This window comes from Pristis pectinata, chromosome 13 (genome assembly GCF_009764475.1).
Source record: "Pristis pectinata isolate sPriPec2 chromosome 13, sPriPec2.1.pri, whole genome shotgun sequence".
Taxonomy (NCBI): domain Eukaryota; kingdom Metazoa; phylum Chordata; class Chondrichthyes; order Rhinopristiformes; family Pristidae; genus Pristis; species Pristis pectinata.
Window position 1 is genome coordinate 23,090,637 of NC_067417.1, and position 144,179 is coordinate 23,234,815.

The 144,179-nt window shown below is 39.3% G+C and overlaps 1 protein-coding gene across 1 annotated transcript; it reads left to right on the plus strand.

Moving 5' to 3' along the window:
• Positions 1–12,013: 12,013 nt before the first annotated feature.
• Positions 12,014–96,311, plus strand: cpne7 (copine VII). The gene is made up of 15 exons (XM_052028696.1): positions 12,014–12,187; positions 35,786–35,968; positions 41,991–42,065; positions 53,610–53,684; positions 55,678–55,761; positions 59,049–59,138; positions 60,793–60,891; positions 65,048–65,134; positions 66,386–66,445; positions 71,277–71,410; positions 77,486–77,540; positions 84,438–84,489; positions 87,422–87,555; positions 91,029–91,265; positions 96,174–96,311. Exons 1-15 carry the CDS (start codon positions 12,014–12,016, stop codon positions 96,309–96,311), a joined length of 1,677 nt encoding a protein of 558 aa, XP_051884656.1.
• Positions 96,312–144,179: the final 47,868 nt, after the last annotated feature.

The window sequence follows — 144,179 nt, forward strand, 5'->3', positions numbered from 1 at the left end:
TAGTCCATGCCGACCAAGATGCCCCATCCAAGCTGGTCCCATTTACCAGCTTTTGGTCCATAACCTTCTAAACTTCTCCAATCCATGTACCTGTCCAACTGTCTTTTGAAAGTTGTTATTGTACCTGCCACAACCACTTCCTCTGGCATTCCACATACATACACCCTCTGTGTAAAAAAAAAAATGTTGCCTCTCAAGTTCCGATTAAATCTTTCCCCTCTCACCTTAAACCAATGTCCTCTAGTTCTTGATTCCCCAACCCTGGGAAGAAGACTGAGTGCATTCACCCTATCTATGCCCTTCATGATTCTATACACCTCTATAAGATCACCACTCAATCTCCTATGCTCCAAGGAATAAAGTCCTATCCTGTCCAACCTCTCCCTATAACTCAGTTTCTCACATCCTGGCAACATCCTTATAAATCTTTTCTTCACTCTTTCCAGTTTAATAACATCTTTCCTTTAGCAGGGTGACCAAAACTGAACACAATGCTCCAAATGCGGCCTCATCAGTGTCCTATACAACCACACCATGACCTCCCAACTTTTATATTCATTACCCTGACTGATGAATGCCAGTGTGCTGAAAGCCTCCTTCACTACCCTGTCTATCTGTGACTCCACTTTCAGGGAACCATGTACTTGTACTCCAAGGTCCCTCTGTTCTACAACACTCCCCATGGCCCTGAAGTTCTCTGTGCAAGTCCTACCTGGACTTGACTTTCCAACACCTGGCACTTATCCTAATTAAACTCCATTTGCCATTTCTCAGCGCACTTACTCAGCTGATCAAGATCCCCCCTGGAATATTTGATGACCTTCTTCATTATCCACAAAACCACCTACTTTAGTGTCATCTGCAGTGCATTCTTTGATAACTTCATCGAAAATGATTTTGCAGCAGCCCCAATGTTAAAAGGGGATTAGGTTTCATATTTCAAATGGGAAAGGAAGGCATGTCCATCTTTCCTGGAAGATCAGGAGAAATAGGTTAGTTCTTAGCGTAGTCGCGCTGCTGTTGGTGGTAGCTGCCACTGTGCCGTGGAGATCGAGCGAGTGAAGTAACCGAGGGCTGGAGCTCCCCCTTCATCTCTCGGAGCGTTTCACTCTGCCTCTCACTAACAGGGGATCTGATCTCTGAGCACAGGCGAACTGAGAGGAGGCACGACTGAATTCGGGACTCGCTCTCCAGGTATTTTTGGTCGGAACCATGGTTTTTACAGTTATGATATATTATAAGAGACCTTTTGAAGTACTAAATCGGAAAGCTCAGAATAATAGAATTACACTTCCGCCAGTAGGTGAAATTTGAAGTAGTAGCAATATTTCAGTAATCGCAAGCAAATCAAGTCGCTTTTATAAAATTCATCGCTGTCACTTATAACACGGTATTTGCTTTAACTTCCCTAAATCAGCTCGGACTGTGCAATTTTGGTGCCGTCGTTTACATTTGAGCGTTGAACTATTTAAAATTTGGTAGCATTTTTTCCGCTACGTTTTACATCTTTTTATTTAAAACATATCGCCTTCAGAGTGTCAGGGGCACATCGTTTTTGTTTGTGAGTGTGTTTACGTTGCATTTCCATTTTTTAAACTTATTCATTGTTAATAAAGCAGAGGGATATTTTGCAGGTCTGAACGGCAATTGCAAGCGCTGTGTTTCAGCATCGGAGATCAGGACTGTTCCTTTAAGAAACTCTTTTAATTGGGCGGTGATTGTTATGGTTTGATCTGTGTGCAATGAATCGGTTGTAAAACAAAGAAAACAAAATTAAACACAATCTTGTAATCTTGTAACCTTGCTCAGAAATAACAATGGAACAGGAAATTAACACTGCAGTGTACAGAAATGCCACGGTTGTATAGGGCAGGGGAACATATTGTATCTCAGCGCAGAATTTGCAATGTAATCTCATGGAATTTTCCGCTCATCCTCTCTTTCCAGGCACATTAATGTTTTCTCCTTATTTTTATATATGAATTGTTAGCTTTCTGCTACATTTGATACTTTGCTGGCATTAAGATGTTCGTTCACAATTTATGCTTCTAGGAACCTATATATAGACACTCTAATTTCTTACATGGGTAAATAATCCGCTGGAAGAAGGGTAATTCAATTCTGCACCAACTATGGCAATCACTTGCCCCGTTACTTCCACGGGAAGCATCTGCTCAGGTTTGCGCTGAGCATCGGCAGTAGGTGGAGACCTAAACACTAAATGAAATAAAAACGGAAAATACTGGAAATGCTCTAAGCGTCAGGCAGCATCGGCGGGGAGATTTAACAGCGTTAATGTTTCAATTTGAAGAGCTTTCAGATTTCCAGGCAACAAACAACCTGCCGAAGGAAATCTGCGGGTCGAGCACCACAGATGCTGCTCAACTCACTGATTTCCTCCACAGATTGTTTGTGGCCCCAGATTCCGGCACCTGCAGTGTCTTGTGTCTCCATTTTGGATTGCCAACATTTGCAATAATCTGTTTCTGGATAAAATAAGGAAACACATTCTAAGTAACATCATGGAGGTAATATTGGTGGTACATTTCTAAGGGTTTGGTGTGATTAAAGACGGCTCGAAACAAACCATTTTGAGTTTTGGAGGCAGAACATCCAAGAAATAAAAAGAAACAACCTCTGGAAATGTTCTGTAGGTCAGGAAGCATGTGCTGAGAGAGAACAATGTTTCCATTTCAGTTTTTGAGACTGGACAACTCGCCCAACCTTGTGAAAGGCATCTAGAGAAGGGCTCATGAAATGCTGGACTTACCAATGACAGCCAAATATAGGAAAATATTCCTCTACTTTCAACTGGACAACATAAAAAAAACACTTTGGAACCCTTTCCTTATTCTTAAAACACTCAAAATGCTTTAATCCTTGATGTAAAATAATATGATTTGAATTGTACACTGCAAGAATTCATACCATTTTCTGATCTAGCAGTAATCGTCAAGGAAAATAAAACGTTCCATGCTGCAGAATATAGTGAAGGTAATCCTCTCCTTTCACTATCCTTGCTTCAGATTTGTCTGTGTTGCATTTCTCTGGGTTTGCTGAAATGAGGATCAGTGGCCATAACTGTTCCAGGTAGATGATCAAAATTCCTTAAATTAATCTCAACAGTTCCTTACATTTGCAGATTACGATGGAAGCCAAATTTTTCTTTTACTGAGCATCCAAGACTGTCAGAGTAACTGCTGAAGCATTAGTTGGTATCTTATTCCCACGAGTGTTCTGTGCTTTCTTGGCTGAGGTGTTAAAGCTACTTTATCTAAGCATTCATGTTGTGATTTTATTTTTGGTGGAATTATTTTAGTGATACAGTCACACTGAATAAGTAAATTCACATGGAATTTTGTCATTTGCGAAACAGAATTGTCATGTTTCTTCAGTTGTATGCCCACAATGCAACATATGAAAAAAAGCAGAATGTATTGTTTTATTCTAAAACAACTGTTGAAATATAGCTGTACCAAATATAGAACATAGAACATGGAACGTAGATAGAAAGGATAAGAAGGGAATGTGGTTTCAATATTTGATAAAGACTTTAACAACTCTACTGATATGCAACATAGCTTCTATTGTGCTATGACATTCAGAAAAACACATTTGCTGGCTTTAATTATTACAACAGTTTTTGGTTTGGTCTAGCCTAGTCTTCTCAAGGTGAACCATTTTAGAATAATTTTTCATTGGGAAAGATATGGACTAAAGCTAATAATTTAAACAGACCTATTTTCCCTTCTCTCTCCTATCTCTCAGTCAATTATCTATACCCACAAAAAAACATATTTCTGCTTTTCATAATGTCCTCTAGTGTGTAACTTTGTTGAATGCCTTTGGAAATTCATAGAAATAATATTCCCTTATTTACCATTTTAGTGCCTCCTCAAAAAGTTTAGCTCAGTTGGATTGGCATGACTTCATAACAAATCCTTTTTGGCTCCCTCTTGTCATTTTGTCCAGTCCTCAGTAGGATTCTAGTTAATTCTCCACAACAGATTTATGATTTGCCAGGTTTATCTCTCCATCTTTCTTAAATGAAAAAAAAACTGGAAAGGTATCTGAATAGCATAAAACAAATGCCCTACACTTTTGGAGTACTATTGGAACTACTATTTTGCTATATAATGAAATAGATTTCTCAACAAAGTTAACAAAAAAATGTCCAATCAGTATTTTCTGCCAATAACTTTATGCTCACAATATAAATTCCATTGAGCATTGAAAGCTGCAGAATTAAATAGAATCACTTATTTTCCATTAATAAACTTGGAATTATATTACATAAATGCACAGATTACCAAATCTTCTGAATAACATTTAAAAGTTTGAGTCTCATTAAGACAAAACATTCTTGTGTTGTGAGAGAAGTCTAGTATATATGTAATAGACTTCAGTTTTTTAGGACATTACAAAGCAGGCCATATCCAATGAGTTAAATTCAACTTGCCTGTCCCACGAGAAGCAAATGAGAGGAATATACGGTTGATCTGTTTCGATTGGCCAGAATACCATACAGTTCTAGAGCATTGAAAAGCACAGTAGTTCTAGTACTGAGTATGATAACCAGCTGCTGTATGTTCAAATCCCAATACGACAAATTATGAAGGTGAGTTGAAAACAATCTGGTAATCTGTGGAAAAATCATTACAGGCACTTCTACATTGTTATAAACCAAATTTATTTTTGTTTCTAGCCTTCAGATAAGTCTATAACTGTTAGTCTATTAATGTCTCCTTAAAAGTTAATCAAATATTCAGTAATCTATCAAGTCTTAATGTAATGGTATGGCTGATGGGTTTTGATTTCTATCAGTGTGTTAATGCATTTGGGTGAAGAGCCAAATGCACCCTATTAATTGCCATCTATTATGTAATATGGAAAAAGATTTATGTTTTATTAGCTATCATTCCTTAAAAGAATTTAGTTAATGTGAGACTTCTGCAACAATATTTATTACACACAAGAATTTGTCTCGTGATGGTTGATCATATAAAGTATAGGCATCGTGTAAATCGTTGACTGCATCCCAGCTAGAATAGTGTGTGTGGAGATCTTGGCATTAGACCTTCAAAATTACATTGATAGATTTGGAAAAAAATAAAAATAAGAAAGTGTGACTTGGCACTAAATTCTGAAGAATGGCAGAAGAAGGTTGTGATGGGATTTGAAATTTAATTGCTGGAATCATGGATAATGTAATATATTGAGCTTAGATTGCACTCACAACAGTTGAGGGCATTCAAAATTAAGAAGGTTGAAACTTTGTTTTCCTCAACTAGTGGTTATATGAATTGATCCTTATCAAAGGCAATTAATGTCAGGTCATTTGACTGTATTGTACAAAATAAAAGACCAAAACAGAACAAGATGATCAGTGAGACAATGAAACTGTCATTCATGGCATGCAGCTATTAGCGTTATCATATAGGTTGACTTTATTGGCTTTAATTTTGTCTTCAGATGTGAGGAATGAACTCTACAACTTTCCTTGAAGCTTTACCTGTGTCTGTTATAAAATGCGGTATAGCATATAATGAGACAAACTTGTTAATAGGCTGTAATGGAAATAAGCTTAAAAGACATGAATAACCTTTTCTCTTCAATATTTTGTGACCTTGCCGAGAAACTCCCAGTAAATCAGAGACTATAGCTTTTTAAATAAGGATAGGAATATTATACGATGTAATTCAGGGTATTATTCTGCTATTATGTTGCAGTTGTGTCATTTAAAGCTTCCAATATCTAATTTCACTGAAAGGGATATCCTGTGATTAATTATCGGTTAATGTTTCTGAATTAGGCTTTCTGCAGATTGCCGTATAATTTTAAATCAAAGGTTCCCTCCCGAGGTTGGTAAACAACAGGAAACAATTGTTTTTTTTGCTTTGTTTTCTTTTTATGGAGCATGCAATGTTTGTAGAATGACATTTGCAGTGCGGTATCTCAGAATCACAAAATAGCTACAACAACTTTGATTCTGTTCTGGCTCATTGATGCTGTATAAAAGCAATCTAGCTCGTCCTAACTCCTAGCCCTCTCCCCATAGCCCTGCATTCTTTTCCATTAAGATATTTACCCTGCTCTCTTTAAGACATTATGAAACTTCCCCCACCACAGCCCTAGCTTCTCAGCCACATAACTAAAGTCCCTCATCCATGGAATCACTCTAGTAAAATTTCTTTGCACCCTTTCTAAAGCCTTTGCATCCTTCCGAAAGTGCTTCACCTGGAACTGAACATTATACTCCAGTTGTGGCTGAACCAGCATTTTGAAAAGTCTTTCCTCATGTTGTTTCTTTATTCCTCTTCTTTCCTTTCCTATTTTCTGTCTGTTATCTTCCTGATTCTCACTTGTTTGAACAATCTGCCATCTGTCATCTGTTCTTTCTCTCTGTTTTACTGTCTATCTTTTGGTTATTCATGGCTTTAAGTTTCTCACTCTTCTCCCTCCTGTTGAAATTGGCCCTTCTCCAATTTACTGTCTGAAGGACAAGAGATGCAAAACTTTAATATTTGAAGGAAAATAATTTGTGACAGTAAATAAGGTATGAGTTGATACATTGTAAATATATGTAACAGGAAATTAAAGGGAGATGATGCTAGATTGAAAATACAGACAATATGAATGAATGGATGATTTGCACCTGGATCATATTACATCAAAATCAAGCGGGATGTAATTTTATAAGTTGTAATACCATACAAAGAGAATGAATGCATGAATCAAACTGATGAGAGTCATGAATGAGTATTAAGTGAAATGAAAGCTGGAGCAGGCTCCACCATTCAGTCAGATCATGGCTGACCTTTTACCTCAGTACTGTTTTTCTGTTTAACTCCATGTCCCTTGATTTCCTTAATATTTAAAGATCAATTGACCACCTTGAATATACTCAGCTTTTCAGCCTCCACAGCTCTCAATGGTGGAGAATTCCAAAGATTCACTACATTCTGAGTGAAGAACTTTCATCTCATCTTTCTCCTGAATTGTTCCCCCTTATTTTCATACTGTGATCCCTAGTTTTGGATACCCTAGCCAGGAGAAATATCACCCTGAATCTATTCTGTTAAGGCTTATAAGAATTTGAGGAACTGTCATTAATGTTAACTGGTTTCTCTTTCCACAGATGCTGCTTGACTGGTTAAGTTCTTCCAGCATTTCTGTTTTTGTTTCAGATTCCAGCATCTGCAATTTTATTTGTTTTCCATCAGAATTTTGCATGTTTCACTGAGATCGCCCATTATTTTTCTAAACTCTAGAGAGTACAAGCCTTGCCTGCTTGATCTTTCTGCACATGACAGTCTTCTCATTTTGGAGATCAAACTAGCAAGCCTTCATTGAATTTTGTCCATCATATGTTTCCTTCCTTAGATAGGTGACCAGACCCGTATACACTATTTTGGGTACAGTCTCACCAGGTCCCTATATTATTTCAATAATAGATCTTTACTTTTGTACTCAAATCCTCTTCCAATAAAGGCCAAATACCAATTGCTTTACTAATTGCTTGCTGCATCTGCACATTAACTTTCAATGATTTGCGCACAAGCTCTGCCAGGACTCTTTAAACATCAACACCTTTCAATTTCACAGCCACACTCCCAACAGATATTGTAGCAAATTTGTTTATATTAAACTTGATTCCCTAATCTAAATTACAGATATAGAGTTTGAACATCTGTGGACACTGTACCAATTCCTGCAGCACCTCATTATTACAGCATACCCATTCAAAAATAATCAATAAAGATAAGCTAAGATATCTTTATTAGACACATGTACATCAAAACACACAGTGAAATGCATCTTATGCGTTGAATCTTCTGGGGGCAGCCCGCAAGCGTTGCCATGCCTCCGGCGCCAACATAGCATGCCCACAACTTCCTAACCCATACGTCTTTGGAATGTGGGAGGAAACCGAAACACCCGGTATTCCAACTCCATGCTTTCCATCCTTTGACTAATATATTATCCTATGTGCATTAATTTTGTTTCCCTACATTGATATCATTCTAATTGGTGTATAGTTCTCTTAAGTTTGTATGTACTGTCTGTACCTGAACGATTCTGGTTGTTATCCATTTCACCACCCTGCATATTGCCTAACCTATAGCCCTAGTTACTTGATTTGCTAGGACAATTGCCTCAGCTCAATTCAAGTGAAGCCAAGCCCAACAGAATAGCTCTCTGTTCCCCCAATATTGGTATCACTATCCCATAATTGAAACCACTTCTCCCATGCCAATCTTTGAGGTATGAATTCAACTCCCTGATCTTGTTGACGGTATACCAATGTGCACTCTGGTTGTAATTTAATTTGGACCCTACCCAATCATAATCTTTCAGCAGAATCTTTTTAGTCCAACCTATGTGATTTGTTCCTTCATGGACTAAAAGATGGACCTTTACTCCCTCACTAAGTTCCCCTTCAGCCCCTTAACCCTTACACTGGACAAGCACCATAGTTATTGAGATGTGTTCTCACCTGCAGGGAACTGTGTTTATCCCCTGAGCTACACTGTTTCCTATCACTACTGCATTCCTAATGAACGCTCCCCTATACCATATTGGAGTTTTATTAGGGAACTAAAGGTAAAGGAACCATTGGGAACTAGTGATCACAATATGATTGAGTTCAGTTTCAAATTTGAGAAGGAGAAGCTTTATCGATATTTCAGTGGAACAAAGGAAATTACAATGGTATGATAGAGGAGTTGGCCCAAATTGATTGGAAGATTAAGCTAGCTGGAGGGACGGCAGAGGTGAAATGGAAGGAATTTCTACAAGAAATAAGGAAAATGCAGGATAGATATATTCCAAGAAAAAAGATTTTGAATGGAAAAAAGGCACAAATGTGGATAACGAGAGAGGTGAAGGCTAAAATAAAAGCAAAAGGATGCAAAGATTAGTGGGAAAACAGAAGACTGGGAAACTTTTAAAAACCTGCAGAAAGAGACTAAGAAGGTCGTTAGGAAAGAAAAGATGAATTATGAAAGGAAGATGGTGGATAACATTCGTAAGGATACTAAGAGTTTTTAAAAATATATAAGGAGTAAAAGACAGACACGGGTTGATATAGGACCAATTGATAACGGTGCAGGAGAGATTATAATGGATGATAAAGAGATGGCAGAGGAACTGAATGAGTATTTTGCATCGGTCTTCACTGTGGAGGACATCAGCAATGTGCCGGTTAGTCAGGAGTCTCACGGAATGGAACTGAGTTCAGTTAAGATTACTAGAGAGAAGGTGCTAGGAAAACTAACTGGGCTAAAGATTACTAAGTCTCCTGGACCGGATGAGGTGTATCCCTGGGTTCTGAAGGAGGTGGCTTTAGAGATAATGGAGGCACTGGTGATAATTTTCCAGGAATCGATAGACTCTGGCATGGTTCCAGAGGACTGGAGGGTCGCAAATGTAGTTCCGCTGTATAAGAAAGGTGGGAGGCAGCATAAAGGAAATTACAGACCTATTAGTCTGACGTCAGTGGTGGGAAAGTTATTGGAATCTATCCTCAAGGATGGGGTTATGGAATACCTAGAGGTGCAAGGCAAGATAGGTCCTAGCCAACATGGTTTTGTGAAGGGAAGGTCCTGCCTGACCAACCTATTAGAGTTTTTTGAAGAAATTGCAGGCAGGGTGGATAAGGGGGAGGTGGTAGGTGTTGTGTATTTACACTTTCAAAAGGCCTTCGACAAGGTGTTGCATAAGAGACTGATTAATAAGATGAGAGGTCATGGAATTATGGGTAGGATAACATAATGGGTGGAGCATTGGCTGGTTAGCAGGAAGCAAAAGGTGGGAATAAAAGGATCTTGTTCTGGTTGGCTACCGGTTACTAGTGGTGTGCCACAGGGGTTGGTGTTGGGGCCGCTTCTTTTTACCTTGTACATTAACGATTTGGATGATGGAGTAAATGGTTTTGTGGCTAAGTTTTGCGGATGACACCAAGATAGGTGGAGGAGTAGGGAGTATTGAGGAGACAGGAAGATTGCAGAGAGACCTAGACAGTTTAGGAGAATGGGCAAAGAAATGGCAGATGAGATTCAATGTTGAGGAATGTGCAGTTGTACACTTTGGAAACAGAAATAAACGGGCAGATTATTATCTAGAAGGAGAGAAAATTCAAAGTACAGAAGTACAAAGGGACTTGGGGGTACTCGTGCAGGATACCTTAAAGGTAAACCACCAGGTCGGATCGGTGGTAAAGAAAGCGAATGCTATGTTGGCATTCATTTCGAGAGGTATAGTGTATAAAAGTAAGGAAGTGTTGATGAGGCTCTACGGGGCACTAGTGAGGCCTCATTTGGAATACTGTGCCCAGTTTTGGGCCCCATATCTTAGGAAGGATGTGCTGATGTTGGAGAGGGTTCAGAGGAGATTTACGAGGATGATTCCCGGAATGAAAGGGCTTGCGTATGATGAGCGTTTGTCGGCTCTTGGACTGTACTCACTGGAGTACAGAAGAATGAGAGGGGACCTCATAGAGACATCTAAAATGTTGAAAGGACTGGACAGAGTAGATGTGGCTAGGCTGTTTCCCTTGGTGGGTGAGTCCAGGACCAGAGGGCACAATCTTAGAATTAGAGGGTACAGTTTCAAAACAGAGATGAGGAGAAATTTCTTTAGCCAGAGGGTGGTGAATTTGTGGAATTCCTTGCCAGGTACAGCAGTGGAGGCCAGATCATTGGAAGCATTTAAGGAAGAGATAGATAGATATCTAAATAGTTGGGGTATCAAGGGATATGGGGATAAGGCCGGAAATTGGGATTAGAATAGTTTTTTCTCCTCCCTCCACGCCCCCATTTCTCATTTCTTTTTCTTTTTTCCCTTTTCCTTGGAGCAGACTCGATGGGCTGAATGGCCTACTTCTGCTCCCTTGTCTTGTGATCTTGTGATCTTGTGACCACAGTGCTATGATGGGTTTGCTCATCATCCCTGCAGACTTTGCTCTCATCTATATGGGCCACAAGAATTTGGTTCCAGTTGAACAGGGGCTGAGTTTCTTCTAATTCCACTTTCTGGACCCCAATATTTGCTTCACATGTGGTCATACCCATTCTACTTCTCTGGACGAACCATTTCTGCATCTCAATCTAAGTGGTGTGACTCTTGAACCAAATATCCAGCTAACACCCACCCCCAGCGGATGCATCGTAGTGTCTGAATCTCAGACACCAGGTGATCAGCTCTGAGCTGAAGTTCTTCAAACTGCAGACACTTATTTCTGATGTGCTCGCCATGGTTCTCAGTGGTTTCTATTAACTCTCAGTTATTTCATCTTATCACCTATTCTGCTGTGACCATCCTAATTTAATTAATTTATTTAATGTTAATAAGATATCAGCCAGTTAATTAGCTAATAAATTATTAATATAGCTTTACTTATAGTATGATGACATGAACATGGAAGAGATTTGTTTAAAAGGGTTCAATTGTCTTTATTTCTAACTTCTTTTTAATCTCTGCCATATTTTTTTCAGATTTCCTTTGCTTATTTTGTTCCTTCAGCAGGATTGAATAGATTATATTCAAACCAATGCTGAAGAAATCTGCTCTATTTAAGGAATGCAATTGTTACTGTTAATCTCAGTCAAATAACTTGAGAAAACTACTCTCAATGGAATGTGAGCTTTATCACAACAAACTTTTGTTTGATTTATTTCCAGGTGCTTCTGATACCAGCTTAGGTGCTACATTGTCTAAAAGTATTGAGGACGATCCAAGTCACTTTTTTTTATTCTTGGACCTTCAAGATGGAAGAATCGAGACATTAGCAAAGGCTGGATTGGAGGATCCTGGAGCGGATAGAAACTGATTCCACTGAAATAATCTCTACCGCTTTCATATCTTCAAATGGCTTTATAGTCATTCTGCGGGTGCAATACAACACCTGAGTACTAGGTTCATAGTAATAGACTGGTCTCCTTTAGTCTCTTGTTAAGATCTTCCCAGTGCTGTTTCCTTGCTCCTGGATTCTCAAACAGGTCTTGGTGCAGAGATGACTGAGCTCACAGGCAGAGTGTCTCCAAGCCCACTTGGTGTTGTTACAGCTCCCTGTGTGTCCAAAGTGGAGCTTCGTGTTTCCTGCAAATCTTTGCTGGACAGAGATACTCTCAATAAATCTGATCCATCTGTGGTACTTTTGATGCAGTCTCAAGGACATTGGGTGGAGGTAGGTGACAGTCAATAGCTATTACCTGACTAAAATATTAATTCTTCTAGTTTTGATTTTGCATGAGCACGTATAAGAAAATTCCTTTGAAACAGCTGATTATGAAAGATGTGAACAGAGATTTAATACAACCCCAGTTAAATGGTACATTGACCATGCCAATTCATAGACTATGAAATACATTAATAGTTCTGGAGAGTGTAAAAGAAATAATATGACTACAAGTTCTTCGTCTTATAGCTCCTACATGTGACTGAGCCTCACAAGATGTGCAGCACAGGTGCTGGTTAATACACCATCTGACACCTTTAATATCTGGATTTCTTTTCCCTCTACTTTTGTAAGATTCTGCTTTGGAATATTAAGAGGGAAAGGCTAGGAAAGTGGGATTGGAGTGGACTCCCTGTTCATGGCCCAGCACCCGAAGATGATGGATTGAGTGGCCTCTGCATGTTCTGTCATTTTAATTATTCCATGATTTCTAAATTTAGCATTTTCTCATATTGCGATCAAAATGCTAAAAAAATGATGTGTTGAAATTTCTAATTCTGCTCTTAACATTTTTAATAATGTAAATCATTTTCCAGACTTTTTCCTAAGGATAACTGTTAGCTATGCAATGTGATCCCTTTCATTTATAATAAAATGACTGCACTATACCATATTTCATTGGTGATGTAAGAAGAATTTACCATGATAATGCAATGCCAGATTAGCTGGAGCAATTCTTACCACAGGAGATTACAATTTTAGGAAAATTTTTTCTCCATTCTATCCCCTGATAAGTTCTGCAACTTCTGTGGAAAAATAAAATACTTTCATCCACCAGTATTATCCTCTTATCGAGTCTCCTCGGTGAAATTATGGCTTTCTGACATTTGATTCAAGCAGACATAAATGCACTCATTTGACATCAGGCATAAGAATTAGTATGGAGTGTGTTCTCCAGTTACATTAAGGACTACATAATTAATCTACCTCAATGTTAATTGGATCAATTTTGTTCTCAGAAAATGATCTGTCAAATTTTATTGCCAGTTACCCAAGGCAATGTCACAGATTTGGTTAAAAAAACAAAAAGAAGGATCCCAGTTGGTGCTCTTCTGAGACAGCAATGGTTCATATTGGTGCTCAGGTGAAGCATTAAGAATACAGCAAAAGAGAATAACAAGTTGGGTTAGGGATAGCCTAGAACATAAATAAAAAAAATGATCTTTTTAAACTAAGGCCATATTAAAAGATTGCCTAAACTTCAGATGCACTTGATTGGTTATAAGGCCCTTTGGGACATTCTATGACAATGGAAAATGGTGCATTAATTGTTTCTATAGAATGTATAAGAGGTAAATAACTTACACTGAAAATATTCACCAAACCTATATTCCCATTCTTGATTAAGGAGTGGTTAATTTTCATTGAAATAGATCCAGGATCACAGGAATTGACATCTGATGGGAAAGAGGGCTTTACTCAAACTGAACTTGAATACTTCAGGTACACAAGAACATAAGATCTGGAGCAGCCCCTTGAGCCTGTCCTGTCATTCATTTAGATTATGGCTAATCTTTATCTTAACTCCAGCTATTGCTTTGTTTCAATATTTCTTAATGTCCTTTATGTAACAAAAGCCTATCAATTTGATAATATTCAATTTTCTACATGGGTAACATTCCATTGACAACACTAATAATATCTAATTGTCCAAACTAATTATATTCCATTTTCCATCCTGATAATATTCCACTTTGTGCATTGAGATATTCCTTTCTCCGTCCTGATATTCCATACCCCCGTGACAATATACCATTCTATACTCTGATAATATTTCATTCTCCAACTGATAATATTTAATTCTCACTCTGATACCATTCCACTTGGTGCACAGATAATATTAATTCTACAGTCTGATCATATTCCTTCTACATACCATGATAATATTCCATTCTCCACAGTCATTCTATTATATCCCATGCATGGTAATTTTCCATTTTTTGTACTTAGTACATTCCATTCTCCAACCTGATAATATTTCTTTCTCCACATGATGTTATTCTATTCAGTGTACTCTACCCTGTATTCCATTGTGCACAATGATAATGTCCCATTCTCCAGCCTGATGGTATTGCATGCTCCAACTGCTAATATTCCATTCTCTACACCGACAACATTCCATTCTACACCTGGTAATACTCCATTTTCTTCCCTAATAGTGTTCAATTTGCCAACCTTTATATTATTCCTCAATTTAACATCTCATCAAAAACTTGGCAGCATGCCCTCACTGTAACACCGGCATCTCCACCCACAATTTTTTGCACAATAGTCTCAAGTGGGCCTTGAACACAAAATCTGTGGCTTGACTCTGAGGGAAGACCACTATTTGTAGAGGCGCAGTTAACACATCATTATAATTGCTGTGGAACTTGCAAAGTTGGTCGACACAGGGCATACAGTAAATGTTTGTGTGGCTATAATATGCAGAGGGATTTCACTCCTTTATGTCTGATGGCAAGATTTTGTGAGAAGACAAAATGTTTTCATATTATAGAACATAGAACAGTACAGCACTGGACAGGCCATTCGGCCCACGATGTTGTACCGATCTTGATGCCGATTTATATTAAATGTCCCCTTTCTGTTTATCATCCATATCTCTCCATTCTTTTCATATTCATGTGTCTATCCAAAAGCCTCTTAAACTCAACCAAACCGCCTGCTTCCACTACTACCTTTGGTAACCCATTCCAGGCAACCACCTCTCTCTCTGCATAAAAAAAACTTGCCCATGACATTGCTTTTAAACTTCCCTCCTCTAACTTTAAAAGCATGTCCTCTGGTATTCGACATTTCTACCCTAGGGAAGAGATTCTGACTCTCTTTCTCTTCTATGCTTCTCATAATTTTAGAAACCTTTATCAGGTCTCCCCTCAACCTCTGACACTCTAGGGAGAACAACCCAAGTTTGTCCAACCTTCCCTTATAGCTCATACCTTTTAATCCAGGCAGCATCCTGGTAAACCTCTTCTGCACCCTTTCCACAGCCTCCACATCCTTCTTATAATGGGGTGACCAGAACTGCACACAATACTCCAAGTGTGGTCTGGCTAAAGTTTTATACAGCTGCAGCGTGACTTCCTTACTCTTATACTCAACACCCCTACCAATGAAGGCAAGCCTGCCATACGCCTTCTTTATTGCCTTATCCATTTGCATTGCCACTTTCAGTGAACTATGAACTTGGACCTGATCCCTCTGCACTTCAATGCTATTAAGGAGCCTACCATTAACTATATACTTACTCCTATGTAAAGACACCTATGTTGGAGTATAATTTATTGACTACAGCTCTGCCTTCAATACTATAATTCCAAGCAAACTCATCACCAAACTCCAAGACCTTGGACTCAACACCTCCCTTTGCAACTGGATCCTTGATTTCCTGACCAACAGACTGCAATCATTAAGGACAGGCAGCAAAACCTCTGCCACGATTATTCTCAACACTGGTGCCCCACAAGGCTGCATCCTCAGCCCTCTACTCTTCTCCCTATACACTAAAAACTACATGCCCAGATTCTGCTCTAACTCCATCTACAAATTTGCGAATGATACCACTATGGTGGGCCATATCTCAAATTATGATGAGTCGGAGTACAGGAAGGAGATAGAGAGCCTAGTGATATGGTGTCATGACAACAACCTTTCCCTCAAAGTCAGCAAAACAAAAGAGCTGGACATTGACTTCAGGAAAGGGGGCCGTGTACATGCACCCATCTACATCAGTGGTGCTGAGGTTGAGAGGGTTGAGAGCTTCAAGTTCCCAGGACTGAACATCACCAGTAGCCTGTCCTGGTCCAACTACGTAGACATTGCAGCCAAGAAAGCTCACTAGCACCTCTACTTCTTCAGGAGGCGAAAGAAATTTGGCATGTCCCTGTCGACCCTCACCAATTTTTATCAATGTACCATTAGAAAGCATCCTATCTGGATGCATCACAGCTTGGTGTGGCAACTGCTCTGCCCGGGACTACAAGAAATAGAGAGTTGTGGACATACCTCAGCAAATCATGGAAACCAGCCTCCCCTCCATGGACTGTCTACACTTTTCACTGCCTCGGTAAAGCAGCCAGTATAATCAAAGACTCCACCCAGCCTGGACATTCTCTCTTCTCCCCCTCCCATTGGGCAGAAGATACAAAAGCCTGAAAGCACGTACCACCAGGCTCAAAGACAGCTTCTATCCTGCTGTTATAAGATTATTGAATGGTTCCCTAGTACGAAAAGATGGATTAAACTGCATTTGCCACTTCTCTGCTCAAATCCGTAACTGATCTCTGTCCCTATGTATTCTCTGATAGTCCTTTACACTGTCCATAACTCCTCCTATCTTGGTGTCATCTGCAAATTTGCTAATCCACCCACCTACATTTTCATCCAAGTCATTGATACATATCACAAACAACAGGGGTCCCAGAACATCAGTTGTCATGGTCCTCCAGCCAAAATAACATCCTTCCATCCCTACTCTCTGTCTTCTAAGGGCAAGTCAGTTCCAAATCCAAACTTGCAATTCACCCTGGATCCCATGCATCTTTATCTACTGAATCAACCTACCATGAGGGACTTTATCAAATGCCTTACTAAGGTCCATGCAGATAACATCCACTGCCTTACCCTCATTAAGCACCTCCTCAAAAAACTCAATCAAGCTTGTAAGGCATGACCTGCTCTGCACAAAGCCATGCTGACTGTCCCTAAGCAGGCCACACCTTTCCAAATGCATAAAAATCATATCCTTAAGTATCCTCTCCAATGTTGGTATTATGTTGGTATGTTTGAAGGAGGAATTTCTGTGTTTATTAATGTTATATTAGATTTTGAGCCTTTAGTTTCCTGTTTGTATCTTCTTTCTATTATGGGGTACAGGTCATCATAATTTTTTAAATTATCTGGTAGTTGGATCAATCGATGTATTTCAGAGAGGTACTGCATACTGTAGTGGCATTCCCAACTTGCTACAGGTTCATTTTCTTTAACTTAGCAGGAAAAGTGAAAAAAAAATTAAAATCGCTTAAAATTCACCATTCTCCAAAATATTGTACAGAATCAGGGGTTATTTCCCAGAAATGTGGGACAATAGTTTGTAATGGTATTGTATCTTTTTGTCCAGATTGTCCAACCTGTGTTAATTCTAAAGAGAGAGGTCTACAGTTTTTCTGCAGTAGTTGAAGTCAACAAGTGTGTGGGCCCTGATATTGATGGAGAAATGAGGGGAGCAGTTCGGGGAAGCATATGGGTGACTTGAGACTTGCTAAAAGAGTGCAGAGGAAATGATGGATAAGAGGGGGGCAAAGATCTGAGAATAATGGGTGGGTCAGCAAGGAAATTGAGTGGATGGTAGTAACAATAGTGTTTGCTGATTGGGGTTGGCTGATCTGGGTAGTGAGAAGAGCTGATGTTTGGCAGGAACTTTGCATGAAGAGGCCATGGTGATACTCCTTCACCACCTGAACAGTGCTATATAAGATGACTACCTCCATCTTTCCTTATTCCCAAGAAAACAGGCTGGTCAACATTCACTTTAAATGAAGCATACAGTTGCACAGTGGGACCCCTACATAATGTAATGGTAGCTTGTCTCTCAGTTTGAGGGCCCAACACCTCACACAACATACTATGGTAATAATTACATCAGGCATGTGATAATTGTTGGGGTTATACTTCTCAATTATTTTAGTTTTTAGCATTATCCTTCTTTTGTCATGCACTTAATAGTTACCCAAAGGTATTTGATATTTTGTTCTCACCATTTTTAGTTGTTCCATTTTCGAATAATAAATGAAATAACACATATACCAACTATTCATTGGTTAAAGGCCAAGGTTTACTGAAAACACAAAATGCATAAATTTTCATTAGGTGATGAAATAACCAAAAAGTGCTTTAGTATTGGCAGAATTAGTTGGTATGATTGGAAATGACACCTTTGGCATTCAGATTCAATTTGTAGGAAACCCTCACTATAGAAGAATAATATAAAAATGAATAAGTGCTAATATTATTGGGTGGTACAAGGGTCATGTAATTTTGCTGATGTAATGATGGCTAAATGTTCTGCAGTCATCTTCAATATGCCGTGAAATTCAAAACAACTTTGGAGTATTCCCAGTTAAAGGCAGGAACCCAGAGGCTGCAGCCTGCTTCTCAGAGGGAGTCCAGTTTTGCATCACTTTTCAGTGTAATCTTTTCAAATCCATGATCTGAAAAGAGCTTGAAGTATTTATAAATCTATTCCCACCGCAAAAGCTCTGGAACTGTAAAGCTTGTAAGCATGAGGTGTAAGTGTTTAAAGTTGTATTAAGCATCAATTACTGCTTAAAAAATAATTTCTGATATGCAGATTATCATTCCTTTAAATAAAGATTTCAAAAGATAATGGATTTACAAACAAATACAAATTAGCTGCAGGAATAAACTGCTCAAGCCTGCTCCACTGTTTAATAAGATCACAGATGGTCTGACAGTTACTTCAACTTAGCGTTCCGTCTACCTGTGGTAACCATTCACCCCCTTGGTTATCAAATATCTACCTATACCATCTTAAAAATATTCAAAGACTCTTCTTCCCTTACCTTTTGAGGAAGAGAGTTCCAAAGACTCTCAACCTTTCACAAGGGAAAATATTTCACCTCATATGTCTTAAATAGGTAACCATTTATTTTTAAACAGCAACCCTTAGTTTTAGATTTTCCAACAAAAGGAAACATCCTCTCCATATCTACCTTATATGACTCTTCACTTTCTTGTATGTTTCAATGAAGTCACCTCTCTCTTCTATACTCACGCAGGTATAAGGCTATAACCTCATGAGGCAAATTTCCCATTTCAGGTATTAGTATAGAAAACATTTTCTGATTTGCTTCCAATGCATTTACATCTTTCTTTAAATAAGACCAACACTGTATAGAGTACTCCAGATGTAGACTTGTCATTGCCCTACATAACCTTGCTATGTTTGTATTCAATTCTACTAGCAATAAATGATAATATTCTGTTAGCTTTGTTAATTATTTACTGCACCTGCACACTAGCCTTTTGTAAACGATGCATGCAGGACATCTAGATCCCTCTACGTCCTGGAGCTACAATCTCATACTATTTAGCTTTTATGCTTCCTTTTTATTTTCTCCTGCTAAAATGGACAACTTCTTACTTTATGACATTTTATGAAAATCAAATAACTTCAGATGCTGGAAATTTGAAGTAAAAACAGAAAATGTTGGAAACACTCACTGGATCAGGCATCATTGATGGAAGATGAACAGAGTTAATGATTCAGGTTGAAGACCTTTTATCAGAATTGAGAAGGTGAGAAACTGAGTTATTTTTAAGCTGCAGAGAGGGCTGAGGAGGGAGGGATTGGACAGGACGAAGGAAATTTCTCTGATAGGTTAGAATCATAGATCATAGAATCAGTCCAGCTCATCCACTCTGACTAATAGGCATCATCCATAGGTTGAGGCCAAGATTGCCATGGTGTATCAACAAATTTTTCTAACTTATTGCAAGGTGTTTATCCTGAAAGATCCCCATAAATGTTTACCACCTGTATCTTGACTGACTACTCCCTTAAGTCATCAACTGGTTTGCTCTTATCTATTCTGCAAGTTATAACTTCAAAAAACTCTAATATCTTTTCCAAACATGATTTTTCTTTCATTAATCCGTGTTAACTTTGCCCAATCCTTTAATGACTTTCTTAGTGCTCTATTCTCATTTTCTTAATCATGGGTTTAGCACTTTCTCTACTACTGATGTCAGGCTAATTAGTCTGTAGTTCCCTACATCCTCTCGTCCTCCTTTCTTAAAGGGTGAATTACATTTGCCGCCTTCCAATCTACAGGAGCCGTTCTAGATTTATTCAGAGCAATTAATTGCTTTTTGCTGTCACTGCTGCTGCACTAAAGCCAGGTCCACAACAAACACTGGAAAATGGGAAGTCCGCTCCAGAAATCATGGGATTTTTGTGTTAGCTTCCTGAAGGTCAATGATGAGCAGTGTCACTTTGCTGCCAATATATTTCGATAGTCTGAAATGACATTGCATTACTTCAAATTCTATAGTTCCAAAACCTATGTACAGCTGCCACAAAACAAATTTCACGTCATATAAGACAATGATAATAAACTTGATTCTGATTCCTTGGAGTATATTAGAATATTATGGGTTAATATGTAGGTAAATCCACTATTGCAACAAGTTGCAAATTAAATGCGAGCCAGAGAATCTTAAACCTTTCTTTAACCAGAGCTCAATGCTTGGAGTCAGAGCACTGACCTTACCTGATAAGCCCGAAAATTATAGTCTGAAATTGAAGTCATGTTTTATATTGTACCACAGCTAGCCCACAGATGGCTCTGCTACTTGTCACTGTAATTCCAACTCAACCAAGCACAGTACCTGACATCATACTTGACGATTGTATTCCTGTTTGCTTCTCAACTCTGTAGTCATAAACTCTCCAATAATAATTTCTCCCACATATTCCCGACCATTTTTCCTCAGCCCTTTAAAGATGGCTTTGTTTAAATGCAAAATATTGGATTTTTGGAACCCCCCCCCCCCCCCGACATGCTTATTTGATGAATAGGTATTTTAATTTTGATGATTACCTTGAGGATCAGAATGGATGTACAGAGTTTTCCTTTGATTGAGTAAGTCAAATGGAAAGAGCAATTTGAAAAGAAGCAACACACAAAAAGCTGGACGAACTCAGCGGGTCAGACAGCATCCGTGGAGGAAAATGGATGGTTAACATTTCAGGTTGAGGCCCTTCATCAGGACGGGAAGGAAAGTGGGGAGATAGCCAGGATAAAAAGGTGGGGGAAAAGGGGTGAAGCAAGAGCTGGCAGGTGATTGGTGGATCCAGGTGAGGCGGTGAAAGGCAGGTGAGGGAGGGGGAGAGTGGGAATGATGTAAGAAGCTGGTAGGTGATAGGTGGAAGTGATAAAGGGCTAAAGAAGATGGAATCTGATTGGAGAGGACAGTGGACCATGGAATAAAGGGGAGGAGGTGAGGAGGGGAACCAGTGGGAGGAACGTATGGGTCAAGAGGGTGGGGGAGGGGAAAGACGTGGTGATGAGGCCGGTGGGATAAGGGAAAACAAAGGAAGTGGGAGGAGAGTGGTTATGGAAGTTAAAGATGTTGATGCCATCAGGTTGGAGTCTACCAAGGTGGAATATGAGGTGCTGTTCCTTTCATCCGCGTCTGGCCTCAACTTGGCAGTAAAGGAGGCTGGGATGTGGGAATGGGAAGTGGAATTAATATGGCTGGCCACCTGGAGATCCCAGCTGATACAGTAGATGGAAAGAAGGTGCTTGACAAAGTGATCCCCCAAACTGCGTCGGGTCTCACCGATGTATAGGAGGCCACACTGGAAGCAATAAATGATCCTGAAGGACTGCCTCAACTGGAAGGACTGTTTAGGGCCCTGAATGGTGGTGAAGGAAGAGGTGTGGGGGCAGGTGTAACACTTAAGTGCAGTTGCAGAGTTAAGTATCTGGAGAGGGATCGGTGGGGAGGGACAAGCAGACGAGGGAGTCACGGAGAGAGTGACCCCTGGGGAAAGCAGAGGGGAAGGGAGGGGAAGATGTGCCTGGTGGAGGGATCCCGTTGGAGATGGTGGAAGTTGCAGAGAATGATATGTTGGATGTGTAGGATCATGGGGTGGTAGCTGAGGATGAGGAGAACCCTATCCCTGTTATGACTGTGGGGGGGGGGGGGGCGGTGGAATGGGGTGAGGGCAGACGTGTGGGAAATAGAAGAGATGTGGGTGAGGACTGCATCAATAGCAGTGGTGGGAAACCCTGTTTTCTGAAAAAGGATGACATCTCAGATTTGAAGAGAATATTTCCACCTTCATGTGAATTATAATCAAGCATATTCTCTCGGAAACGAAACCACTCCTTTAGAAAAAGCCATGTATATCCAACTAACCAGATTCATTTTGAAGTACTTCAGCAATGTGGTACCAGGTTGTAGTTAGTATTAATTCCTCATTCTGCAGGTGACAGATTTTGTCCTCTGGCAGATTCCCAGAATGTAAAAATATTTATACAGCAGCAATTATATTTAAAAAAAACAAAAGAATACCTGCTGTTCCTGTGAATATTTAATGAGATGAAGGAAATCTGTGGTCTATGTACTGCTATTTTACTGTTTGTTTTGTTTTATGGTTTCATACATTGAACAATTTAGAATGTGGCACAAGACAGAAATAGCATGCACCTATGCAAGACAGATGTGATTTACCAAATACTGTGTAATCAGTTTCAGCTGTCCCATTTTAAAATTAGTGTGGATATATAACATATACAACACTGACTTAAAACAACTAGAAATATACCAACTAGCAGTGGCAGATGTGGAAGACCAGTTTCATGACAAGAAGGTTTATCTGGAATGTTTTATTGTAAGTATTATATTGAATAAAGACTTTATATTTAGTTAACATAAATGCACCTATGAATGTTTAGACTTCTCAATAACATTCATCCCTTTGAGTTGTTCTTAAATACCGCAGAACTAAGAAGAGACAAAAATTAAGTAAGAACTGGAATATGCAAGGCAGGCTTGGAACATTACATCTCCAAGTGTGAAAGCAAGTACAAATCAAAGAATGTACATGAAGGACTTTAAATTGCCATACACTTAAATCAATACTCTCAATAATTTTATATTGCTGCTTAGTTCCTGACTTCTATCATGTGAGGTCTTCTGCAGCTGTGGTAAACCACAGAATATATTTTTACATGAATTATGAGGAATATTTATTTATTTGAATATTTATTTTGAACCAACACACAATCCTGTTCGGGTAGAGTTAGCTTTCTTTTAGATGGAAAAATACATTGCTGCAGGTAGGGCTAAGGCTTCACAATTTGCTGTTGGACAAATGAATCATTTAGTACTTCACTGACAATCTAATAGGTCATGTGCACTCTAGCTGTAGAGAAGTGGTTCGAATTTTGTTTGGGGAATGGAGTTTATGAAATGTTTAATGAACAAAATATTATTTATTTTTCCTTCCAACTAGAACTTTAGTTCAAATAACTAAACTCCTTTGCATAAGAATATGCATGTAATGTAGAATCTTGTGACCATAAAATGCGTCTCATAACTGAATGGTATGTTGGGAGAAGGGGCTAACGTACTTTAAACTTCTGAACGCAATTCAATTAACAGAATAGTTATTTTTTGTGCTGCTGGGCAGAAGTATTGCAGGCTCTTTATCCGAATGAAATCACATTTATAACAAGGTGGGCGACTTAATGACATAAATAAAAAATAAATGTGTATAATCTAAAAGCACTGCCAGAGACGTGGTTGCAGTAACCAAGGTTAGAAGATAAATGATCTCGTTTACTTAACTTTTAAATGAAATAGGCAAAATAACAAAGGAGGTGGGGTAATGCAGGTGTTGAAGAAGGGAGTAGAAGTAATAAAGAGGAAGGATTTTGGCTCAGAAAATCAAAATGTAAAATTGATTTGAGTGGAGCTAAGAAAGAACAAAGGGTGGTAACCATTGCTGGGAGTTGTACAATAGGCCCCTGGAACAGAAGTGATAATGTAAGGTGTAGAATAAATAAGGAAATTAGAGGTGCATGTAGCAGGGGTAATGCAATGATCGATCATCTACACAAAGGCTGGGTACACCCAATAGGCACTTACTACTGTGCAGGTGAATTCATGGAAACAATAAGAAATGGTTTTCTAGATCAATGTTATTTTTATTCTTATGCAATGAGAAAGGGTTAATTGATGTTTTGATATTAAGGGATCTTTAGGCTACAGTGATCATAGTATGATAGGATTTTATATGAAGATTGAAGTTGATTTATTTCAATCTGAAACTAGGGACTTAAATCAGAATAAAGAAAATGGTTGAATGCACAGGACATGAGTTGGTTCTGGTAGACTGGGAAACTACATTAACAAGTACGAGAGAAAACAAGCAATGGCTAACTTTTAAAGCATTAATATATACAAGACAAGTATTCTTTTAGGTCTAGCTATGGCTGTCAAGGGAAAGTAAAGGTACTATTAGGTAAAAAGAAAAGGTGTACAATGTTGTCAAAACAAAAGCAATAAGGCTGAGGATTGAGAAGATTTCAGAATTCAGCATAGTAGGACTGAGAAACTGCTAAGGAAAGGAAAATTAGAAGGTAAGGACTTGGCCAGCAAGAAACAGGAAAACAGACTGTAAAAACTTCTATACATATGTGAAAAGGAAAAGATTAGCAAAAGTTAATGTAGAGACTTTACAGACTGAGACCAGAGGAAATATATTGGGGAATTAGCAACTGGCAGAGACTAAACAATTATTTTGTGTCTGTATTCACAGAAGAAAACACAGAAAATCTTCTGCAAGTAATGTAGGTCTACAGGTCTTGAGTAAATGAAGTGCTCAAGGAAATTTAACATTCATGAAAATAACTATTTTTGGAGAAATTAATGGAACTAAAATTCAATAAATCCCCAGGAGCTGATGAGCTCCAGATTTTGTTTTGCAGGAGATGGCTATGTTGGACGGACCTTAGAAATTTCCATGGATTCTGGAGTTGTTTCCACAGATCAGAATATTGTAAAAAAAAAGCACTACTTAAGAAAGGAGAGATGGATAAAATAGGGAACTGTAGACCTGTCACCTGACATCTGTAGCAGGAAAAATGCTGGAATCTGTTATTAAGGAAATGGTAATAGGGTGCTTGGACAATATTAATAGAATTGAGCAAAGTTAATATAGACTTTTGAAAGGAAAATCCTGTTTGACAAATCTGTGGGAATTTTTTGAGATTGTAACTAGCAGAATACATAAAGGTGAATCAGTTGATTCGGTATACTTGGACTTTCAGAAGGCCTTCAATGAAGTATATAGGGAGAGTGCAGCATAGGTTCACTGGGATGTTTGCCTGAAATGGAGGGCTGTAGTTACAAGGAAAGATTGAATAGGCTGTGTTTATTTTCGCTGGAAGGTAGGAGGCTGAGGAGTGACCTTATAGAGGTTTATAAAAACATTATAACTGCCAAGGTTGTCGGCTCACAGGTAAGTCTTCTCTTTGACACAAAAGCCTTTCTTTTCTTCAATTTCTAACATATGTTTAGGTTCTTATCCTGACTTAATGTGGTGCCAAGAATATAAAGGATAGCAAGAGACATAGAGAACTACTGAAACGTGCACCTTATATATTCCACTCTGTCCAACCACACTGTGCATGTGTGCATTTGCTATACATATATGTTACTTTTTACATACTCTATTTTTTCTCTGCAATTGGCAGCAAAAATGGTAAACTAAATTGCATCAATATCTGAGGTTACTCAGAATTTGTGAACAAACTTTGATTTAATGAGCTTGTATTGCCATCCTCAGTGGCTGGTAGCCTAAAGAGCCTGTTTAAATAAGGTGCTCGATTAAGGCTTTTTCATATCACTATTACTAGGTCTTCAGTCTGACTGCAGTCCATTTTCAGAAATTTTCCAATGTTCCCCAGCAGCTTCTGTTAAAACTTTTGAATGTTCGAGAAGACATTTGCTTGTATTAGATCAAGGACTTTGGATTCTCAACATTTTACAAGCACTAATGATGCCCACAGTGTTCCCATCTGTTAGAATAAGCAAAAGCAGAAGAGCTCACAGGAATTCTTCTCCTCCCAGAGGTTACCGGGTGAGAACTGTATACTTGCTCTTCTCCGTGAAGCAGTGAAGAAGGAAGCTACACTTCCTTGCACAGGCTGTCACAGAGCCGTTACTGCTTAAGTGAGACCTGTGGCCAACAGCAGGAGCTGGTACTGCATTGTTTGTTTCAGTGAAAGTCTTTGTCTTTAGCTCCTTTCATGTTGCCACAGGGCATATTAGCAACATCAGACAGAAGGAAATTTATGCTTACAATGATCACATCATTATTAAAACAAATTACTTCACTATGTTCCCAATGGACAGAAGGAAACAGCAGGATAGGTTTCCAGGGTTCTGTAGATTACAAGCTTTTCCTCACTGGAACATCATTTCACTGCACTCAGATCAGCCTGAGGGCTCCACCAGATGATCTCACTGCCTCTGTAAATTGCAAGGGCTTCCACTTATTAATATGCTGTTAATGTACAACAGACAGCTGTGTATTATGCTGGTTTGTGCCCACTTCAATGCAGCTGCCACAATACCTCCTTGGCCCGTGCTTGGCAGATGTTAATGGTTTGGGGACAAGGGCCATGTTCTGCATCCTTGGCACATGATTCTTCCCAGTAACCCCTACATTGGTAGAACCAGATTCACACCTCATCCTGGACTCTTGTTGAGCAATGTAGTTATTCAAAAAGGAAAACTGGGCTGAGTTGATCTGATGATTTTCTATTGGCCTATTCTATATTAACCACATGGACCAATTTAAACCCACTTGTTCATCACTCAGTGCCATGGGATCTTCAATAATAAAATAATGGACCATTTACGAGTTAATCCAATAATAAATAACTCCAGCAATCCCTCAGTACTATACTGGAGCATTATTCTACAGTACTAGCTTATGTTATGGAGAGGAAGGTAAAGTCAAAATCTGATCCAGAGATCAGAGTTCTATCAAATTATCCAAGCTTGTACAGGAGAAGGAAGCAGAAAGGCAGGATAAATCAAATAGAGAATTCCTTTGAAATAAATCACAGCTTCAAAAAATATTGGCAAATTTAATAATACTGGATGTGAAATACTAAGTGTAATATATAATGTCTTATAATGCAACAATACAGGTTACAAAATGGGAACAAGAAATAAAATGTGCACTGCAAAACATTATAATATCTTGTAATGTCTACGATATTAACATATAACAGATTGCTGTAGAATGATTTCTTCTTACATACATCATTTTTAAAGGTCTGTTCATTCTCAGTTTTTTTTCATTCATGGAGATGACACATTGGGGAAAGAGTTTTCTTGCAGCTTAAACTGTTTAATCATCCCACACACTGTTGAATTATCCAGAGAATAGACCTTAGGCTCCTGATAAACATTCTCCATTAAAGGAGTATTATCACTCACTGGGGAGGATATGACTGTGATTGGTTATGTTCAGAAAAGTCTATGCTGCTCCCAAGTATACAACAAAACAATGTGACGCAATCATGAATCAATAAGGTAATTCATGGAGCATATCAATAGCTGTAGATTTTGTCCTGAACTTCTTTATGAATTGTTTACCTTAAGACTCTTATGCAGCATTAAGTACATTGATCATGTTTGAATTCCTAGGAGTTATCAAGTATTTATTCGTCCATTGGAACTTGTTCTAGAATTTTCCCTCCTGCAGGGCTTAGTCATGTACTATTTTCGATCATCATTTAACCAGCCCAAATGGTGAATTTTCACATCTATGTATAGGCACTGTGTTCATCTATGGTAATAAGGCTGCATTGATGTTGGTTCATGGGGATGATTCTCCAGAGAGCTTTTCCTGATTGTGTGCCTTCATTTCAGAGGCAGGGACATGGGAACCCAGATAAAATAACATTAACAATGTGAATATTTACCCCATACCACCTATCTTACCTTTGTACACAAAGGTACATTTCCACCAGGGATAGCTGAATAATAATAAGGGTTATTCCCCCAAACCCCTGCTTCCACACTCTCTACCCAGATACTTACCTTGGGATGCTGCAGAAAATTTTATTTAACCATTTTATTGATTGAATTGAATTAATTCAGCACAGCTTGAACCAACTCACTGGTAAAGAGTTATGATTTATGGAACAAACATAGAGACTAGGTACAGATGTGGCTGGGGGATGATATTTCAGAACAATACGAGGTAAATGTAGAATATCACTTTATATTGAATCATGTGACCAGGACAAGGTGACATAGGTTCAAACTAGTGACAAACAACATTAGGACAGAAATCAGCATGTTCAGCAAACTGTGTGATTGTCTGCCAGAAGGAGCTATAGAAGAGAAGTCTTGGCATATTTAAGAAACAATCAGGTGCAGAAATGGACAGACCTTATTCTGTTTCCAAAAGGATGAACTAACATGGGTTTCTAACCTACAGCCATCTCACAAATTTGACATTTCCTGGTTTTCATGTCCTCACTGTCTGAAGCACCTGGGCTACCAATAAATAAAAAATCAGCTTTAATGTGCCACCATTTAAAGGTCTTTCAGAATTTGCTTTAGATTTCTCAGATGCCTTGGTGTGCTTAGGTTACATTAGTACAGCCATTTTGTAGGTTGGACATGCCCATTTTTTGAAGGATTTTAATTTTGTGTTCTTTGTGCGCTTCTGGGAAAATGCTGTTTGTGGCTTAATACCACTTAAACACCATTCCATCACTTTATTTTTATGTAAGTTACACAAAGTAACAATTGAACCAACTAATGTTAATGAATGTCTTCTGTTGGCAGAGCAGCATGGGTAAGGCTGTCATTATATTTACGTACAATGGCTTGCAACTCCCTTGCAAGTGAAACCCTATATGAAACTAGGTCTTTTACTTCAGTATAGAACATTACTAAAATACTTGTTTCATCAAGCTGAATGAGAAACTTGTGACATGTTATTTTACAGTACATTAAACATTGAAAAGTAAATGGAAGAGTTGTGCTCCTGTGTTGTATAGTCATTTATGGCACTGATCAAATGTGAAACTATACACTGCCACTTGTCATGTTTTAATATAATGGTAGCAAAGATAACAAGGTTTTACTGCAACATTGAATTGTAGCGCTGCCTTAAAGAAGTAATGACATTTATAAATTTAATATGCCAGTTTCTTCTATTAAGCAAGCTACCTCTCAAGTTCATAACATCTGTAAAATGTGAATTGCCAACCTAAAGGTCAAGTAAGTCTAAAAGAAGGGAAGCCACAGTGTGTTAGTGGTGGAGGGAGTGAATGTGTAGGATGGAGGATTGGATGTCAATCAAGAGAGCTGCTCTGCCCTGGGTGGTACCAAGCTTCAGAAGTGTTATTGGAGCTTCACTCATCAAGCAAATAAAGCATGTTCCTGACTTGTATCTTGTGGGCAGTGGAAAGGTTTTAGGGAATCAGGAAGGGGAATGATTCACTGCGGGATATCCAGTCTCTTACCTGCTCTTGTACGCACAATGTTGATGACATTGGTCCAGTTAAGTTTCTGGTTTCTGAATTGAAGTTGTTAGGCTGTTTGACTCCCACTGTAACACTGAAGGGAAACTACAGGAAAGGCCAGTGCGATGAAAAAATCATGAATAGTGGACATGTGATTTTCTGTTTGGGGATAAGGCCATTCATTGCCTGATTGAAGCAATGACACAGCCAAAAGAATGAAGCAGAGACTTGCCCATGTGGGAGTTACTGTTTATTTGACCTCCAAGAAGATAGCCCTGGTGTCTAGGGCATGGTTGTTCATCATAGAAATGGCAGACTGGCTAAGTTTGAAACAAGGGATGCAAGTACTGCAAAGTATTCCCTTTGTGGGTGGTATAATATGTTTTAACATTGAATTAATACCCCATTTGCTGTTGCTGGGAAGGATAAGCAAGGGGGCTGCTGTTCACTGTAGAACCAGACAATTGTTATTGTGGCTGAACTGAAGGTAACACGCTATCTTGCAGCGACTTTCAATGAAGTCTCGGGTGAAAGTTCCCTTTTGTTTTTGAAATAGGGAAGCCTTAGTAGCTTGCCTTTTCCACACACCAACAAACTGCATACTGATCTCGCTAACTCTTGTTCCACCTCCAGCAAGACCAGGGATGGAAGTAGAGAGCCAAAAGCAAATTGTCCCTCACAGAGGAGGCCATAAGCAAGGGCAGGCAGCCTCTGGCCAGGCCAGCCATCCACCAGGAGTTTCTGGGAGCGGTGCTCTTATCTCAGCCTGTCTGAGCAGCAACACACCTGGAAGCTGAGAGCCTTTGGAGCACTGCAGACAACTGCAGATGACGTATGTCACATTCCCCAATTTGCAGTTCACTACCGTACATGAGGTAACATAAATATTTATTCCAGGAGAGGGGATTTTATTTCCATCTGTTTGAGGAGACAGCAGCAGGCCTTTCATGGATGTCGATGTGCCCAGACTGCAGATTTCCCAAAAGTTCAGCAAGTGGGAGAGAATCTTCAGATCTTCATCTACTGGAAAGCTCATCACTTCCTCTGCCATGTCAAACACCCAGTTGGTTTTGAGGAGCAAGGCTTTCCTCTCTTTCCTTTATTGCTCAGTCATCCAAGCTTCTGGCTATCGCTGGAAAGAACATCTACAACTCTAGCTATGGGTTTGCAAAGAGCTTATCAGAGAGTCCAATCAAAGTTGTAAGGACTGATTCCACTGCTTGGTCCCCACACAAGCACCCTGCAGTACTGTCCGAGAGGGTCATACACTTTGTCATCTTCTGCCACATGGTGCGCAGTCTGACAGTGATGTGGACACAGCCCATGACCACTGCACAACAGCAGGAGGAGGAAAAGAAGAAGGACTCCAAGTACACAATTTAATCTCTCAGAAATATGTGACCTTTTATTCACCATGTCCACTGTATACACATACACTGCTGGCGATACTCCAGCAATGGAGTTCTCTCATCACACCCACTGTAGTTGTTCATGTAGGTGGCTTTTGCACTCACCATAGCAAATAGAATGAGCAACAAGTGTTGACATCCCAGCTTTGCCCATCTCCCACAAGTGATAATCTGTAATGACAAAACCAAATCCCCATGGTGACACCTATTGCCATGTTGGCAACTCTCTGAAACTGATCATCTTCAGTGTTACCTTCTGCATAACCATGGATACCAGTTCCAAGCAAAACCGCATGCCAAACATTTATCAAGACCAATTATTGACTAATCACCCCGTGCTTCCCCTTGGTGCCTATCATGCTGTTCCTTTGCAGTTGACACCGGCAGCTGCAGCCAAACTGGTGGATCTTGCTCCATTGGGACAGAGAAGGGAGGTTGCAGGTAAAGGGTGAACACAAGCACACCCGTTCTAGATGTGCTGACTTCAGATGGCATTGTCTTGCCATATGGCCGTTGTCAGGGCCAACTGGCTGTCGAGGCAGTTTCAGAGAGGCAGTGATAAGAGAACAAATCCTATTGTGCAGAAACGAGTCTTCAGATTCATACTCCACAGAGATCCTAATACTTCTATGGGACCCACGTGGGCTGGCTGAGGAATATGCAAGAGATCAGTTATGATTGATTGAAGTTCTTGGCAGCAAATTCAGTCTGATAGCACTATTTAACATAATTTAACATTCCAAGAATAAAAATAACTTTAGATCAAGCTAGAAAACTACTAGTTTTATGATCAAGGTTAGGGAAGTCACAGTAACCATTAGTAAAGCTCTAGAACAAGTACGATTATGTAGGAGTAACTCAGCTAAGATACTTTCAAAGTAATTCATTTTGTGTAGTGATGTGTGGCAATTGCTAATTATGTTTGTGTATTCTGTATTATATTATTCATATATATTCACATAACCACTTATGTGCCCCTTGAGCATAAATAAAAGGTATAATTCAAACAGTATTTCAGGTTATTACTATGGTTCATAACAGCTGCATTATTAACACTATTTTTCATTAATTATGTTTTTGTTCAGGTGTGTTCTTCATTAGTTGAAAGAAAATACCAATTTATTCAGAAAGAAGAGCCATTAAAATTGAAGGGAAAATAACTATAATAATTAAGGAGAGGTTTGCAAAAATTTACCTGCAAAAAATAAGCACTATAGTGAATATATTCCTACTTTATATGAAAAACAGCCAATGCATTTTGTAGTGTTGCTCCTGAATATTCTTGATGTAAAGAAGGGATTCCATGTTACTGGCAAAGGTGGGGTTTTGTTAAGGTTTGCACTGAAATATTTTCTTTGGGAAATGATTAAAAGCTTGGCTAGGAAGAGGGAGGAATCAATGTTGGGGGAAGAGAGCTTAAACAGCTTTGGTGTTCCTAATATGAGTTGGGAAAATTCATCTAGTTCTTTTGGACAATTTAGAGACACTGGAAGAGCCAAGATAGGTAGTGGTGAAGTAAAACAGGTGTCATCAGCTAATGTGTGGAAAATGATCCTGCATTTTAAGATGATGTCACTGAGGAGCAGTATATAGCTGAGAAATGTTAGCTGGCCAAGGATAGGTCCTTAAAGGGTTCCGAAGGTAATGAGTAGTTGGGTCAAGAAGAAAAGCAATTTCTAGTAATTCTCTGGCTATCCTGGAGTCATCAGAATGGATGAATGTGATCCTGTCCAGCTGGACAGATGCACAGAGGTGTTGGAGAACAATATTGTGGTCAAATGTGTAAAAGGCAAAAGGTAGCTTGATAAGAACAAGGGAGTAAAGACAGCCTCTGAGGAATCACAGAAAATGTACTTACTGGCTTCAGTCATAGCTGTTTTCTTACTGTGGCTGGGATAGAACCCTGACTGGAGGGATTTAACACATGGTCTGTGTAAGGTGGGCGTGGAATCCCAAGGACATTCTTTAATAGAATTAGTCCCATGTTTGTCCTTGTTTCTTTCCTCAGAACTTCTTTAGATAGTGCATTCCAGATTATTACAACACTTATCAAATCATGTGAAAAATATGACACAGAAAGAGTGCATTCAGCCCATCATGTCTGTGCCAGTTGAGAAAGAGCCATCCAAACTTGGAGTATTAAACACCCAAACTTAGACCACACTTGGAGTATTGTGTTCAGTTCTGGTCGCCTCATTATAGGAAGGATGTGGAAGCTTTACAGAGGGTGCAGAGGAGATTTACCAGGATGCTGCCTGGATTGGAGAGCATGTCTTATGAGGATAGGTTGAGTGAGCAAGGGCTTTTCTCTTTGGAAAGAAGGTGAATGAGAGGTGTTTTGATAGAGATGTACAAGATAATGAGAGGCATAGATTGAGTGGACAGATACTTTTACCTAGGGCCAAAATGGCTAACATGAGGGGGCATAATTTTAAGGTGATTGGAGGAAAGTATAAGGGGGATGTCGGAGGTAAGTTTTTTTACACAGAGAGTGGTGGGTGCGTGGAACGCACTGCCGGCAGAGGTTGTGGAGGCAGATACATTAGGGACATTTAAGAGACTCTTAGATAGACACATGAGCAATGGAGGATTATGTGGGAGGGAAGGGTTAGATAGATCTTAGAGCAGGATAAAATGTCGGCACAACCTTGTGGGCCGAAGGGCCTGTACTGTGCTGTAACGTTCTATGTAAACTAATCCCACATACCAGCTCCAGATCTGTCACCCTACAATCTCAGCTCTTCAAGTACACATCCAACGACAGTTTAAATGTGACAAGGGTTTCTGCCCCTACCATCCTTTCAGGTACCATATTCCAGACACTTGCTCCCCTCAGGGTGAAAAATATTTTCACCATCTCCCCATCTCATCCTTCTGTCAATTATCTTCGATCTGAGGTTTGACCCTTTACTAAATGAGAATGCTACTTTCATTCACTCTGTCTGGACCTCTCATGGCGTTATACAGCTCAACTACTTTTTCCCTCAACGTCCCTGTTCGAAAGAAAATAACCCTAGCCTATCCAATTGATCGTCACACCCACAATGTTCCAGTCTTGGCAACGCCTTTGAAGATCTCCTCTGCACCCTATCCAGTGCAATTATAGTTTAACTGTAGTGTAGTGACCACATTTGTGTACAGCACTCAAGCTGTGGCCTGTCTGGTGTTGTTAATGCATCTGGTATAACCTCCCTGTTCTTACGTCCTGATTAATGAAAGAAAACACTCCCTATGCCTATTTAACCACTTTATTGACTTCTTGTGCTACTTTTAAGGATCTGTGAACACACAGTGAGAGATCCTTTTGTTCCTCCACTTTGATTACCCCCCCCATGTTTTGCATATTATGTTGCCTCGTTACAACTCTCCAAATACAAAATCTCACGTATGTGCATTAAATTCCACTTGTCATTTCTCAGCCCAAATGACCAGACGATTATTTTTCCTCATGTAATAAAAAGTTTCAACTGGCCTGTTTTTTTATCGAGAGTTTAAATGAATGAACCCTGTTATTGAACCATTTGTCACTCCAAATAACCTATTTACCTTTCATGATTTTGAATATCTCTATCAAATCCCTCCTTAATCTGCTGTTCTAAGAATCAATCCACTAAAAAAAGAATTGCCAACCAATTAAACTGATAGCTGTTGTTGGGACAAAAATTCTGGAAACATAAGGCCAGGCAGCACCCGTGGAAAGAGAAAAAGAGCTAATGTTTCAATAAGTGCTGGTCTTGCCAGCAATTTCACCATCTTGTGAGCAAATTAATAAAAGGGTGAGATTTGGGATAAGAGGTTGACTTCCTTCCAGAAAGGAAATTAGTGAGAGAAGTATTTGCAGTAACAATCAAGAGAATATTATTACATGTACAAGACCATTGTAGGTTAATTTTATAAAAGGTTGTCACTAGCTCTTCAGGAGACTCCATCTGACAGTTCTGCTCTTCCATATTTGAGGCAACCCTTTCACGATGTGGATGTCAGAGCCAGAGTATGGTCCACTGATGCTTTAGAGTCTGTTTTAAGTGTTAATGGAAAATGCAGTTAATGATAGAAAAAGTATTGAGTTTCCTAATTCAAGGTTTAATGTCTTGCACTCAAGACATTGCATTAAATACTTGAACAGAATAAAAAAAAATCATTATAGTATAAGGGCTGGGGATTTACACCACTGTACTGCTGTTGCTGCAGTAGATCTGTTCCAGATGTAGAATTTAATAAGCAGAAAATTGATTGCATTACTAACCTTTCTCAATTATGCGTTTTATGTTAAGTAGATTCTCATTCTACTCCTGGGAAGAAAACAGGACAATAACCAACCCGTATACTGGGTCCAATTGGTACTGAATAACTTTGCACTTAGAGACCATGAGGATAATTGGTTTGAGAAAGTGGTGTGGTCACTGTAATATAGTAGTGGGTGTCCCATTGGTTGGAAGACAAAGTCTGTTTTGGGGCATTATTAGGAAACTATCACCATGTACTTAACCCTATCAATACTGACAGCAGATGAACAAAGTGAAATTATCTACTTAACCCACAAATGCTAAAAATCACATAAACATGCTGTTTTATGAATAAAGACTAGCAATGTGTCTACTAAACTTCAGAGGGAATGCATTGTCCAATGGTTCCATATTCTGGTTTAGAATTAATAGAGCTGAACTGCATATACGTGGATGTTACAAAATGATCCTTTGTTTGATTGTGTTAATTGCTTTGCTCTGGTTAGCATTGTCCTTCTTAGTTAATCTTCCAGATCCTAGCTTCAGTGATTAAGATAGATATCAAAATCTTTTCTTCTGCCCCAAGGAATGAATCCATGACTGCTGCCGAGATATTATTACTATTGTTAATATGCTTTCGTGAGTGGTTAGGTTTTTTATTGTTTCAGAGAATTGTGGAGCTCTGGGCAATTCTGAATGGCAATGTCAAGAGTTCTTAGCTGCAACATATTCTAGAAATGAAGTAAGACATTTGAATTGTATGTATCAAGTATTCTTCACTGTCAAAATCAACAATCCTTCAATTTTTTTCTCTTTTTACAGGTTGATCGGACTGAAGTTATAAAGAGTAACTTGCATCCAGTCTTCTCTAAAATTTTCAATGTGGATTATTACTTTGAGGAGGTTCAGAAGCTTCGGTTTGAAGTCTATGATATTCACGGCCACTGCAGTATTGGTACACGAGATGATGACTTTTTGGGTGGGGTGGAATGCACACTTGGGCAAGTAAGTACCAAAAGAAATAGTATCTCCTTCACGTCTCAGCTTTTTTAACTGTTCTATCTCTTTATTTCCCCATCACATTGAATTAGCAGTTAGAGTAAGGAGACAGTGGTCAAAGTTGAAAATATGTCTCTCACCATAGTAGTGCAAAAAAACAAAGTTTAAAATTGGCATATTTAACAAATTATAAAGAGAATTACAGACATACATTTCTGAAAAAAAGAAGTTGTTTGAGCAAAAGGCCATAAGAAATAGAAGCAGGGGTAGGTCATGTGGCCACTTCATTTGATGTGCTATTAACTGAGAACTTCGTCTATCCCCACTGTCTGATCTCGGTGTTCCTTGATTACTTTTAATGTTCAAAAATGTATTGACCTCAGTTCTGTATGTGCTCCAAGTCTGAAGTCCACACACCTCCATGTAAAGAATTCCAGAGATTAATAATCCTCTGAGTGAAGAAATGTGCCCTCATTTAAATCCTCCAGGAATGATTCCTTTTTCTGAGCTCATGCCTTCTAGCTATTGACTCTCCAGCCATTGCAAAAAGGCTCTCATCAGTTACAAGCTTTCACAGAATCTTATGTGGTTTAATGAGATCATCTCTAATTATTCTAACTCCAGTGAGTACAGGCTCATTCTACTGAATCTCTCCTCAAAAGTTAGAGCCCCTCTTCTCAGCTATACTACCTCTGAGACAAATTAACAAGGAAACCAAAAATAAAAAGAAATACTTATTCTTGCACTCCATCCCAACTTACAGTAAACACCAGGATAGTATTTGCCTTTCAGATTGATTGCTGTACCTGAGCGATGACTTAGTGTTTTGTGAACCAGTCCATCAGGTCTCTATGAACAACAGCAGGTACTAGTTCTTCACTATTCAAAGGAAGATTCCCATATTTTCCTACATACTGCTCATCTCGCATCTTTCATCTTCTTGCTACCAATTTAACCTGACTTCATATGCCTTTGCAGACTCCTTATATGGTTCTTGTTGCCTACTTTCTCACCTAACTTTATATCATCAGTAAACATAAGTACATTACACCTGATCCCTCATAAAGATTACAAACAGCTGAGATGTCCACACTGATCCTTGAGCACTAACCCCCAGCACTGGTCATTACAGCCTTCAAAACTAAAAATGACATGTTTGTTCCTACTCTCTATTTTTCCTTGTAACTAATCTTAAATCCATGCCTAATACTTAAACCAATTTTGTATTAATCTTTCCTCCAACATTATGTTGAATGCCTTCTGAACATCCAAAGGTACTATATTCCTTTATCCACCCTGTTGGTTACATCTTCAAAAATCTCAAATATATTTATTAAACAAATTAGAACCGTGTTCCCTCTGCTTAACCATATTGTGAAGTGTCCTGTCACACTCATTAGCTTTGGATTCTTGCATTTTCCCAACCAAGGTCAAGCAAACTGATGTGTAATGCTGTGCATTTTTCTGCATTTAGGAATATTTTGCAAAAGTTGTTGCCTGGGAATTCATGTCCCCTCGGCGGTGCTAAGTGTGCTGTATTGTAGCATCAAGATGTTGTACTCTACCTCTGAAATTCAGTTCCATGGAAATCAGTAGAATTAGCATAACAAACTGATGTTACTATTTAGCATGTTTAGCTCTTCCAACCTGGGATGAATGCCTAAACTGTTTTTTTTTGTTGTTGTGTGATATTTTACTGCAAGGAAGGTTATTTAGTTTAACCTACCTGGCAGAAAACAGATCTGATCACATGCCTACTTTAGATACTGCTTGATTTTACTTTATTTTGAAGTCAATGGAGAATAAAATAAGGTATCAGGTAAAATGAGTTGTTGATCTGATTATATCAAATTTTTTGCAATGTGGGTTAGACCATCCCCTAGAGATAACTTTTATGGGAAATGAGTAATGTTACAGATGTTTTAAAGTGAATTTAAGGCTGTCTAGTTATAGTTCTTTGTTATTTCATTGCTTCATGAGATGTAATTTCATTTTATCTCAATATCTAATCTTTATTAGAGGCAAGGCTCATTCTATTTCTGAAGGTAATTGATGTGAACATAATTGTTTGAGTTGTATGCAACTGCATGTTTCTGATTTACCCTAAATTTACCCTAAATACTGCTGTGTTTAGCTAATGGGAAAATGCAAACCCATTTGAGAACTTCATTATACTAATATTTCTTGAAATTACACCAGACAATTATACAAGGATTGTGTTCATTAATGCTCTCGGGTATTGAACATACTGAATTATACAGGGTCACGGAGAGGGTACCTAAATAGGACAGCAGAAACATTGTCCACATCCACCAACCCAAACAGACCAGAAATTTAACTTTGGTTAATTGGTCTCACCAGGGATCAGAGCGGGGGCAAGAGCATTGAGCGCCAGCTGATGGGATGGAACGGGATGAGCCGGGCAGCACCATGAGCCAGGCAGTTGGGCCATATGTAAGAGGAAAGTACACAGTAAATGGCAGGACCCTCGGGAGGATTGATGTACCGAGGGAACTGGAGGTGCAAGTCCATAGAGTCGTGAAAGTGGCAACATAAGTGGATAAGGTGGTAAGGGCAGTGTAAGACGTACTTGCCTTCATTGTTGAGGATAAAAATAACAGAGGTTGAGGGTCGATCTGACAGAAGTACATAAAATCGGGAGAGGCATAGACAGCATAGATAGTCTGAGTCTCTTTCCCCAGGTTGTCAAATACTAGAGGGCATAAAGTGAGAGAGGGAAAGTTGAAAGGAGACTTATGAGGCAAGTTTTTTACACAGAGAGTGGTAGATGCCTGGAACGCACTGCCAGGGGAGGTGGTGGAAGCAGATCCAATGGCAACATTTAAGAGACATTTAGACAGGCACATGAACAGGCAGGGAATTGAGGGAAACAGACCACGTGCAGGCATTTGTGAAGTTTAAATTGACATTTTGATTGGCACAGACATCGTGGGCTCAAAGGCCTGTTCCTGTGCCGTACTGTTCTATGTTCTAATATGAAGGCTTTTTCTGGCACATCACCATTCCTTCCACAGATGGGTGATTTTCTAATGTTTACTCTCTGGGAATCCAGACGTTTCTCTTCCAGCCTGATGGACTTGAGCTTTGTAAGGTGCTTCTATATTTCATTGATTTTAGGGTAGCTTTGACTAATAGTCTGTTTTTGCCAGTCAGGCCATTTCAAACCCCATCTCTAGAAATTAACAACATGATCTATCCAGATACTCCAAACTTGTATGCAAGTTTTCTTTTCTGGGAGCAGATGTTAAAGAGTCCATGGATTATCCATATAAAATGCTGTACAGACTTGCTAGAACCCCTTTCTAATAATCTGCTCATTAAAGCACTTAGTCAAAAAAGTATTTTCTTATTCTTACAAATACTTCTATATGTTTAAACAATTACTGTTGGGGAGAAATGTTTAATTGTCATGATGCTAAGTTTTAAAATTTAGGTCATGTTTTTCATAGCTTAAGACATGGAAAGGGCTCTATTATTATTGGTTGTCTGTTGCATAGGGAGATTATCAATTCCCAACATAGTTCTATTATGTTAAATAGGTTTGTAATCTTGCAGCAAAACCAGTCATTGAGCTCTAGGAGAAGGAGGTGTAGATTGACGCATTCAGAATTGCCTACAAATTCATCCTTGGCTGGATGCACTAAATACGTTATATAATCACAACAACACTTTGCACTCTGCCTACGAAATTCATTCCATTGAAGTCATTGAAACTGTATTTCAGAGGCGGAGTACCATCCATACTATATGACATATTTAACTGATCAAGGATGAATTCCTGGGCAATTATAATTTTTGTCACGTGATTGGTCTGATCACTTGTTTTCAGAAAGCTTGCCATTAAGCCAATTAGAAAATGTCAACATCAAACTGATCAGCAGAGAGCTAACAAAAAGAAAATTCTGATTGCCAACTATTTCGCGGAAAATGCAGAGAGATGCTTAGACTGATTGTACACACCGCACATTGATCCATCGTGATTTCACCTTACATCCACTGCACACTCATACAAACTTGGTATATAAATGGTGAAACATGGAAGCACTAAAGATGTAAGCTTCTGACTATGACCAGATGGTTGGCAAACCATGCACAGAATTTGCCTTGCTGTAGTATGCTTGAGGCTCCTCATTAACTGTACAAAGTTGAAAATTTTCCATAATTAGAGAATGAACTAATGTATTTACTTTAAGACAGATTTTCTGCCTCCTCTTGTTAACAGTCCCTAATCTCAAACTCATGTGCAGCTTGGGGTGTATGTATCAAAGGGGAAAACATATCAGTGATGATAACTTGATTGAATCAAGTAAATTGATTTAATACATTTTCCATGAAAGCTATATACTTTTCACCTGCACAAATGTATCTTCTGTTCAGCAAGTTACATGCCAGTACTCCTGTTCGAATATTTTCTGTATGACATTTTAGAATAGCTCAAGTGACAGTCATTTAAGGTCCAGGATAATGACATACAGAGTCATGTACTGTTACTGTGGAGGATTCTCTATTTCAAGCAAGGCTAACAAAGATGTCTGGCTGGCCTTTTCTGACATTAGGCAAGGGCTACTGGCATTGACTTCCATTCTCTCAGGTCTGCCATTCCTTTCAGAAGGCACTGGTACTATGCAATTGCTTAGAGGAGTCAGTGATGTTCATTTCCCAATGACAGGATATTATTACACCTATAGTATCGGTGGCCTTAATTTAGGGCAATTTATTCCAAAATTATCCAGCCGAAAATGAATAATCAAATGGGATTAGTGTGGGTTAGCATAAATGGGTTCTTAATGGTCAGCATGAACTTGGTGGGCTGAAGGGCCTGTTTCTGCACTGTATGACTTTATCCCACTTTGGCTGTTGGACAGTAAATACAGTGGGAAACCACACCGCACCATTTACATTTCTAATTGGCCATTCTTTCCAATGACAACCTATGTGTTTAAGGAGAATATTGTTTTAATTGCTGCATTTTGTATTGTGTCGACTGTGCTGCTGACTGACCCTGCACTGTGCTGGTGGACTCCTTACATGGTGTCCAATGGGACAGTGCACATTTCCACACATTTCCCACGTCAGATTGGGAAATTTGCCCTATGAGTCTGCATCAGGTTAAATCTATTGCAAGTGAGTGGCCCTATTCAAATGAATGGGAAAATTGCTGCTGGGAGAAAGGCAAGTGGAGCTTTTATTGATTTAATTACATTAATTTAGATGTTTTGAACAGATCGCTAGTGGTTTTGTATATTTATGAATGTTAGTCATTATATAACATTGACACCATTGACAGTGAGCTTAGAGAGCCTCGCCTTGCCAGCTGTCAAAGCCATTCTGTGAGTGCAGATGGCCACCTGTGCCAAGACAGCCCTTTCACTGCATTCCACCATTCAATGTGCTGGAAGTTGAGTTTCCAGTGGAGGACAGTGTAAGGACAGCATGATCCAGGGGAAAATGGCCAGCAGTCTAGAGGAGGCAGAAGATATATTCAATTTCCGCTTGTTAAAGAGCTAAGCTGATCATTGTGGCTCTGTTTTGATTGGTGAACAGTGAATATAATGAAGTTGTGCAGAGACAATCTCATTGATCTCATGTTCTCATCAATTCGATCTTGCAAGATCCATTTCTCCAAGAGTTCCACAGGCTGACATTATGAAACACAAATCTTTGCTCTAGTTTTACACTCAGGAAACCCTTAATTGTTTAACATGATTGTTATAAAGGCATTCAAATGTAATATGCTTTGACCAATAATAATTGCTAGATTTTAATTGATGATTTTTTATTTTCTTCAACTGCCATAAACACTTTTAATAAATACTAAGGATTTCCCATTGCTGCAGGGGAAATGCTGTCCCATTATTATTTCCCATTTCTAAGACATAATAATTAGTAAGGATTGGTACGTGGTGGTTGGTATGGACATGGTGGGCCAAAAGGTCTATTTCTGATTTGATGTTTTAATGACATATCATTCATTCAGTTTTGTGCAATATGATTTTATATTTTACAGATTGTTGCTCAAAAGAAAATGACAAAGCCCTTGTTCCTAAAGTATGGAAAATACGCCGGAAAGTCTACAATTACGGTGAGCATTGGTATTCATCATTGAGAGGAAAGAATAATAATTTTAATAATGTAACTGAGCAAGATTTAAATATTTCTTATTTAGTTTGTTGATTATACTTGAGAATGGATTGGATATTGTCATGTCTCATTGGTGAGCTCCTTTCATACGGCAGAGAAACAATTGTAGTTTTACATTCAAGTGATTAAATCATAGTTGCATAGGATGTATCACTGTGCTGCTTCCATTGTTTCATGATCTTTTTTGCATGGCCATATTCACAGTTTTTAATGTTCCATTTATCCATGAGACATTGGCATCTGCTGTGGTTTGTCCATAAGCATCACCCAGTACCCCACACCCACCCTGCCTCATCCACTCTTTTTTCATCTTTACTAGATGCAGCAGGGTATCAAATATTTAACTGTCAATCACACACTGTCTGTGATCACCTTTCCATTATTTCCATTCTTTTTGTTTTCTGTACTTCTAATTATTGCCTTCAGTTCCCACATATTGTTACTGATACAATACTGCACAAGCAATACCGTATGCTCATATTTTCTGTTGTAGAGACTTTGCTATACAGGCAATAATATGTACATTTTTCATTACCTTTTCTTGAATTTTATCAGTTATTTATTATATCATATAATATTCTCTGAGTGACATGCTTTATTCATCACTTTTTATGCATTGATCTTTGATGTCATTCCTTCTTTTACTTTTAAGTTATTATAGCTTCCTGGAGTATGCACAGAGGTTGGTGGGGTGGGGGTGGGGGTGGGCGGGTGGCCAAGTTTCATTAGGCTCCTACCACTAATCACTAAGTATGTTAAGAACATGCTTTTATGTGTGTATTTACCAGGCTGCTTAACAGCAGAAAAGCTTACATTGATATGGATACACCTGGTAAACACCTAGTAAACACTCTGGGTTTTAACCAATCTAAAGCAATTTTTCCAAACCAATTAATCCTTTCTGCTAGAACCTTACTGTTGGTTCAATACAGGGCAAATCATCCCAATGGCATAGTCACATCCCACTCCCTCAGTGCTGTGTTTGTTGTTAAGTTTAAGTGAAGAAAGTAAGAGTAACATTAAAACAAAGAAAATGGATTTGAAAGGAAAAATGCTGTTTACAGAGAGATCAAAGAATGGGGTATAGGTCAAGAGGAAAGATAAATACCGAGATAAATAATTTACATCAAGTGAACTGGAGGAGATGAAGAAAATAGTAAATCAGTGCTAATAAAAAGGTGAGATAAAGAAGGAATAAGATTCTGAGAGTGAAATAAGAATAGGATGAAAATTAGGGAATCATTTTTGGTTAGAACAAGATCAGCCAAAGGGCTGGTAGAAGCTGGCTCTTTGATGGATCATAACAGTTAGTATTCAGGGTCTTATTCTGAGAAAATGTTAATCTTGATGAACAAACTACAATCTAAGGATAATTTAGACTCCTGCGTCTCTCATTACCTTGCACGGATTTATTAAAACAAAGGTCTTTTTAATCATCAATGCAAAATGAGAATTTCAATAATAAATATTCTTTCCAAGTGGGTGGTTTCATAAGGATGAATTAGCATGGCATTAGCAAATAATTATTATTAACTCTGTTTTCACCACCTGACTGTTTTATGTTTAAATGCTAATTAGAATTTTCTCATTGGTGCCATGGAATGAATCTTGTTCACTGATTGAATGAAGGATTCAGAATCCTCATACAGCATGTCAGAAGTTGAGTAATTGGAATGGAATAGGAAATTCAGAGCTATTTCTCACAGCCGGTTGGTGATGTGAAGTGGAGGTTTACGGAGGATAAGGAAATGGTTCAAGAGGCAATCTGATGTATCTGGAGGAAAAGGATGTGTAATGAAGGATCCTAGTGTGCTGTTTCCAGGAAGCCAAAGCCAAGAGTTAACTATTATAGTTTTGGGTACAGGATTGTGAGGGAAGAAATTTGAGGAAACTGGGCCAGAACGTACGCACATGGAGCATGCCGACACTTCCATAGGGAACTGAGGGCCCACTGCTTAGTGTGTATCAAAATGGTCTGTACTTCCATGCCTGTGCACTGCAGTGTGCTGGAGATCAAACCTCTCAGTGTACCCCTGGACTCACTACTGGGTCCATGGGCATTCTGTAAATTTAAGTACTGAGAGACTGGATACATTTTGTATTTGCCCCTTCATAACTAATGCATCTAACTTAGCTCCATTCTTCTAAGTGGGATCACCAACCTCCTTTAAAAAGTTTAGCCAAGTTTTCAGTTTATTTTGTTTTCATTGTATACTTATTTTTAAAATTAATTGGTATTGGTATTGGTTTATTATTTTCACTCGTACCAAGGTGCAGTGAAAAACTTGTCTTGCATACCGATCGTACAGGTCAATTCATTACACAGTGCAGTTACATTGGGTTAATACAGAGTGCATTGATGTAGTACAGGTAAAAACAATAACAGTACAGAGTAAAGTGTCACAGCTACAGAGAAAGTGCAGAGCAATAAGGTACAAGGTCACAACAAGGTAGATTGTGAAGTCATAGTCTATCTCATTGTATAAGGGAACTGTTCAATAGTCTTATCACAGTGGGGTAGAAGCTTTCCTTAAGTCTGGTGGTACGTGCCCTCAGGCTCCTGTATCTTCTACCTGATGGAAGAGGAGAGAAGAGAGAATGTCCCGGGTGGGTGGCGTCTTTGATTATGCTGGCTGCTTCACCAAGACAACGAGAGGTAAAGACAGAGTCCAAGGAGGGGAGGCTGGTTTCCGTGATGCGCTGGGCTGTGTCCACAACTCTCTGCAGTTTCTTGCGGTCCTGGGCAGAGCAGTTGCCATACCAAGCCGTGATACATCCAGATAGGATGCTTTCTATGGTGCATCAGTAAAAGTTGGTGACAGTCAAAGGGAACAAACCAAATTTCTTTAGCCTTCTGAGGAAATAGAAGCGCTGGTGAGCTTTCTTGACCATGGCATCTATGTGATTTGACCAGGACAGGCTGTTGGTGATGTTCACTCCCAGGAACTTGAAGCTCTCAACTCTCTCAACCTCAGTACCATTGATGTAGACAGGTGCATGTACACGGCCTCCTTTCCTGAAGTCAATGACCAGCTCTTGTTTTGTTGACATTGAGGGAAAGGTTGTTGTCATGACACCATTCCACTAAGCTCTCTATCTCCTTCCTGTACTCCGCCTCATCACTGTTTGAGATACGGCCTACAACGGTGGTATCATCTGCAAACTTGTAGATGGAGTTAGAGCAGAATCTGGCCACACAGTCATGAGTGTATAGGGAGTAGAGTAGAGGGCTGAGAACACAGCCTTGTGGGGCACCAGTGTTGAGAATAATCGTGCTGGAGGTGCTGCTGCCTGTCCTCACTGATTGCGGTCTGTTTGTTAGAAAGTCAAGGATCCAGTTACAGAGGGAGGTATTGAGTCCTAGGTGTCGGAGTTTGGTGAATAGAAGTTTAGTATGTCTTATATTTTTTAATTTCCTTTGCAATTATAAATTTACCTAATTGCTTAAATCAATTTCAGAGATTATTTAAAAAAATGTGAAACTAGCCTTGGACCCATAATCTGGTGGGATTGCTGACGTAGTGATGGTGGAGGAAAGGTTTAAGTCACAAATGAGTGGGGGTACAGTGGCAGAGCACTAAGAGAAACCTGCAGTGAGAGGCAAATCATTAGCATCATCATTTGCTGAAACCCAGCTGTGCATGTTTGGCCCACAGATGGTGCAAGTCTTCATGCAGAAGCAATCATTCACAATGGATGTGAGGCTGGGTTCAGGGATACATCCAGGGCTCTTGTCTAAGCAGGGCAGAGTCTTTGGGGAGCAGCACTTGGAAGCACTTGTAGATGATGCTAATGATTTGCCTCTCACTGCAGGTTTCTCTTAGTGCTCTTATGGAGTATAAAATAAGGGAAGCTTTGATGCAACTTTACAGGGCACCAAAGCTATGGTGTGTGGTTTTGATCTCCATATTTAAGGAAGGATGTGCATGCGTTGGAGGCAGTGCAGAAAAGATTCACAAAGTCGCTTCCTGGGATGAAGTTGTTGAAGAAAAGTTGAGCAGATTTGGCTTAAACCCATTGAATTATGGAAGAATGAGGTGATTTTATTGAAACATATAAGATTCTGATGGGGATCGACAGAGTCAGTGCTGAGGGGTTATCTCCCCTGGTGGGATGCTGGAACTAGTGGGCCTGTTTTCAGAATAAGAGGTCACCAATTTCAGATGGAGATGAGGAGAAACTTTTTTCCTCAGGATGAGTTGTGAATCTTTGAGATCCTCATCCACAGCTCTCTGGGCTGTTGAAGTCATTGAATATATTGAAGATGGTGAATAACAGACATTTAAATCACAAGGGAACCTAGTGGTATAGGGAAACTGTGGGACAGTGGTGCTGGATCAGCCATGATGTCATTGAGTGATAGAACAGGCTCGAGGGACTCATTGGCTCACTCTACTCCTGTTTCTGATATTTTTATGTCCTTATGAAATGGCTCCTGTCAGTTTGCATATCAGGTTGTCTATGTGCAAAACAATGTTCTTTGTTCATGATGCAATACATACCCAATTGTTATCAGTTATTGATCTGAAAAAATTATATTGCATGCCACATGTAAACATTGAGCTAATTCTGAAGCCAATAGATTTTGAAGTTGCAGTAAAATAAGGATGCAATACTGGCATGTTTGTTTATAGCCTATAAAATGTGTTATTTTTAGTAAAACACTAATAATCCTTGAGAACATTTCGAGCATCTGTATATGAACAGTTTGTTCATGATAGTGATAATGTTGGTAGACTTGACAGTTGAGTTCTATAACTTGCAGAATAGTTGGGAAAGATAGGATCGAGACTACATATATATTATTGATAGGAAGACAACAATGAACAAATCTGATTGGATTAATTCTATAACAAAATGACTTGAGACTACACATATATTTTGTCTAATAATGACTGTTTTCTGGGTACCCTTCCCTTGCGTTATCCAAGATTTTAGATTTCTTCAGGATCTAATAGAACACAGCAGCATTGAAGATTTGCGGCCACTCCAAATATCGTAATATTATAATTGGTCCAGTAACGTTGCAGAGCTAATGTTCAATTCAAAGCATATATCCAATAAACTAAATTAACCTTTAGGAGAAAAGGCTACTTTTGGTAAATATTTTTTAAAATGCAGTAGAAATTACTGCCTGTAAAATTGATGGAAACAGAGTCAAATGACTTCTAGAAGGGAATTGGAAAAGTGCTTGAGGGAGGATAATTTTCAGGACATTGGGGATAGAGCAGGGAATGGGACCAATGGGATTGCTCTACTCAGAACTGGCACAGTCTCGATGAGCCAATTGGCCTCCTTCAGTGGAGTAATATTTCCAAAATTCTGTGAGAATGATCTGCAAAGCTGAACAATTTGCAAGCAGTAACATTAATTTTCGTGCTGGCATTGCATCAAAGCAGAAATAGGCTTGAGAGTGTTGACATGTCCTTTTTTTGTTTAATGCTCCCCCCCCTCACTTAGTGTCACTCAAAATCAAAGCTAAGTGGATGCCAATTACTGCTTGCACAAAATCAAGCAAATTGTGCCTTGCTGTTTTGTACCCCTAATGAGTCATAAACTGGGATAAATATATGGAGTAAGCTAGTTGTTCCTGGATGACATTTATTATTGTCCACTTCTCTCTCGAATGTCAGACCAGACAATTTAATTAAAGTGGTTGTAATTAAAGGGGTTCTCATGGGTTCTGTTGCTTTTTTTTTAATAATTTGTCTTATTAGTTCAATATTTCCACGTGCTTTACACAACAGAAGCAACATAAGCTGCTGCCTTGTGATTATCAGGATTTCTGCTTGGTATACTTATTGTCACTACATGTTGTTACACGCAGCTGAAATGAAAAAAGGATTAAAGGAAAGGTTTACAATATATTTAACTGTATCCACAAACCTAACTGAGTAAACTGAGACCAGACAAATGGGATAAATTTGCAGTTTGTTGCCTGAGGGGAAAATTGTCACTGTATTGTTCCTCCCCCAATAGATACTTACGATAATATAACAGATGGTTAATCTATAATTCCCAAATCAAAATGAAAACCTACCCTGATATCTGAGATCCTCATTGTTGTGATCACCAGAAAACAATACTTACCCAGTGCATCCTCCTAAACTGGACAGGATTTGCTTAAGTACACAATTGCAATGTTATACCAATTCCAGGGCCTTGACTACAATTAGAACATAGAACAGTACAGCACAGGAATAGGCCTTTCAGCCCATTATGTCTGTGCTGAGCATGATGCCAAATTAATCTAATCCCTTTTGCCCGTACATGATCCATATCCCTCCATTTCATGCATTTTTCATGTACCTAAAAGTATCCTGAACACCACTACCATATCTGCTTCCATTACCATCCCTGGCAGTGCATTCCAGGCACCTACCACTCTCTGTTAAAGTACTTGCCTTGCACATCTCCTATGGACTTTCCCCAACTCACCTTAAATCAATGCCTTCTAGTATTAGACATTTCTAGATTCTGGCTGTTTACCTTATGTATGCCACTCATAATTTTATAAACTTCTGTCAGGTCTCCCCTCAGCCTCTGACACTCCAGAGAAAACAATCCAAGCCTCTCCTCATAGCTAATACCCTCTACTCCAGATAGCTTCCTGGCGAACCTCTTTGGAGCCCTCTCCAAAGCCTCCACATCCTTCCTGAAATGAGGTGACCAGAATTGCATACAGTACTCCAATTGTGACATAACCAGAGGTATAAATGAGGGGAACATGCATGCATTGTGCAATTGCAAGACGTAAGGAACAGCCCAATCAGTTGTCCTTAAAGGAATCACAGACGGTTGTTTAAAATATTCCCTTGAAATCACTGAATTCACCCGCAGCTCTAAGCATGACATAAGCTAAGGATAGCCCATTACTGATGGTTCATTTCTCATGGTACCAGAATGGGTAGCTAATTCTATTGTCACGTGCAGCCTCCACCTGATGCAAAATCCAAGCATCTTCACCCCATTCACCTTTATATTTAATCAGTGTTGGTCTTACTTGAATTGTGGCCCTACAGTTTGGGAAGGATTGTTTTGGATATCGCTCAACTTTTTAGAGAAATTCATTCCCAGTTTCCACTATCCATTTTGATGAAGAAAAGCTTCTTGATTTTATTTAACTCTAATGTTCTGACGATATCAATTTGTTCTGGATCCCCACATCAATAAAATTGAAAACTGTTGTCCATTTTATGCTGAGGATGCTGGCGGTGGAGCACAGAGAGAGTGGAATGGAAATTTCAGACCTGATCCCAAGGGTTCCCTGAATTGAATTTCTGTTGGTGGATATGCCAAAAGTTTCCTGTTATGCACAGCACAGGGATTGATTAGGCCAGCAAAGGTGATTTAGATTCATGTTGAGCAGGTGGAAGAATTGACATGGAAATACATTGACAAGACAGTAGCAGAGACAGAGACATATTGAATGGGCGACAGGGCAATCCAAAGATAAAGAGATTTATGTCATGTCAGATAGACAAGGAGGGGAAACAAAAAGCTTAAAAGGCAAGTTATTTACCTACTAGGAACCTATTGAAATATGCTAGGTGATCACAGAAGTTGAACACTAAATATTGTATGTCTTTATTACACTATATTCCCCTCTCTTTAACACTTAACATGCATGAACATCTGTACAAATAGAAAACTCTTACAAATAATTTTTTTTAATTTGACAGTTGACTTCCAAAAAGTATTACAAGAACTTTATTTGGACTTGTTCCTGCCTGCCCTACTACATTGACATCATATAGGAGTGTTTGTAAGTTCTACTGTAAATTGTTTGGCCACATTTCATTCAGGAATGGCTTTGGCTGCTGATTATATTGACTTTCTATGGGCTTTACACTGGAACTAGCTGTACTGAGACCTCTGGAGGGATTTGGGTTAAAGGGCAAGCAATAGTGTATCTCATTAACCAATTAGATTGGAGAATTCTTACTGAGCCAGGCTCCAACATGGATGTTATTAATAGGGAGGTGGGACAAGGGTGGAGTTTCAAGTGGGAAAGCGAGAAGCCTTGACTTTTCACCATACTGTTGAGCTTTGACCACTGTGGCATGTCTCTTTTTTAACTGTTGTCTCTCAGGCTGGAAGTCACCCTAATTATTAGTCTTGGTTTCTAATTACTGAAGGAGCATGCTACCACATCAGGAACTTGCAGGTGCTCCTGGGTACATGGGAGTGGGGAGGGCGCGTCTAATTCTCAAGTTTGGGCAAAGAGTGGGATTTGCTAATTCCAGGTTATTTGATTTTGCAGGAGGTGTTGGGCTAGTTGCCATGAGGATGGGTTATGACTGAGGGAGAATGGTGTAACATATATCACATACAAAGTTGATCTGCAAATATTATTTGTCATCCCTTTAAGGATTGTTCCATGTGATGAATGGCTTCTCGTATTGAGGCAGCCAGAAAGAAAGCAATATTAAAGATGGCTGTATACTGCACCATGAACAAAGTACTGATAAATAAAGCAAAAAAACAGCAGAAGCTGGAAATCCAAAACAAAAGTAGAAAAAACTAGAAGCATTCAGCAGGTCAGGCAGCATCTGTGGGGAGGGAAACACAGTTGGCGTTTCAGATCAAGAACTCTCTATCATAACTTGGAAGGTGAGAAATCGAGCATGTTTTCAATTGCAGAGAGGAGAGGGGTGGGGGGAGGGATGTCTGTCATCGAGTGTAGATTAAAGTTGACAAAGTAACATTTTCTCCGAGATTTTCTGAAGAGGAGCCATATCCTTTGAATGCGATGGAAGATACTTTGTCAGATTTAAGTAAGGCAAAATATTTCAGTGTGCTGCATTACAAAGTATGTGTTTTTGCATGTAGAGCTTGGTGTCAAGGGCTTCAGCACATCATGCAGTAGATAGCAGTGGAGAAGAATACATTTAGAATTAAGAATGCCAGAGAAATTTCAGTGTAGGTGCTGTTTTTGAAGGTCTTGGCAGGTAATGCCCAAAGCTCATAATTAATCTGATTCAATATACCATTCTTTGGAGATGGGGAAATTATAAAAGAGTTAGATCTTGACCAAGAGCCAAGAACCCTGATAATCAGATGTAGGGAGAGACAGCTGAAGATGAACAAACAATGACTGAAGTTCTAAGTGAAAGAAATCTTCACTTGATCACCAGAGATAATCTAAAGCCAGATCCAACAAAAGTCAAGGCAGGAAAGGAAATGCTGAGTCCAACAGATGTTTCTGGTGGACTCAGCATGAACAAGTTCTGCCCCATCTGAATGAGATGCATGAGCCAATTGAACAACCAGTTGAACGAGTCAGGGAGACAGCCAGAGTGATGGTTTGCTTTGAGACAGCATTATAAGTTAATCTTAAAATCTATCTGAAATATTTCTGGTTACCTGTGTTGTGATACTTTAATACATTGATGATGAGAAAGAACGGAGATTACAGTTGGAGCAATGATCTTCTGGAAGGGTCACCCAATAGCAAACAGAAACAAAGCTCTGTGAAAGGGGACAGGTATTATGCACAAATTGAGAAGCAACTACTATCTGCAATCTTTCAAATGGAGAAGTTTCAGATCCTTTTTCAAGGACTCAGAAGTTGCTGAGACAATCAATGTGGCGAGACATATTCCAGTCTCTTAGTTACTGAATCATGAGATTGAGGAGTCTGTTTGTTAGGATGATACGATGTCACGCTTGAAATGAGTGATTCAGACAGAATGGAAAACGACACAGCATGATGTTGAACTTGTTTGCAGATCATGCCTCTGATTGAGAGATGACCTGGTCATTCAAGGTGGCCTTATCTTCAGACATGAAAGGGTAATTGTAACAAGTTATGAAGGAACTGTGTGGTAAAATGCTTTCACTCCTGACATCTGGGATTAAATGAAGGAGCAAGAGAAAGTGAGCGAGAGGAAGTATTTAGTGGCCAGGGATTAATGGGAACATCAGGGATTATGTGGAGAGATGCTGGGTCTGCAGATCTCTTCACTCTCATTAAGCTCCAAGCAAATTCTGGTTAGATCTGTTTCACCTAGATATGAAGTTGAGTTCCAATCTTACTACAGCATCTGGTCAATTTAAATTCAAGTATATCAATGAAATAAAATACTTGTGTAAGTAATTGTAACCATGAAGCTAATGTTATTCAGGGAAGGAATTCTCCCATCCTTATCCATTGTGGCTTTTATGTAACTCCAGACCCAAAAGGACATGTTTGACTCTTAACTACCCCCCTGAGTGCCCAAGCAAGGCAGTCAGTTCTGAACAACTAGGAATAGACAAATAATGTTAGTCATGCCAATGATATCCATGTCCTGTGAATGAATGAATTAATGAATTAAAAAACTGGCACCTGAAAGCAGATTAGTGTCAGTCCTTTATCCTGACCACTGTTATATGTGGAAGTGAGTAGGCTGGAGATGAGTCAAGGTTGGGTTTGAGATTTTAACCTTTTAACAGCTAACAAGCTAACAGCTAACAAGTACAATGCACCCATTTTTAAAGATAAAATTTACATTGTCGTTTAAAAACCAGAAGGTGGTTGGAATAGTTAATTCAATGCCAAGTCTCATAAAATTCAATAAAGAGAGTAAAAGAAAAGATTGGCTTGAGAGAGAGGTAAAGGGAAAGAAAGAAAAAGTGAAGAGAAACATGTACTTCTTAAAAATCTTTCATGACAATTTAAATCTGCACACCACCCTTGCATTAGTTAGCTTTCAGAGTGGTATGGTAATTTGGCTTAAAGGATTGGCCCTTCATGACTGAGATGAGAAGAAATTTCTTCTTCCAGACTGTAGTGCCTCCTTGCAGTTCTCTACCCAAGAGGGCTGTCGAGGCAGTCGCTTTGTATTATCAAGGCAGAGTCTAGTAGATTTTCAGATATTAAGGGAATCAAAGGGTTATGAGGATTGTATAAGGAAGTGGCACTGAGATAAAAGATCAGCATAAACATTGAATGGCAGAACAGGCACAAGGGGCCGAATGGCTTACTCCCATTTGTTTATGTTCTTAAGGCCCAGATTAAGACTCAAGAGCCACGAAAATTTAACTTTTAGAAGTAGGGACAAGGCATAATTTTTTCTTGTGAATTCAGCATGAATGCTTCATATTCATGCTACTCCATGTCTCAGTGTTGAAACTCACGGAGAGATATCATGTTATACTGCTTCTGGAACAAGAAGGCAATACACACAGCACCCTGCTGATTTCCAAGCTGAACAAGTGTAGTATCTGCAAGTTACAGTTTCATTTACTCTATAATAGTGGTGAACACTGATAACTTCACAGCTTCTTCTACCACCGGATCAGCAAGGTGACAGCAATTGCTTTGAAATATACTATTAATTCAGATATATAATTATAATTTTGGTGAATGCTTTTCTTTATGAACAATAAAACTTTCACCATTCTTCAGGTTTTCAATCCATTGTGCAAACTGTGAGATGAATCCCATTCTCAACAGAAGATGCAATAATCAGCCATTATTTATTCCTGTCTATGTTCACAGGTTATTGCAGAGGAAATAAATGGAAACAATGGCTACGTAGAATTAGCCTTCTGTGCTAAGAAACTGGATGATAAGGTATGTGGATTTAAGGGAGTGAATTTAACATTAAAATATAAAAAAATAAGAACGGGAGTTGCTGATCCAATCTTGGCCTTAACACCACTTTCCCACTCTCTTTCCTGCTCTCTCCGCATGTCCTTCAATCCCCTTGCAGTTTAAATTTCTGACACTCTCCACCTTGAGTACATCTAGTAACTTGGCCTGGATCAGAGAAATCCAGCCTCCTAATCTCTGTCTGAACTGGATGACTCCTCATTCTGAAACTATTCCCTCTGGTCGTAGGTACCTCACTGGGGAAAACATCATTGCAACATCCACCTTGTCAGTCCCCTGAGGAATCTTAGATTTTTCAATAAGATCTCCTCATCTTTCTGCACTCTGATGAGTTTAGGCCCAACCTCCTCACCCTTTCCTCATACCTCAAACCCTTTATCCCATTAATTAATCCACAGAACCTTCTGTACACAGTCTCTATACGGCACATCCTTCCTTAAAACCAAAACTGCATGCAATAATCTGGGTGTGGTTTCATAAGTGCACTGTAAAGTTGCATCAAAGTTCCTCTATGTTTATATTTCATACCTCTTGTAACAAAGGCCAATAATTCATTAATCTTCCTAATTACTTGCTTCACCTGCCTGCTAACCTTTAGTGTTTTATGTACTGGAACCCGCAGATTCCTTTGTCCTACATTTTGTGGTCTCACTCTGTTTAACTAATAATCTGCTTTCTCATTCTTCCTTCCAAATTGAATAACCTCACATTTTCCCACATTGTACTCCATCTGCCAACTTCATGCTCACTCACTGAACCTATCGATATCCCTTTGCATAACTTGCTAAACCCATCTGTTTTTTGTATAATCAGCAAATAGTTTATAAAACAGTCTTCTCAATTTTGTGACATAATCCTTTTGATTTTAGTCTAGTTTACATAAATACTTGAATTTCAAATGTAAATTTTGAAGGATTTTTTTCTTTTTGTGAAGGTAATAAAACATATTAGATCTAAACAGATTTATTCAAGGGATATGAGAATTAAACTTTGATGTTGAGTTGTTTCTGAATAATCAAATGTGCATTAGCGTTTTCCACCAACAACTATCTGCACTTCACAAACAGACTCATCTTTAATGCTACATGACAGTCAAATCTAATTTTAATCTGTTGATTTTGGAGGATGAGCCAAAGGGATTCCAGTGCCGCAAACAGATGGATTTAAATGCAACCAAAATTAAAAGAAGTTTTTTCCAAATTATTTTGAGTAAAAATCATGAATAATCTGTCTTATTAAAATTAGATGATTATTAGATACATCAGTTTTCCACTCCCAAAATTACATTCTCCCAAATTCCCTTGTAATATTATTAGTCTTTTCAATGATTAGTCCACAATTTAACTAATGGTCTGTTTCCTGCTTTTACCCTCATAAAGCACTCAGGGAGGGGGGAGATGAATTTGATTATGGTTTTTCCATTTTATCACCAGAACTTCAACAGGTACTGAGTAAGAATTCTATATTCTAATTACTGGATCTTCCACCAAATCTGCCAAAGTTTTTTTGACAGAGTGGGAGAGCTTCTGAAGAAATTCACCCCCTAAGGCGTTGAATGAAAAGGATCCAAAGAGGCAGGCAGAAAGGCAGGAGTTTTCAGGTAGAAGGATACAAATCAGTAGGCCTTTCCACGATGGAACCTCGCTCACATGATTTCTTGTTGAATTTGGGAACCATGAATACATTAGAGACAAGCCGGATTGAAATATTCTGAAACATGAAATAACAATGCCATACTATGTCTTTATTGAGTTGAGTTTCATTTGATGTATTTCTGTCTATTTGCATAACTCATCTCAATATATTTCCATTTTCTTATGCCCTATCTGCTGGTATTTTTGATCTTATTAATTTTACATGCTATGCAAGTTCAGGTTGGTTCACTTGTCCCATCAATCATTTCAAAATTGCCTTGAAACACAACTCAAGAGATTTTTCATTCATATCATTATAGGATCTTTTCAGCAAATCAGATCCTTTTCTGGAGATATACAGGATTAATGATGATGAGTCTGAGCAACTTGTCTACAGGACAGAGGTATGTAAAATGTGTGAGGAATATCCAAAATTTATTTACAGAACACAATCAATAGTGCACAAGTAACATTTTGCTTTTAAGTGTGATTAAGTCAATACAATATAAACCGGAGGGCACCACAGCAATATTAGTTAAGGGCTATAATTCTAAAAGAGTTGTTTGAACAGAGAGGACAGGAGTAAAATGTGAAGTTCATTGAGAATGGCAGGGCAGGTTGAGAAAATGATTACAAAGCATTCAGGATCCCAGGCTTTAGAAAAACATTTACAAAGCACTTCTAGAAAACACTGGTCTGACCAAAAATCAAGTACCATGTTTTGGGCAACACCGTTTAGAAAAGATGAAAAGACTTTAGTGGGCGCAGAAGAAGTTTACCAAAATGATTCCAGGGTTGACAGACTTCAGTTATATTGATAGAAGTTATGTGAATAGACCAGAGAAGATGAATAAAGGAGGTCATGAAGACATCTAATAAGAGGTATTTAAGATTATGAAAGCTACAGGCAGAGTGAAATTTTCTCAGGGTAGAGGTCATTACATACTCATTGGCTGCATGTCAACCAATAACATTTAGGAGGTGTCAAAAGAAGGTGACTAGCAAAAGAACCAGAAATGACATGAGGATTATTTTTTAAAGAAAATAGGTTGTGGAAATGAACTGCTGCAGATAGTAGAGAAGGCATTCAAAAGGGAGCTGGATAATTATCTAACAGGAAAGAATTTGGAGGGCAGTGTGTGGAGGGCTGGGACAAGCCAGATGGTTTTTACCTTAACCTGTTTCACACTTTATGGGTAAAATAGCCTTCTTCTGAGCTATAAGCATTCTGTGAATAAGGAATATGAAATATTAAACCTCTGAATAAATAAACTTAGTGATAACTCCAAACATATTTAATCCATGTAGATAACAAATGATGGAAAATATTCATTTAAGGATACAATTTTATAAAACTGCAACATTTTGTAGCTCTTTAAATGAACTGGACTATTGATTTTTCAACTCCTTACCTTAAGTTCACCACTTAGCCTTGGCTGATGCTTTCACTTGACACTTGCCAAGTTAGTAAGCCTGCCAGTCAAACAGGGGTTGACTGGATGATGGAAGAAGAACTGCCTGAAAAGGGAATGTTGAGCTGTGCACTTTGGTTGCTCAGTCAAAGGTCAACTTGGAGTCATTAATCAGAACATATAATGTCCCCAAAAAAGGAAGACGGTGACTGCATTAAAACTGAGGAAAACTAGCTTTTAAGACTTTAAGTTACTTTTATCATATAAATTGTGGTCCATACAAAGACAACGTACAGAAGAATTTTGATAGTCTGCTAATTGATTGGTTGCAAATCCCGCTAGTTTGGCATCTGGCTCATCGGGTGCTGTTCCCTACATCTCCAAGGGGTTGAAAGGCCTGTTCCTGCTACTTTTTCTATTGTTCTTATGGTCTTACGTAGGATGATATGTCTCTTTCAAAGTGATCTCATTTAGTAATGGTCTTATATATTTTGTTGATGTCAATCTCATATCTAAGCACCTTTCAAATCTTGAACCTAACAAGACAAAGCAAATTTTCTAGCATTTGAAATAGTATGGTACAGTATATTTAACAGAACAGAATTACATTTTATACATTAGATCCAGGGAAGTAAAATGTTGTCATGATATAAATGCTTTGAAGTCCAAGCTCTAGCTTACTTTGATCTTAATGAGGCTGCAGAATAATAATATAACAAAGAATTTTTAGTGTGCTTGTCACTCAAACACTACAATGTGCTGTGATGTGCATTGCAGAACAATAATTTAATTTGCTATTTTTGAAGCAGATGCCTGCAAAGACTAATGAACATATTCTATTACCAGTTTAAAAAATATTCTATCTATGATGGCAATGTATGGCAGTCCTGATTAAAGCTGTCCATAACAGAACAAAACAGCTTTCTAAACTACTGTAAAATGAATTAAGGTGCTTCATAGAAATTTTAACATAAAAAAATTGGTGCTGAGATAAACAAGGGCATATTAAGGCAGTTGACCAAAAGCTTGGTCAAAGAGATGGGTTTTATGGAGCAAGTTAAGGAAGGCAATAGAGGCAGCAAATATTTTTTTGAGATATGTGTGTGGGACAGGCAGTGGGGGTGGGGTGTTGTGGAAGAAGAAGAGGAAGCTGCTATTGGTTGAATGATTGACATGAAGAGAGATTCCCTTTGCCATATGTGTCAGCTTCGGATGCACGTTCACATGAATGTTGGAATATTTCTTAAAACCACATTAGAATGTACTGCAAAAAACAAACTGTTAAGGAACTCAGTGGGTCCGGCAGCATCTGTAGAGGCAGAGGGACCATCGACATTTTGTGTCAGGACTGTTCCTCCAGCAATTTGTTTTTTTTCTCCATATTACAGCATCTGAAATCTCTTGTATTTCCACTAGAATGTACAGTGCTATCTTCAGATTTAAAGGAAACTACAGAAAACAGGTTCATAGTAATTATGCCAACTCAGTATAGTAAACAGATGAAAATAACATGTTGAGAAGAAAGTTTTTTTTTAAATTGAGTGACTTACTGTGATCTGAAATACACTGCCTGAAGTTTGGTGGTAGCAGATTCAATAGTAAGTATAAAAATGGAATTGGATTAATGCTTAATTGTAAATAATTGAAGGGTTGTGGGGAAAGGGAATGGAAGTAGTTAAATAGCTCTTTCATAGAACTTGCAGAAACTTGATGGGTATCTGTGTGGTATATGATAGAGGGCTGTAATTCTATAACATGTCTTTCAGTATCTCTTTTTAAATCTGAAGGCAGATTTTACACAAAATATGTACAGTTAACATGCCTCATGAGGTGTTATTAGTCTATTTAAAATAAACTTGGCAATAGGGCATGAAATATATTGTGTTATTTGTCATTAAAAATTATAGCAAGTAATGTGACCATTAACTAATTGAAAAATAATCTTTTGGTATTAATGTGAAAGAATTTCAACAAATCAAAATTCTATTAATAGTTAATTTTGAGATTGTGGAACATGCAAAGTACTAGTTGAGTAATTTAATTCTATAGCCAAACAGGCTATTTATTGACCAGGGTATGACTCATTATTCTGTGTTATTTTTAACTTGCTGGTTTACATGTTCATACAAAATAAAGCTCAGATACTTTCTATGTTGAGATTGTCGATATAATAATGATATCGCTAACACTACATGCAACAAACCTTTACTCCTAGCTTTTGTGGTAAGGTTGACAAGTACCCAATGCGTCATTGGGAGTTCTTTTTCCTGCTTATCCAGGTTATCAAGAACAACCTGAATCCTGTGTGGGAGTCATTTAAAGTTTCCCTGAGTTCACTTTGCAGTTGTGATGAAAAGAGACAGCTAAAGGTAGGTATCGGTGTAGAATATTGACTGTTACATGACTGGTCAAAAGACCACTTGCTGTGCAGCATAACAAAAGGCATTGTTCGCTGAAGAATATTTTATATCTATTGGAAAATCCCCATGCCTTGAGACTCGGACAGAAGTGTAAAGGTAATTCATATCATTTCCATGGAACCTCCTTCTCTTACAGACACCTTATAATATTTGACTTATTCTCTAGATATAAAATTAAACTGCAGATCAACCTCTTATTGCAAGAAAGGCCTTTTTAAAAAAAACGACCATTGCAACCAATAGCAGGTTAAAATGGCTCCTCACTGTATAAAGGTGAATGGTTATGTGCCCCATTGTCAGGTGTCAGCAGTGGGCACAGCTAAGTTTGATGAGCAACATGCAGATGTTTGTACCAACATTATTTTTTAATGTTCATCTTCTCTATGAGATGCTGGTTATTGAGAAGAAATTGATTTATGTAGAAATAATAAGATTTGCAAGTCTCTCACAGAGTTCTGTATCTTGCCCCATCTTTACCTCTACTTTGAGATAATGAAGCAGCCATAGAGATCAGCCTTGAAATTCCAGTTAGCTCCATCAATAGGCAAATATATCCTGGTGCTAACGGGATTAATGTAGACTTTAATTCAATGGTCTACTGACATAACCATTGAAATCTATTTAGTGTTTGTTTGCTTTAATGATCAAATTAATTGTTAGCATTTTTGACACCTTGTTTATAACAGATAAGCTATACCAATAATAAAAAAAGTACTGAGTCATGTTCATCTGTGGAAGTTATCCAGATTTCCTTATTTCTGTTTTTATCACTGCTTTCCTTTGTTCCATTTTCATTAAACTGAGCATCTGCCACTTCTCACTACAGTGCCACACCGACTTTTCGTCCGACTACATAAGAGAACTAAGCTTTAAATGGTAGCTGGCCAGAATGCTTATTTCTTTAACAATGCATGGAGCAATTTGAGATCTTCACAAATCTTCAATGACGGCAGTTTTAAATTGCAAGTATTAAGGTCACTGTCCAAAATTCGTGGCCCACTTTGAATAAGCAGACTGTCCAGTGATGACATCATTGAAGGACTCATGTGCCAGTTTAAACTGAGTTGAAACATGCTGGATACAGGAGGAGGTCCAACACCATTCCTTTAATGCCAGCAGGAAGCCTGGACTTCCAGATATTGGGATTAAAGCTGCCCCCCCCCCCCCCCCAATACCAGCCCCACCTACTCCCACTACTACATCACAGTCCTGGACTCTATAAAGTTCCGCCAATCCACTCAAATTTGCCAGCATTTTGTCCCTGGTTCCCAAAGGCTGTGTATTGCTGGATAATATTAAAAGCTTAACAGCTGCTTCTGTCAACTTCTTGGCTGTTCTGACATCCTGTCGACCAATTAATTCCTCCAAGTTTCTGTGCAGATTATATCACTTCATTGTTACCCTTCACCTTGAATATGTTGTTTTTGCCATTGGATTTAACTGGCTTTAATCCGTCCTTACACTCACAGCCCTCTTCATAATTAACCATGTTTCTTACTTTTAACTCATTATCATGACCAAATTTTGATATTGTTATTCCACGTGCCTAACATAAGGAAACAAAAATACGTCACCTGATATTCAGTATATTCTGTTTCTTCAGTGTTTGGTCTGGGATTACGATAGCCGTGGAAAACATGACTTCATTGGAGAGTTTTACTCCACATTTGAGGAACTGCGGAAGGCAATGGGAGAAAACAAGGTAAATAATATTCAATTATGAACCTGAGGAGATACCACACTGGTTGATGGATAGTGGGGCAAAGATTTCAGAAGACTAGTGAGTGCTGATTTATCTGGATTTTATGCATGATGTCCCAGACACATTTTTGTCCAATCTGATAGGATGGCAATGCATAAATCACTTACACACACTGCAGAGCCGTTAGATTATGAAGTCAATCTTTGTACAACTCTGATGCCCATGGGGGTTAGATTAGGCCATGCTGACCAAGCTAATGCCAAGAGTTAAGCCCAATAGCGAATTCAACAACCAGTCCCAGAAAGAACCACCCCTTCTCTTCAGCCCTGTGCCTTCTCAGAGATCCTCATTTACTTACTGGTTTGTTGGTGGTTGTCTGGAAGGAGAGTTGGTTATGAATATTTGCTAGGATATTGCTCCAGTCCACAAAGTCTCTAGAGAGTAACATGGCTGAAGATACACTTAAAATTTAGCCTAAACTTGTTACTGCCAGACACATAGACTTCAGTGGTTATTTTTTTTTGGTGTGAAACATAATAGAGAAGGGGAGGATGTGGCTCAGAGAGTAAGGCACAACCCTGGGCAAAGGTGGAGGAGGAGGGGGTGGGGCAAGGGCTCCTACCAGGATACTCTGTCTCCAAGAAGTTTTCAAGAGCACTTCTCCTCCATGTGCCATCTACGTGGACATGAGCAATGCATAATGACACTGTGCTGGAAGAAGATGCCTACAGAGATCTGCCACATAATGCAGGCACATCAGCAGCTGCTTAGTGGCACCGCAGTTAGTACTGCTGCCTTTCAACTCCAGGATCCCAGGATCAATCCTGACCTTGTGTGCTCGTGCTGCCTGCATATTGTTTATCAATTCTCTCTGTGACTGTGGCTGGTTCGGTTTCCTCCCACATCCCAAAGATGTGCTGGTTGATTAATTGGCCACAGTAAAGTATCCCTTAGTGTAGGTTAGTGGCAAAGTGAATCAGACAGGAGCCGGTGGGTATGTATGAGAGAGAAAATACATTGCAGGGATACAGTGAAATAGAAGGGGGAATGGAACCAATGGGATTGTTGCCCAGGAAGCAGGAGTGAACCTAATGGGTCAGATGGTCTCCTTCTATATCTTCATAAGATGAATGGAACCAGAACTTCATTGGCAGAGGCAGGGGATCATACTCTGTCCAGGAACACCCAAATTCATTGTGCTTTCCTTGGGCGATGGACAGCAGCGGGAATTCCAGTAGATTGAGATCTTCTTAATTGAACAAGAACACATCAACTGCACCTTCAGCTTTAGAAAGCCACTCATGGATCCAGAGATCACAGAAGCCACAAAGGAATGTTCTACATGTATGGTCTGCGACTATATACAAATAATTATAATAGCCATTATTTGTTCCATGGAGCAGTCGTGACTCATTCATCCTACAACTGTCCTCGGCACCCTTTATGTTTTAGCCATTGCGGTGGCTACTTGGAAACAAAATATATCCTCGGAACACCTCATTCCTTGCAGAGACGTGAAGCCAGTAAGATGATAATACACCATTGACAATAGGTTTCTTGGCACCAGAACATAGACCAAACTGTTGGTGTCTTAAAGCAATGCTAACATTACTTGGAATGCTTGTAGAAGGCTGACAGTGTGCTGCTGAGCAAGTGTCAGGTGTCAAAGTGAGTCTATACTAACAAAATTAGTGGAGAGGATGTTTCCATTAGTAGGAGAGTCTAAGATCCAAGGGCACTGCCTCAGAATAAAAGGATGTCCCATTAAAACTGAGATGAGGAGGAATTTCTTCAGCCAGAGTGGTGAATCTGTGGAATTTGTTGCCACAGAGGGCTGTGGAGGCCATCATTGGGTGTAGTTAAGGCAGAGATTGACAGGTTCTTGATTGGTAAAGGAGTTAAGGGTTACAGGGAGAAGGCAGGAGAATGAGGTTAAAAGAAATCAGCGATGATTGAATGGCGGAGCAGACTCGATGGGCCAACTGGCTCCAATGTCTTATGGTCTATACATTCCAACAATAAGACTGGATTCAGCCCTGACCAGTAGAAGGAGGAGGAGGATGAAGGCAAACAGTCCTTACTAGCTGGGCATTCGGAAGACAGCATTAATGTTTAATTAAATAGAATCCTAATCCCATTAGCAGCTTCTCAAAGAATGTAAATGGTTGCACCACAGGTAATGCCCATCTCCAACAGAAGAGGCTCCAGCAGCCTCCCTTTGACATTAAATGGTATCACTTTCACCAAATACCCCACGATCCACATCCAGGAGGTCAGCATTGAGCAGAAACTTAAATGGAGCAGCCATATCAATTCTGTGCAATGAGAGCAAGTCAGATGCCGGATAATCTTTGTTGATTGACTCACTTCCAAATACCCCAAATTTTTTCACCATCTGCAAAGAATTTCTTCCACACTTCCATATGAAAGCAGTTCCAGAAATACTTGAGTTCAACCCCATTCAGGACAAAGGAGCTCACTTGATTAGCATCCATTCACCAGCCAACATTCACTCATGCCAGCACCAGTACATTGACACTACTGTGTATTCACCGGATTTATTCACGTTTCCTCCCAAACCCATTCCCTCTACCACCCAGAACGATGATGGCAGTGGTTGCATCGGAACACCGGCAATTCCAGTCTCCTCCAAACGACAAAACATCTTAACTTGGAACTTGCCATGCTTCCTCTGCTGTCACCAGGTCAAATTCTTACAGCTCTCTACTCTCACCACTTCTTACTTTCCTTCTATTTCTCATGAAGGTAATGTCCTCTCAATTGATATGGCTTAAGCATTTGCAATGTTTTCCCCTGGTGCTGGTTAATTTCTGATTTACCACAGCACCTTGATGCCAACAATCGGTCAAGCCCTGCCTTGATGTCAAGGGCAGTCATTGTGACCTCACCTACGGAATTCAGCTCTTTGGTCTGATCCATTGCTTAGCTCTGTCCGTCCACGCTGTTTTCTACTCTTTTGTTGCAGTTTCACTTGGCCGGCACCTGATCATTTTTAGGTATCTCTGCTGCTGCTCCCTACATGCCCTTCTGCACACCTATCGAACCAGGGTTGATCTCCTGGCTTATTAGGAATTGCAGAGTGAGTGAAGTAAACAGCTCCTTCAGCTTTAGAAAGCCACTCATGGATCCAGAGATCACAGAAGCCACAAAGGAATGTTCTACATGTATGGTCTGCGACTATATACAAATAATTATAATAGCCATTATTTGTTCCATGGAGCAGTCGTGACTCATTCATCCTACAACTGTCCTCGGCACCCTTTATGTTTTAGCCATTGCGGTGGCTACTTGGAAACAAAATATATCCTCGGAACACCTCATTCCTTGCAAAGATGTGAAGCCAGTAAGATGATAATACGCACTGGGGAGGAACAGTAAGGAGGATTAATTCAATGTTAACTTAAAAGAGAGAAGGGAAAACTCTTGCCACATTTTTGTGAGGGCACAAACAAGGTTTAACTTTCTGTGGGAAGTTTACCTTGTGTTTGGGTCACTAATACGACAATATCACACCATTTGAGTTGCTTCAATGGGGAGGCAGGCAGTAATATGCTTTTCTCAAAAAGCTAATGTTGGATTCACAACACGGATAGAGTTTGGGGATTTTGGAGTTGGAACAGTATGCGACCCTCTCTGAAGCTGCTGGTCTTATGTGTGTTATTAGTCTGATGGTTAATTAGACACCAAACATTGACCCATACTTATAAAAACACAGCCTGCTGCACGCTAGATTGATTGGGCAATATAGTTAACAGATAAAGTGCTGAACCTGTGACTGACTGTACTGGAGTTCAGCATTGAATTGTCTGTTCTGTTATCAGTGGCTGAATTTTTGTTCCAGCTACTACATCAGTTGCTTCATGTTATGATCTAAGCTGTTAGTGGCACTCCCCACTGTTGGGTTATTTAACTTGATGCATGCATACTGAATATTTAAATGCTTCCATCCTCAAGTAACACGCAGCTTGTCTTCATGTGCATGACAACCATTTTGTCAGCATACATTTCTAAACCCAAAGGTATATCAGACAACATTTCAGAATGCATTTAGAATTGCAAATGATCTGTTGTGAGTGTCAGATTGGCTTATATAATGATTTAGTAATCTGATTGGGGCCTTCTCTCTTTTCATCAGATCCATTGGGACTGTGTTAATCCAAAATATAAAGCAAAAAAGAGACATTATAAAAACTCTGGAACTGTCATACTAAAAGATTGTAAGGTAAGGCAAACAGGAATGATATAAACTTGGAATCACCAGGTTAATTTTTTCTCTATGAAACAACAATTGACTACAATTCAGTAATGGTTCAATGGCTGGGCTATGCTTTGTGGCATTCTGGGAACTTAAAGGCATGAGATTACTGCAAATTCTTTCTGTCCTGTTCTTGTCCAGGAAATTCTCAATAGAAGTGCCCCATACAGACCACAACCACTGGCACAAGTAGCAGCATTAATACTGGAGAAATTATTTATGAGACATATTTTGCTTGTTCCTCCCAAAACAGTTTATAGGAACATAAGAAACAGCATCATTCAGTTGGATCATGGCTGAGCTTTTACCTCAGAGGTACTTTCCTGCATTAACCTATTACCCTTTGATTCCCTTAATATCTAAAAATTGATCTTAGTCTTTTTTGTTCTCTCAATTAAAAGGCATGGATTTACTTGCACCAATTTAACTCAATATTCTTATGGAAATTCAGAAGAAATAAAAACCCAAAATTCCCTCCAAAGCCTTTCCGTGTCCAATTTGTGCTGTGGGTGAATTTCTAACATGCTGACGCTACTTAATTGAAAATAAAACACTGAATTAAAGAGTGATAGGCTGTGAAAAGGCTATGAATCACATTTGTTCAATAGTCTAAGATTTCTATCATCGGTGTTATGCATTTTTTATGAGCAGCTTTCTAAAATTATTCAAGGAGCTTCTGCTAAAGAGATCTTCCTAACTTTTGTTTCACTCAGGCTCCACAATCAACAGGAAATCAGGAGGAGCCAGTATGAAAGAAAACTTGATTTAAAGTACAATTTTAATTAAAGCAACCTACCGTAGTTACATCAGAACTTTTGCCTGCAAATTTGCATTCAAAAATATTGAGGTTAAAATTGCATTAACAGTCAAACTGAGGTTTATAATGAGGGAAAACATTCACACGAGCTTCACTTAGGACTAACACTTGATCCAAACCTTTATAAGCCTTTAAGCAAATTGTTACTCATTTCTGTCAAGCAATATTTTTTCTCACATTCATCAGTGATGAATCGGTATCATTAAAATAAAATCAACCAGAATAAGACACATAATCCATGTGGACTGCATTAATCCAAAATGAAATAAGTGTAATTGATAATTATCAATCATTTGAACGGGTTGAGAGGTCTTTTTTAGGGAAAATTATTAGTCATTTTATATTGTGCGTTGAACTGATTTACTTCTCTTGGACTAACAAACCATTTTTTTGTGTTAAAGTTGCACAGGGTATATTCCTTTCTAGATTACATAATGGGAGGATGCCAGATTCACTTTACGGTAGGTCAATAGTTATGTTTTTAAACCCGCTTCCCCATATTGATGTTTCTCTGCCCTTGAAGATGGACACTTGATTGTATTTGAATTGTTGAAAATGAACATTAACTATAAGTTTGCCAGAGGTTTGGAGGTATAATGTTATTGACACTTTCTGATTTCCAAGCTAGGGGTGGCTGGTTACAAAATTGTGAAACAGTTGTACTTTACTTTTGTTTAAGTTATGACCATGTGAAAGTGAAAGATAACAATGATTTGGGACAAGTGAAAAGATGAAGCTGTGGCCATTAAATGGGAGGGTACTGTTGATCCCAGTTTTATTTGAACATATTCATTTTGATGCAAGGCTAGGAGTCAACTTATAAATGCAAAAAGGCCTTTGTTGCATAGAAATATGACTGTTTGGATCATTGGCATTTCATGTCCCTCTCTAAATGCCACCTTCTTCAATCAGTGCGGTTAGTGCAGTGTAGCTAATCCTGTTGGGTATTGAGTCCCAGGAATTTGATCCAGTGAAAATAAAGAAATAACAATAAATTTCTGGAAAGATGATAGAAAGTGAACATTCAGGAGGCAGCATTTCCATGTGTCTGTTTTCCTTCTCTTTTTGGATAGTGCCATTGGTGAATTTGGGAGAGGTTGTTGAAGAAACCTTTGCATATTGCTGCAGTGTATTTTGTAGATGGTAAACACTATAATCATGGTGGAGGGAGTGAATGCTTCAGATGGTGGAAAAAGTGCTTTGTCCTGGATGACACTGAACATGTTAAGTGTTGTTGAAATTGCACTCGTACAGAGAAGTGGAGAGTATTCCATCACATTCCTGACCTCTACAATCTTGGGTGAATTATTCAACACAGGACATCGATCTGGCTGTGACATCTGTCACCACATTGATTTGGCTCGGACTGATTCAGCTGATCTGGCTGACAAGATTGGTGGCCCTTTCCCTCACAACTTCATGTGCATCACTCCTGAAGCGCAGTGCTTCGCCACAGAGGATGTCTCCCTGGACGAGGACCCCTTCATTGGTCTAGGGTACTTGATGCAGCTTCTCCCTGCTAGACTAAACCTCCGAGACCAGTTGTACGCTTACACAGGGAAGTTATGCTCCAAGACTTTAAGGGACTTCAAGGGCAACCTGCTGTTTTTTACAAAAAAAGATACCAAGCCTTTCACCTGCTCTTACAGACACAGAATTTAGGATGGCTGGCCCAGTTAATTTTCCAGTCATTGGTGACCCACAGGTTTGTTGATATTGGAGAATTCAATGACGGAAGTAATTTGGACTTTCTTCGGTTAGAACTGGGCATTCCTTCGTGAATATCCCCATTTATAATAGAGAGAAAGTCTTGAAGTTATTTGGTCCATGAGAAACTTCTACAATAATGTCCAGGGTATCAGTTGCTTGAACAACAACCTTCACCAGCTTCCATTATGATGGGTATGACCCCAGTCAGTGGTGTTCCTTTCCATCTTGATTCCCATTGACATCAACAGTGCTACTTAATGCCACTCAGGAAAGCACTGTCTCAAGGACCACTGGTCTCACTTCCCTTGTGGAATTGATTTGAATGTACTCTCATAGGATGTGCATGTTGATGCCTATCCCTAATTGCCATTGAGATAGTGATAAGAAGCTGCCTTTCTGAACTACTGCATTAATTGTGATGAAGGTACTCCTGCATGCTGTTTAATAAGTAATTTCCGGAATTTTCCTTGGGACACTGAAGGAATAACCATATATCGCCAAGTCAGAATGGTATATGAATCAAAGGGGAACTTGGAGATGCTTTTGGTCCATGGCTCTGCCCTCCTCCTTTCCAGTCCTGATGAAGGGTCTCGACCCAAAACTTCGACTGTTTATTTCTCTCCATAGATACTGCGTGACCAGCTGAGTTCCTCCAGCATTTTGTGTGTGTTGCTCCAGATTTCCAGCATCTGCAGAATCTCTTGGATCTCCCTTTTGATCCATGCACCTGCTGTCTTTGCCCTTCTAAGTGGGAGGGGTTGAGGGTTTGGAAAGTACTTTCCAAGAAGCAGCTCATTTGTTCATGTTGGGGTCAATGCTTATTGAGGTTTGGAGCTGGTAGATCTAGGATGACCATTAGATAAGTGAGCTGGTTATTGGTGAGTGAGTGCACTATCAACAACAGCTGCCATTTTGCTAATGGGAACAGTAATTAGCCAAATCAGATTTGTCCCTTTTATGGTTAGGAAATACCTTGGAAAATTGCTTCTAGATACCTTAATGCTGTTGACAGCGGTAGTGTAAGCTACAGCATTTTTGACATTTGGCATGCATGCTATCAGAGCTAACCTGCTGTGTCATTGGTCAATGGAATGTTTTCAAGCTCTGTTTAGCTTGTATGTTTACAGGCCTACTGTTGTTCCTTCACAAATTCACCTTGACATTTTTCCCCTAAGTTGTTTGCAGTGTATAAAGAGCGGTGGTGTTACAAATTCCCAGTCTTGAGTGAACATTAATTAACCATGTGTTGTTTTGGACTGTTATATAAGTAACAGTGGCAATCTCTAATTTGGCTGGGACCACTGCAGGAGAAACCTACAACATTGTACAAATTGGAAGTACCTTTGCTGTCGATTTTTGTTTGGTTTAGATGGGCCCTGAAATTCAACACATCATCATAATACTGCCAGTTTTGTACTTGGGTAGATGAAGTGGGCTTTGGAATGGAAGTTGGATCTGTGGCTCCTCTACATGTTTTATTAGCATCCCAATTCTAATGGAAGTGAGGCCAGTGGATGAACACATGCCAATAAATTTGCAAGCATCCAAATGGCAACTTTGAATGGGAACACACTACTCACCCTGCTTTTATTCAGATCCAACCCTGATTTTTCCCATTTTAGATGTGTTTATTTGTCTAACAATCTTACCTGAATCTGCAGATGAAGATGGATGTGATGCCTGAAGGACAAAGTGTTTATGATTATTTTGAAGAAGTAATTTTCTGGCTATGATATTGTTCTGATTGCATCTTTTTCAGCCTTTGTTTTTTTCTGAAAGATCCATCTTGAAATCCTAATTCATCTGGAGCAGATTGTATTGCTGAAAATATTTTGGATAGTGTCCTTTAGTTTGCAGTACAAACTAGAGAAGGCTTTTCTCTAGATTCCCAATGGGGATTCTATTATGCATTAACTATCTCTTGGATAATGAGAAATAAGAAGCTGTGTAGGGAAGCCCATTATTCAGGCAGCACAGAGCCTGGGATACTCTGTCACTGAGATATATGGAACTAGATGCTTCCTTTTATCATATTTTGGTGGAGATGTGTGGAAACTGGGACCACTGGAGGATTTCAGCACTGTGCGACAGTCAGAATTGTGAATTGTTTCAAGGTCTGTGCACAGTTGTTGAGCAATTGGAGAAGGAAGCTTTTATGTTTGGGCTCATTCCCACTGGAGGCTTGTACAACATGAGTCAATTTACAGTGCATACTTGTATTAAATCACTAATACCTAATTTGCCAGAATGATAGAACTTGTGTTTCCAAGCACATGAATGGGCTATAAGTCGTTACAGAACTGGAAGACTTTCCCAAGGATCTTGGAAAATAAACTCTGTTTCAAAGACAATGTGAAACAATACATCAACAGAAAGGAATTTCACTCCACGAATGTTTAAGTGATTATATTTAAAGTTACTAATTCCTCCAATTGGATGTGAAGTGTGCTAAGATCTGCCAACATGGTTTTCTCTTCAGTCATTTGAGTATTTTTTTTTACCCATTTACAAACATCAAGGATGAACAAGAAGCCATGGGGTTCTTGGTGTATGATACCACTTTAGTTATAGCACATCACAGCCAGAATTAACTGAGTAACTCTGGGAGTGCTGAAGGAATGCATGGTTGTGCTGGGTAACCCCAGGCAATTACTGTACAAGAACTGTAGTGGCCTGTTTTCCCCTTCTACTGTTTTATTCTCCACAATGGACCAGAAGCAAATTTCCGGAGGCTGATATTGACACCCTTGAAGCGGAAGATCAGGCACAGTCAACACCAGGCACCAGGAAGGCATCAAGAGAACTGCCAAGAAAGCTTGCTTGAATCATTTTCACTGAATTATAATCTTGTTCCTGTCACAACACATTTCCAATCACACAGCAGCTTCATATTAGAACCCCTGGTGTTTTCCTGAAATCACATTTCCTGTTTGTATATAACAGTGGGAGTAAAGAGACTACAGCAAACCATCCACCCTGCAGTAATGTCACCATGGAATCAGGTGGTCATACACAGTTATAATGTACCCACTTGGTCCACTCACTCCTCTCGGGTACTGCCACTCCCTCCAAGGGCTGGCAAAGCCTGCCCCATGTTTGCAGTCCAACCTCTACTGCCCTCTTCCACTCAACATGTTACCAATCAATTCGGTATAGGTAGCTTGCAGAAAGCATTCAAAGACTGGCAAGGTTTCTGCCAGTGCCATCGGTTGTTTGACATAAAACTCCAGCCACTATCCATCTGTCTGGTGGACAGCATGCCACACAGGGAAAAAAAAGGGAAATTGTCAGGAATTAAATGATATAAGACTGTAATCAGCAAAATGAGTTTAATACTTCTGTGCATTCAGTTCATGAATCTAAAAGCTCTTTCAATTGTAAACTACGATTTTTGTAGATATATGTTTCAGTGTGTCCTTCAAGTCATGGATTTCTGCTGCAGTATATTTATAATGGTGCTTTTCATTTTGACATGTCTTGTGTGCTTTTATTTAGAACATTGTGCAATACTATGAGCTTCTAAAGAAATGTAGCATCCAGAGCCTGATGCTGTTAATTATGACTTACCACCTTCTATTTTAGGTAGCCATTGACTTCACAGCTTCAAATGGAGACCCACGAAACAGCTGTTCTTTACATTACATCAATCCCTATCAGCCCAACGAGTATCTGAAAGCACTTATCTCTGTTGGTGAGATCTGTCAAGATTATGACAGGTAATATTAACCATCCATCAGAAAAGAACCTCACAGTCTAGTAGCCTGTTAATTGTAATGGTTCTCATTAGTTCTAGGGAGATGTATGGGTTTTCATTTGAACTTAGGGTAAAGCATAAAATCCTGCATTGCTGCTTGTTTTCATTCTCCCATTTTCCTTGTCTCAATATTGCATTGATGGCAATAGAATAACCAATGGACCAGCTGGGGCACATGAAATGATAGGAAAGTAAATCTCCAACAGAGGAAAAGAAACTACAAAATCCCTACTATTTTTAACAATGGAAAGTATAGACTTCTTCTGGATTTGGGCATAAATTGCATTCTATTCAGACAAATTATAATTCTGAAGGAATCATATTAATTTAATTTTTTGTCCTTTCGCAAATGACAGTTGTAGATGACACTAGTTCGTCTTGGTCCTGTGAAATAAGGCTTTGCAAAAAGCAGTTCATGAATGCTTACCCTGCTTGCATGGGCTCCATTTGCCTGCTACCTTAACAGAGATCACTCAATTTAAATGGAGTGACATCTCTACTAAAATAAACAATGCTCCTTTAAGCAAGTGACTTCTGGGAATGTTAAATAACTGTCCTCCTAACTTTCAAATACAGCTAATGGTGTCTATTAGGTTCCCAATTCTCCTCACTAATGCATGACCACAGATACAACATGCTCAGTCCAAAATCCACTTGAGATTTTTTTAAAAGATTCATTGGAATTGATAAAACATAAGTTTGTCATATCCACTCTGAAGATTTTACTAAGATCTTACTAAGATTTTACTAAGACTGCTTCACAAATAATTTAAGGCTGTGCTGAGGTGATGATTCAACCCAACACCCAATTAATGTGTTCTTTCTGTGAATGGAGTCATAGTGTGAAATATATCAATCATTATTCACAGATTGGAGCATGGAATTGGACAGGTGTAGGCAGCATACTAGTGGGGGAGTGTGTGTGACTGTGACGTTTAAAGGGGCTGGGACATTTAAAAATGTCTCAAATTAGGTGACAAAAATGATGAAATGATTAGCAGCCTTTGGTAATGTTGGGGTAATGGAGGGCGTTTAAGAAGTAATCAGCAAGGTGAAGGGAAAGGCTACCCAAGAGTCATCTGATTAAAGGCCGGATGAGGTGATCGTGATGAGAGTTGTTCACTGTGCTGTTCCACACCTCTCTTTAAGTTCCCACTGCAGCTCAGCTTGATCCTGTAGCTGCACTGTACATCACAAATTGTGCAAGTCCCTCATGCATCATTCCTCCTGTATCTACCAGAAGGAGATGTATTCTGCACCCAACTCACTGTTGCCCTAAATCTCCTGATTACTTCCCACTGACTTTTCTCGCGCTTGATCCCTGGTGAAGCCGGGGGACATTTTGTTGGATCAAATAGGCTCTAAATGTACAAGCTGTTTGCTTTTTGTGATACAGATATTGCACTACATCCATTCATATTCCTGAGTACAGCTGCTCCAATAACTAAAGTTTAATTCCATGAACTCTACAATTTAGCCATAGGTTTGAATAAAATAGCGTAGTTTTTGGATCTCTCAATGTTATGCTTAGGCAATAATATTTAAGTATCAGTGACTTTCCCTCTGAGTCAAAAGATTGTGGATTCAGGGCTCATCTGAGATTGGAGCACTACTTCTTCTTAGACCATCCCTTAGGGCCAACGGTGATTTGTTTCCATTTGGGTTCTGTGGGTTCTGAAATGGCTGATGAGGCCAATTTGGCATCTGCAGATTTTGCATAATGGGGAGCAGGAGGTGCTGCGGGAATGTGGTGGTAGGGCACTTTGATATCCTGAAGAAGGGACTCGAGGTTTTCAGTTCCATCTATGATGTTCTTTCCTAAAATATCAGGAATATTAACAATGTGGTTAGGATGCTATACTGTCAAAGAGAGCATCCTTGAAACTTCCCCTTTGTCCACATGGTAACATGTTATGATGAAGGTTGGAGTAGAGGGTCTGTTTTGGGAGTTTGGTGTTGGGCATGCAAACAGTGCAGCCTGACTAACAGATCTGGCTGAATTCAATAGAGCCTCAATGACAGAGATATTTGCCCAGGAGGTGACACTGATGTTGGTTCACTTATCCTGCCCGTGGATTAGGGGGATTTTGTGGATACAGCACTGGTGGTGTCTCTCCAGTACTTTGAGATGCCTGTTGAAGGTGTCACATGTTGTTGCTGGCAAGACAATAAGTTCTGTGCTGGGTTGAGATCTTGATTTTCCAACACTATTTTCCTCAGACAGCCAAAGGCTGAGACGTGGAAAGTAGTCCATGTGTTCCATTTCACATCTTTATTGTCAGAAAGCGTGTTAAAGAGGCGAGATGGAAGTGTGGGTAGGCTGGTAGAGAACCTTTGTTTTGTAGATATTGAATGCAAGGCAAGCATCATCTACATACTGAAGCTCAGTATTGCCATTGGTTCTGGAATGGAGGTGGTATTGGTTGAAGAGATTCCCATTCATCTTTTGAATAGCTTCATTCCAGTGGGAAACAGACTGGAGACAAGATGTAGTACTGCAGCAAGAAACTTTGAGACAAATGTTTGGATGATGACATTGCCTTGATGAATACAAGTCTGCACTGAGAGTGGGTCTGTTATGGTCACATTGGCGAAGATCACAGCTTACATAGCTGATGTATTATGGAGACAAATTATAGTCACTTTAAACTGATGGAATCAAAGGTTGGTTGTGAGGTCAGTAAATGCCCTGTACAGTTGCTGAGGGTGATTTCTGCATTTCTCTTGGAGTTATTCTGCAGTGAAGATTGTGTCCATACTGCACCCAGAAGGAAGAAATTCACACTGTGATGAGGGAGGCAACTGTTTGGTCATTGTGATGACTCACTCTGGCACATAGCAGTGAGGTCTTTTTTAGCTCCCACAGTTGGTGGCATCTCTCAAGACCACTGGCATATTCTCCTCTTCCGAGATGTAGGAAATGAGGTTGAGAAATTATGTCTGAAGTTCCTCTCCATCAAGTTTTAGAACTTGAGCAGGATATCATCTGCTCCCAAGGCATTGTTTTTCAGTTGACATATGGCCATTTCTGCTTCTTGTTGGTTGGTAGTGGTGGTGAGACTGGACCAGGTAGTTTGCTATGGAATGGTGTCAAAGACATCCATGGATTTTCTGTTGGACCTTGTGCCTGTTGAATTATTTTCTCTTGAGGCTTAGTAGCATTTCCAATCCAAGAATACCTTGCATTTGCAGTCTTTAAGCTCCTGGATCTCCTGGTCATTCTTATCTGATCATGCCTGATGATTTTTGGCACAGAAGCCAAGAGTCTCTTCACAAGTGCCAATTAAATGCTAATACAGTCCGGCACTGTGGCTTGTGTCATTCAGTTACATGCAAGCTGTTGTCTGAGAACTTGAGATTTCAACATGTATTTTCAAATGACAACATTTATAATTCTAGATGCAGTGCGGCGAGCATTATAAATGTTATGCGGTAAACACATGTTATGCAGCCATATCACCCAAACAGACTGCATGAAATTCAGTTACCTCTCTTTAACAGGAGAAGCTGACACAAGCCAGACACAGCTGGCTAACTGCAGGATAACAGGGATATTGTAACCCCCTCATCGAGATGGTTTGCTGGCCTTGCTAGAATGGTCGTTGCCTAACCCCTGATCAGCAGAGGGATGAATTAATTCGAAATGGTGGTATCCTCATACTGCATCTTCCTTGAACCCTATCCACTTTCTCTTTGTCCAACAATAACCACACTTACTCTCCACTCCTACCCCTGCATCCACTCCTGGTGAAATGCCATTCCTGAGCCTTTCTGCTTGTCAAGCAGTGGTGATATAGGATAAAGACAGTGATAACGATGCCATTACTGTCACTTGATTTCATGTTTGCAGCAAGTAGTTCAGATTGGGTCTGACATTTTGACTTTTATAGCATCAGCACAAGTAAAAGCTCTCAATGTTTGTCTGTTGCAGTGAAAGCTCAGTTTGTGCTTAATGTAAATGATAGCATAAAGGCAGGACCTGCACTCGGAATGACCTGAAGCCAAAGCGGGAGGCAAGATTAGTATAGATGCCAGATGATATAGGACTCAGATGAGCACTTTGATGGGCTGTCCACAGAACAAGCTTGATGGTTATGCACATTGAAATATTGCTGCTCGTACACAATCACTGCAACACACAGAGACATTGACTGGCAACCAACCTTCAAGTGCATAATTTGTGGACATTCCCCTAGTTAGCATCTGTACGGTGGTGGCTGGATTGGATCCATTTGTGCTATTTAATCTGTGCTCAGCCTTACAAGATGGAGATGGTATTATCTGCAAGTTGAGGCCAAAATGGTGTTGCTCGTGTCAAATCAACATTGCTCACTGATTGTGGTTCATGATCTGCCTACTCTGCAAGCTTCCAATAGATGAGTACTGCATGAACATTAATACCCCAAACAAGAAGACATCCAGTGCGAATATTCCCCAAATCTGCACACACATCATGAAACCTAATTTAGGATTCCAAAGACACTCATGGTATCTGAAGAAATGCTTGCTAACAATCCCAAAGTATCATCATACATCCTATCACCAGAGATCTTGCGTAGCTACAATTAAAACTGTATAATCAGATTATATGTTCTAATGTTTACTATTCTGCCTAAAATTTATCCTTGGTTTGTTGCATATGCTGTCCCTGTAGGGCAAAATTTTGTTGTAGCGTTCTTCAGTTTAATGAGCTGTAGTAAACAGAAATGTCTAAATATGCAATGCCCTATATGCCGCATGCAATATATTTTCTTAAAATGCAGATGGTTTATTAACGGCTGCAATAGGTTATAAAAAAATCATATACCTTTAGGATTGATGTGGACCAGCTACCGCATTGGAACTGCCCTATATGAAACATGATTTATGTGAACAAATTTTTAATATCACTCTGCTATTCATTTGCGATACCAAGCAAGTGGAGAGCAAATCTGCAGTCCTTTATACCAATCTCAAAAGGTTTATTTTCCTACATGAACGCAGACAGTCGTTTCAGTAGCTGCACATTGGATTTCCCATGATGATGCAAACTGCCAGCTATGTTCTGTTATACAAGGCTATACTCACAGTAATGACCAACCAAAACATAATTTGTAACTCTGAGATCTGGAGTTACTTCCCTCAATCTTTAATTGAACACAGGCATCTTCATGCCCCATCAACTTTTTGAAAGTTGTCTACCAAGTCATGCCTAATATGGCCAAGAGTACTGCTAGCATAATCCTTGGAGACTGGAGCCTTTCATTGCATCGGGTTATACTGGTGCACCAATGTATAATGCCATTAAGCACCAATGTTTCAGTTACGTCTCAATGCAAATCTAACTTTATTAAAAATGTCGTTTCAACAAAATGTTGCAACAGTAAATCTTTTTGGAGTCTTTTTTTGCCAGTTTGCTCCCATATTCTAGAAGGGTGATAGGATTAACCAAGAAATTACATGCCAGTGAGACTTGAGTCACTAGTACGGAAACTATTGGAAAAAAAATCTTGGGGATGGGACTTATGATCACTTGGGAATGCAGGGATTGGCTAGAGGGAGTCAGCGTGGTTTTGTAAGGGGAAATCCTCCCTCACAAATATGAGTTTTCTGAGGAAGTTACTATGAAAATTAATGAAGGAAAGACAGTAGACATAGTATACATGGACTTTAGCAAAGCTTTTGACAAGGTCCCACAGGCTAGGCTGGTCCAGAAAGTGAGGGCACATGGGATCAGAGATGTTTTGGCAAAATGGATCCAAAATTGACATGGTGATAGGAGGAAGAAGGTGGTGGTCGAGGTTGTTTTTCTGACTGGAAGTCTGCAACCAGTACAGGGATCAGTGCTGGGACCTTTGTTGTTTGTTGTATATATAAATGACTTGGATGAACATGTCTGTGGTCTGATAGGTAAGTTTGCTGATGACCGTAAAGACTTGCCTGTTCTACACTGATATTAAAGCAATTGCTTTTCCATTTGACGAGAACCTGGGTGAAACTGTCTTTAATTTTACAACAATATCTTTTTCATTGATCTGTGATTCATTCTAACTCCTAGTGATAAGAAATTTTCTGCCTTGGGATTTGGAGCAAGAATTCCTCCTAATTATGTGGTGAGTGATTTCTGCTGAACGTTTCATGGTGTTATGTGCTTAAGCTGTTCTGGGTGTGCCAGTTCCTTTCCTTTTGCCCCACTCCTTTCTGTGCAACATCTTCCTTTCATTGCCTACATGTCCCCATTTTCCTCTGTCCAAGTTGGCACAGTCCTCAGTGAAAGCTGATTTACTTCTGTTCAACGCTATTTCCCATTCATGAGCCTTCTGTCCGCTCCCAACCCAGCTCCATTGCAGAGTCACATGTTTTCTCAAGATTCAAATCTGCCTTGTCCTAAGCCGTAACACCATCTGCTCTGTCTGCCTCTCTCTTTCTTCTCTGTCCATATCTAATATTGGCAGTGGTTCTATCAAGATACTTTAAAAAACATTTGGCAATATTTTTCATTTAATTCTGTTTGCTCATACATCTTGGCTGAAGCGTTCTTCTCATTGTTGCAAAGGAAGGAGATAAATCCTTGTAAATTGTGTGGTCCAGTTAATTTATTTATGTATGCCCTTTGTGTACTGATCATTGCTATATATGCCCCAGAATTTGCATTTAATCTAGTATAGTTCAGTTCTACATTTTCTCTCTTGATAGCTGTCTGATCAGTTCAATAAATATGTAGAATAATTTTGTATAATTCTCCAAACAGACTCTTTGTCAAGATAAATTGCTTATATTTTTAAAAAGCTTCAGATTATACCATGGTAACTCTAAATTTGCTATAGTATAATTTACATGTCCACGTCTGGCTTATGGAAAACGTGTCTTTAATTTGAGATTTTTGTTTTGACAGTGTACTTGGAATCTATTTTCCAATATTTATAAATCACAACCTATCTCCCTGAGCTAGAGTGGAGGAGGAGAGGATGTTTCTTATTGTGTGAAAACCTAGAAGCAAAAGGACTGTTTAAAATTAAGAAGTTATCCATTTAAGACAGAGACAAGACAAACTTTTTTCTCCCAGTGGGTTGCAAGTCTTTAGAGTCAGAGAGTTGTGAAGCATGGAAACAAGTCCTTTGACACACAAAGTTTGTGGCAACCATCAAGCACCCACTCATACTAATCCTGTACTAGTTGCTCTTTATTTTCCACTCGTTCCCATCAACTGTCTTCAGATTCTGCCATTCATTTACACAGTAGGGACAATTTATAGTGGCCCATTAACCTGCCATGTCTTTGGAATATAGGGCGTTGAGATATGGGAGAAAACTGGAAACCCACACAGTCACAGGGAGAATGTGCAAATTCTACACAGACAGCACTGCAGGTCAGGATTGAACCTGGGTCGCTGGAGCTGTGAGGCACAGCTTTTCTTGCTGCACCATTGTGCTGCTCTACAAATGTGGTGGAAACAGAGACGTTGAATACTTTTAAGGCAGAGCTAGTCACAAATAAGGAGGTGAAAGGTTACTGTCGGTAGATGGGAATGCAGGATTAAGGTTACAATCAGCTCAGTCGTAATTTATTGCAAAGCAGCTTTGAGGGGCTGTGACTTAGTGATGTACATTCATATACTTCTGCAATAATATTTTGTATAAAATTGAGCAATAATGTGAAGTAGAATAGAAAATATTATGGCTACTGAATGTGCAAAGCTGAATCATTACTTTAGTTCATGACTGCGTATTTCACAAAATCACCATGAATCAACCCATTTTGCACTTCCATATCGGCAATGTATTTCATGCACTGTGCTTTTTCTTAAATACATACAGCATTAGGAGGACTGGCTCATGAGGGAATAACTGAGTTTTACCAATTTTTGACATTATTGAATTCAGAGATATAGTGATTTTTATGTCTTGCACTGTACTGCTGCGGCAAAACCACAAATTTCACGACATCTGTCAGTGATAATAAACCTGATTCTGAATCACTGTAGGAATCAGAAGTTTCCTCCTATTGGAGCTAGGCCAGATTGTATTATAAACTCTTGTGCAAAGTTAGAACTATAAAGCCTCTTGTCAGGTTAAAAAAAAGTCTTCACATCTTTCACATACTGTATGTTTGCTCAGTCTCATCAGATAAGGATCACATTGACACAGAATAAGCCAATGTTTGGTTCAAGTCATTAAATCTCAATAAGATGAATATGTAGATTAATAATCAGAATCGTATTCACAGTTCAATTGAAATAACTCACCTATCTGTGTGATAATATGAAAGTATTGTTCACACTACAACAGTGGATCACCATGTTTAAGTGGAAGGGAGCCAAAATTTTTTACTACTCTCACCATTCAGACAGGAGCAGAAGAAGGCCATGCAGCCCTTCAAAGTTTCTTCATAAGCAATCATAAGTGATGTTTAACCTAATTTTCACTTTCCTGGTTAATTCCGATTTCCCGACTGAACATAGGAACCTAAAAATAGGAGTAGGCCATTTGTTCCTCCTGCCTGTGCCACCGTTGAGTAAAATCTTGGTTAATTGTTTACCTCAACACCACTTCCCAGCACTAACCCCATATCCCTTAATTTCCTTAATATCTGAAAACTTATCTTGATCCTCCACATTCCTCTTGGATAGAGAATTTCAAAAATTCACTATCTTCATGGTGAAAATTTTTCTTCTCTTCAGTGTTCTGAATGGCAGGCCCCTATTTTGAGTCTGAATCCTGGTTCTTGTCATTCCCACCAGCAGAAGCATCCACTCCACATCTGGCTTGCAAGTTCTGTAACAATTTTGTATGTTCCTTATAGATCAACTCTTGCTATTCTAAGCTCAAGAAATATAGAAGCATTCTGTTTAATTCTCCTCTTACAACAAACTTGCTATTCCAGGAATCGAACTGGTAAATGTTTGCTGCTCTCTTTCTATTGCAAGCATATCCTTCCTTAGTTAGGAGACCAGACCTGGTTTCCAAATGTGGTCTTACCAGGGCCCTGTGTAAATTGAACAAAATGTACTTTAACATACTCTTGTAGTTAAATCCTCTTCCAATAAAGACTAAAGTATTGTTTGCCTTCCTAATTGCTTGCTATACCCATATGTAAACTCTCAGTGATTTATACTCATGGTCACCCAAGACCGCCTCAACTTAAAGCCTTTTCAATCTCTCATCATTTAAAAAAAACTCACTATTTCTACTTTTTATAACAAAGTGGATGGTCTCATATTTTTCCACACTATACTCCATCTGCCATGTCCTTGACCAATAATTTCCCTGCACGAAGAACTTCTTGAGCACATATATGAGATTCCCATTGGGCACATCTTTGTTTGGCATTAACATGGAAGAGGAGGTGCAACAGATCATGGACAGGAGAGTGAGGTAGTGTTTGCAAAGACAGCACCCTCTAGGATCTTCATAGCCCCTGCATCACTACTCCCTAAAAAACATATACAATGAACAAGTTGCCATGTGAATTTGATAGGGAACCATGCAGTGAGAGGTTGTTTCAGTCAAGTGGCAATGGAGAACCAACCATTGCATGGGTCCTGCTAGCATTGTATCATCTCATGTCCATCATAGTCACGTTCATTCAGTTTTGTGTTATTTCAATGAGATCCAGAGTGCAGTTTAGTTATGTGTTCACCAGACACATCTTTCTGAGGAACAAATCCAATTTGGCATCACAACAAAGTTGGGGCTTCAAGTTGTCTTTCCAAAGTCCAGGGTGATATTGATTCCACTGCATTTGCTTTTTGAGCCCTCACGGATTAACGCCCTTAACTGTATGAACTGAAAGTGCAGCCAATCATTCACCACCCAGACTGTGTGTCTGCAGTTCTCCCGTGAAGGAGTTGGCACTAAATGTAACTGTCAGGCCACTGCACCTGGCACATGAAACAAATGTCATAGTTATCTTCTTTGGGCACTGAGTAGTCTGTCCCTTTGCTGCAACTCATTCAGAAGAATTTGCTCCAAAATACCTAGCTCATTTTTTGGTTCTTTCCATTGCTGTGCCTCTCATTTGGAGCCCCTGGCTGATTTCCTCCCCATCCCCAGTTTGAAAACATTTGTAAATGTGGCACAAAATCAGGTTAGATGCCTGTACTCATAAACTCGACCTCAGTGCAGCAAAACAATCTCAAGTAACATATTGCTCCCTCAGCTGACTGGCGCAATCTTCACCATTCTTAGCTTTACAAAGGCTGTACTGCTATTCTCGAAGCTTCTTCACTTTAATCCTTCCCTGTTACATGGGATTTGTGCCAGTGAATTGCAAAAAGAAGTGCAAATGAGCTTGCATTACAATCTGAGCAGGGTCAGCTCTGTGTGTTTTTGGTAGAAGCAATTCCCAGCTATAGGATGTGCCACCAGCTCCAAAGCCCAACTCTATGTTCCCTCTAAACAGTATTGTCAAACTCCCAGTACCCCACTCTACTGTTGCCACACGTGTTATAATGCTTCAGGGTGAATATTAAATATATAGGATTAGTGATCTCAATATTGCAAGAAAATTATGGATGAGGAGGCCACTCAGTCCTTAAGTCAGGAAGAACCCAATTTATGGAAACAATTTTTGTTATTTTGGCCCCATCACTGTATCTTTTTATCTCTTTGAGCATCAAGAAGTATTTCCTGAAATCAGTCCTAAAATTATCTATTATCAAATTGAATTTGAGTCCTGTTTCTTGAAAAGAAATGAAAAATTGCGGAATATGATCTCTAAGGCACTGGTAAAAACTTCAAAAAAATCAAGTAAAAAGAATACTCAACCTATTCAGTCACCTTAATGCATAACACTCTTTTATTATAAAACTGCACGGAATGGCAAAGAAAACTCATACTCTCCAAATAACTGTGTGTCTTGCACTGGGAGAACTTACTTGTAGAATTACAAGGGTTGAATATAGCAAGAAGGCGCATTAAGTTAGAATAATAATGATCTGGAAATCCAAGTTCTCTCAGCACTCTCCACCTGTAATTCCAGTTAGTGTATAGAAAAGGACTGTACAAGATAAATAAATCAGACATGCTTTCACAAACTCATTCACTGAATGTTGGAAAGAAGTTGGAATGTTGAGAAGTTACCCCTGCTTAGGCCCACACATATCTCAAGCCTGGCCTTAGGTTCTGTCGCTTAATTTCGGATCTTTTTGAACTCCCATATCCTTGGAGTGAAGATAGTCAACTAAGCAATTAGCATTGGTCTATTATTGTCACGTGTACTGAGATACAGAGAAAAATCTTTGTTTGCGTGTCATTCAGGCAGATTGTGCCATCAATAAGTACATCAAGGTAGTAAAAAGAAAACAGAATGCAGAATATAGTGCAGCAGCTACAGAGGAAGTGCAGTGCAGGTAAACAAATTAAGTGCAAGGGCCGTGACGAGGTAGATTGGGAGATTAAGCTACTAACTCCCTGAATGCACCACTTATGACAGTGTCAGTATTAGGCACGCCAATATTGGCCAAAGGTCCACACTAAGATCTTTTGAAATCTTGGCATGTATTAGTAATTAATTCATAAGTTTATACTGATATTAGAGCTTAATATAAGGAATACTAATGCAATACAGCTCATCTTCTAAATGTGTGACAAAGGCTCCCTGGGCAGGAGCAATCAGATCCATTTTTTGCATTTCATTTAGGAATATTTAAATGTGAAACAAACTGCTAGAATATTGAAAAATGCTCATTTCTTTGATACCAGTATAATTTGCCTTAAACAGTGCAAATTTTTTAAAAGATAAATGAAACTATGTAAAAACATAACAGCTTGGATTTATTTAAGTGGGTCCACTGCCTACAGTCCCTGTTGCCCTGAACTCACCTGATGCTGACATAGAACCAGGAAGTGCTCAGAACACTCAGTGGCTCAGGCAGCATCTGTGCAAAGAGAAACAGGTCTTCCAAGTGAAACATTAGCTCTGTTTCTCCTACGGCAGATCCTGCCTGAGCTGTTGAGTGTTTCTAGCATTTTTTGATTTTTATTTGCAACATCTGCAGTTTTTTTGAATTTCATTACCTGAACCAGAAGCATGTGGCCAGTTTTGCTGGTCAAGACATCTGAGCAGTGAGGCTCTGCATGACTCATGGCTTCCAATGATATAACTGGGATATGAGGGCAAACCAGAATAACCTACACCCACAAAACTCCTTTGACAGTTTAAAGACCTCCAGCCTTGCTGTCCGTCAGAGAATAAAGCTTTACAATGCTTTTGAAGGCAAAACAAAATGTGAAAATTAAAGAAAGTAAGTCTACTCAGAACGTTTAAACAAATATATTAAAGCAAATAATTAAAATATATATATATATGGATTTTCCCATTCTTCTTCACACTGTACAACCACCATTCGGAGACCTTCATCAGGTTGAACCTGGCTCAGGATCTCAGAGCAGAATTCCCAGCTGAGTACCAGGAAAATTGCTGGCACAGACTGACCTGTAAAACTGGAACTGCTGCATTCTCGCAGGGGTCCTGAGATTTACAGGCACTTACATGGGCATAATTTAGCATAATCCGAGATGATATCCATTCTAAAGGTGATCGGCTTTCTGGAATGTGCTGGAGTTGGCACTTTAGCAGTCACTGCTCATCTTTTAATATTGGTTCTGATGGCAGAGCAATAGGTTGTTTATTGATGCTCTGGGACTGTACACTATAAGGGATGGTGATTCTTTATCCCTCAATTTACTTTGCTGTCAGAACTGTCGACTGACATGCTTTGGAATTAGAACATAATTAAATTCAATATTAGATAGATGCTTTATGTTTATGCTGCCAGTAAATGTGATTTTCATTGTTGGTAACTTAAAGGGAATACTTCAGTCATGAGAAGTAAATGGGAACAATTGAGCCTTCGTGTGTGTCATCCACAAAGTCTCCTTTCCAGTGCAGAAAGAAACGGGTAAAATACATCTTTGATTAGCCACAAAAAATGAAGTACAGTCTCCTTGTGAGGAGAATTGGTAATATTAATATTTTAACTTATTTTAGTGTACTATTTCCTTTTACAGGTTTCACACAATTTTGCCATTAATTTCAATTCTGAAGATGATGAATGTGAAGGTAAGCTGCAATCAGTTTCATTCACCTGAGGGTGTGGTGCTGCTGTCAGCTTTATGTTGCTGGGAAAGAATTTATTCTTCACTACAATGCAGCATTACAGTGGGGTAGACTCTAACCTGTTTAGAGCCCTGCAGTGTTGTACCCACTAACAACACATCAATTCATATTGTGGAATATAACTCCATTGTGTCGTATCAGACTAAATCTCAAAAACTCTCATTGATCAATGAATCTCATAATCTGAAGAAGCCATTGCTTTGTTAATAATGTTTTTTTTTCTGAAGAGGTATTTCTATCTCAAAGTATTCAGTATTTTCCATCTAATGATTCTTCCCACGCCAGGGGACTAACAAATACAATACAGCAATTCAAACCAGAGCAGAAATTTCTGTGTGCAGATTAATTCTAAGACGACTATTCTCTGATTAATATTAGAGTACAGTGAAAGCTTGACATGGACATTGTAACATTAGCTAAGTAATCAGTAGCAGGCATCTTAAACAGCAAAGCTTGTTGAAAGATGCACAGCCTCCCTCCTGCTGCTAAACATTAATTTCCCCTGGTGCCCATTGTAAATGTATTAGTTGTCAATTAGAAAGTTACTAAATTAGAGTTGACTTAAATATCTGACTTTACAGGCAACTGAAGCCACTAAAAAGATTACTGTCGGTTTACATGTGCCTTGTCCTTCAATAACTTCCTTGTTGAAAGTATTCCAAGCTCAGGAGATCCATTTTGTGAGCAAGATTGCTCCACCACTCAGATAACTCTGCATTCAGAGCCATCAAGTATGTAAATATCCATGGGCTCATCAAAATTGGCACAATTTTTAAATTGGTTAATACTTCACTCCCTCCTTCAATTTAAAGCGGTCCATCAAGCTCACCTGTCCAAAGACAAGTTATCACGTTTTTATTCAGATATATTTCCTTATTGTGATAAATGCAATAATGGAGAGGCTTCTTTAATTCACATGTTTTGGTCATGTCCAAGTCTTAAAAAATACTGGATAGAGGTATTTCAAACTTTTTCTGTGCTTTTTAAAATAAATTTTAAGCCAAATCCTTTAATTGCATTATTTGGGATTGTTGGAGAAAAAGATATAATTTTGGAGACTTCCGACTTACACATATTGGTCTTTATTTCTCTTATAGCCAGGAGGGCTGTGTTGCTTAAATGGAAGGAAGTTACTCCCCCCACTCATGTTCAATGGCTACGGGATGTTATGTCATATCTAAATTTAGAGAAGATCCGTTGTTCAATTTCTGGATCTAATTTGGACTTCCAAATATTGTGGGGACCTTTTTTGAACTACTTTCAAAACCATTGATTTGGTGCTTAAAGTACAGTTATTGGCTAATACTATTATGTCTTCAGGGCTTTTTTTTAACCAAACAGCTTCGGTCTTGGTAGTGGGTTTAGATATTTTTTATAATAAAATTATTCCAATTTATTAATATTAATTAGTTATAATTTCTGCTTATCAATATGAGGTATGGTGATTTCAAGTGTGACTCAATACAAAGTACTTTGTAACATTTTGTTTTTTCTTTTGCTTCACGTACTTTGTATTTTCTATCTGGAATTAATGAAAAATATTGTAAAAGAAAGAAAATTGGCACATAGTTAATAAAAAGAATCACTTATTGATCCAGTCAGAAACATTACTCAAATATTATTCAAAAGCATGCTCTCCATGCAGTGTAAATCTACAGAGTTTGTGTTTCTTCACCTTATTTGTCTGTCACCTCTAAGCAGTGTAGAAGCAAACCCTTTTTCCTCAGCATTCACCTCTGTTAACCCTAAACTTCTCTGCACTATGGATAGTGTGTGTACACAGTTGATGATGTCACTGCATCCTCTGACCATATAGCTGTAATATATCCCATGACAATCTACGCAAGCTTCTATTTCCAAAGGTCACCACCTCCTTTCCCAGTTCACAAACCTCAACATCTTAAATGGCCTCTCTACTTCTGTGATCAGGACAAGAGCTCATTAACCACTGCTGCTCTTCCCACCTGGCATCAGCCTCTCAGCATTTCCTCTGATCCAATGCTGCCGCTTTCTCCTGAACATCTGCATCATTTGTCGTGGTGATTTCATTTATCAGCAAGGTGTCAGCTAACTTGCATGGTGTTGACAACAAACCCAATCACTTCCAATGTCCCTTTTGACCCCTCCACCATCTATGTATTGATTGTCCAACGTCCATGCTGTGGCCTCCAGTTAAACATCAGGAAAAGCAGAGCTATTGTCTTGAGGCCCACTATAAATTCCACACCCACACCCCTGACTCCATCTGTTTCCCACACTCAGTGAATGTGAAGCTGATAATTTCACTATTCCACTGCACTTTGGGCTAAGCCTCCCAAGCTTTACCTTACCCATCCACCTGCTTCCCATTGTTTCCTACGTCTGCCCCATCTCAGCGCTCTGTGGCAAGGCTTTAAATCAATTTGCTGAATTACTTTGTCACTAAGTCTGTTGTTTTTCAAGACAGTCAAGCGATTTCCCAAATTACACCCCAATGTGCTAAAAATCCAATTTATTTGAGTAGCCAGTAAAAACAATCTGGTCAAAAATAGGCACAATGTAAATTTAGCATTAGCACAAATGATATAAGGTAAAATATCTGGCATCCTCAGGACTTTGGTTTAATCTAAGAATGGGAAAGAGAACCCAGTGAGTATAAAGGGAGTGCAGGAAACAAATTCCAATGATCCATAAACCAAACCATTGGGATTTCCAAACTATGGGAGACCATATTATCAGAGTTTTCTTCTATTACGTGTTTCCATATGTATGATTTACCAGCACAGGGTAGACGGTATAAATTTAATGCAATATGCTCATACATCATGAACATTTCTCTCTTTCACTTAATGCACACATGAGATCAGTTGCTAACTTAACTCTATCTTTGTTTAAGGAATACAAGGAGTAGTTGAGTCGTATCAGAGCTGCCTACCTAAAATCCAACTTTATGGGCCAACAAATGTGTCTCCTATCATAAGCAAGGTGGCGAAGGTGGCTGCTGAGGAGGAGAAAACCAAAGAAGCCTCTGTATGTAGAACCTTACACAATAGCCATTATCTGCAGTAGTACATTGGGGATGTGATTAACAGTTTGAATGTGCACACACATGGGTGATCATTCCCTAGTGGATCATTCCATGGGGATCATTCTCAACTCAAGCTCAAGTGCAGCCCAGAAGGTTATTTCATGTGTACATGGAAGATCCCATGGCATCATTATCCCCAGTGCTGCAGCCAATACTTATCACTAAATTAATATTTCTGAGTTTCCTAGACCTCTCAAAAGTTACATTAAACTGACACTGCATATGGTGAAGGTGGGGTTGACTAATTTTGAGCCCGACAATAATAAAACCCAAGGTATCATGAGTAATAAAATAGCATAAAGACCTTTCCTCAGTGAGGTAGGTGACAGACTGTGGGTTGGTGGTAGTGGTGGTGGGGAGGTGGCTAGTGGAGCTAGGGGCAATTGGTTGAGAAGGAGAGGTTGAGAGAGACAGAGTTACACCCTGACCAGAATTGAAGAGCCCCAATAATCACATCTACAGAAAAACAACAGGTTTAAAAAGCAAAAACTGAAGTTCAACATGCAGGAAATCTCTTTCAACCATCACCTGTGATGACCTTAGGCAAATCTAGCAAAAGTCAAGGCTGTGGAGGAAATGCTGAACTCAACAGATGTTGCATGAGGACAAACTTCAGTAATTTTTAATAAATTTTAGAGGGTCTCTAAATCTGGCCAGTTCCTCTACAGGGCTTCATAATTGATGGAGTTGAACACCTTGGTCAAATCAATGAAGAACATGGTCAGGTCTTGCTCTTGTTCCTGATACTTTTCCTGGATTTGACAGGCAATAAAGCTCATATTGATTGTCCTGTAGAATGGTCTGACACTGTACCAAGATTCCAACAGGATTTCCATGGTGATGGAAATAATTAGTTTAAGAGGACAAGAGCAAGTCAATGCCTCAATAATTTCCGCACTGCAACTTGGCTCTATACTTAAAAGATATAACAGTATCATCATGTCTAAAGTCCTCTAGAATCTTCTTATTGAAGCAGACTTGAAGCTAGAGTTTGTGAAGCTTCTGTGCCAGTTCTTTATCCCCACTTTGAAGCCTCCAGCTGGTATGCCATCTGGTTCTGCAATCTTGCTGCTTGCAGTTTGCATAATGGCAAGTCTTACTACTTTTGAGGGCTAAGTTGGAGGTCATCGAGAGATCCTCCGTCAGAGTGTTAAGGGACAGATTTAGCAGTGACATCTGTCACAGTTGACTCACAGTTCAGGGTGTCACTAAGTGCTCCTTGGCATTGATGGCTTTGCTTTCCTTAAAGAGCATTGACCCATCTTTGGCTCAGATTGGGAACATGGGATCTTGAGCCAGAAATAGTTCTGAAAAGAGCTCCTTGGGTCATAAAAAAGCATAAAGCTCACTCCTCTTGGCCTTCTCTTGCTGCCATGTATTTTTGATGACTCAGCACTTCCTTGGGTATATGCTTCGAACTGCTGGCACGACTCATTTTTTCTGCTGGCATGGGATGTTGTTTTGCCATATGTGAGAGTTGAGTAGTTCTTGAATGTCAGTATCATCCTCACAAAACCAAACCAATCTTGGTGATGGTAGGTGACATTGCCAATGGTTTTAGCACATGGTGGTCTTTAAACCCATCCAGAAATTGTTATTATCAACTCTAAGCACAGTAGACAGCTTCTCTTAGAGCACCAGTGAAGATTCGTGTGAATTGTTGTCTTTAAGGGACTAGCTGTTGAATTCCCACTCCATCGATTTTGCCTTGTTACAATGCTGTGAGAGATCAGGATACTCATAATGTGTTGACGGTCATCAGTTTCGTGCATGACCCTCATGGTACAAACATCCTTATGATCTTAAACCCTGATGAAAAGATAGTTAAAAAAGTGCCATGCTTAGAGCAAAAATATCTTCAAGTCATCTTAAACTTCACACACTGTCCAAAATCAATCATCTTGATGCCAAAACCATGTTCCACGCGTTTGCTCAGGAGTAGTGTGCCATTACAGTTAGCCTTTGGGACTCCTTTAGTGGTTTTGGCCATGAGTCCCACTGGATACCGTAATTCAGCCAGGAGTAGATGATGCAACCTTGGTTAGGGATACCCCTTGAGAGGTGAGCAGAGGGGATCTCAGAAAGACTGCTCTGTTGTAAATGCACCCTTGTCTCAGCGCACGTACCAGGTGGCCATCTAACTCTCTTCATCTAGGAGCAGATCTGTGCCTTGTAGATACCTGCCACTACCAGTATGTCAGCCAAGCATTTGGAAAGCTTGGGGTAGTTATTCCTGTGGTAGAAATCTGAATACAATTTCTTTTAAAACTGTTGTATGTAAAGCAGCCACACGTTCTAGACAAGTAGGAAATCTCGAGTCCAGTGTCAAGGAAAGTCTGAGATGACTGGAGATTTCTAACTTGCTGAAGGCTTTGTCTGAAGCTCATGACAAGTCCTCACAGCTATTGTGGTGGTAACGGGGGATGCACCCCAGTAACTTCACCCCATCAGGCAGTCCCCTAAAGCCAGTATCTCCATCACCCGGCTTCCCATCTCCCCCCCCCCACCACCCATGGTGATGTGAGGTTGGACATGAATTTACAGGCACAGCAATTATTTTGCATGCTAAGGTCACACAAGCAGACTCAAGACCAGATTTTTTTTGCCAATTGATTGAATATTTACAATTGGTCAGGATGCCAGTACGATGTCCCTGCTCTTTTTGGAATAGTGGCTCATGATCTATTGCATTGTACTGAGAAGGTGAACAAAGCTTGGTTTAACATCTGAAAGACACAGATAATGAAGCAGTATTGCAATGTAAACTCAATCTGGATGAAATATTCAGGTCCCTGTAGCAGGGATTGTATCTAAGAGGCAAAGCTAACACCTTGCATTCAGCAACCAGAAAAGAATGAGATACCCAAGGTGTACTGATGTAACCATTCCCCATTGGAAACAGAAATCTTCATTAGTTTCTGAGACATAATAACAACATTGAGTTCATTTATAATTGAACTCTGTGAAACTCCTGCTGCAAAAGCAAGGAAAACAATCTAAAAGCAAAAGATTGTGGATCCTGGAAGTTAAGATAAGATAAAAACAGAAATGCTGTAAGTACCTAGCAAGTCAGGTAGCATCTGAGAAAAAAGAAACAGTTGGAATTTCGGGCCAACATCTTTTCATCAAAATGGTTCAAAAGTTTGAGGTTATTGAGGAATAAGATGCAGCAAAAAAAGGGGAGGAGCAGAGAGAACACAAGGAAGGTCAGTGATAAGGTTGGAGGCAGATTAATCACAAAAAGTTTCTCAAACTTTTTTCCAGTTCTGATGAAAGGTCGCTGAGTTGAAATGTTAGCTTTCTGCACAGCTGCTGGCTATCTTTCTGAGTGTACCTGATAAGTTACTTGTATTTGCTTTAACATTTTGTATACAGACCTCTCTATCCTAACTGTATCTTAATTTTGTCTTTACAGCAATATTATATCCTACTGATTCTAACAGATGGTGTCGTTACTGATATGGCGGATACAAGGGAGGCAATAGTCCGAGCATCATACCTTCCAATGTCCATCATCATTGTTGGTGTTGGGAATGCAGATTTTACAGACATGCAGATACTAGATGGTGATGATGGGGTTTTACGATCACCAAAGGGGGAACCTGTGCTAAGAGACATTGTTCAGTTTGTCCCCTTCCGTGAATTTAAAAATGTAAGGACTAACGTACTTTCTGAATGATAAGACCTTTTACATAAGATTATCTTCTGTTGGATTGATCCTCAAAGCCAGAATGGGAAAAAATTTACCCCTTCAATTGAAAAATATTTGAAAAAAAGGGATTCACAAATATTTAAAAAATAGGAATGGGAAGGACCAGTTTCAGTTTACAAGTTCTATAGTGTAGTACTAAATGCAATTGGGTACTCTGTACTTTAGTAGCATATTTTTCATAGCATATGCCCCCACTGTATAATATAAAAATGCATGGGAGGTACCAGACGTGTGCAGTGATGTCAAACAGAATGCAATACTCATTTTGCCATCACCTACCCATGGTTTTACTTCCCAGATGAGGCCTGCTCAGACACTATTTTAAAGTCTCAATTTTCTGCGCTGCTCAGGAATCTGTGGTGTCTCCTTCCATGCAGATGCCCTCTTTAAGTTTTCATTGCTGCTGATTGTCCTCAGCCCTGATCCTCCCCTTACCACCAATGTCCTCAGACATCTGACACTCACTCTAATCATCTCTTTGGTGCATGCCCAATAGTTTCCCTGGCCCCACCTCCAAACAACTCTCTAATGCCCCCATTTCCAATCATTTCCACAACTGAACAGCTTCCCAACTAATGCCTTGATTTTATATCTTATTATCTCCACTACTCCAATTGGACCTCTTCTAAGACGCAAAGCTTCACATTAAACTGGGTTGAACTTAGCTCACCTCATTTTCTTTTAAAGCTCATTTTTAGTCGCATCACAGTTTCTATAAATATATAATATATACTTGGAATTCAGTTCTTATTAGGAATTTGTGTCCATTCAGTAACTAGTTTCTCTTTTAGGAAAACACTGCCTGTTAATTATTAGAAACATAAACTTCCCAATTTTCCAAGTTGTAACAGTTCTCTGTTTTAACAAAAAGATGTGTACTATGCACTTTTATGTTTAAAAATGTAGTCCAAAAATAACCACATTAAGTTAATGTTATTTGATTGGTTATAGAACATAGAACACAGAATGGAGCAGCACTTGAACAGGCCCTTTGGCCCACGATGTCTGTGCCGATCATGATCCCAATCCAAACTATTCCCATTGGCCTGCCAATGTCTATATCCCCCCCATTCCCACCTTGTCAACATGTCTGTCTAAATGCCTTTTAAATGTTGCTATAGTATCTGCCATCTGCAGTTTGATAGTTCCATCCTGGGTAAAATACTCTGACTATCTACCCTATCTAGGCTTCTCATAATTTTATATATTTCTGTCAGCCTCCGGTGCACCAGAGAAAGTTATGCTTTAGACCAGTGGAAAAAAGCTGGCACACAAAACAGTTAAATTGACATCAATGTTGAGCACAATTCAATGCAAAATGTTGCTGTCTTTCTTTTTTTTACTGAAGTCTAAAAGTCTGCTTGTCTGGAGTTGAGAGCAGTACTTTGACTTCATTAGAGTCAACATTCTCAGCAGTGAAGTGGGCCAGGGATATTGGATGTTATGCTCTTTCCCAAATGTGCTCTGTTGGAATAGTTCCTTAATGATTGAGTTTGTTTTCTTCTGCAGTCTGGAGTGATTCTTCTCTTTTGTTTAGTTGACCAAATGACTGTTCTCCTTCCAATACAAAGATAGGATTCTCTGGTTCAGGGTAGGCACATTCATGGAAGAATTGACACACTACAGTTGTTTTATTAACATTAAAGAAGTTGATTTGAAATTCATACACAGCAGTTCTAACAATAAAGAATGTAATAGATTTTCATACAGGAGGGCACACTTGGGGAGAGTGAAGGGTTCCAATATTTTGTGTTGGGAGATGAGAAAGTTGTCTTCTTCAAGTGTTGCTTGTCATTCGCCCAGACGTCTAGCACCATGGATTATTTATATATTTATACATTCAGAATGGCTTTTGACATAATTCCAAGTTTGCTCTTTATTCCCAAATCAGCAGTTACGTTTCTAGCATTTTCTTAAGCCGCCTCTTTTATCTCTATAACCCCTGGCCTTGCAGCGGTTTTCACACCATGCAGCCTGGAGGTTAAGCAAAAACCATCTTTGTCCATGCAAGTGGTTTCATATTCTTTAGGCTTTCTTAATATTTTTACCAAACTTGGCTCTTTTACCAAGTCTAATTTATCAATCAATATCCAATATCAGAAAGACCGAAATCTTTCACAATGTTGCTTGTAATTCCATTGCCCTACAGTCTGGCGTTTCTGTCTGTGTTGTAGATAACTAACAGGCAATAGTGAAGGAAGGAAAGAAACACAGCAATCCAATTTTTATCATTGTGTCAACAAATGCACAAGAAGATTACAATACATACTCAAGGGGCTACAGTAATATTAGCATTGAGATCCCATGCTCAGTAGTAGTCTGTGTTTCTTGACTTTCATTTACTAATCAAAACTGCAGTTAGCTACCTCTGGATGTGTTACATGTGACTCATGGGCAATTATTGCAAAAACTGCTTTAGGCTGTCAAGAAGTAATATCTGATTCCTCATCTCATGCTTTTGGAATTTTTTTTCCAATTTAGTTGTTTCCAAACATAGTTATCATTTTTATTGTCCAAATTATTTCCTTTCCCCTTATTTATAAAGTTACATGAACACTAGACTCCAGCTAATTTATTTCAGACAGGAAATGCACACAAAACAACAAAGATACCAAAGGAATGAATTTAGAGAAAGCTGAGAATAAGGGGTTGGGATTTTAACTTTTGATCTATGAACTAAATCTATTCCCACTTGAAAAAGTGTGTGAGTGCATACTTCCCAAGTTTTTGAAGAAATGGAAGGAATTAATAAGGTTGGCATGGAGTGGTAATTTACTTAAAATCATGAAAAATGTTCAAAATGTAAAGAGTGTATATTAAAGAAGGCAGTTAAACATGAGATGTAATTCACAGTTTTTAATTTATGATGGGCCACAGTCTTGTAGATGAAGTTGTGAATCATTCAAAAGGAAGTGAATGACTTCAGATTCTATTTTGGGTTTCCAGTACGCTTTTGAGGAAAATAAAGTTGGCTTGAATGGGAAGGTGAACAGGATAAACTGGTAGCAAGACATGTCCTCCCCAGCTTACAAATGCCCGACTCCACCTCAACTCCACAACTCCACAACTCCACCTCCTCTTTTTCCTATGACCCATAGAATGGAAAGGGCACAGAAGGAGGTCTTCCAGCCCTCATATTTTATGTTGATCAGCAATGCAGATGGTCCTATTCTGCAACTTTTTCCTCAGGTCCCTGCAATTCTTTTTCCTGTTTCAGCATGCCAATGGTCCAAGCTGTACCACTTCTTCATATTCTTGTTCCATGTTCAGAGAGTCAAAGTCACCCAAGCGTCTGGGGCTGCCCTTGGCTTCTTCTGTGCTGTTGTGGACAGAGATTACCTGCTACAGTGTCAATCTCTTCCTGCAAGGTTGCCTCCAGAGACTCCACTATCGCCCCCCTTGTATTATCAGTGGCATCATCTGAAAATATATCAGATTCCATGAAAATGTTGACTACACCCACACCATGTTATCGCCTCTACTCTCAACCCCTCTGTGGCATCTGATTTATCTCATAGTTTGACTGACACCCACTCCTGGATGAGCAGCATTTTACTCCACTTAAGTATTGGGAAGACCAATGTTATTGCCTTGACACTGACTCCACCTGTCTCCCTGGCCATTATCTGAGGCTTAACCAGCTTCCTATTTCTCCTGGAGATGAGATTCCAACTTCATAGTTGCTCCTTCACCAACCATCTCCTTCTTCCTGCTGGTCCCGGCCTCAGCACTTTTGCTGCTGAAACCCTCCTCAAGATTTGATTGTGGCAAGGCTTTATTGACCCACCTCCCATCTTCCACCGTCTATAAACTTCACTGATCATGTTAACATAATGGCTAAGTTACTGGTCCAGGATCCTTAGCCTATTGTTTTCTGAGAAAAAAACTCAAATCCCAATCCTATTTCATTTTAATTTGTAAAGCTCTAATGATAAGCAAGTATTGATAGTGATGATCATGAAATTACTGGATTGTTATAACAGACTCACTTATGTTTGCCATCCTTATCTAGTCTGGCCTCTTTGGTCCCCAGACTCACAGTATTGGTCTCTCTTAATTACCCTGTAAAATGGTTCAGTAAGCCATTCATTTCACAAACATTTGTAAATAGCGAGACACAAAAATAACCTGGATATTGTGGCCATATCTATGGTGAAATTACTGACATTTGCTGCCATACCCATTGAACACAACAGCTATTTCTGATTTTCATGCACATGAGGCATAACAAACAAACCTTAAAGCTGTTGGCAGTAAACCAATGTGTCATCAGTGGCTGTGCTGGGAATGAAGCTGAAATCACAAATTTTACGAATTAGTCCTACTGTAAGAAAATCATATATTTAGTTTCCTGAGGTCTGGGTGAATTTATAACAGAATACTAAGCCATTATTAGCAAACCATATGGCCTGAGAAACACTATTTTGGATGCATTATCATTGCCTTTCATGGATATGTCAAAGCACAAAGAATTTTAAAATAATTGTTTTATTATTTTCAGGAGTTAAATAAATGATACTTATATAATCAAGTGTACATGTGCCAATCTTTATTTAGGGATTTGTATAATGTTTAAAAGTTAATTAAAATTGTCTCCTGCCTGTGAAAAATTCTTTAATGTGATTGGCTGTTCACCCACTTTGATGACATCAGAGTTGCTAGATGCCAGGGATTCCTTTGAACTGACATCTGACAGCAATAGGCTTTGAAAAAGGGGAACTTCTCAGCAGAGTTTAGTGTCAGTGCAAGTGCTGTCACTTCACCATCATATACAATTTATGGGCCATGAATTAAATTGAGAAAAGTTTCTTTTTCTCCATTAATGTGTTTTTTATTACTGTGTTTCAGGCTTCTCCAGCAGCTTTGGCCAAATGTGTCTTAGCAGAAGTTCCAAAACAAGTTGTGGAGTATTACAGTTACAAGGCTATTCCTCCAAAATGTCCAACAATGGATTCCTCTGAATCAGCATGCACAACTCCGGAATAAATAAACTGATCTTTGCCAGTGGAAGTCTCTGAAGGCAGAATGATATGACAGGGCAAAAATAATTTTCACATTATTAACTGGTTTGCTGCAAACATATTAAGGTGAAGCAAAAGAATTTTCACAGCTTGAATAAACAAGTTGCAATATCCATGCCAATGATCAACCACAGCAAAACATCTGGATGCTGAAAGATGATGTTTGGGGAATATTGGCCAATTCCCAAACACATCACACTTTTAGTCTTTTTTCTGAGTTAATGGGACATTCATATAATTTATTATCTGGACTGAATACATGCAAAGTGGCTGTAGGAGCATTTTCAGAGTAACAGGCGCATTTGATGAATTAATTCCTTTTTATGCACAATACCCTCAACAATCAATTACAGCCACTGGGGAAAACAAACCACATGTAGCAAATTCTACAAATCTGCTGCATTTGCAGCTTCATAATTAATCTGAAGATTTGGGTTGTTTGGTTGATTTTTGTGCACACATTCTTTCTGCAGAATTTTACAAGATTTCTTTTTGCATGTGAAAATCAATAGGCATAGCACTAAAACAGGAGGATAACTTACATCAAGGTATCAAAAATGGAAAACTACTCCTTTGGATCAAAGTCACAAAAAAGGAAAAGAATATCGAGGGATAGTTTGAATCAGTGAGTCAATGTGTTTGTTTTATTAGCTGGAAGTACAAGAAGTGGTTGGAGATTCTTAATTGAAGGAAGTTCCTAATATAAGAATGTTCACACCTCAGTGAAAGTTTGGCTAGATGTGAAGGATTGAAACCTTTCCAGCAGCTGACACAATAGCAGGGACTGACTCCTTGTTGGGTATGGTGCATGCTGGGAAAATGTGCTGAAAAGGATTGGGATATTTAAAATAGTTGACAAAATTAAAGGGATTTTGTCTTCATGGTAAAGCTCTTGGTAAACCAATTATTTAACCAGCAGAAAGTGAGAGAGACAGAAGCCAGAAAACAAAACAAATATTTATTTTATACAGTCATCCTCAAACGATGTTTTGTTATTTCCTAAAACAATTTCCTCTCTTGCTTTCTGTTATAAATAAATCGATAATAAATATTTGAGAAACCGTTTCATGGATAAAGTGCCTTTTTAAAAAGGTAAGATCATTGCAGCATCCTCTACCACTAAAGCTCTGAAATATCAAGAAATTAATCCCTTCCTTAGAATTTCACTAGGATGGATGTAGAAATAGTGTTGAGTTTAACTGCTGAGTACGGTACCTCAAGCATTCCCTGGCATAAACTAAAAAAAAGAACCCTGTAATATTTATGTTCTCAAACTTTTTTTGTTCAGAAAGTCTGTGCAGAAAAGGGGAAGTGAATCAAGGACATAAAATGTAGTTTATTACTGTAGAAGAAAAGAACAAAACAATAGACAGATGGGAAGATGTGAAATTGGTGAAAGACATTGAGCTGCCACAGTAATTCACATAAAGATGAGGGTGGCTGTGAACAGAGATGAGGCACAATAACAAAGGGAAAATGTGCACAATTAAGTTTTTTTGTGTTAAAATGATTCTACTGCAGAATTTCTGACTGACAGCATTTAGTTCACACTGTTTAATTTATACTGTCCGTCAAGTGCAGAATAATCTAAAATTGTTTTTGTATTTTTGGCAGTTTCTTCATATTTTAAGGTGCAATTAGAGCACAACTGTAGAATCGGTGTGAAACGATCGAGTTTGCATAACATTTCAGTTAATCTCTTAGTAAAGCTGAATCAGAGTCAGGGCTTGGCTTGTCACCAAAGAAAAGCAAAATCAGGGTTCTAACATCTCAGTCCATTTTCTTCCCACTCTCCCTTCAGGACTTTGGTCGAGATTTTTAGTAAATAATAAGATTGACAGGAAGTGGAACCCATTTCTCACCACCTGCAGTGTAAATATAGATGCCTCAGAAAGCAAAAAGGCAGCTGCTGAAAATTGGAAGCTAAAACAGGAAACCCTGCAGACGGTGTCTGCAGAATGAACTCAAGCCAGTCCTTGGAACCTCTTCTTAACCCAATCCACCTGGTGGAAAACTGATGGCCATCCATCTAATGTCCCACGCAATGTCACGTTTCATTTCAAATCAGGTATGATGTAAAATCTTTTATATGCCAGGCAGCTTAAGTGAAAAACCATCTCAAATATTTTTGCTGATTCATTGCTTAATTATAATCAACACCGTCCGTGCACGTTTGTAGGATTCAATTCACTATTTAAAAGAATAGTTCCCTTCTGTGCCTGATTGACTTTGCAATGAAAGCAAGGTAACACATTGAAAATAGATATGATTTAAAGTGATATCTCGTTATAAAATTGATTTTAAAGATTGTTGTTAATGGTTCTATCTTTTGCAATAGTTTATTTATCTTTGCATTTTTGATCCATGAAGTTCACTGCCCATGAGGAAATGTTATCAAATTTTTTTTTATATATTGTTTCTGTAGTGAAGTACCTAAACCTCTGAAATAGATTATTAGAGATCTGGGCTACCTTCACTCCTCATTAGAAACTTCTTAATTTGGTCACTGACTGGTGTCCTAATGTAAAAATTTTCAGGGTCTTTAGAGTATACTACTGTCGAGACTCTAACCTTAGAATTACTTGGCGCTATTTACAACAAAGATGCAAAAGCCACACAAACATATATTAGCTGAATAATGAGAATACATTGCCAGCTTTGCATCTGTTGTGTCTTGCAACTTAGTCTTGTAGATTATTTTTTTCAAATTATTGCTGCTTTTAATACAAACTGCAAACAAGTCTTCCTACACCACTCATGCTCCAGTCTGAAATACTACACCATCATAGTAATACCATATTATAATGTTCTAAATCCTGCTTTCCACATGAAGTAAGGCAGTGCTAGTAATTGCATGAAGTCTATGGGCAAATGCTACATTTTCCTGATGTTGGACTTAATTTATTTGGATTTGTAGGCCTGAATTCTTGTTTGTCCTGTTATAAATCTGTGTTAATAATTACTAAGAATTCCAGATACAGCAATTTAAAACATAGCAATTCAGTGACATAAAGCATGAAATTTATGAAATCTTTCTTGTAAAGTGAGAATTCATCAGTGTTTTGAGTCTTCATCAGAATGAAATATTTTATCATAATACGTAAAATAAAAACATCATATCTCTGAAGTAGTTTGTAGCTCTTTTCAAACCTATCAGAGTAAAATATTAGAGCTTTTAAAATTTCACTAATGGGAGGACTGAAGGAAATTGAAGTTATATTACTAAATGGAACTTATTATAATTACTCTAATTAGATATCAATGAAATTATTGTTGATACACAGTAACTTTATGTATTATTTCTCTATATAAAAGCAACTATTCTGATTTAGACATGTAAAAAATCTTATTTCCCATTTTATTTTATATTACCTTATGCTTCTGCTCACAACATTTAATTAGCATTTTTCATTGGAGGATTAAAACTTAAAAACCGAACATCACAGTCACCATAGTTTACCCTTGTAGTACTCTAATTTATCATTGTGATGTCAACAGAAATATTTCATTGGAAGACATAATTGTAATCAAATTACAGTGAAATCATATTTCCTACATAAAATTGCTGATATATGTGAGTGCATGATAAAATGTTACCATAAACTAATCAGGTTTTTGACACAACATAGTTAGATAATGAACAGATCAATTACCTCCTGACCTTTATGACAACTTTGGTCAGCTGCAGATGTGCATTCCCCATTTTCTTTTCAGTTAAGAAATAGTAAGTAAAATTCTCAAGAGAGCACCAGAATAGTGACCAAAGGGACATTTTCTGTCTGGACTTAGCTGGTAGAGTTCTTGGAGTCCTGGTGCATACTTTGAGGAATGTGAAATAAATAGGAATAACAGAAAAAACTACTTTCTGTTGATCTCAACTTTGCCCATTTTTAAACCATGGACTTTAATAGCTGTATTTAAAGTTTGTATTGGCTCAAAATCTCAAATTCTAAATAGTTTCCCCTTGTTTTTGAAAATATTTTATAGCAATCAATGAATGACTTTTGGAAGTTTGTTTGTATTGTGTACCACCAGCAACTATAAACGCATTAATGCTTCAAACTCTACTCTCCTTTATGTTCACAAACTCTAGATGGTCCTTGCTTGAAGGTCATTTTCCTCCTTGGTGCTTACACAGTCAATAGGAGGAGTGCACAGGTTACCCATTGATCTGAACGGAAAAGAAAGCTGAATGTGTCCCATAATGGGTGGGCAACTCTACCAGTTTAATTCCCAGTTAATGAAAGTTAAAGTTACCCCCTCTAATTCATCGTATCTTTGGAAAATTTCGTTAGCAGTTTATGTTTGCTGATTATAAAGAAAGATTATAAAGATGAAGTTGGTTGTCATGGCATTTGTTTTCCAGCCAGAGATTGGAGTAAAAAGAACCTATTTGGGGTACAATTTTGAGTACCTGTGGGTCACATTCATTGGCATTCCACCTTGCCACTTAAAGTAGATGCCAGATTTCTTGCATATATATTAGCTGAGGGGTAAAGTTGTTTAAAAGACCCCTCTGTATGATCTTGCCATGATCACCAAACTTGTTTGGGATGCTTCTGTAGTGCTGTGTTTATTAATGACTTCTTAACATATAAATTTTAAAAATGAATTTGATTTAGAATTAGAGTGGTTTAAATTCCTGATATTTCACTCCCTGAATTAATCCCATTAAACGCACATCATCAAATGATCTAATTTTTGTGTTTGAAAGGCTAAGATAAATATCACTGAAAAATGAATAGTGCAGCTTATATGAGTTCTATACAGGAACTGATTTGGACAACTATACAAGCAGATATATCATATCACTTAAATGCCATCACCATGTAAAGGATGATTGCTTATGCAAGAAGCTCTCATGGAAAAAACAATGTAATTATGTCCAGCTGATACGTGTGAGTAAGGTTGGAAATGGAACTGTTTTGACTGGCAGTTAAATAAGGTAGTGTGATTTGAGGGAGATGGTTGAAGCAAATGGAATGCTCCAAAATAATCTCAGTGGCCCGCTGAAGAGATCCTAAAGGGGTGAGTGAAGGCAGATTGAAAGCGGAAATTATATTCTCTTTAAAACTTGCACTTACAGAAATTATTGGAAGGTGTGACACCAGATTTCACAAGGCCAAACTCAAAAGTGGTTTTGTTGTGGAGAAAAGAGCTTTAAAATATTTTGCATATGTTTGCTTGCTTTTTATGGAAATGCATGCCAGTAACAGGCCTGTTAACCTACTCTGTATTGTTTTGATTCCAAATAAATGTTTTTTAACATGCTGTATTTCTCAATTCTCAATCAATTTGTATGAACTTAGTGGGTCTTTTACGTTATCTTATATAAAGATTGCATGGAAATGTATAGTCTTTGTGCTTGTGAACTGAATGCTCAATCTCAGATTATATAACACTATATGAATTTAACTGTGTGTTTTCATTTAAGAAATGCTGGAATATTGATCAATAGCAGTTAAAACGTTAGTAAGGGCAATGCACTGCTCTCTTTCCTTTTGCTTTTCTACAAATCTATAATAAATATAACTAAATACCATAAATACATTCATAAGACTTCATTTTCATTATTTCTTCCTGTTGTTTGGTACATTAATGTTGTTATTCAGGGATTAATAGGCTCTGATATTTATGGAGAGAATATGAGTTGGCTGGGGGATTGAGCAGTTTATTCTGCAGTTCTGTCTCCTCTCTGGCAACCATTCAAATGGATATCTAGACCATCACGGCTTGTTGGGGGTTGGGCAAGGTGGTGGCAACAGGAAACTTGGCAATCGGGAGCAGGAGGGAGCTTGTCCATATGAGGGAACTGAGAGAGGGTGGGGTGGTTGATGACCATGTCACTGGGCCCCTGAGGAACACTAAAGGAGCCACTTGACGAGTTGACAGTCTCCATTTCATGGTAATTTCCCAATCTCTGGGAAACCTGTGATTAATTTCAAATAAACCACCAACTGTATGATTAATAAATGTTGAGACAAAGTCCATTGCCATGGTAAAAATGGCACTAGCATCACACACAGCATGATGAGGTCATGTTACAAATATCTCATCATTTAACTCCACTCTTGATCCTTCCCTGCCTGTTAAAATGAGGTGATGGCTCATATTAATGCCATAGTTTACAAATCTTCACATTACTGTCCCTTGTGTAAACATCTGTAAAATTATTCCCATTAATTATACTAATCATTTTAGCTAGCTGTGAGACATTAGTAAAACTCACATTGACACCGATCTCTGTCCCATTAAAGCATGACCAACTAAATATTCCAGCCAAAGTTTGTGTGAGGCATAACAGTGAGACTATGAGTTCTCATTACAATGACAGAGAAAATCAGTAACCCCCTGCTCCTTCATGGGCTCTGCTGTTTACAGCCTTTTCCAGTGAGATTGCAGAAATCAGTGTGTCCATGAGCTTCTGGGCCTAGAAATTAAAGCTATTATTGCATGTTTGTTATGCATAATTATGCATAAAAGCAATTTAACCTAGGCTAGCAATAATTTCTGGGTGAAATTGTGGGCATTGGGAAATTGGCTGTAGTACGTATGTGTGCAATTCTCCTTAGTGTGTCTGACCATTTTCCAGCAACAGTTATATTCATGATGACTGTACACTTCTTCCCCTCCCAAATTAAGTTGCAGGTTTTTGTTGCAGCCTTCATCCTTTCTTGAACACTTACTATAAAACTAGAATCACATCGCACTGAGGTCACCTGTGAGATATCAATTAAAAGGTCTCAATTTTGATGTTGATGGCATCTACCAGCCTCAGTTTTCAATGCTCCATCACTGATTGCAGCTGTTTTTATACTGTGCACATCCAAACTAACTGCCATGGTCTCTGCCTTCCTCATTATCCTACTCCAAGCGGTAGCAAGGGACTGTTCACAAATGGAGCAGACAATCACATGGTGGATGGCCACACATACAGGAAATCCTCGTGTTCCTCCCCTGCTCCCACATTTTCCCTCACCTTCTGGCTGCCTTTTATTATTGCCCTTCTGTGATTGCCATGAGGAGGGTACCTTTAAGATCTGATGCACCTCCCAGTGATCAGTGCTCCAAACACACAGCAGATGGGAGCATAATGATATTCCACAAGTCCTGTTTTAGTCCATGATTCTGGCTATAAAGAACTATTGCAATCTTTCGAACATAAGCTTGGCCAATTTCACTAATTTTTGCTGAGGAGATCTAATTTGAACATTAGTGCCGTTCATTAAATAATGCATGAAATATAGATGATATTTACAAGCTATTTTCACTTAGACCAACCTGAAAATGTTATGTTTTGGGAATCATCATTAGCACTGGAAATCAGGAGGTGTCTCCCTGTCAAACACAACAATGACCTGCTCTTAGAAGGTGCTTCACAGAGTTGTCATCAAAATAGGGACATCAAATCAAAGAAAGACGTTTTAAGAATGTTGAATCTCAGTGGAAGGAATTGATTTTAAGATATTTCTTAAATTTTGAGATGATTAATTAGAAGGCTTTAGGATAGGAATTTTAGATATGTCTGTTAAAGATGGAAAAATGAGAAAGGGAACTCAAGAGGAGAGTATTGGAAGGGAACATTTTACTGACAGAAGGATTGTAAGGACAGAGGGCATTGAAAACTGAGGTGAGGATCACAACTGTGATAGCACTTAATGAAACAATAAGTATTTTAAATTGAAGAGGTGGATGTAACAGGTGGCAACTAATCTGATTCTGAGATCCATGCTGGGACTTGTCTGATTGTATTCCCATTCTAACTTATCACAAGATATGGTTAACAGGCTGGTTGGCCCATTTCAAAGGGCAGTTAAGAATCGATCACATTACTGTGGGTCAGGTGTCACAGACATGACTGATCATCTGCAGGATATTAGGGAATTACAGTTTTTATGGTATTAGAAAAGATCAATGTAGATCATTTATGATACTAGCTTTTTCAAAAAAAATCTAGACTTCCTTGCTGAGCTTAAATTCCCTAGATGCTGTTGTGAGATTTGAATTGTATGTCCAGTGATATAACCATGTGTTCTAGTTGTAAATTAAATGAATTCTGCTTTGCAAGCAGAATATTTCATAAAATGTAAATCTGAAGCTAATGGCAAGTGTTTAATGAAATAAATTATCAGTGAAGAAGGTGAACATTCATCCATTCCTTTCTATGCCAATCACAAGAGTTGATTTCAGATTTGATGTGGTGACTTGCCACAAATTTGATCTATAACGTTCAGTGAGAGGATCATAAATCTGGAACATAGAGCAATCTTGTGTTAAAATGTGACCCTCTTCAAGGACGTCACCTACCCTGAACAGAAAGCAATGTGGGCCGCACTTTGTGCCATTCCCATTTACCAGCCTGAAGTCTTTATTTGTTAGTTACTGAGGGCCTTGAATCAATTTGCTTCACTGACCTCTTAAAAAGTATGTAATGGCATTCTGCAGCTTGCTTAAAATAATAATGTCACCATTTACACTGCTCGCCCAATATGTTTGATTGGATGTGCTCAAAGATAACTAAAGAAACTAATTAATTTTTGCTATTTTTGTCTCCTATATATTAGAAAGGTTCAGTTTATAAGCAATAAAAATTAAGTAAATGAAAAACACTATAATGTTGGAGGAACTCAGCAGGCCAGGTAGCATCCATGGAGAAAAGCAGGCGGTCAATGTTTTGAGTCAGGACCCTTCTTCAGGACTGAAGATAGGAAAAAGGGAAGCCCAATATATAGGAGGGAAAAGCAGAGCAGTGATAGGTGGACAACAGAGGGGAGGCAGGGTGGGCACAAGGTGGTGATAGGTAGATGCAGGTAAGAGATAGTGATAGGCAGGTGCAGGGGAGGAGGGGAGAGCAGATCCACTGGGGGATGGGTCAAAGGTAAGAAGAGGAAAAATAGAGGATTAGAAAAAAGAGAGATAGGCTAGGAAAGAAGAGGCATGGTTGGGTGGGGGGTGTGGGGATTACATAAAATGGGAGAATTCAATGTTCGTGCCGTTAGGCTGCAAGGTTCCAAGACAGAAAGTGAGGTGCTGTTCCTCCAGTTTGCATTTGGAATTCTCCTGGCAGTGGAGGAGGCCGAGGACTGACATAGCTGTGATAGCGTGGGAGGAGGAGTTGAAGTGACTGCCTTCAGCACCTGGAACAGCACCTCATTTTCCATTTTGGAACCTTGCAGCCTAACAGCATGAACACTGAATTCTCCCACTTTAAGTAATCCCCTAATCCCCACACTACTTCCCCCCTCCACCCCCACCCCCCCAACCATGTTAAGTAAATTAAGTAAAAATTAAGTAAAAACTAGAAGCAATTGGTTATTCTTTTGTAGATCCTATTACATGAGAAAAGGGAGCAAACACAACAACAGATTATATTGCAGTGTATTGTTTAGATATTGTGATGACAGGTCAGACATGAAGCAGTGATGCTCAGCCACCTGGAAATAATTGTTAGACACATGGCTTGTCCGGATTTCTTTAGTTTTGATGTTCTTGGCAGTGACTGCACCATTAAAGTAGATTTAGCAACCATGTCTGTCTGATTGTTCAGTAAACACATTTACTATTTATTCTAACCCCTAACTTAAATACACCGTCAGTTCTTTGCAAAGGCAACTTTCATGTATATGGTGCCTCTCAAAAGAATGCAGATCTCTCAGATCATTGTACAAGAGGTGAAAGTGGGTGTTTAGCAGGAAAGATTGAAGTAGAGGAAACCAACGGTTTATAGAGGATTTTGACAGGAGAGAATTACAGGGAAAATTAGTTTTAAGATCAAAAGAGAATAAGAAACCGACGCTGGACTATGTCATTTGGCCCCATGTGCCTGCTCTTTCATTCAGTAAGATCATGGCTGATCCTTTGCTGTCCAGTTTCCATAAGCTCTGATTTCCTTACTGTCCAAAAACATATTGACCTCAGCCTTTAATCCACCCAGTGACTGAGAATCCTTTGTGGTAAGGAATTCCAAAGCTTTACTTTCCTAAAGCAATTTCTCCTCAGCTCATAACAGGTCAAGCACTTAACTTGAGACCATGCCTCATAGTTCTAAACTCTCCAGCTCAACATCCATCTTATTAATGCTTCTGAAGATTTTGTGAGTGTGCCAAGAAGTAGGCCAGCAGGATCCCCATTGATGGAACAGAGAACAGGTGATAATCCAGAGCTGGTGTAATAGAGGATGTGGACTGGGAAATGTGACTCAAATGTATTGGAATTGTTCATTTGAGAGAGCCAGAATAAGACTGCAGGAGGGAAACTTAGTGGTATTTAAGAATGTTCTCAGTTACTCTGAGAACAATGCAAAAATTTCCAGATTGCATTTATTCGCTCTGCTTGAAAGAATGAATCTATGCTGATGAGAGTGCACATTATGTTCAATTCCTATGGAACTTGTCCACTGTTACACCTGCTGGCTTTGCCAATAACATTTATGATGTGGCTTCATGGTAGTGTACACTTCAATATGGTTCTGTCGAATTCTCCCTCCTGTACTTCCAATGCAGTTTCAGTGTAATTATGCTGATTGCTGTTTTGTACAAGAAAGACATACAAGCATTTTTCCATACTTGTTTTCATTCTAGAGTGAAAGGATTGTGCAGAGTTCTCATGCACTAATCTGTTGTGAATTTTCTTACACTGCTGTTTTTGAGAGACTGATTAAAAATGACTAAAAAGATATTTTTGCCACTGCTTAGTCACTTTGTACATCCTTTACTGTATAATGGCATAGAACTAGACAGATTAACGCAGCATGTTGACATGTCAAAATATTTACTGACAAATTATGAAAACTAAACTTGAAATTGTTTATAATACAGCAAAGATTTTAATTTCACCAAAACAAGACTGATTGACTTCCTAAACCATTTTTCTCAGTCCTGATGCTCATGAATCCTCAAGAAATATCATCATTTGGTGTTACCGCAGCAACTACAATGACCTACAACAGTTATTTGCCCATTAATTTTAGATGCTCTCAGAAATTTATGTAATTGTTTTAACAGCTGTAAAGAGAAATAACGTTTCAATATCCTGATGATCCCAAAACAGTGCTACACAAAAAAACTCTAAATCTTTCCCACTAGATGAACAAAATGACTATTTTCTGACTAATTTTCCAATGTATGTGGTCCAGAAAATAAATATACTCCTTCAATTTTCTCCAACTGATTTTCACACAGGAATTCTCATAAATACCATATCAATGCAGGAAAAGTCGATGAAACAAAGAGACGATTCTACCATGTTACATTCTATTTTCTGCTCTTCACTCTCTCAGAACTAGGACAGGGTTTCCTCTTCATCACCTTCCACCTCCCCCGACTTCACATTTGACCAGTCATCCTTTGTCATTTCAGTCACCTCTAATATGATGCTTCCACCAAACTACAAGTCAGAATGGTGAAGGAATACCCTCAACCCTAAATACTCATTTCCCCCACGAGCAGCACATTGTGACTGTAGTGTGTACCATCTGCAAAATGGACCTCAACCACCAAGGACAAGGGCAGCAGGTGCATCGAACAATCAGTTGTACACCATCCTGATTTGGAACTATATTGCTACTCCTTCATTGGCACCAGGTTTAAATCTTGGAAATCCTACCCAACAACACTGTGGGAGCACCTTCACTTGGAGGGCCACAACAATTCAAGAAGGCAAATCGTCACCACCTTCTCAAGAGCAATTAGGGATGGGCAATAAATGCTGGCACCCAAAACCTACGATTCATCCTATCACAGACTTCACTTTTGTTTTCTCGAAGTCCCTCCTTCTTCATATCATAAAACCAGTTTAATATCTAGATTTACCCAGTTCTGATGCAACATCATTGACTTGAATTGTTGGGCTTGATTTGGCTCACAGCTAGCTGACAGTTCCAATATCAGTGTGGCAGTGTGTTCCTGATTATTTTCCATTTGTACAGTGCAGAAGTACAGGAAACACTGGAGGTCAGATATGAGTGTTGTCCATGGAGTCCAGGATATCAAGAGCATTCTGTAATGTAATGAGCTAAGTAGTCACACTATGTATTGGCCCCTTGGCTTTACACCAGCCATAGTTCAGAGAGCTCATGACACCTCATCTATTTGAGGTATCACTTCACTAAGAATGTAAATGTAGTTAGGTTAGTTTTTTTAACCTTACCTTACTTAATATTAATGTTTTAAATTAATTTACACGAGTTTAATGTGGCTTTAAGTGTATTTATTATGACTCAATTTTTAATTGATAAATTTTAATTTTTAAATTATTGTATGTTTTTTCAGCAGTTTCTGAATGGGGAAAGAAAAACAGTCAATATTTCAACCTGAAGTGTTAAAGATGTCTCTTTCCACAGATGATGCCTGACCTGCTGAGTGTTTCCAGCATTTTCTGTTTTTTTATTTCAAATTTCCAGCATCTGCAGTTTTTTGATTTTCATTTTCTGTTTCTAAATATATCTGATCATCAGAGACATTCATAAGCAGTGGAAAAGTCCTTTGAGAGTAGGAGCTATCAGAAAACCATCAGGGCGGGTCACTGGTGATCCAGTCGCTGCTCACGGTTTGATCCACTTATCATGTTAGCTGTGGCAGAGACATTGGGTGCATGTTAGAAGCTATGCAGCTGAAGATGTTAATACAACCATGGGGTTAGCATGGGGTGGGGTCTGTGTCCAGCAAGATCCAGCCTGTTAAGTGCTTCCTTCTCTCAGCAGAAGCTGCTTGACCGGCTGGATATTTCTACTGTTTACTGTTTTTTTATTTCGGAATGTCAAATGATTCAATCTTAACCAAGCAGAGAAATCCATAGAAACCAAGGCTGCAAACCAGCAGGTCTGGGTTTCTGCTCCTTTCTTTTCCATCAAGTTTTCCAGTTAAACCTTCAGTTGTTAACAATTGTTTGTGATGAGACTCCAAGGTTCGCATGCCTAGTGTCATAAAGCAATGCATTTCCACACATGTATGGGAACCCAAAACACAGCATGAACTGGGAACATCGCATTTTTTGTTCCTTAATGTTAATGCTGTTATGTAGCTAATTTTAGCCCCAAATTGATATGAATGAGCAACATTTTCAGGAACTTGGAGTATTTGATCCAAAATCTTAAATTTAAAGTTGTCTTCTTACAGAAAAATCCTGAAATACTTCTACCTTCCAGTGGTATCTTGCTGTTTGTGAGAAAGATCATTGTAATCCTAAATATCTGTCACAGTTTAGAGACATGAGCTCCTTAATCAGCAGTTCAATATGTAACTGTCTTTTTAATCTATATCACATGGTGGTCACAGTAAGACACATGTGAATCAAAATCCTCTGGTTACCATGGGAACTATCCATAAAGATTTATGCATCACTGTGGCAAGCAATATATCTACAACATAAAAATCATGAGATACAGAGACGTGGAGATTCCATCAGGAAATTGTGAAAAGGCGTTAAGACCTGCTGGGCATTGTGTTAGATTTAGCCCAGAATAATCCCCCATCTCTTTCTTTCTTTGGTAGTCCCTCAGGATCAAAGATGTCCAGTTTCCCCTCCATTCTGTGGGTTCTGAAGTGACTGATGAGGCCAATGTGGAACCCACAGACTGCTTGACACTCACCCTTCCTCCCACCCTTCTCCAGAACTCCCTCCTCCAACCTTTACATCGACCTCCCTCTCTCCTGCACTCTGCCACTTGACTCCCTCTCTCCTTCCCTCCAGTGGGCATCCCCGTCCCTCTCTGCTGGGATTGAGGTGGGTGTGCAGTTAGGACCCAGGGACAGCAGGATGGCCAGGAGGGGCGAGCAGAACTGGGGGTTTGAGCAGGGAGCAGTGGGGGCATGAATGGAGGAGGGGCCAGTAGACAGTGAGGGAGGTGGGATCAGTGGGGTAATGGGGGCAGGGGCAGGAGCAGGAGGATGGGGTCTGTGGGGGAGGGAAGGTGGCAGGAGCAGGGGGCAAGGAGTGGGAGCAGGTGCAGAGGGCAGTGAGGAAGGCAGAGGGGTTGGGTCAGCAGGGCAGCCAGGAGCATCGTACCATGCAGGACCAGTTAGTTATCCACTCACTTTCGTCACCAAACCCACTCCCTGAGCTGGCTCAAGCATCACACAGGGAGGGCGTGGTGTACAGACGGTACGGAGTAGAGTCAGAGAAATTAAACTGAAACATATCCACAAATTGTTAGTTTATGCCTGAGAGTAAACTCTCCCATAAATCAGTGTGTTGAAACTGTGCAGTTAATCCCTGATAGCAGAATATGCCCTCCAGCACAGATAAGTGGGGTCACCAGGACACAAGCCAATCTTCACTTGATTGACTTGATGATCTTACTGTTTTTCCTAATTGAATCCAAGTGACTGTTTTTATTGGCCGTAGGTACTTAAAGGGCTGTGACTGACAGTCAACATGCAGATGAGACTTTTGCAGTAATTGATTGAATTTGAACTAATTTAAACTGAATTTAAAGTGATTACAGCAGCAGCTGGAGATGCACAACAGGGTTAGAGCTTTAATTGACTGCTGGTCACAGCAGCTGCAGGTGATTAAGGCTGGATTAATGTGACCATGGATGCCTGTGTATGCCATAATCTTCATAAACTGGATCAAGGTGATGAACAGCTCTAAATATGTCCAATCAACAAACAATTGCTAGTTGACTTGGTGTTGTGGACAGAGATTAGTTCAAATGAAGCATTGTAAATGATTGTGGCTACTCATGTGTTGTTTATGAATTCAATTCACTTAAGTTTGAAAATGTCACAGTTGTATGCAATAATTCATTTCATTCTGCCCAAATTCATTGTTATCCAATTGAAATCATTTGGAAACTATTCCCCAGTCGAAGGAAGCATGCATTACAATGTACATGAATTGAGTGGGGGACAGAAAAGGGGACACAAAGTCTTTTTTGTACATATAAATAACAAAATGGTAATCAAAGGAAGATTTGCACAAAAGGACCTTTGAGGCAGAGAGAGTATGGCTGAGGTACAAAATATGTAATTTCTGTTTGTTTTCTCTGGAGGCAATGTGATGGCAATGTAGCATTAAAGGAAGATAGGTGGTGATCATTTAATGGTATAAAGAAGATACTTAAAAACAAATTAGTACAGATGCTAAAAATCTAAATGCAAAAATTGCTGGTGGTACTCAGCAGATTAGACAGCATTCGAGAAGTCCGAAGCAAAATTACTGTTTCAGGTTGATGACTTTTCTGATGAAAGGTAATTTAAATGAAACTCCAGTTCTCCCCTCACAGGTACTGTCTGATCTGTGTATTTCCAATAGTCACTTGTTTTTACTACTTAAACAGGTTTACAGTCTAGATGGGAACCATCCTGAAGGAAGTACAAATGGACCATCACCACAGTCTTCCAATTCTGCCTGAGGTATAGACTGCCCACAGTACAACCATGCTTAACAAAAGGCAATAAGATTAATCTAACCAACATGCACCTGTCACCACTGAAAGAGCACACGAGTTACTTTTAAAGACAAAAATCTAGAAGAAAATGAACTGGAATTTTGAAAAGAATGAGCTAATAAATAAATTGAAAATTGTTTAATTGTCAGTTGAAAATTGTTTAAGTAACTTGTTTGAGATTTTTGAGAACTAAATGAGGATTGTTGAGAGAAGTAACAGGTCAAGTTTTGAAGGCTGCTAAATTGTAACTGTGACATAGTTCACAGAAGTGTGACTGTTTTCGTAAAGTCGTGGTTAAGGTTCAGTTGGAGTATTGCGTTCAGTTCTGGGTCCTATGCTTCGTAAAGAGCATCAAGACCATAGATGGCACAACAGAAATTTACAAGAATAGAACCATGGGTAAAAGTAGCAGTTAACATTGCAGAGATTAGAAAACCTGAAGTTGTTCTCCTTGGCAAAGAAAGTTGAGATTTACCTCTGTGGTTGATACTGATCAAGGCCAGCTTTCTCTCACCAATCCATAACTGGCCTTGAACCAAAAGCCTTGTGCAGCCATTTCAGAGTGCAGTTAAGGATCAGTTAGGTATTGCTATGGGTCTGGATTCAATAGTGAATTAAATGGATTTTTTTACAATATTCTAGTAGTTTTCTGCTCACCATTATGAAACCAATTTCAGGATTATTTAATTAGTTTAATTAATTGAATTCAAATTCCCATCTCCTGTAGTGGGATTTGATCTCGCTTCTTGCTCCTTTAACATGACGACTCGGCTACTGCACTCTTGCGTATTAGTTCAAGGTTTAATTTGATGGAAATGTAATGGTTCTCAGAGTAAATCAGGAGAATCTGTTTCTAGTGGCAGAAGGGTTGATAAAGAGTTGATTAGCAAAAGCATTAGATACCATATTGCAGAATTTTCTGTTTTAAAACAGTGAGTTATGATCTGGAGTTCACTGCCAAAAATAGTGGAGGAAGAGATTCAGTTGTAAATTTCAGATGGCATCATTATCACAAACTATTACAAATAACTTCATGCAATCTGAAGAATAAGTTTGAGATCTTCAGTGGATTTTTGGCTGGTCCATCAAGCAAAAGGTATGTGGTAACTAATACAGTCATGGTTAGTTTGGACTTGTTAACTCCTTCTGCTGCTGGGTGAGGTGGCAAAAGAGTTTTGGAGTGGAATCTTGAAAGGTTTTCAGCTCTATGTTTAAAAAAAAATTAAAGAGATTCCTCGATTAATGAACATTTGGTTTACAATGTTGATTGTTGATCCTTTGTGGTACAAGTCATCGATTTACAAATCTATTTTTCACTGTAACAAGTAGTGTACCACTCTCCATCCATGGCAATGTACTATGTCAACACACCCATAATGCTTTTGGCCCAGACTTTTTGATTTGGAAATTTCACTTAATGAAACATTTCCCAGGAATGCATCCTTTTCAGAAATTGAGACGTGGCTGCATTATACAATGAATTGTCTAAATCATGATGCATGATTACATCGGACAGATTGGGTGGATCTCCTGATTTATTATTTTTTTTACCCCATCCAACATTTTCAGAATCTTGACAATGAGTGACAGCCAGCCACATGATGATAAGTCATCGCAATCACACGTTGAATTTCCTCATAGGAAAAATAACCAAATCAATTTTCTTAATGTTTTAAAGCCCTCAGCTATCCTGTCCAAGAATCTTTCCAATAATTATTTGCATTTAGATAAATTTACGTAGGTAAAAATGGTGTTGGCTTTCTCCTTGACAATATGCACCTCATACCCGTTGACTTTAATACCCAGCCATATTTATAAAAATTACAAGGTCCACAGTCTGCTGGAATCTGTTTTTGAGAATAATTCATTGCAAAAGAAGTGCTTTGAGACACTTGTGGGAGATGTGTTCAGGTGCCTTCTAAATTCAGGCCTGTCTGCAAATTATATTTTTACCTTGGAAACTTTGACAGCACCAGATGCAGGTTTGATGGAAATTGAAAATGATTCTGTAGATGGGTATTATACAATCAGGCAGTAAAGAAGTTGTATAGAGTTCCCCATCTTCATTCATCAGTAGGAATCCTTCTGTGACAGGGATTTGTGTTTCATTCATGGGTGCAGGTGAATGTTTCTGGACTCAGTCATTGAACTGTCAGAGTCAACATCAGGCATGAGAACAGTGATAACTTCTGGAAAAACTCGTTTCTGAAAGGATCATTGTTTTTTTAGCACAGGAGACATTAATGAATTATTGCTCAGTTCAGTAAATATCTACCTTGGGAGAGCTTTCCACTTAAGTGGGAACACAGCTCAATTGAATTTGGGGAATTCTGTAAGATTCTGAAAAATGTATTTGGACAAATTGGTCCTGGGTGTGACATTCTGAAGTGAAATTTTGAATTATTATTAATATCTCTATCATTTGACATTGTATGTTTTCAAAAATAATCTTGTAATTTTTTTAGATATACATTAGTTCAGATTTTCTTCTTGGATTTGGCAAAATTTATAACTATAAAGCAGTATTAAAGTGCCCAGTTTTGCATTTTGTACACTGGCACCCCAACCTTTGGTTTGAATATTTAATGCATTATCTGCTGTAATCAAGTTTGAGCAAATAGTCGCGTTTCAGCAGATTTCTGCTCTACTTTTACCATGAAGAAAGGCTTTCTGGCTATTTCCCTTTATTTGGGTACAGCCTGTAAAAAGGTCCTGAAGATCATTGTTTGGGACTCTTTGTCGGGATTTCACAGGTAAAACAATATCTGGTGACAGATCTCGTATTTAATACCTGAAGTGCACAGCCTTTCATGTTGTACAACTTGTGGATAAAAATGCATGCCACACGTAAATATTTCCTTGGTCTGCAGGAGGCATAATTCTTGCCAAAACTATTGACTATCGTGGTGGTTGGGGTGGGGGGAGAATTGCCTGTTGTCATAAAGCAGGAAAATTATGAAAGACACTCATCTCAGAATGTAGCAGGTATTCTGGGTATATGGTTTGGTTATGGTTCCTTGTGAAACTAAACCACAAATTCTTCCTGAGTTAGAGATTGTGGTTCTTAGTCCTTCCCTGAACTAGTTGAGAATATGACAAGCTTAGTTTTTGTGAAATGGGTTAAATGAGTCCTAATCTCAATCTGATTCTGTGTCTCTAAAGTAAAAACTTTTGCTTGTCCCATATGATAACTAGGATATCCTGTCTGGTTTTGTACATCTATAAGCACAAGGATATCAGTATAACATTAAGTCCAAGTTGGGCATTTGTGACTAGATCCAGAGATAAAGTTAGAGTTAAGTTTGCCTTTTATTTCTTGAAGGTGTAAGTTTGGCTCTTGTCTGTGTCAAAATATCATGGTTCAAGACCCAGTCCAATGCCTTCAGTGTCTAATCCATGCTAACTCTTTCATGCATTACTAAGAAGATATTTCATATTTTGAAGGTGCTTTCAGATGAAATGGAGTTCCTGTTTACACTCTGAGATGAACATAAATTCCTATGGGACATTTTGGGTTTATAAAAGTTCTTGCAGTAGCCAGGGCAGTATTAGTCCTTCAAACAAATGGGTTACCAGAAAACATCCATGTATCCTTGGTGAGATCTTGCTGCTGTTTTCATTGCTGGTGTTTCTACACTACTACAGTGACCACCAACCAAAAACACCTCTGAAGAGTCAGTCCGGTCCAAGTGCTGAAGTCCTTGAACTGGGCATTGAACAGTGATGTTTTGATTTAGATACAAGTGCTAACATTGAGCCAGGGCTGATACTACTTTAGGCTTATAATAAGTTTTAGTCACGTTTGAGTAGAAATTGAAGTTACTTTACTAATCCATCAATGACTTATCTCAAATGTAGAGATTCCTGAAAAAGAGATTGGAAATTTGATTCCAATCTGGAATTGGCATGGAGAACTGGTTTAGGAAGAATGAACCACCACAAAAATCCAACATTTGTGTTTTTGATACTACTTGATTTTTTTTTTAGATGTGACACAGAATGAACTTAAATTATAGGCAGATCAGAAATAAGTGATTATAATGTTGACATGCCAATTCTGTTGGGTTTATCTTTTCTATTTTATTCATAACTTTATATATCTCATCATCTGCCCATTAACCCAAACTCCATAGTTATCCTTTCTTTCTTTATAATTCAGCACTTGATGTGAATGTTGTCTGCACTACATCAAAGGTGACAACATCAAGTTGTTATCTGGAAACTACTAGAGTGACCAAAGCAAAGAGATGGGCTTAAACATTGTGCCTCATTTCTAGAGCATGTTTTCCTAGAACATTAAACTATGCATGCATTATTAAGCCAAGGGCTGTCAGTTCCAGACAGTGGGACTTTTTCCCAATCTTAACAATTTAAGAACGGAGAATTGGCTCAGCCTTGCTGACATGTCTCCTATTTCCTTCTACAATATCTCTTTTAAAAATTTCTCCTTCTTTTTCATTTTAGTTAATATCCTCTTTGGTGACTGACTTAACATTTATTCCTCTATTATTTCATAATGATTGCTGGTAATGACTGAATGGCCTCCTTGTGTGCTGTAGGAATTCTATGATCAGATTATTATGTTGCTTTTATGGGACATTACTGTGTAAAATCAATTTCTTACATTGTAAGTGTAGTGGCTGCTGTAAAGTTGTTCAATGAACAAGAGACATCCAAAGACCATGAAGAAAGTTTTATAAATGCAAGTTTGTCCTCCTCCTCTGCCTTCTTTATGAATGGCTCTCACTGTCCTGCTGAGAATCTGATGCTCCATTTACCAGCAAAAACTTACAAAGTTGGGAAAATGGTCGCTCGGTGAAAGTCCCTGCAATTTGAATGGATTGTAAATTTCGTGAGGATGCCTTGTAGTTCAGTTTAGTCTTCCTGACAGCCCTTGATTAAATAATAACTGTGCACTAAAATCAGCATGTTGTAGCTGAAAGATTGAGGTTAGCCCTCAGTGGTAATATTGTGCTCCTGGTGTAAAATTTATTAGACTGGGTACTGGAGAATTGCTCGCTGTTACTAAAGCTAATTTGTCTTCATTTTTTTTCTTGTTTGTGTGACTCGCATTGTTTGGAGGTCTTTATTAAGATTAATCAGGAATTAAAAATTAATTTGAGATGCATTCAACCAAATGGGTGAATTCAGATATAAACAGTTTCCAGTTTCCTTGCCCTAACTGGCTCCTTTTCATCATGTGTTCAATCTTTCTACACCTCCACCTACACTAGGAGGGCCTGAAGGTTCTTCACTTCTATTTGATATTGGGTCTTCAGTCTGAGCAATGACGGGGCACAGTAAGTCAAGGTTAGGTCTCTTTCTTTTCTTAGCCCGGTATTTAGTTCAGAGGTGGAAATGGCAGTCAGTGGAGTGATATGCTCCTCCTGTGGAATGTGAGGGATCAGGGAGAGGTCAAGTAGCCCTGACTTCTATATTTGCAAGAAGTGTATCCACCTTCAGCTCTTCTCAGACCACATGGATGGGTTGGAGCAGCAGCTGCACTCACTGAGGAGCATACAGGAGGCAGAAGTTATCATAGCTGGGAGTTTCAGGAGGTGGTCACACTGCAGGTTCAGCCAGATAAATGGGTGACCACCAAGAGGGGAAAGCAGGTTATGCAGGAGTCCCCTGTGGCTACTCCCCACTCTAACTGGTATACTGTTTCGGATACTGTTGGGGGGAATGGCCTGTCAGGGGAAATCAGCAGAAACCAGATCAGTGGCACCACAATTGGCTCTGTTGTGCAGCAGGGAAAGTCAAAGACTAGACCAGCAGTGATGATAGCAGACTTTTTAGCTGGGAACAGAGATGGATGTTTCTGTGGTTGTGAGCAAGGCTCCAGGATGGTCTGTTGCCTCCCTGGTGCCAGGATCAAGGAGGTAACTAAGCAGGTGCAGGATATCCTGAAAGGGGAGGCAGACAGAAGTTGCGGTCCACATTAGTAATAACAGCATAGACTAATAGAGATGAAGTCCTGCAATTTAGGGAGTTGGGTAGGAATTTGAAAAGCAGGATAATTTTCAAATTACTAGGGTAGTAATCATGAGTGTCTGTGGAGGAAACCTTTGAACAGCAACCACAATTTGGAAAGCTTTAATGTAGTCATGGAAAAGGATAAGGTTGGTTATAGAGTTAAGGTCTTAAATTGGGGGAGGTCTAACTTCAATAGTATAAGACAAGACATGGTGAAAGGAAGCTTAAGGTAAAGAAACCCTTAGGAGGCAGTGATCATAATATGATAGAATTCACCCTGCAGTTTGAGAGGGAGAAGCTAAAATCAAATATATTGGTACTACAGCTGAGTAAAGGTAACTACAGAGGCATGAGAGAGGAGCTGACCAAAGTGGATTGGAAGGGACCCTAGCAGGGATAACGGTAGAGCAGCAATGGCAGGAGTTTCTGGGAGTAATTCGGAAGACTCATTTCATCCCAAAGAAGCAGCAGCATTCTAAAGGGAGGATGAGGCAACAATGGGTGACAAGGGAAGTCAAAGGCAGCATAAAAGCAAAAGAGAGGGCATACGATATTGCAAAAAAATTGGGAAGCTTTTAAAAACAAACAGAAGGCAACTAAAAAGCAATAAGGGAAGAAAATATGAAGGTAAGCTAGCCAATAATATAAAAGAGGATACCAAAAGTTTTTTCAGATATATTAAGGGTAAAAGAGAGGCAAGAGTGGACATCAGACCACTGGAAAATGATGCTGGAGAGGTCTGATGGGGAACAAAGAAATGGCGGATGAACTGAATAAGTATTTTGTGTCAGTCTTCACTGTGGAAGATGCCAGCAACGTGCCAGAAATTCAAGAGTCGGGCAGAAGTGAGTGTAATCACTGGTACTAAGGGGAAGGTGCTTGGAAACTGAAAGGTCTGAAGGCAGATAAATTACCTGGACCGGATGGACTACACCCCAGGGTTCTGAAAGAGGTAGCTGAAGAGATTGTGGAGGGATTAGTAGAGATCTTTTGAGAATCACTAGAGTCAGGAATGGTTCCAGAGAAATGGAAAATCACAAATGTCACTCCACTCTTTAAGAAGGGAGGGAGGCAATAGACAGGAAATTATAGGCCAGTGTGCCTGACCTCAGTAGTTGGTAAGACGTTAAAGTCCATTATTAAGGATGAGGTTTCAGGGTACTTGGAAGCACGTGATAAATAGGCCAAAGTCAGCATGGTTTCGTTAAGGGGAGATCTTGCCTGACAAATCTGTTGGAATTCTTTGAGGAAGTAATAGGCAGGATAGACGAACAAGTCAGTGGATATTGTTTACTTGGATTTTCAGGCCTTTGACAAGGTGCTGCACAAGAGGCTGCTAAACAAGATAGGGGCCCATGGTATTACAGGACAGGTACCAACATGGATAGAAGATTGGCTGACTGGCAGAAGGAAAAGAGTGGGAATAAAAGGGAGCCTTTTCTGGTTGGCTGCCAGTGACTGGTGGTGTTCTGCAGCAGTCAGTGTTGGGTCCACTACTTTTCATGTTATATGATAATGATTTGGATGATGGAATTGATGGCTTTGTGGCCAAGTTTGCGGATGATACAAAGATAGGGACAGGCAGTGTTGAGGAAGCAGGGAATCTGCAGAAGGACTTGAACAGGTTGGAAGAATAGGCAAAGAAGTGTCAGATGGAATACAGCGCAGGGAAGTGTATGGTCATTCACTTTGGTAGAAGGAATAAAGGTGTAGGCTATTTTCTAAATGGGGAGCGAATTCAGAAATCGGAGGTGTAAAGGGACTTGGGAGTCCTAGTGCAAGATTCCCTGAAGGTCAACTTTCAGGTTGAGTCAGTAGTAAGGAAAGCAAATGCAATGTTAGCATTCATTTTGAGAGGACTAGAATATGAAAGCAAGGATATAACGCCAAGGCTTTATAAGGCATTGGTCAGACCACATTTAGAGTATTATGAGCAGTTTTGGGCTCCATATCTAAGGAAGGATGTGCTGGAATTGGAGAGGGTCCAGAGGAGGTCTACAAGAATGATCCCACAAATGAAAGGGGATGTGAGGAGCATTTGATGGTTCTGGGCCTGTACTCACTGGAGTTTAGAAGGATGTGGGGGGATTTCATTGAAACCTACCGAATATTGAAAGGCCTGGATAGAGTGGACATGGAGAGGATGTTTCCAGTAGTGGGAGAGTCTAGGACCAGAAGGTACAGCCTCAGAATAGAAGGATATCCCTTTAGAACAGGGATGAGGAAGAATTTCTTTATCCAGAGGGCGGTGAATCTGTGGAATTCATTGCCACAGACAGCTGTGGAGTCCAAGTCATTGGGTAGATTTAAAGTGGAGGTTGATAGGTTCTTGATTGGTAAGGGCATCAAAGGTTACGGGGAGAAGTCAGGAGATTGGGGTTGAGAGGGAAAAATAAATCAGCCATGATTGAACGGTGGAGCGGACTCGATGGGCTGAATGGCCTAATTCTGCTCCTATGTTTTCTGGTTTTGTGGAAAGTAGATTGGGAGCAGTTGCTAGTGGGGGAACAACAACATCCAATAAGTGGGAACGGTTTAAAAGCAAAATAGTAAGGGTTCATAGTCATCTTGTCCCTGTAAGGGTAAGAAGCAAATATGCTAGGATTAGGGAACTTTGGTTAACAATGGAAATTGAGAGTTTGATCAGGAAAAAGAAGGAAGCATATGTCACATATGGGGAAACTGGTATTGAGTTCTTTGAGGTTTATAGAGGGTATAGGAGGGATCTTAAGAAACTAGGTAGGATGGCAAAAAGGGGACATGAATTGGCCCTGACCAACGGAATTAAAGAGAATTCCAAAACCTTTTACAAATGTTATAAGCAGGAGGGAATGGGTAGTATCCCTTGGACCAAAAGGAAGTCTGTGTGGAGCCAGGTGATGTGGTATTCTAAATGAATATTTTGCATCAGTATTCACCAGAGAGAAGGGTGGGGAGGATGAAGAGCTAAGGAAGATGTATGATGATAATCTGCAATGTGTGTATCAGGAAAGAGGAAGTGTTGGAGAAATTGATGCATATTAAGATGGAGAAATCCCCAGGGCCTATGAAATCTATTCCAGGGTGCTATGGGAAGCAAGGGAGGAGATTGCTGAGGCTCTGTTTGCATCATCTTTAGCCACTGGTGAGGAACCGGAAGAGTGGAGGGTAGCTAATGTTATTCCCATATTCAAGAAGGCTGTCAGGCAAAAAACAGGAAACTACAGGCCAGTGAGCCTTCCATCAGTAGTAAGGGAACTATTGGAAAAAATTCTTAGGGATGGGATTTGTGATCAGTTGAAAAGGCAAGGACTGATTGGGGGAGTCAGCATTGTTTTGTGCATGGGTGATCCTGCCTCACATATCTGACTGAATTTTGGAGGAGTTAACTTATTTAAAAAAAAGATGAAGGCAGTATGGTAGACAGTTTACATGGACTTTAGCAAGGCTTTTGAGAAGGTCCCGCACAATAGATTGGTCTGGAAAGTTAGGGGACATGGGATCCAAGGTGTTTTAGCAAACTGGATCCAAAATAGCCTGGGTTTTGGGTGGTGAGAGGTTAGTGGTGGAGGGTTGTTTTTTCTGATTGGAAGTCTGTAACCAGTGGTGTACCTCGGGGATCAGAGCTGGGACCTTTGTTTGTTGTGTGTGTGTGTGTATGTATATAACTTGGATGAAAATAACTGCAGTCTGATAAGTAAGTTTGATGACAAAAAAATAGTGGCGTTGTAGACAGTGAGGCTGGTTGCTAAAGGATACAAAGAGGTATTCCTATCAGCCGGAAAGCTGGGCAAAGCGGTAGCAGAAGGAATTTAATCCAGACAAGTATGAGGTAATGCCTTTTGGATTGTCTAATATTGGTCAGACGTATACAGTAAACGCAGGGACCTTAGAAGTGCTGATATACAGAGGGACCTTGGAGTGCAAGTTCAAAAATGGCGACATGGGTGGATGGGGCAGTGAAGGAGGAGTTTAGCTTGCTTGCCTCTAGGCAAGGGTACTGAGTATAAGAGTTGGGATGTGTTGCAGCTGTACAAGACATTGCTTTGGCCACCCTTGGAAGTTCTGGCCACCACACTACAGAAAGATTTGGTAGCACTAGAATGAGTGCAGAAGAGATTCACTAGGATATTGCCTGGAATGGAGGGCTTTAGGAACAAAGATTGGATAGGCTGGGATTGTTTTATATGGTCAGAGGCTGAGAGGTGACCTTATAGCAGTTTATAAAATTTACAAGGGGCTTAGATGGGTTAGACAATCACAATATTTTTCCAAAGGTTGGCAAGCCTAAACCCAGAGGTCATAGGTTTAAGGTAAGAAGGGAAATATTTAAGATATCTGAGGAGCAAGTTTTTCAGAGGGTGATGGGTATATGGGACAAGCTGTCAGAGGAGGTGGTAGAGGCAGGTACAATTGCAACATTTTGAAAGGTACATGGATAGGAAAGGAATAGAGGAATATGGGCCAAATGCAGGAAAACAGGATTAGTGCAGATAGGAATTGTAAATGGCATGGAGGAGTCAAGCTGAATTGCCTGTTTCTGTGTTGTAAAACTGTGACTGTAAGATTGCTTGGTGAAGTGTGCAGGCTGCATTACCACCTGCCTTACTAACAAACATGTTTTCTAAAGTCAGCATCTCCCAAACACATTTGGTATGTACTGGTTTCACTTCTGTTACACAGAGTTTGCTGCTGGGGGCAGAATGAGCTGTACCTGCAGGACTGTGCAGAGACAAATGGAGGTAAAGATGAGGTGAGCTATAGTCTTCAACAAAGTGAATGAAACTCAACAACATGGGATTCTGGAATTCCATTTTGATCCTCTTCCAAACCTTTAGACAATTCCTACCATTAGAACCAATGTCTTTTTTTACTTTGCTGCTCTGAAGCTTGAGTTGCTGAGGTGATAATGAAAGTAAATACAATTTATAATCCAAAACACTGTTCCATCTGTTATTTCTCACCTTATCTAGTCTTTGATAGCTATGTCAGTGATGCTTCTGACTGCAATTGTTTTTTTTAAGTTTCAAGTTACTGGCCCCAACAAACTAACTTTCACCATGGACATTCACTCCCTCTACAACCCTGCCTCACACCACATAGACCTGAGGGCCCTTTGATTCTTCCTTGAGTGGAGACCTAACCAGATTCCCCTCCAGTATCCTTTGCCTGGCTGAACTCATTCTCACATTGGACAACCTCCTTTAACTCTGCTTACATCCTTCAAACCAAAAATGTAGCAGTGGGATCCCAGATGGGTCCAAGCTATGCCTGTCTCTCTGTGGGACATGCAGAATATTTCGGTCTTGCTTGTGTGCCCTCATTTTTTTCCAGTATGTTGCCAATTGTATCAGTGGTGCCTTCTGCTCATACAGAACTTGAAGTTTTTTCACCGTTGCTTTCATTTTCCAGCCTGCACTCACTTTCACATTGTCCATCTTTCTTTCCTTTCCTCTCTCTATTTTGGAGAATAGGTTAGTGACCAATATCTACTGTAAGCCCACAGAACCATTGCTACTTTAACTGCATTTCCTTCCTTCCATCCTGTTTTGTGTAAGGATTCTATTCTCTGAGCTTCTCCATCACAGTCATATTTATTTTGACATCACCACCTTTCCATATCAACAGTTCTGGGTCTTCCTTTCTCTAACCATGCTTTCCCTTCCACCACAGCTGATGGACATTGCAACCATGTCTGCTCCATTTGTTACACTGTGCCTTCACCTCTCCTCCAACCCAGTTAATGGATTAGGTTCCCTTGTCCTCGCCTTCCACTCCACTGCTCCCACCACCATGTTCAAGAGATCAACCTCCATATCTTCTGACATCTACAATATGATTCCACCACCCAGCATCTTTCCCTCTAGTCCCCTTTCAGCATTCCAAAAAGGCTGTTCTCTCCTTGATCGATTAGTCCATTAACTCCACCAATACCCACTGCCCTTCATCACGACTCCTTCCCATACCACTTACCCTTTACCTCCTCAATTTAGGTCACCTAAGGACGCAAACACTCCTAAGTGAATCACTGCTTTGCTTAGTAGTGCTAACAGTTTAATATACTTCATTCAATGTGTGTAATGTGGTCTCCTCTATATTAAGGAAACCAAATGCAGATTGTGTGTGATTGCTTTGCTTTGCAGAATACCTGTGTTCCGGTTGCATGGGTAACCTTGAGCTGTCAGTAGCCTGTCACTTTAATTCTTCATCCCACCCCCACTCCGACCTCTGTCTTTAGCCTCCTACAGTGTTCCAGCAGAGCTCGTCTTATCTTGAGGAATAATAATTCATCTTCCAACTTTTCACATTACAACCTTCGAAACTTGACATGAATTCAAGAATTTCATACTGTCAGCCATTCGAATCTTGAATCTCACATTTCCACCGTTCAGTATTTTTCCTCTTTGCGATACTGACGTTTCAGGTTTTTTTCAGTGCGTACTTACACCTCCTCCAGATCCAACTTTTGCTATTCTCTAACGCTGACTGCCCTCTTTAAGCAAGCACCACTCACCACTTGCGTCATTCAACCTTTCCTGCTATGCTTCCCTGTTGTTCTCTCTGCCCCTTCTACATTCCTTTGCAAATTTAAATTTGTTTCATTTCTAGCTTTACCTAGTTCCAATGAAAGATCTTCAACCTGATGCTTTAAATTAAGGCCATTGCTCATGTAAATTGTGCTAAAATGCATTTGGAGTTTCCTGCACTTGGGGAAAATCAATTCTCTCTCGACAGGTACTGGTTGACCTCCTGAGTATTTCTAGAGAATTCTGTTTTCAATTTGCAATTTATAATATTACTTTGTCATTGTCACCTGATTTAAATGCATCTTCTCTGTAGTCCCTAGTCTAGTGAAACTGATGGTTTCAAAACCAGAACAATATAAGCAGTGATCACTTGATGGGTCACTACCTAACTTTCTGCCTCAATATAACCATGAAACCAGTTAAAAAGAATCTCAAAATCTTACACCCAACCTTCAAATATTGCAGTAATACATCAGATATCAGGAGGGTCTGATTTCATTTTAATTGACATTCTTGTTTACTGTCACAATGAGGATACTGTTCTCACTTCCTGGTAAACAATAATTCAGAGTTAAAGGAGGTTGTTTCAGATAGATGTTATTTTGTTGGGCAAAATTATAAATCCAGTTTAAAATTTTGCTATATATTTTGTCCGACAAAATAACATTGATTTTCGCCAAGCGCAGGAAACTCCAAATGCACTTTAGCAGCAATTTACGTGAGCAATGGCCTTAATTTCACCCTCTGTTGTGAATGTTCCTCAGTTATCAAAATTAAATCATAAAAACTTATACTGAATGGACTTTATGAAGATTTTGACTTATAAAATCGAGTTTTGATAAACCTTTCGTGTTGTGGGAAAGAGCAATGGTAAATGTTGCAAGCTCTCTGCTTTCAGCATGCTGTGTTTTGTGAAGGGATTCATATAGGAAGAGAATGGAGAGAAATTTTAAGAGAACTTAATTCTACTGTCTTGTGCAAACCTTGGGACAATTTGGACTGAATCTGAAAGTGGATGCAGGGATAGCAGAGTAGATTTGATGTGTTTAATTGACATTGAGGCAGCATGAATTTAGCATGATTTCTATGCACATCAAAGATGGGCTGAGTATTTCCTAAGTGCAAAAGTCAGCAGAAGGCTTGATATTGCAACCAGCAAGGTGCTATTAAAGGCAGCTCTTAAAGAAGATGTCCATTTGATTTGAACAAATTTTGGGAGTTTTACAAAGCTAAATACCAAGAAACAACAGAACACATGGGGGAGAGTGCATAGGGTACACAAGCTGTTCTCCCTCCAGGACCATCTGATCTCCTTAATGAACATCAGCAGACTTCCATCCTGCATGCTGCTGCCTTTGTATTGGAAGTTGTCTGGAAGAATTTATTGTTTAATCCAGCCTCTCCTATTTTTCTTTCAAATAAACTGGCACCTATTAGCTTTGAATTGGCTTATGATTGTTTACAATATTTTCAATAAATAATTTCTACGAACTCCTATCACTCTTGGTAAATGTCCAAAATCGATGCTTATTGAGAAAATGCTATGGAGTTTCCAATTACAGGCTGAGATACAGAAACAGTTTTTCTCTCTCCATGGATGCCACCTTGACCTCATTAAACATTTCCAGCATTTTCTGTTTTTATTGCAGATTTCCAAATTTCTGCCATTTGTTGACTTAATGAGTGATGGTCTCTTTTGTTCATTCATGAGTTAAAAAAAAAATAAATTGCTGCAATATCCAAGAAGGAGTGACTGATTACTCCTCATTGGCCCCAAGACATTTGAGTCCCTCTTTCTTTTTTTTTGCTACTTCTGCATTACTAAATGTTCTGTAACTTTTTGAAGCTATGCAATTTTATTTGTATAAAAGAAAAGGTGACTAGGCAAAAAACACACCGACATCTGTTCCTAAATCACAACATTATCTATGGCGTGGATTTCTGTAGGAAATAAGGTAGGGTGGAAGTGAAAACATGGCCAGTACTGTCAACTGCATGGTTACTACACCTTGCAGCCTAAAGTTCAGGGTGGTCTGAAATCCTCTGATTCTTGTTCTTCTATTATAATGTTTTCAATAATATACACAACACAAAACAACACACACATTCATGAAGAATTGTCTCAGAAGTTAAAAATCTTAAACAGCAGTGTAAAAGAGGCAACGCAGCAAGCAATGCAAGCTCTCGCAAAATTGTAATATATATGGATTGACATTGTTTAAATTAAGAAACCAGTATTTGTGCATTGCGTTTTATCAAAATGCCAGCTAAAGGATTTTTATTTTGAATAGAAATTTATGGAGGCATTCAGAAATAAAGTCAATAATGAGAAACCTTGACTCAACAATTAATGAGATCTGGAAGATGCTCTTGCATGGAATGATTGAGGTAAAAAGTAAACATGAGGAAGAAAGGAATGTAAGAATTTATTACTAGGAAGGGAAGAGGTACAGTAAATAGTGGGTGGATGCTTGCAAGGAGCATTAACACTGACACAGTTAGACTGAACTGTCTGAATGATGAAATACAGACACATTTATATTAATGCTGTACATATCAGGAGTAAATTCCAATCATTCAATAGTTTGGAGCTTAATTTGTATTGCAATTTTATATTTTACTTTATTTTTCAAAAGGGAAATTAAACAGATGGAAAATGATGCTCATATATTCGCAATGGAAAATACACAAAGACTTTGGATCTAACTTTGAAGATGTAGGTTTAGACCTCATTAACCTTGCTTGAAGTCTGCTAGTAGAAAGTGTGAGGGTTTTCACAAACTTGTAGATCATCTTTGATTGACATTGTCCGAGGACCAATCATCTTCACCCGTTTCAGCAATGACCTTGCATCCATTGTAAGGTCAGAAGAGGGGATGTCCGCTGATAATTGCAGTATTCAATTCCTCACAACTTCTCAGCAAATGAAACAGCCCATGCCTGCATGCAGCAAGACTTGCACAACATTCAGGGAGGGGCCGGTAAATGGCAAGAAGTCAGGCAATGACCTTCTCCGAGGATGGGGAGCTTACAACTACCCTTGATGTACAATTTTTGTTATCATCATTCTGCTCTTTGTCATCAAAGCCCTGGGGATCATCATTGACCAGAAACTCAGCTAGAGAAGCTACATAACTACAGTAGCTACAAGAACAGGTCAGAAGTTGCATCTTCTCAAATGATTTGCCTTTTGCCATCTACAGGGCAGCACTTAGAAGTGTGATGAAATACCCTTCATGTGTCTGTATGGGCACAGGTCTAACAACCATCAAGAAACTTAATACATACAAGACACAGCTAGCATCCAACACCTGTGCACAGTGGCTTGCATCTAAAAAGCATGTTTTAGGTAGTCAGGTAGGCTGCACCGGCAACACCTCACAAACCCATGACCTCTACCATCAAGAAGAAGTGGTTCAAAAAGCATGAAACATCACCATGTTTCCCTCCAAGTCACACACCATCCTGACTTGGAAGTATATTGTCATTTTCTTATCCCAACATTCTGAACTCCCTTTCCAACAGCACTGGGGGAGTATCTGCACCTTGATATGACTTCTTGTGGTAAAGATGGGCAATAAATACCAGTGATGCCAGGATCCTGAAAAATGAATAACTTTTTTTTAGTTTTATTTCCAGCATGGTAACAGGCCCTTCCAGCCCAACGAGTCCACGCTGCCCATTTTGAACCCCTATATTAACCTCCCCATACATCTTTAGAATGTGGGAGGAAACCAGAGCACCCGGAGGAAACCCACGCAGACATGGGGAGACACTTTTTTTAAAAAAAATGTAATGGATTGATTAGGCTATTTAGATTAGGAAGCTTGCACTTCACAAATATTCCTACTTGACCTTGGTGTGTTTGAGAGGTGAAATGGGTAGGGGTAATTTGGGGAAAAACGTTCAGAATTTGAAGCAGAACTCAGTTATGCTAGGCCATTCTCTCCCTCATCAACTTAGCATATTCTATCTATAGTTGGTAAACATGTACACCTACACTCCCGCCTCCCCACCCCCCCCGCCCCCCTCAATGCTCCTCTCAATATGTGACCTTACTGCTCCCAGCAGAAAATAGCCCTGTGTGATGTTGGTGTACTTGTAGGCTAGGAGAGTGGGGTGGGGTTCAGAATTGAAGAGAGTAGGGGAAATGTTATTACTGCAGTTAATCAACTAGTCCTGTGGTCACCTTCAGCCAGAACAATATATCATTAAATTTATTGATGTAGAATTTTCTTTTGCCATTCTCATTAACTAGCACAAGCTCCTTCACTTATATGTGTGTTGTTCCATTTACAGCAGAGCTTCGGTGGCCTGGAGAAAAAGGCATGGTTTCTCTTGGGCTAAGTTGTTAATAAATGAGCAAGTGCACAATGCCCGACAGACAGATACAACCCTTCATCATCATAACTTTGGCAGGGAGCATCTGCTGCAAAGAATTTCATTACCAACTACAGATTTGTGGATGATTTTAATTTAATATTTTTTTACTCCAAAGATGTTACTACACTTTTAAGCTCCCAGCAGAAATTTTTAGATCGCCTGCTTAAGGTGTTCCTTTATTTTCTAACATTAGCATGTGATCTAGGGGAGGTGTTTAAAACCCATGTATGTATTTGGTAGTTTAGATGCAGAGAATCTAAAACAAATGGGGCATAATCTTTAAATTACAGCCAAGGCATCCAGAGGGCTTTGGAAATTTGGAAATTTGGAAATTCGGATGCTAGGTCAATTGACATACCCAAGGCAGACAGTGATGGACTTTTATTGGGTGAGATTATCAGTAGGTAAATGGAAATGAAGTAGATAGAGTGGCAGAACAATGCCAAGGGGCTGAAAGGTGTTGTCCTTTCTGCTGCCTTTCTTTGTTCCAATAACATTACTGCTTTCAGTAATGCTTTCACCCAACATTTGTTTCTACAGCTAAAAGGCAAATTTCATAACCTCCCCACTTCTCTTGATATTTTAAATTCATGACATTATGCCCCAGAAGTTTCTTCTTTCCTGAAAATGAAAATGAAAATGAGGGGCTGGGGCAAGGAGGGTATATTTTCACTGGGGAACAAAGACATTACTGCAGGCAGCTCATTATCATGAGTCACATGTGCAGCCAGTGCTTCCTGTCAATCATCACCACTTCAGGGGGTTTTAAGCAGAAATTACACATTTGAGGTGGGCGGCAATGACAAGCTGAAGTCATAAGTCAAACTTTCTATCATTATTGCCATAGTAACGCTGAGTACTCCTAACATCAACCTGATACTGGTATCCAGGATAACTAAGAGCCAGCAGAACCCTGTTAAAATTGAAATCTTTCCTCCCAGACATGAATTGATCTTGCAGTGATCTAACATGTCACAATTGGCACTTTGCTGATTAAATGGGTGAAAAGTCTGCCCTGCTCTAGAATCAAGGAATCTTGCAAAACAAAAGGAGGCCATTCTGCCCATCACACCTTTGTCCCTTTGAAAACATTGTCCAATTTAATCGCACATCCCATTAGCATGGCAGGGTTGTGTATCTAGCAGAGCTGTCGCTTCACAGCTCCAGCAAACCTGGGTTCAAACCTGACCTCCAGTGCTGTCTCTGTAGGGTCTGTACATCATCCCTGTGACTACATGGGTTTCCTCCCTCATCCCAAATAAATGTGGGTTATTAGGTTAATTGGCCACTGTAAATTGCCCCTAATGTGTAGGTTTGTGTTAGAATCTGGGAGAAGTTAGGGAAATTGGGGAGAATATATTACACAGAAAATTGATGGGGCTGTTCCCTCCACATCACGCTGGATTTCCGAGAGATCCTGGCCTGGTTAGATATCAGGAATTCAGGAGATGGGATCCTGGTTTATTTGGGGGTAAAGCATTGGTTTGAGCAGTGTGGAGACACAAGAAATTCTCCAGATGCTGGAATCTGGAGCAACATAAAAAAAAGTGCTGGAGGAACTCAGCAGGTCAGGCAGCATCTATGGAGGGGGATAAAAACAGTCAACGTTTTGGGCAGAGACCCTTCATCAGGACTGGAAAGGAAGAGGGCAGAAGCCAGAAGGGGAGGGGGAGGAGCACATGCAGGCAGGTGAGTCCAGGTTTGAGCAGTGCATTGCCTAAAATTGGAAAAATGTGGTACTGAATCTCTTGGTTCTGTGGTCTGCTGATGTTACATCAAGTGCTCCACAGGTTGGACATGAAGTGAGGCACCTGAGGTCCTTCCTCTTGGGCCTGGCAGCCAGCATGTGGGCAAGGTCATATAAAATCAACTTCATCTCCAACACTGGGAGTTTCAAGCGTCCACACAAATAAAAACAGAAAATGCTGGGATAATCGGCAGACCAGGCAGCATCCACAGAGAGAGAAAAAAAGGTTTCAAACAATGACATATTATTTTGAATAACATCAAAAGACCCCAACATCATTTAATATGGGATCTTTTAGAAAAATAAACAAATGAATTTTCTCCAATTTATATATATATATATATAAAAAGAAAACTGGTGGCACTTTCTGCAAGGATTCATTGATTTTTTTTTTAATAGGTTTACTTTCTGATGGTCCCAGTGAATTGAAAGGGCCTCACATCTATTCTCCACCTATCTTCAAATTTCTGCCTCCCGAACTGGCTGAACATTTTCTATTCATCTCCTCGCTGCACCTAATGACTATTGCCTGTCTTGCCACAATGGTAAGAGGGCAGGGCTTGGGACTTTGAATGATTTTCCCCACCATTCCAGGCTGCTTATTTAGAGGAAGCCCAGATACAAGGAGGGGGTAAGGTCACTGAGATGGTGGTATGCTGAATGACTGGCTACAAGGTAAAGATCACTAGTTTTTTTGCTCTCTAAGCTTCTCCAACTTGGTGTGCTGTAGAGATTGAATGACATCTATACAAACTCCAAGTGAGGGGTACACTTTCTGTGCTATTTAAGATAGTGACAGATGCTGCAACACATGCCTTTTTACTCCCCAGTAGTAATGACCATCTCAGTATCATGGACATGTCACTTGTAGCCTGATCAGGTTGTAATATTGGTTTCAGCTGATACATTTGGCCAGAGCAGCAAGTAGAAGCAGTGACCCAATCCTATATTATGTTTTTTTGAGAAAAATCCCACCTATTGCTTTTGATTGTGTAATAGAATGAAGTCATTTCATTCTGTGCTTCAGTGTTGACTGAGTAAATGATATTTGGACCTCAATGAGTTCTTACTGTTTGACTAATATTTTACAAAATCTCAGAACTTTAACCAAGTGCTATGGTTTATCTGGTCAATAAATTTGTATTGTTCTATAAGGTCCAAGATTAAACACTGGCACTAATGAACCAAATGCAATGCATAATGCAACATTTCAATTTTAGTATATTTTAAATAAACCAGAGTGCAATAAGTGGCTGATTATTTAAAGTACAAGAGCTCATTGTTCTTTCTGGGTTAAATTGATATCTAATAGCACATTTTGGACCAGAATACCTAGTTAATACTTTGTTTCAGAATTAACTGCAGGATTTCAAGATGCCATCAATGAATTATTGAAACAAATTAATCCCTCCTGATATTCCTGCTGGAAATTACTAACTGAGCTGGAAAACGTAATTAAATCTGCCATGAGATCACTGCCAGTCTTGTACAGGATATTGAGTAGGAGACTATCACAGATATTTACTGAACCTGGAACACTATTGTGCTTCTCAAGTGTTAACTCATTCATTTACAGAGATGAATTGCAATGAGTTAGGAAACTGCTTCCATAAGCAATATTTAGAAAGAAGAGATGAACACCAATTTTTAACACGCTGAAATTATTTCAGTGATTTCTTATAAATCACTCCACACTAGTCATGTAAGTAATAATAATGTGTGTGACTTCAACTTTTCAATATAAAGCAGGAATCTATTAAAATCCATATAAATGTGACAGTGGAATTGGAACTAATAAATGGCGCACAGCTTTACTTGCACTATAAAAATGAAGGAATGTTGTCTGTAGATGATCATGTTACTGACTGATTTGTTGCTACCAAGTTATATACTAGAATTACATATATCAGAAATTTAAAAAAAAAATCACAATGTTCCAACATGTTTGATACATAACTGCTCCCAAATAAGGATTGATTTTAAGGTCCTGAGAGGAATTCTGATGGAGCTGACAGACACCCCAAATGTAGGCTTTAAAGGAGGTATTGGTCAGTTTGCGTATCAGCTGAAGGTTGTGGGGTGGAGACCGACATTGCTGGAATTGAATCAAGAGGTGACAGAAATATGGATGAGGGCCTCAGAGTCATTGAGTGGTTATCACAAGAAGGCCATTCAACCAACCCTACCATCTCTTTGTAAGAGTAATCTAGCTAGTCCCACTCCCCCACTTTCTAATAGTCTTGCAAATTGTTTCATTTCAGTTAATTATGCTGCTTCCTTTTGAACACTGCAGTGGTATCAGCCTCCACCACTACCCATGACAATGCAATCCAGTCTCTTACCATTAGAAATATTTCATACCTCTTTTGGTTCTTTAGCCAATCACTTTAATTCTAGATCTGCTGATTCCTTACCTCTCTAACAATGGGAATAATTTCTCTGTATTTACTCTAACTTTCCACTTCATGATTTTAAATCAGATCTCCTTACAACCTTCTTGGCTTTGAGGAGAACAGCCTCAGCTTCAGCCTATCCATACAACTAAAGTCCCTCATCCCTGGAATCTATTTGTAAATCTCTTCTGTACCCTTTCTAAAGCCTTGACAACTGTCTGAAAATATGGTGCACAGAACTGGACACAATGCACCATCTGTAGCTGAGCCAGTGTTTTACAAAGGTTCATCATGTTTTGTTTTTTGCCTTCTTTATCTGTATCTATAAAGCCCAGGATCCCGTGTGCATGTTTACCACTCTCTCAAACTGCCCTGTCACTTCCAATAAGCAACACATGTACCTCCTGATCTCTCAGTTCTGCCATCGATGTTGCATCTTCTTGGTCTTCCCACCAATATGTAACATTTCACATTTTTCAGCATTAAATTTAACCTGTCACCTATCCGCCCATTTCACCTTGAAGTCTATTATTATCCTCCTCTGTCATTATGCCTCCAAATTGTGTGTCATCTCAAATTATGCTCTGTATACCCTGGTCCAAGTCATAGAATCATACAGCACAGAATGGACCCTTTTAGCTGCCAGTCATCCATGCCAACCGTGATGCCCATGCATGTTAATCCCATTTGCCTGCTTTAGGCCCATATCCTTCTACACCTTTTCTATTTATGTACCTGTCCAATCCCTTTTAAACGTTGTAGTCACATCTGCCTCTGGCAGCTTGTTCCAGATAACCACCATCCTCTGAAGAATTTACCCTTCAGGTCCCCTTTAAATTTCTCCCCTCTCATCTTAAACCTGTGCCCTCTGGTTCTAGACTCCTCTGCCCTGGGGGGAAGAAAGTTTGACTATTTATCCTATCTATGCTCATCATAAATTTATAAACCCCTCCAATGTTTTTCCTCTGCTTTCTAAATTCCAATGAGAATGAACCCAGCCTACCTAATCTTTCCTTATAACTACAGCCCTCCATTCCAGGCAACGTCCAGCTGCTCAACTTGCTGAATTCCTCCAGTACATTGTTTGTTGCTCCAGATTCCAGGATCTGCAGTCTCTTATGTCTCCTGCTGAATCTCTTCTGCATTCTCTCCATTGCTACTACATTCTTCTGGCAGCGAACAGAATTGTACACAATACTTCAAGTGCAGTCCAACCAATGTTCTGTACAGCTGTTATAGTAACATCCAACTCTTATTCTCAAAGTCTCAGCCTATGAAGGCAAGCATACGAAATGCCGCCTTCACCATCCTATCCACCTGTATTGCCATTTTCAGTGAAGTATGGACTTGTACTTATCTCTATATCAATGCTCTTAAGGCCACTTGTCATTTACTTATCCTATTAGAATTTGACTTCCCAAAGTACATTACCTCACTTGTGTTTGGATTAAATTTCATCTGCCAAAACTCCACCCAACTTTCCAGCTGATCAATGTCCTGCTGGATCCTTGGACAACCTTATCCATTATCTAGGATTCCACCAATTTTCGTGTCATCTAAAAACTTTCTAATTAGACCACTACATTCTCATCCAAGTAATCCAAGCAATAAAGATCACAGCATCAATCTCTGTGGTACACCACTTGGTACAGACTTGCAGTCAGAAAAATACCATCAATCAATACCCTCTGCCCCCTATCACCAAGCCAATTTTGGATCCAGTTTGCCAACATGCCTTGGAACTTTCGTGCCTTAACCTGCGGGAGCATCCTACCGTGCAAGAACTTGTCAAAAGTCGACGCCTACTGCCCTATTTTCATCAATTTTCTTAATTACCTCCTCAAAAAAAAAACTCAATCAGATTTGTGAAATGTAATCGCCCTTGGACAAAACAATGCTAACTCCTCCTAATCAGTCCCTGCCTTTCCGAATGAACATAATTCTGAATGTAGATCCCTCAGTCTTCAACAACTTCCCTACCACTCTAAGGGTAGGCCTTACCCCTGTAAGGCTCACTGGCCTATAGATTCCAGGCTTAACTCTACTGCCCATTTTGAACAAGGGAACATGAGCTATCCTCTAGTCTTCTGGTACCTCATCCATGACTGACAAAGATGCAAATATCTCTGTTAGAGTGCCAGCAATCTCCTCCCTTGCTTCCTAGCATCCTGGGATAGATCCAGTTAAGCCCTGGAGATTTACTCACCCTAATGTGCACCAATATTTCTAACACTTCCCATGCTCCAGAATATCAGTGTACCCCTTTCTTAACTCTCTAGTGTCCACATAATTTGCCCTTGTGAATACTGATGAGAAGTATTCATTTAGAACCTCGCTTGTATCCCCTGGCTCCACATGTAGATTGGCCCTTAGGGGTCCTATTCTTTCCTTAGTTAACCTTTTGCTTCTAAAGTATTTGAAAAAGGTTTAGAATTCTCCTTAATCCTCCTTGCCAAGGTCATTTCATTGACCGTTTCTGAAAACCAGCCTTTTACTGCTGCCCTCTGTTTCCAGTTACTTAGTCAATTTTGTATTCCTACTACTGTAGGCCCTTTGGTTCCATCGTCTCCAATCTTTTGATATCAAGCACATTATGGTGCACTTTATCAAATACCTCTTTGGAAGTTTAAATATATATCACACAAACTGCATTTTCCTCATTAATCTTTTCATCAAAAGCTCTGACAAGTTACACATTTTCTCTTTAGCAAATACATTTTGGCCTTTTCTAGTCAATATGGACTGTTAATTCTGTTTTAGAATATTGTTTTCCCCATCACTGAGGTTAACTAATTAATCTGAAGTTATGGAGTTTATCCCTACACCCATTTTTTGAAGCATTTGTAATTTTCCAGTTTCCAGCCCATTTCCAGAATTCCTACACTATTGTAGCCACAACCTTCTCTGGGCCCTAGAGAAACAAAGGACTGCAGATGCTGGAATCTAGATGAAAATGTGATGATGCTGGAGGAAGTCAGCAGGCCAGGCGATGATGCTGGAGAAACTGGCCTGCTGAGTTCCTCCAGCATCATCGTGTTTTCATCTTTCTGGACCCTGGATGTTTCTAACTGCATATCCTCTCCATCACAAAGGATGCTTCATTCTATTCCATAAAATTATCCAATATCTGCTCTACCCTTGGAGTCTCAGCAAAGAATGGGTTAATAGTTGGAAAAGACGAGGTACTAGAAAGATGAACTTTACTTAAGTGGATAAGTCACTTGGTCCGAATGGGATGCATTCAAGGGCCTTGGGTCAGGAAGATGCAGAGGCTGTAGTCATAACCTTCCAAACAGTATAGCAAAGTTCATCTTTCTAGTACCTCATCTTTTGGATTTGGATAATTTTATAGAATGGAATGAAGCATCCTTTGTGATGGAGAGGATATGCAGTTAGAAACATCCAGGGCCCAGATAATGTTGTGGCTGCAATAGTCTAGAAATTCTGATACAGCCAAAAGAGTGCACAGGATGGTGTTGCAGCCAATGACCATTTCAGGACTCTGGCACAACTGGATGGGTGTTGCACATTTGCTGAATTGGAAACAGACCACCTGGTTCTCTGGTCCTAGGTCAGGTTTAGGAAGTGAGATGACCAGTGGCTATAGGCCCAGTCATGTCTCAGCTGTGGAGGTGGGTGGAGGGAGGAATAGGATGGGAGCCTTGAGCTATTGTGGGGGGTGTGGTGTGGGGGAAATTGAGGAGACAGTGGAGGACTATGTTGTGGTGAACATCTTCCATATGTGCCATGAAGGGCACTTGTCCATCTCTACATGATTATGCTCATTATGCCCAAAGGCCTGGTAATTCCTATGGAGCACTGCTGGAAGAATTGGTTTGCATTGCTCTGGGTGTACCTGTTGCACTCCCAGAACAACCAGGCTTTAATAACACTGCTCCAGGTTAGGGGTGATAAATTAAGAAGACACATTTTCAAAAAGCGATCATGTAATATTGTGATTTTTTTTGATAAGATCAATCAAAGGACATGGTAAGAACGATGTCTGTGGTTTATATGTCAGGTCCTAGGGATTTAATCATTTTCCAGCTCAGAGCAGCTGTTACGAACAACATGACAATTTGATAGCCATTGTGGCTTTTAGTGTGCAAGATAAATGTTTTGCTAAAGGCAAAAATAGTCCTAAAATTTTAAAGATATATTTCCATCTGGAGCATTTTCTGGGCCAGTGTGAATTGTCTGAGGCAATATGAACTGCTTGGGACAGCACCATGTAAAGGAAGGTTAAGGAAAAAGGAGCAGGAGTAGGCATTGTGGCCCTTTGAACCTGCTGTGCCATTTAATACAATCATGGTTGATCATCCATTGCAATACCGTGTTTCTGTTGTTTCCCCATGCCGCTGATGCTTTTTGTCTGGAAATGTATCTATCTCCTTCTTAAATATAATTAGAGACTTGTCCTCTATAGCCCTCCTGTGGCAATAAATTCCACAAGTTCGCCAAATCTTTCAGTGAAGAAATTTCTCCTCATCTCAATCCTAAATGAATTGACTAATCCTGAGATTGTGGCCCCTCATCGTTAAATCCCCAGCCAGAATAAACATTATTGTCCACATTCAGCTCAACCAGAACCTTGTAAGATTCAGATAGATTCCACCTCATTCTCCTAACTTTAGTGGATATAAGCCTAGTTGACCCAATTTCTCCTCATAAAGCAGTCCCAATATCATAAGAATCAATCTGGTAAACCTATACTCCGCCCCCCCCCCCCCCCCCCATGGCATTATTTTAAGTAAGGCATTGTTTAAACTTACTGGCACCACATTGTAGGATATTGCTGCAGAAATCTGCAATGAAATGCAACTCCTACAATAAACAGCTGAAAGTACAAAGCTCTAAAATTTTTTTTTCAATTTTCCCAAGCCAATGTTGCAGACTGGGTGAGTTTAGATACCTAACAAAATATTATTCACATTGGAAATGTTTTCCTTATAAAGATATCCAATGATGTACTTTCTGAAGTAATTATTTTCATAAAACTGAGATGGGTAAAATTAGTGCTGCAGTGAGTTAGACTTTTTTTAATTTCTGGGACATAGGACTGAATTGGGCTTTTACTGGCAAGATGGAGTCTACTCCAAAAAGCTGCAAGAATAAGTGGTGTGGCAGGTAAAACAGGTCGGTAATTTACTTGCTTGGATCTTGACTATTTTCCATAGTGTTTGATGTCAACTTGTAGACACTTGCCTAAAGTAAGAAGGTAATTTATTAATTTATGTGTATTAAGGTACAAAGATCCTTCATGCCAAATGGCATTTTAACTGGAGTTTGAGTAGATGAGCAGTTGGTGGGAAGGACGAAGAGGTCAGCAGGCAAGTCATAAAATATTAATTTGCACCCTATCTGGGTAGGAAGCTGACCGACAAAAATGTAAATGAAGCTTCTGGGTTCATTGGCCATGGCCTTTTGTTGCATTCAGTGGGCAAGAAATTAACTCATCAGAACAGTTTCTCAAAGAACCCCACTTTAAATTAAAGTCTAACTTGTGCGGGTTAAACAGATTTAGCTGACCCTGTCTGTGCATGCATGGAAGAAGATTATCTATAAAATACCTCTCAATTAACAGATCATAAGGAGTTTTAGTCTGAGCTGACATGGAATTGATGTTACTGAAGGTGGAGTGGCCCTCCATTTCCACTGCCACCTCTGCTCACTGAAAGGATAATTCGGTAAGTGGGAATAAAATTCACAATTCAAGTTTCTCATGTAGTTTGGCATCATGGCAGATGCTGGATTGTTCTGCAATCTGTCAGCCAGTCAGTTTGATTCCCCAGTTGGAGGTCCCAGTTATAGAGAGGTGTATAATTCAAAAATGGCAGCATAAAGCCTGAATTTTGGAGACTTGCTGATCTCTTGCCATTTTCTGCACAAGAACCAGCAGCAGAGAATGAAGGTAATGAATAATTAGGGTTTATACCATTTCTAGCATCCATTTTTGGCATTCCTAGATCATTTGAAATCTTTCTGGGAGGAAGAAGTTCTTCATTCACTATGTCTAATAAAATTGTAAGACTCTGAGAACTGGCCCAATCTAGAGAGTCCTCACTCTGTTACTAGAAATGTGGCAGAGAGAGGCACTCAGTTAATAATCTGATGAAAACACTGTCCTAAGGCCATGTAAGGGGAAGTGGGAGAAGCTATCCAAACTATCTGCAGTGTTACATAGAACATTACAACACAGTGCAGGCCCTTCAGCCCACAATATTGTGCTGACATTTTATCCTGTTCTAAGATCTATCTAACCCTTTCCTCCCACATAGCCCTCCATTTCTCTATCATTGATGTGGCATCTAGGCACCTGTCTGAGCACATTGGTAGGAACTCCCAATTGGCCCCTTGCTGCATCATTGCAGGACCGATTGTAAATTTTTTCTGAAGATTTCAAACATGCCTTTGGGAAAGAGCCAATCAAAGAAGCGTGAGGCTTCCATCTGGCAGGATTTGGAGGCAATAGAGATGCAAGTGGTAGTGGTACAGTGTTATTAACCTCTTCCCCCCCCCCCCTCCAAAAAAGAATCCCTTGAGGAGGAAACAAAAAGGGAGGAGGAATGTATGAATGTGTTGTACGTGGACATTTACAAGGGATGCTTTATTAAAGTACCAGACATCAAGAAACTATTAGACAAGACGCAGGCATATGAATTAGAAGGGTAACAAATTGAATCAAAAACATATAATAGAGAAAGCAGATTTTCTCCACTACCCTATACCATTAGATTACCTGATCATTATCGCTGGTGCTGTAATCCTGTAACTTGGCAGTCATTAAAATAGTGACTGTATTTCAAATATACTTGATTGCCTGTAAAGCATTTTGAGATATACTTGGGTGAGAGGCACTATCTAATTGTTCCTTTGCTACTAAATTCAACAACAGTAGTGATTAGTGGTGTCCTGTCAGGTGATGTTCCTGACTGCTTCTGTTCACCCTGTAAGTCAATCATTTGTATCCATGGATGAAAGGCAAATGTCTACATTGTTTTAGATAATGAGAAAATAAGAGGCACGATAACTTGTAGATTTTATTGTGAAAATTAAGATTTTGTTAACTCATTATGTAACTAAATAAAAATCCAGTGAAAACTAAAACAAGCTACAGACGAGAGATCACCCATTTTAAACTACTACACAAAGATGTAGATTAATCCAATGCTAGGGGGAAAAGATTTAGTAGGTTCTCACTTCAGCCATTTTAAATACTCTAATTCATAGGAGCTCTGAAGTTAAAATGTGAAATGAGCCCATCAAATGATACCGCAGCTGCTCTGCATCGTCCATCCAAAGTGCCACTTTCTAATTTCACATTTGACAATCAGGTACTACATTTGCATGAGAGAACAATAATAGCTACTCTCACAGGAGCATCACTAGCTATCAACCTCCACCCACATTCTTCCTAAGTGTACCCAGAATAAAATATGTATTTTGGGGTGATTTTTCAAGTTTCAAAATGATTAACAAAGTTAATATTGCTTCACAGCACAGTCATATGTTATAAACCTTCTGGAGTGTTTAAATATTGAAACTGAATTAATATCCAAGCATGCAAAGCAATTTCATCTAAACTGGCAGCATACATCTGAACTGACCTGACCTGTCTAATAACATACTGCTCACATATTTATGAAATTACTGGCTTGCAGATTGTTCAGTAATTCTATTTCTTGTTGAAAAGTAACAGGAATGTGACACAGCTCACCAGTGCCACCTCACTGCTTAACTACCCAAAGTACAGAGAATCCTTCATTACCAATCACAGGATCCTTTTACCCCTCTGTTACAAAAACATCCTCTTTCTCACTCTGCCCTATGTCTCATTCACTACTGCCATAAGCCATCAACTGCACATTCCATTAACTGTGCTGGTGTTTCCAAAGATTGTTATGAGAAATACAAGATGATTGAGACAAGGTCCCTTTGTAGGTCTCAGAAGTTCCTATCTCAGTCCCACAACAGGAAAGTGGCTGTCTCAGAAGACATAACTCAACAGGGTTTGCATTACAAAATCCAAAAGTGGTGTCTGGTACTCGACAGCCAAACATCATGTGGTTGATCAGGCAAACTCTAACAACTATCTGCTTCAGCATTGCAAATTGCCATGGGGCTCCTGTATCTTTATATCTTCTGTGTCTTTGGCTGAGATTTACCTTCCAAAGACACAGATTATCCCTGCCTTCATACTTTTTATTGAGGAAGAAATTACATTTTAAAATGTTTCTGGAGAATTTGCAACACTAAGCGGTAAGGAAGCAAAATCATCATTGACAGTACCTTATCAGATTGTTCCAGTCTATTAAGCTTTGGACCCAGAGCATTAAACATCATGTAACATTCAAAAAGAATAATGACCTTAAGATTTGAATATGTGGAGCAAAAGATGTTGAGGTCAAATAGAGAACTTCTGAAGTTTTATCAGTAAGTTTGTCATATGTAAATTTAATAATGTTCCATAATATACATTGTTTCCTTTATTCAAGTCTTTATTTATAATGGTGTATTTTACAGCAATGTGAGATTCATTTTAGTGGCCATGCTAACAGAAATCAAAGGCCTATGAGGTAGAATTTCTTAGTATTTCTTACATTTACTAATATCATTGTCTCTTCCCTCTTGGAACCAACATAGCACAGCAGACATCAAACCAATTATTGTTAGTTTGTTTCAGTGATTGAAAACCTCTTTAATGTCATTGTTTCATTCAGGCTGTTGTTGAAAGATTTTGTGCATAATATTAATAAAGCTGTGCAAGTAAATATACTATGTAATCAAATAGCTTTCAGATTTGAAACAAAATCCATTACATCAGCAAAGCTAAAATATTATGAATGACCTTATTAAAAATAGTACCTCAGCAAGAAAACAAATTGAACTGCTGGGAAAGGGCTCTATTGAACTGGCTAGGTGGCCTCCTAACTGGATATGCCAATGTCTCATTGCCAGTTCCCTAATGTAAATTCATCTCAAAGCCAAATCAACAGATGCTTTGGGATGAAGATATATTTTGAGGAGGTTGCTCTATCTGAGGCAAAGTACAGAAGTAAGGATGGTATCAAAGTGAAAGACTAATACAAACTTGCAAAGAGTGGTATGCAAGAAGATTGGGAACAATTTAGAAATCAGCAAAAGATAATAAACTTAATGAAGAAGGGAATACAAATTATGAGAGTAAACTGGTAAGTAAGCAACAGGAAGAGCTTCTGCAAGTATATAGAAAGGAAGAAACTAGCTGAGGTAAATAGTGGCCCCCTATTGGATGAAACTGGATATTTAATAGAGGAATTTAAAATGATCACTCACTAGAGAAAAGGTACTTGTAAGACAAATGGGATTAAAGTTGGACAAGTCTCCTGGACCTGATGGCCTGGAACCTAGAGTTTCAATAGTAGTGGCTGCATAGATGGTGGATGTGTTGGCTGTGATCTTCTAAAATTCCCTAGATTATAAAAAGGTACCAGCAGACTGAAAAACTACAAACTCTCCTATACAAGAAAGCATGGAGACTGAAAGCAGTAGACCTTAGGCCAGTTAGCCTCACCTCTGTCATTGGAATATGCTGGAATCCATTATTGGAGAAGTAGTAACGGGACATTTCAAAGATCATAATACATTCAAGTGAAGTCATCTCGGTTTTATAAAAGGGAAATAATGTTTAGCAAATTCATTAAAGTTTATTGATGATATAATGAACAAGTTTGGTAAAGGGGAACTAATAGATTTAGTGTATTTGAACTTCCAGAAGACATTTGGGTTGCCAGAGGGATTAGAATTGGGGCCTCAACTATTTGGTAAATTGGTTTATTATTGTCACATGTATCAAGGTGCAGTGAAAAACATTGTTTTGCATGCCATCCAAACAGATCACTTCATTACAACAGTGCATTTAGGTAGTACAAAGGAAGGCAATAAAAGAATGTAGAATACAGTGTTAAAATTACAGAGAAAGTGCAGCACAGTGCAAGGTCATAACAAGGTAGATTGTGAGGTCAAGAGTCCATCTTATTTTACAAGGGAACAGTTCAGTAGTATTATAACAGTGGGATAGAAGCTGTCTTTGAGCCTGGTGGCACACGCTTTCAGGCTTTTGTATCTTCTGCCTGATGGGAGAGGGGAAAAGAGAGAATGTCTGGGGTGGGTGGGGCCTTTGATTATGTTGGCTGAGGTAGTGAAAAGTGTCGATGGAGGGGAGGCTGATTTCCAATGTGCTGAGCTGTGTCCACAATTCTCTGCAGTTTCTTGCAGTCTCTTGGCATTCCTGACGGCTTTACAAAGGTCGTATCTTGATTTCTTGTATAGGTCAGGGTTACCTGATTTGAATGCTGCAGGCCTGGACTTCAGTAGGGAGTGGATTTCCCAGTTCAAGAGCACCCAGATTGAGCTCTTTGGTATGCAGTCCTCTATGCACTTGCTGATAATACTCATCTCGGCTTGGCTGATGAGTCTTTGAACATGGACCAGTCTATTGACTCAAAGCAGTCACAGAGAAGCTCATGTATTTCCTCAGCCCAGTACTATATGGCTTTCTGTACCAGATCCTCACATTTTAGTTTCTGTTTGTACGCAGGGAGAGGGAGCACAGCCTGTTGTGGGTGGGGGGATGGCTCAGTCTCTGTAGAGTCAGGCCTTCGATGTCGGGTGTCCCTGCAGGTTGGGCCGGGCCTCTGGATTCTGCCTCTGCTGCTGTCGATGGCTGGGCGTTGGGCGCTCCTGCTGGTTGGGTCTTCACTCTGGTAGGTCCTTGGTGCTGGATCTCTGTGCCGGGTGCTCTAGTAAGGTCTGGGTGTCGGATCTCAGCAGCCGGGGCTCTGTGGGGTCAGATCTTTACTCTGCTCAGGGTTCCACGTGGATGGCCCATCCTAGGCCTCACTGGTCGGTTCCACGTAGATCTGGGGTTGGTAGATCAGTCGATCCTGGAGTTCAGAAGATCATCAGACCTATTTTTTTTCTATTTTTGCAATCCATATTAGTGACTTAGATGAAGGGAACAACTATAGTAACCAGGTTTACTGATGATATAAAGATAAAGAATCTAAGAGACAAGGACAACACACAAAGTCAACAATGGGATACAAGAGGCAAAAAATTGAGGGGTGGAGTAAAATGAAGGGAAACAAGGTTATCCACTCTGACAGAAATACTAGAAAAGTAAAATATTATTTAGATAGAGAAAGACTACAGAATAATGTGGTACCAAGAGATCTAACTGTCCTTGAATATGAAACAAAGTTAGCAAGCATGTACAGCAAGTCATTACAAAGGCAAATGGAATGTTGGTATTTATAGCAAAGGGGTTGAAGTACAAAAGTAGGATGGTCTTACTGCAACTTTAGAGTGTAGGTGAGATTATGTCTGGAGTACGGTACACAGTTTTGTTCTTATTTAAGGAGGAGATACTTGCAATGGAGGCAGTTCAACGAAGGTT

Excerpts from the sequence above, each read along its gene's own strand:
- cpne7 (XM_052028696.1), top strand. The coding sequence starts at position 12,014 with ATGACTGAGCTCACAGGCAGAGTGTCTCCAAGCCCACTTGGTGTTGTT. Across the intron at positions 12,188-35,785 it reads CTCAAGGACATTGGGTGGAG|GTTGATCGGACTGAAGTTAT; the intron begins GTAGGTGACAGT and ends CTCTTTTTACAG. Across the intron at positions 60,892-65,047 it reads AGGCAATGGGAGAAAACAAG|ATCCATTGGGACTGTGTTAA; the intron begins GTAAATAATATT and ends TCTTTTCATCAG.